This window comes from Rhinolophus ferrumequinum, chromosome 19 (genome assembly GCF_004115265.2).
Source record: "Rhinolophus ferrumequinum isolate MPI-CBG mRhiFer1 chromosome 19, mRhiFer1_v1.p, whole genome shotgun sequence".
NCBI lineage: Eukaryota > Metazoa > Chordata > Mammalia > Chiroptera > Rhinolophidae > Rhinolophus > Rhinolophus ferrumequinum.
In genome coordinates this window covers 17562701-17706879 of record NC_046302.1, presented here as the reverse complement: position 1 = coordinate 17706879, position 144179 = coordinate 17562701, and the positions used below count along the sequence as shown (strand labels likewise).

Sequence of the window (144179 nt, the reverse complement as noted above, 5' to 3'; positions counted from 1 at the left end):
AATATTACTTTTATAATATATATTATAATTACTTTTATAATATATTATATAATATAATATATCAAGTTGTTATATATTCTTTGGAATATTTCTGGACTTCATCCATTGCAACTGATCCAAGGATATTTATTGCAGTATTGTTTATATTTACAAAAACTGGAAAAAACTAGCATGTCTATCAGTAGGAAATTGATAAGTAAAGTTTATGGAACATCTATATTACAGACTATTATTTACCCAGGAAAGAGAATAAATTAATTTATAAATATTGGTCTGGACAGATAGGTATGACTATCATATTTTCTTTTTTAAAAGTTTAGAATAATGACTTGAAAGACAGAAGCATCTATAATAGAATATTTGGGGGAGAAAAGTGTTACATCAGTTATTTCAGAGACTGATAATGGGGAAGGGGAAGAATATTAATTTATAGGTGTCTGAATTGCTTAATTCATGGAAGTAAGCAAGTATGAACTTTTCACATATACATATATACCATAAATAAGTATATGTCAAAATAAAATTTTATATTTCATCCATCTCCAAAGAAATTGGCAGCAATAGCCCAGGCTGCCCCATTTTAGAATAGTAATATGTGAGCAGCACAAATATCCTGCTGGAGTGAGGTACTGATAAGAACAAGTCTGGACTGCCCCCATGGCTGCAATACTAACAGCTAATGAAATTGGCTTCTCCCAGTGCTGTTTATTTCTAAGAGTTTAAGGAAGAATTCCTGAAACAGAGTTGCCGGGTGGAGATCATTCCTGAAAAAGGAATGATCAACAGTGGTTTTATGGTGCCTGGAGCTCTCTGTCCTAGAACTTACTACTCCCGTCCCCCTAATACTCACATAGAGGGACTTGGTCCAGGGTCTGCCCTTCATTCCTTCCATCAAACACATTACCAGAAAGAGCAGCTGTTATTCTTAGATGAACATGAACTCACAAGCATAAATAACGAGATACCTGAGAACTTTCTTGACTAACAAACAGTAAGTTAAACATACCATGTAAAGCAGAATTGGAACAAACAGACCAAGAATTTAAAATATGCATCATACATACACATAAGGAAATAAGAGATCATAGTTGAGCCAAAAAGTAAGAATTAAATATCATAAGAAAAAAACAGAAAGTCTTTCTGTCCGTGAACGCTGCCGAGGAAGCATCGTTAAAGTCTCCGCTCCCGTGCGCGTCATGCCTAAGTCAGAGTCACCCAAAGAGCTGGAGCAGCTGTGGAAGCTCTTCATCAGAGGTTTGGGCCTTAAAACAACCGATGAGAGTCTGAGGAGCCATTCTGAGCAATGGGGAACGCTCACAGACTGGGTAGTAAGGACAGGTCCAAATACCAGGCGCTCCAGAGGCTTCGGGTTTGTCACCTATGCCACCGTGGAGGAGGTGGGTGCAGCCATGAAGGCAAGGCCACACAAGGTGGATGAAGAGTTGTGGAACCAAAGAGGGCTGTCTCAGGAGAAGATTCTCAAAGACCTGGTGCCCACTTATCTGTGAAAAAGATGTTTGTGGGTGGTATTAAAGAAGATACTGAAGAACATCACCTAAGAGAAGATTTTGAACAGTATGGGGAAATTGAAGTGATGGAAATCATGACTGACCGGGGCAGTGGCAAGAAGAGAGGCTTTGGTTTTGTAGCCTTTGATGCCCATGACTCTGTAAGACAAGACTGTCATTCAGGAATTCCACAGTGTGAATGGTCACAACTGTGAAGTAAGGAAAGCCCTATCTAAGCAAGAGATGGCCAGTGCTTCATCCAGTCAAAGAGGTCGAAGTGGTTCTGGAAACTTCGGTGGTGGTCAAGGAGGTGGTTTTGGTGGGAATGACAACTGTGGTCGTGGAGGAAACTTCCGTGGTTGAGGTGGCTTTGCAGTCATGATGGTGGAGGGTATAGTGGCAGTGGAGACGGCTATCATGGATTTGGTAATGATGGAAGCAATTTTGGAGGTGGCTGAAGCTACAACGATGTTTGCAATTACAACAATCAATCTTCAAATTTTGTACCCATGAAAGAAAGAAACTTTGGAGGCAGAAGCTCTGGCCCCTATGGTGGTAGAGGCCAGTGTTTGCCAAACCATGAAACCAAGGTGGCTGTGGAGGTTTCAGCGCCAGCAGCAGTAGCTATGGCAGTGGCAGAAGGTATTAATTACTACCAGGAAACAAAGCTTAGCAAGAGAGGAGAGCCAGAGAAGTGACAGGGAAGCTACAGGTTATGACAGATTTGTGAACTCAGCCAAGCACAATGGTAGAAGGACCTAGCTGCTACAAAGAAGACATGTTTTAGACAATACTCATGGGCAAAAAAACTCGAGGACTGTATTTGTGACTAATTGTATAATAGGTTATTTTAGTTTCTGTTCTGTGGAAAGTGTAAAGCATTCCAACAAAAGGTTTTAATGTAGATTTTTTCTTGCACCCATGCTGTTGATTGCTAAATGTAATAGTCTGATCATGATGCTGAATAAATGTGTCTTTAAAAAAAAAACATAGAAAAGTTGAATATAAAATACATAAAAATTGAAATAAGGAACACAATAGATAGAAAAAATAACAGAAGTAAGAATTAGCAAAATTAGATAGAGAAACTTTTCCAGTAGGCCACAGGAAAGGGTTTGTGTTACATCCCATTGGGGTGGCTTCGACTCCAGTGACTCTGTGAATGAGTGATGTCCACAATGTCCTGTCCTCACAGCCCTTCTTAGCTCTTGTAGACTCACGTCTATGGCTTCTTCCAATGGAGTCAATCCATCTCATATTTGGTTTTCCTCTTCTCCTGCTGCCTTCTATTTTTCCCAGCATTATTGTCTTTTCCAAAGAACCCTGCCTTCTCATGATATGCCTAAAGAACAACTTCAGTTTTGTCATTTTTGCCTTCAGCAATGTTTCAGGCTTAATTTTCTCTAGGACCCCCCTTGTTTCTGGTGGTCCAGGGTTTCTGTAGAGCTGTCCTCCAACACTGTTTTCCAAATGAATCAATTTTTTTCCTGTGAGTCTTCTGCACTGTCCAACTTTTGCACCCGTACATAGTAATTGGGAATACGAGGGTGTGGATGATCTTAGCCTTGGCTTCTAAGGACACATCTTCGCTTTTGGTGATTTTTCCTAATTCTTCCATTAATGCTCTTCTGAGTCTCAACCATCTCTTCATTTCTTGGCTACAGTCTCCATTTGAATTGATGACTGAACCAAAGTAAGGAAAATATTTAACAATTTATTGTCTTCATTATGTATCTTAAAGTTGTATATTTCCTCTGTAGTTGTGATTTTTGTCTTCTTGATGTTCAAATGAAGCTCTGCTTTGGCACTTTTTTCTTTCACTTTCATCAGAAGTTGTTTCAAATCATTGCTATTTTCTGCCAATAAGATGGTGTCATCTGCATAAAGACACATTAAAAGAACAGTTAAGAAATTTGAGGGATAGAAAACATGGCAATGTCTAGTAAGAGTCCCAGAAGAAGAGATGTTATTTTAATGAAAAGCAGGAAGTATGTGAAGAAATGATGAAGATAAATACACTAGAATTTATTATTATTTTTAAATCAACTATCAGGCAGATTGTCTAAAACAGCAGATTAGGTAAATGCTATGCCTGCTGTTTGCCAGAATCACATCAAAATTAGAAAAATCAACCTCAAGAATAATCTGAAGACTAGTTAAACAGAAGCCCTATCCCTAAGGATATAAAGAAGAGGCCACATCGAGACTAGTAGGAGGGGCAGAGACATGAAACACGCTGACCCCAAATCCACAGGTAGTGGTTGAACACTGGGAGAGACATTTTGGTGGCAGAGGTACCCCTGAAGAGGGAGAGGTACCAGGTCCACACAGGGCTCACCAGCCCAGGGATCCTGCGTCAGAAAGAGGAGTCCCCACAACTCCTGGCAGTGAAAAGCAGTGAGGACTCTGTCCATTTGTCCCAGTGAGAGGGAAAGTGGCTAGAAACCCATACATCCTCTTAAAGGGCCCGTGCATAGACTCACTCACTTATAAACACTCACTTAGTCTCCTGTGGAGGCGAGGCAACTGGAGAGGTGCCAGAGACATATGGGAAAGACTAAGTTATGTGGCTTAGGGTTGAGAGCTAGAGGGACAGCCACCATCATTCCTGTGTAGCGCCTGTCTCACGTGTAGCCTACAGGAGGGCACCATCTTTTCCATGTTGAACCCTACACCAAAGGGCCAAATCTAAGACTGCATTGGTCTGGTAAAATCTGTGGGTGCACACCACCTTGGTGACACCCAAGGTCCTGGCCCTGCCAAGCTAGTGCTGCATCTCCCCAAGTACTCTGGGCTCCTGGGCAGCCAGTCCCGCCCCACAAGCTGCAGAAGACTTTTACAGCAGTGATGGCCTGTGGTGGCCTGGGAAACTTTCAGTGGCCGACAGTCAGACACAACTTGAGCTATAGCCTCTCTTGAGTGACTCTCGGACTCTTGGGGATCTATGGGCCTGAGGAGACCAGTGGCTTGCCATGGTGTTGTCAAGGCATTTCATGAAGTGGTCGTAGGCTAGCACTTATGCCAGAATTGAATCTGCATTAACTTTGTAAAAACCACTGGCCATCCCTTGTGACTCCCTGTGAACTCACCCCACCCACTATTAGGTCGGTGCAAAAGTAACTGCAGTTTAAAAGGTTAAAAATAATTGCAAAAACCACAATTACTTTTGCACCAACCTTATAGTTGCTACATTGCTGGGGACACTCTCAACACTAAGTCAACCCGCCTGGCCCACTCACCTAAGGAGGCTTTTTCAACAGCTGAGCCTAACGGATAGCCAACAGGTGGCAACAGATCGAGGGGGGTCCTGGGCCTTTTGGTAAGCTGCCACAGGCCCAAAACTGGTGGCAGCGGGCCTTCGTTCAGGCCTTTGTTCACAGCAAGGCCAGCCCCACACACCTCTAGGTCCAAAATAGGCAGCAACCAACTACATACAGCTTTGTAGCTCCTACCAGGCAGCCCTGGGCTGCTCACAGGAAAGGCTGAAATCGGTCTGCCCTCCCCAAAAGACACAACAAACAATACATCCAGAGGCTGGCTTTAGACCACACCAGAGTAGCCCCACAAGCGGCTAAGGGCACTCAAAGGGTGATCTCAAAAGGCACAAGAGTCCATGGGGGAAATCACCATCTGAGGGGTCAGCCATCACACACCAGCTCATCAACTGTGGGTATAGCGAATCCTCACAGCTACTCAACCTGAGAGTCAATCACACTCACTAATACATCAAAAGCAATCAAGGCTCAACTACAACAGGAGAATACACACAACACACACAAGAGGCATTCCTGAAACACAGCAGAGGTGATCGGGGATACTGTACCACTGGACCACACAGGATACCTACTTCATATAGTCACCCAGCAAATACTGAGAGATACATAGGAGATGTACATGGACCAGTGAGCTGCGCCCTCCACAACTAGATTGAAGACAATGAGCTGCCGCTGAGCTTCCGGAGGGGCTGCCGGATAGCTCAGTTGGTTAGAGTGCGGTTAGAGTGCGAACTCTCAACAATAAGGTTGCCAGTTCAATTCCTGCATGGGATGGTGAGCTGCGCCCTCTGCAACCAAAGATTGAAAACGGCAACTGGACTTGGAGCTGAGCTGCGCCTTCCACGACTAACTGAAGGACAATGACTTGGAGCTGATGGGCCCTGGAGAAAGAAACACACTGTTCCCCAATATTCCCTAATACAATTTAAAAAACAAAAAACAACTTCAAAAACACGAGATATCAGGCAACAATGACAGAAAAATCAACTTAATTACATCAAAACTGGCATTTGCCTGTACAACAAAAGATGCTATAGACAAAGTTAAAAGAATGATAAAATGGGAGAAGATATTTGCAATGTCTAAAACCAAAAAAGGATAAATATCTCTATAAAAGCATGAATTGATAGAAGTGGAGAATACACTGTTATTCTGGATAAAAGGGAAGAATAAATAATAAAATAAAAGATCACTGGTGAAAATTTGACATGAACTGAAAATTATAATCAACCTCACTCTCTGCATCTGAGGTCCATGAGAAAAAAATCAAATTTGACCAAATCTGAAACACTTTTTGATGGTAAGATGTCCCATTATTTTATATCACTAAGAAAGAAAAACTACCAATTAAACTATGAAACAATGCTTTATTATCATGTAAAATTTTATTTTATACTTTTGCAAGTGCCTTTAAACTTACTTGGAAAGATTTTTAAAAATATTATCTTTGTCATATATAAAAAGAAAGAATACGTAAGTGAAATAAATTGGTTAAGCCTAAAACTTTTTTATATATTCAGAACCCAACTCTTCTGGATTACTTTTTAATTCAGACTCATCACTGCCCATGCTTCTGCACATAGTTCCTCCTCATCAAGAAGATTAGTTATATAACTTTTCTTATAAGGGGAATCGAGTAAAATTGCTGACATTTGACTGTGACCAAAAAAGGCACTTGTATGTGGCTCAGTCTAATAAATGAGAGCTCCTTAATGTCCAGAATTTTCTTCCAAGCTGCTGATACCCATTCTGCAAGTTGTGATACTGGTGCTCTCTTGTTCTCCCCAGAAGATATCAGTGGAAGGTATTTTTTAGACAACGACCAGACTATTACTTCTTCAAATGGTTCTTAATACCTTTTTGACTAGAAACATCTGAACATTGCCGTTGTCCAGTCATGCCACCAAGAATAATATCCAAGGTCATTCATGCACATGCAAGGAAAACTCTGTCACAACCACCAGCTGGCCAAGAGCAATTGAAAGCTGTCCTGTGGATCCATGAGTGGGTTCTAATTTTGGAAGTGATAAAATGGGAGAGGGGGAGTCTACCTTAGAATTGATGAATACAGTAAAATATTAATAATAAATAAAAATAATATGAATAAATAATAATAAAACGTTTTTTGAAGCATTTGGTAGAAGTTTCAAGTGTGGTAGATGCTGTCAGTGCTGTACCCATTACTCCCTGCATTCTGCTTTCCGGCATGTGCCTCCTGCTGTGTCCTATGCTCAGTCTGTGCTTGCTCACAGGGCAGACCCAAAACTGTGGGGAGCTAAAACCCCTGGGAGCAGCAGTCAGCCAACGATGGAGGGGAGTTAGAGGACAAGTACCTCAGCCTTCTCACCCTTCAAGGGAGTAACTCTGAGACTCGTTCTTCATTTTCTCGCAGAGTGCCCCAGGGAGCCTGAAGTCCAGTTGCCTACATCTGTAGTCTGCTCAAACACACCCTACAGTGGCTTCCTTCTCTTCCCTGTATCCCTTTTCCACTCTGACTGATGCTTCCTGAGCTTTCCTCCCAAATAAATTACTTGGACTCAAATCCTTGTTTCAGTGTCTGCTTCTGGGGAGATACAACATAAGACAGTGAGAAAATTTTATCCAAGAACCTTGTGGCATTTGGCTATCATTTGATAGAAAACATTCATGAACGTCCTTCCCCAACCCTCACCAAGAATAGGTCTCTTTTTCCTGGGGTTTGACCTTGAAAGTCACCTCTTCCTACCTCTCCCGGCAGTCCATGCCTAGTCTTCCCTTTGACTTCTCAGCTTCTCCCTTCCCCTTCTACCTTTCCACCCCTCCGCATTATAAACTTGATTTTGTTTCTTTTCCCTTCAGTACCTCCAAGTACTGCATTGTGGGTTATGATGAGCAGAAAATTCTCTATATAGAGCCTGACCCCCTGTGGTGGAGAAGGTTTTCACATGTTTTTTTAAAGTATTGAATTTAATTAAATAATATTAAAGGAATAAGTAATTTTATTTCTGAGACACTCACGTTTAATGGTCAACATACATCAGACAAGTTCAGAATTTCATAATGCAGGAAAAGTCTACATATAGCCTGCTAGAAACAAATCTCCTTCAATGGTCAAGCAGAGTTATCAGAGGGTATGGAGATATGAAGATATCAAAACGCAATGGTGAGATATACAAATGGCCAACAAGCATATGAAAAGATGCTTAACATCATTAATTCTTAATGAAATGCAAATCAAAACCACAATGATGTGTTGTCTTAGTTATCTCATGCAAGCATAACAAAATACCACAGACTGGGGGACTTATCAACAACAAATATTTATCTCAGACAGTTCTGGAGGCTGGAAGTCCAAAATCAAGGTGCCAGCATATACAGGGCCCGATGTATGTTCTTTCCTAGCTTGCAGATAGCTGCCTTCTCATAGTACCTTCACAAGGCAGAAAGATAGTGAGCTAGCTCTCAGGCCTCTTTTTATGATACAGGCACTAATCCATTTCATGAGGGCTCCACCCTCATGACCTGATTACGGCTCAAAGGCTCCCACCTCCAAATATCATCACATTGAGATTAGGATTTCAACATATGAATTTGAGGGTGGGGAGGACAAATAGTCCATAGCAGGTGTCACCTCACACCCATTAGGATGGCTACTATCAAAAAAAATTAAAAAAGCAGAAAATATAAGTGTTGATAAGGATGTAGAGAAATTGGAGCCTTTGTGCACTGTTGGTAAGAATGTAAAGCGGTGCAGTTGCTATGGAAAACAGTATGATGGTTCCTCAAAAAAAAAGTAAAAATAGAGCTACAATATTATTCAGCAATCCCACTTCTGGGTACCCAAAAGAATTTAAAACAGGGTATGAACAGATATTTTGTACACCCATGTCCATAGCAGCATTATTCACAGTATCTAAAACATGAAACAAACATGTCCATCAGTGGATGAATGGATAAGCAAAATGTGGTGTATACATACCATGGAATATTATTCAGCCTTAAAAAGAATAGAAATCACATCACATGTTACAACATGGATGAACCTTGAGGATACTATGTTAAGTGAAATAAACCAGTCTCAGAGAGACAAATACTGCATGATTCCACTTATATGAAGTATCTAAAATAGTCAGATTCATAGAAACAGAGAATAGAATGGTGGTTATCAAGGGCTGCATGTGGCGGGGGATAGGGAATTGTTTAATGAGCACTGAGTTTCAGATTTGCAAACTAAAAAAATTCTGGAGATTGGTTGTACAACAGTGTGATATACCTAACACTACTGAACTGTACACTTAAAAATGGTTATGACAGTAAATTCTTTTTTTTGAGCCATTAGGGGATTTCACCTGTAGCCACCCCACCTCCAGGTTTCACGTACAGGCATACCTCACTTTATTGCACTTCATAGACATGTGTTTTACAAATTGAAGGCAAGGCTTTCCACCAGCAAAAATATTATGATTTGCAAAGACTTGTTCTATTACTGTTGTGGTCTGGAACTGAACCCACAGTATCTGAGGTATACCTCTATACAGACCCAAACCAGTCCCACACTGACCAAATTTTAATCTTGAGGTCTCTATTCTTTTGGCAGTCTATGCCCACCCCCTAACTAAATATTTTCTCAGGAGTCTCCCTTCTAATCTTACTCTATTTCCAATTTACAAACTGGGTAGAATAAGGAAAAAGCATTATCTCTATCGATTGTTTTCAGGTTTCATCTTTTTAATCTGCTCCATGAAGAACATCCTACATGCTACGAGACACAACAGAATATTTTTTCTTCCAGTATTAAAAAAAATGGACATTCACAAATATTTTTAAGAAACTTCTATATAATTAGTGTGGTGATCTCAGTAAAAAAAAAAAAACACTTCTAAATAATCATTGGTTTCTTGTAGTTACATTTGGAAATTGCTTCCTAACTATGATAAACATTGTATATGGGTTTTTAATGCCTCTAGATACACTTAATTTCTGAAACTAAAAATCAGTCTGGCCATTTTTTGCCAGAACCAATTCTGAGAGCCCAAGCTAAAAAACTGGTCAAAGGAAAAATACCCAAACTCTATAAATGTTCCAGAATTTGTCTTTAAATGGGAGGAAAAAACCCACAACTTTTTAAAATACATGGAGCTTTCTAAAAGGTCTTTTAACAAGTTACATTGGGGGGCGGACCGATGGCTCAGTTGGTTAGAGCAGGAACTCTCAACCACAAGGTTGCCAGTTGGGATCCCGCCCGCAAGGGATGGTGGGCTGCGCCCCTGCAACTAAGATTGAAAGGACAACAACTTGACTTGGATGGAGCTGATGAGTCCTGGGGGAAAAACACACCACCGTTCCCCAATTAAAAAAAAGTCCTGGAAATATACATTGTTCCCCAATAAAGTCCTGTTCCCCTTCCCCAATAAAATCTTTAAAATAAATAAATAAATAAAAGGCAGAAATCTTAAAAAAACAAAACAAAACAAAAAAACCAAGAAGCTACCTTGGGAGCTAAATTCAAAAATAGAAGTCAATATACTAAAACAGATGTTTCAGTGCAGCTCCAAAAATCTTTATAAATACAGCCATTTGGAAGGATGAATCTGGATCCGAAGTTTTATTCCTTGTCTACCTACATTAGGTGTGCATGGCTCATCTCAGTTGTCATAATTGTCTGTAATTTTCTCCTGAGTAGCCGTCATCACCACACAGGCTTCTGCCGCCATAGACTCTGGACCTTCCATATCCATATCCATACCCTCCAGGTTGATTGTCATACCTGCCAGTCCCATAGCCCTGGTCCCCACCACCTCTAGAGTAGTTGCGGCCACGCCCATGGGCCCAAAGCCACCCCCTTTGTTTCCCCGGGCCGATTTGCCCGAGTGGTCCACACGGATCTGGCGACCATCCAGAGACTCTCCTCCACTCATGGCTCTCATCGCATCTGAGGCATGTTCTGGATCGGTGAAGGTGATGAAGCCAAAACCCTGGGGTCGCTGAGTCTCCCGGTCCTTGACAACGACCACCTCAGAAATAGGGCCGAGGCTGCTGAAGTGACCTTCCAGAGTCTGCTCATCAGTATTAAAGTTGAGTCCTCTGATGAAGAGCTTCCCTTCTTCAGAGGACATGGCAGTCCTGGAAATTAAGTGAAAGGACCGAAGGCACAGCAACCACCAAGGAGCAGAGCAACTGCTATGATGGTAAATTTTATGTTACCACAACTTAAAATGAAAATAAAAAAGCAACAGCGCCTTTTGAACTAGAAGTGTGGCGGGAACCTGAAAAGTTAAAACATTTCTTACCCTCTATTCTGCAATTCTGCCTTAGCATTAATAAACAGAAAAAATAGTAAATGAGCCAAGGAGATACCCTATGTGCAAGCTCTGGACCCATGTTAGGTCTCAGGATAAAGCAGTAATAAAGCGCACAGAACACAAAAGCTCTTCTAAGCAGGGGTTATTTCTTAGGCTTGTTTAATGCTCCCTGCAGCTCTGGTTATTTATACACGATTATGGGTGAATAAAAATGACATGGGCTATTTTGCTTCTCTTTCAATAGAAAAGGAAAAACTCATAGAAAGAGGGACTATGTCAAACACATTTAGTTAAAAATCTCTTATTAAAATAAAAGATTAAAGCAAATACCTTTTTTGTTATAATGATCCCATAATATTAAAAGGACACAAAATTAAAAGCATACAATGGCTTATGGCTGCACCTAAACCAAGGGCAGTGCTGTTTATTGAATTATTAAATAAGCAATTATGATAACCTACGATATCAATGATGGTGTTGTATGGGGGAGACCTAATGTATTGTTCTCAGGGGAACTACCCGAGAGGACTGCCCTCACCCCCTTTTCCCTGGCACAAATGGATTTGATTACACAGATGAGCTTGTCCACAAGTGCCATATTTAACAAAAGAACATGTATTTATTCCCAAAATTTTGTTAAAAAAAACTAAAACAAACCCCTTTGCATTTCGTCCCACCAGGGAATAGTTTTAATGAACCCACGAAGCAACTAGGTGACATCTTTATCAGCCCTCATAAACCTTGATTGAACACACAGCGATAAGGCCTGTTTAAACTGTCTTCCTGATAACAGGCCTGGAGTCAGCACTGGCCTTAGCAACCGCCCGGGAAAAGAGGCCTCCCCAAAACCCTGCGTGCAGGCCCGCTATGCGCGGGGAGCTGCAAAAATCCAAAGCGCCAAGGAGCTGGTTTACTTGGGGCGAGGGTGGGGTGGTACGTAGGTGGGTGCACGCCCTTCCCCCTGGTTTTCTTGGAAGGAGACTTTCTTCAGAACTAGCTTTGGCTCCTGGGGGTGAGGAAGAGGCTGGAGCGAAAAGGTACTTTCAGCCCTAGTGACCTTTAGCATTTACATCTATTATACAAGCACAGAGAACTCCAGAGGGGCGGTTTGAAAGGATTTGGGAATGGCCAGCTCTCGTTTTCTCTCCACCAGCATCATAAATGAATGAAAAATACGCATACCTAAAAAGAACAGAGAGCCATGGATTTTTGTACTAAACTTGAAGTCTGATTCTTATAGTCCTTTCCTTTGACGCTCTAGCACATCCAATCATTACTTGCTTCTTCAAATCCCACCCCTTTGCCCTCCAGCCTTCCCAGGCCAGGGCCCACAATGACCACCACAGGCTGCAGAAGCCACTGCCGTTGGTGGTGGGCGGGCAGGGGGGCGGCTATCATCCTGCAAAACAGTGGAGGGCTAGTCTCAGCAGCCACAACCAGAGAAGGGAGACATTCATCCATGGAGGCAGGCTGAAGATCCACTTCATGTGAGATTCTGGAAAACACTCTGAGCTGAGATTCTAGTCCCGGTCGTGTCCGACTAACTGGCCGTCCTTGGGTATAGCTTGTAACTTTTCTGAGTCGTGCTTTCGTCAACCAAGAGAAGAGACTGCTGGACTGAAAGCTCTTTCAGGTTTAAAATTAAACAATTCCCTTATAGAAGCTTTTTCCCATATTCCCCTAATCTCCCTCTCCCCCAGTTTTTTGATAACCTTTAATTACGACAGTAGGTTATCTTACAGGTCAGGATGAAGTATATCATAGGTTATTTCCTACATCGCTAACATATCAGTTTTCACAATACTCTCTAACTCGTGGATGACAATAAAATTTCCCCTCTTCTCCCCCACCCAAACCCCAACATTGGACATTCCTGCAATGAGGGCAAATTCAAACTCTTAAGATGCCTTCCTGAAGGACAGCAATATAGAGCTTTGGCAGGACAGTAGTGGAAGAAAGTTTTACAGCTGGGAAATTCCACTGTCCTATGGAAAACACCTGGCCCCTGTGATGTTCAGGGACTTGTATCTTCAGATGAGTTTGCAAAAGAACTCAAGCTCTTTCGACCTACGAGGTAAATGGGAAGCCAGGTCATCTCTAGAGAGACGGGGCTTGGGATAATAACCTGTCTTTTGAGCTACACCCAGCACACACTCCATGCCAGCAATTTCCCTTGAACGTTTACATGGAATTTTATATTTGGAAAGTGGTTTCCCTTCACTTTGCCATAAGTCTACATCCCCACAACACAATATTATTTGTGATTTTCTATAAAGAAGGGATTTTATGGGGGGAGGGGCGTGCATGCGTGAGAAAGAAAGAGAAAAAATTAATAAATACTGAGGCAAGGATTCTGGTTTTATGGGTGCTAATCTTACACACATCAGTACACTGTGTGTAATTTCCGAGCCCAAAACTAGCACATGAGATGTAATGACCATGGATGTGCTTTTGAGGGCAATATGGCCAAGTAGCAGGAATCCCAACTGCCTGAGGCACCACACCGACAGGAGTTCCTGGGAAGCTGGATCCTGGTATCCGCCTGCAGAGCAGAGACTTGGGGCAGTCTGCACACTCAAGGACTGAACCATCGTAATATGCGTGCACCAAAAAGGGGAAGAAGCAGACTCAAGCGAGTACCAGTTAATCTCATGCTATTTCCTTATGCTCTCCCTGGCACTCAGAGAGCCCGACACCGTTTCTAAACTTAGGGTACTGATATAATGTTGATATAATTATTATCCATATAGGGCCTTTGAAAAGAGAATCCTACTAGTAATAACAACAGGCATCAGCTGGGACTGGCCCAGACAAACAGGACATCTCATCACCCTACCAACACACCTGAAGGACCCTGGGACACTCATTCCTCTGCCTTAGGAGCCATGCCTCGTACAACTCAACCTAGATTATTTTTCCAGATTTTCCTCTTCTCTATGAAAATTCAATATGTCCAGGTCCAGACTATTATAATTTTTATTCATGCCTTCCTTCAGCTAATATTTATCGATCACCTACTATGTGGCAGGTATTGTGGTATCTGCTGGCCCCCTCAAGGTGCTTGTAGAATACTGATGCAGAGATTGGGATGAAAATCCTGGCTTCACCTTGAGCACAGCACCTGGCTTTTTTGAGTCTCAAGTGTCCTAAATCCATCAGGTGGGGATAATAAAGTAACTACCAGAGGGGACTGCTGGAAGGATACAATGAGTCAGTGCGCACAGTGCCTGGCACGGAGGAAGTATCATGTAAGTGTCACTGTAATCAACGAGAGACAGCTGTTTCTGATTTAACCATTTCATTTATGTTGATTTTTCTCCCTAGAGATATAGCTCAGGGCACAAAACACTCACTTAGTGAGTTCATTCAACTCACTAAGTGGCCACAGGCTGCAGGACACTGAGGAAGACACAAGAGAGCCTAAAACAATGTAAATCTCTGCCTCTTGGGAATTTTACAGTGAATGGAGGAGGGAAGACGATTACAACTGGAAATGAAAACAATGACACGAGTATTAAAAAAAATCAGTGCTTAGTAACTGACTACACATAAGAATTACATGAAGAGATTTTTTTTTTAATTTATTTTTAATTTATTGGGGTGACAATTGTTAGTAAAATTACATAGATTTCAGGTGTGCAATTCTGTATCACATCATCCATAAATCACATTGTGTGTTCACCACCCAGAGTCAGCTCCCCTTCCATCACCATACATTTGATCCCCCTCACCCTCATCCCCCACCCCCCAACCCCTTTACCTTCTGGTAACCACCAAATTACGTTCCCCAGATTAATTTTCAAGCCTGTGGCCATCCTATGGTCACCGATTGCCCTCCAATCCCCTCACTCTCCCCCCCACCCCCCATCCCTCCCGCCCATCTAGCAACCCTCAGTTTTTCCTCATTGTCTCCCAAACTGTTTCTGATTAGTTCATTCACTTATTCTTTTCTTTAGAATCCGCAAATAAGTGAGATCATATGGTACTTATCTTTCTCTGTCTGACTTATTTCGCTTAACATAATGTTCTCTAGATCCATCCATGTTGTTGCAAATGGTAAGATTTCTTTCTTCTTTATGGCTGCGTAATACTCCATTGTATAAATGTACCACAGTTTCTTAATCCAGTAAGAGATTTTTTTTTTTAAGTGGAGACTAACACTTACCAACTAAATGAGACTTTCCGGGGATAAAGCAAATAACACAGAAAGAACAGTGATAAAAGAAGTGTTTCACCTGTCAGTGAACGATACACGAATAAACTGTGAATCCTTAGTAATACTCAGTAAGAGTAGTAACAGTTAAGATTTTTTGAGTATTTATTATGTCCCAGGTGTTGTACAGAGAGCTTCATGAGGTGGTTTGGTCCATGATGGCTTCGTTGGGGAAGAACTGGAGCTAGGACTGTGAAGGATGCTGGGATTCAGATTGAGAGAAAAAAGCAGGCTTTCCATGGTGCAAAGAAGAGAATTTCAGTCCTGGAGGTAGAGTGTACATTTTTGGGTTAGCGACAAATAGAAGAATAAGCAAATTTAAAAGTAAAGCAAATTGTTTTTATTTTATGTGCAATTCACATGTCCTCTGTAGCCCGTTGGTATTACTGAAAGAGAACATTCATCCCAAAAAAGGGAGAATTTTTATCTTAAACTCAAAAATGTATGGCTTCCTAGGCATAAACAAGCAGGCCAACCTACATTCTCATTTCATGGGGCTTTGTGTAACTGACTATATTCATAACACAAGCTACAGTGAAACTCCACGGAAAAGAAAACAGCAGATCTGAGTAAATCCCTTTCACTTTGCCCTTCCTATCTCCTGACCTCTGTTGTGTTCCCTACAAAACCAGCAGTGAGTTCTCAGGGATCAGCCTGGAAGCAGCACTTTGGAATCTTAAATGTGACTTTTGGATAAACAAGAATAAAAGAACAAGCAGAGACAGACAGACAGATAGAAATTATTAGATTTTAAATTACAAAAAATAAAATAAAAACATGGCCTCATGCAGTGCAGACTCTCTTTCTAAGAGAAAACTGACCTGGGAAGTTAGTTACAAATGGAACAACTGTGAGAAAGCCAAGATTAAACAGGAAGGAAATAAACCCATCATGTCACACCACAGGATTTTTAAGATAAAAATTCTCCATTGAGCTTTATTCCAGAAAAACCCAAAACTCATCCCTCACCCTCCACACAGAGCTGGATTAGACAGGTAGGCATTTCTTGATTTGTTAGAACTCCTGTAATGTGTAAGACCCTATTTGAGGCAAGGAGTGGGGAGAGGGAGACCAACATGTGCCTCTTTCAAGTAGGGATTTACATTTCTCCTACCATATTCTGTTGCAACCTGCATTTTTTCCTATCATCTCACTTTGATTGAAGTACTCAGGGTAACCCACCGGCGGTACAATCCCTCATTTATCGCACAAACCCTGTGCTGATTCGTAGATCACCCTGAAGCCTCTATTAATAACCAATCCTGGAATTTCACATCACAAACTACAGTGTCTCTATGTGATCCTCCGATAACCTCATCATCACCATCACCATTTTACCTATAGGAAGACCAAAGGTCAGAGAGATTAAGTGAATCGCTGAAGGCCACTGGTCAATTTGGCACAAAGTTCTAATTCTAAATCCTGTTTCTTTTTACTAAACTATTTTTTTCTGCCTCTTTGGGTGAGTATATACTTCTCTCATGTTGGGGTGAGCCGGATGGAAAGAGAAGCCACATTTCAGAAAGTTCATTTTGTTACCATTTGTTGGCTTCCACTGACATCTCTGACACTGGTACTAACAACTTAAGGCATCTGAAAACTTGATCTCTGCTTTCACGCATCCATTCTCTCCCCTGCTAAGGTGGAGGATTGTGTGGGCTCTGCTTACTAATCTCCACTACTCAAGCTCCACAGGGGTGGACCCTTCAGAGTTGATCCCTTGCCTCTCCCTACACAATGATGAATTGTTCCAGAAGTGCAATGGACCAATTTTAGGAGCCAAAAGAACAAAAACCCAGTGAACCAGTAATCCTGCAACAACAACAAAAAAAGCAAACTCCAAGTATTATCAAGGGTCAGGCCCAAGCATGGAGACACTCCAGACTCTTTTGTGTGTTGGAATTCCCATTGAGACCTTCAGCCGTCCTCGCTGGGTTTTCAGTCTGTAATATCTTACAGATTTCAGGGCTGGCCTCTGACAGCTCTGACATATCTGAACTAAGGCTAACCTCAGTTAGTTACTTGAAAGCCTGATAAGTTATACTGTACCTGTCAAAGCCTCTCTCCACCAAAATTCTCTCCTTTTCTCCAATGAGGCAACAACAAGAAGGAGAAGGAGGAGGAGAAGGAGAAGAGAGGAAGAGGAAGAAGAAGAAGAAATTATATCTTCTTCATTTGACTGGCATAACCTCCTCTAGTGTTATATTATTTCAACTTCTAATTCATAACCAAAACAAAATATAGACGGCTTAGTTGAGGGGAAAACATATCAACTCAATTTCTTTTAACTTTCTTCTCTTGGAATATCAATTCCGGGTCTGAGCTGGGTAAGAGAGAGAAGAAGCCATGTCTATATTGTCAAGAAATAAACCATATCAATTTGCCTCAATGGAAGTCATCCTTGCATATTGTCACCCATGAGAGGTTACTATAAACACTTGGCACAGTCCCACACTCCATCTTCCTGGGGGTGCATTTTGCTAACCTGAGTCAGCACCCCAGAGAAGATCACAGTGAACCTTTTTGGAAGGCCCTGGAAGAAAGGAAGAACCTACTTCTCCACTCATCTCTCCCCAGTTCTGACTAGTGAAGAAATTTTACTTTAGATTATGGAACATTTAGAAGATTAAAAAACTTACCCAGATCCTGTCATGCTTTACAACAATTATTCATTAGTCAGTTCATAATGACTTTTGGAAAAAGAGTACATCATGAAACAATTTCTATCCTTTGCTAACTATTTGCTGTTATAAGACCTTGAAAAGATACGTTTCATCTTTTTGCACAATTCTTTACCTATAAAAAAGAGGGAAGCTTACCCCTTACTTTCAAGAGTACTGAAACAGGAGGTAATTTTAAAGCGCTATCACAATGTAAGAATTGCATAAATGTCAAATTATAAATGATACTGCAAATGATTTATTTCTCAGCAAATAAAATTACCCCAGCTAGACAAATACAATTACAAAAAGAAACTTGTAAAGAGTGCTTTCAGGTTAGGTCAGCACAAATATATTTATGTGCTAGGGACATGGGGCCACACATGACATCCCTGCCCTCTAGATTCAGTTGACCCTTGAACAAAATGAGTTTGAACTATGTGGGTCCATTTATATGCAGATTTTTCAATAAATACTGTAAATGTATTTTCTCTTCATGATGATTTTCCTAACATTTTCTTTTCTCTAGCTTACTTTATCTAAGAATACATATATAGTATATAATACATATATAGTATATAATACATACGACACACAAAATATGCATTAATTGACTATATGTTATCAGTAAGGCTTCTGGTCAACAATAAAGTATTAGTAGTTAAGTTTTGGTGCAGTTAAAAGTTAGACTTGGATTTTCAACTGCACCAGGAAGTCAGTCCTCTAACCCCCAAGTTGTTCAAGGTCAACTGCACCTCACTTTCATAATGATTTTTTATATATCTTACATGAATATATTCTCATTTTAAAATGTAAACTAAAAAGTTTTTAAAAGCACCTCCTTTTGCCCCCTCTCACCCCACTCCCAACCCTCCTTCCCCCCAACTCTACCTGTCCTCCCAAAGGTAACTCTTGTTAGCAGTTAGCTATGTATCCTGCTAGGCCATGTTTCGGCCATTTGCTTGCATGTGTGTATATAGTATTTGACTTTTAAATACACAATTTCTTACTCAAGGATTAAGGTATATGACCTGAGGCACTTAAATATTAACGTGAACCCCTGGATAAGAGTTTAATCTCTGCAGCTGGCTTGCGCCCTTTATACCGTAGGAGCTAACGCCAGGATAATCGCAAAAGAAATCAGTACCACAGTTAACTGTCAATTATCCAGGGATTTGTTTCCCAGTCTGAGAACTCCTGAGCCTCTGCTTTTCCAGCTCTACGTGGGTACCCACCGTGTTTTGGCCATTTTACTTCTCATCAGCACCTCACCCAGAAAGTAAACTGGTTTCATTCAAAAGACTGCGAGTATAACGGTTGTTACCTGTTATCCCTTTCATTGGTGTGTTCAAAAGCAGAAAATTTGGATTTTTTTTTCTCTGATTGTCTAAAATAAGTCTTGAGTTTATCTGCAAATTCTACTTATGCACGCCTCACGGCACCTTCCTCCACTACCCACAAACACCAAGAAAATCAAGATTTGGCTTTGGTTGAGATTTATAGTGGCGCATAGCTGGATTTCCCTCTCTAGCCTGGTCTGCTAATGTCCAGTTGGCTGACATTCAGGGCAAAGTGCCAGGCCTATATTTTGGGGAAGAATCATCAGGAGAGATAGGGGCAGATGTGATTTGGCAGCTGTGTGAGATCTGGCATGTGATTTTACGTGCTGTGGTGTTATGTTTCTTAAACTCAGTACATGCACTTAGAAGGCTGTTTATCATCATCACAGAATACACAGGCAGAACCTACTTGGCACCGGAGGCATTCGGAATGTCTTGTTAAAATAATATTTTAGTGAGAGGCCCAGGAAATGCATAACGGAGTGGCACTGTGTGGTACTAATATGTTATGCTGATACTGGCATTTCATGGGAAATTAGGACACTTTCCTGTTTCTGACAATCAGAAATAATTCTGGAAAGGTCTGAGATACATTTTATAGTTGTTTTCATTGATTCAGTGAAAACAATGGCAAGCACGTATTTTGAAATAAAACGTGACTTCTTGTGCTAATAAAACTGAAGATGCAAAAAGAAATTAATATTAAAACTTTGTCTTCCCTCTGCCTTTCTTGCTTTCTTATATAATTCACAAATGAGGAATAAAAATATGTTTCGCTGTTCTTCTGAACAAAGCTGTCTTGCCTGCCACTTACAAATTTTTCAGGAATATTTTCCACTCCAGGTTGAGATTTGAGATTTGTGATGATAGCTTTTGGCAGCAGGTTTTTGGAAGAAGTATCTCTAGACTGTACGGTGAAACCCCAGCACTTCATTTAGCCAAGTATGCTATTATTTTGCTGTCATCAGAACAGATGCCCATGTATCTATCACTCAAGAGAATAATGGGGTCCCAAATATTTTTTAAAGAATCCAAATAAAACACCTGGGGTGTTTTAGGAAGAAGTCAGTAAAAATAGAGCAAGTGTGGCCCCTTGTACCTTCAAATCATCAAGTAGCTTACCAAGTTCAAGATAGGTTGAGGGAGTGCGTGGTTCATCTTCTGATTTTGAACAAGGAGTTTCGTTAAGGGAAGGAACGCCATCCCATCTGGAGACTGCCTTCCTGAGGGCTGAATTTCCTCTTGTGTCAAAAGAAGGGGGCAGGCTGATGACCTCAGAGGCCCCCTCAGATCAAGAATTCTTAGGCTGCCAGCAGGGTTTTCCCTACTTGGCCTTCTTCCCAGTCATAAAGTTATTAGAAGATTAGGAGAGAAGGGTGAGTGAAATGAGAGGTCAGCATGTTTTTGAGGGGATCATCCACTATACCCAATCTTTCGTCCTCACACAGAGCCCAACCTAGTTCCTAGAAGTGGGTTTGGGAAACAGACATAAGGCTGACACCACAATGTTATGTTTTTTAAAAAATGACAAATCACTCTAGGTGTGAGTTTGTAGTGTTTTAACCAACTGGTATCTTTCCCCCTCTGTCTCATCAATACCTAAGTTACTGAGAAAATAATTTCTTTGAGTAAAAATAATAAATAATGATAGGTATCTTTTACCTTGTTGTTGTGAAGAATAAATGAGATAATAATGCGTAGCAAACCTGTAACACAGCGATTGACCATAGTAAACAATCAATAAGTGCCAGTTGGCTATGGTTGCATTAGTGACAACTCACTTTTATATATTCCCTTCACTTTATGAAGCAATTCACATGTCATGTCACTTAATCCAATCCTTCCACACATATTGAATGAGTGCCTACTGCGATGTGCAAGCCACTGTTCTGAGCACTGAGAAAACAACAGTGAATGAGAGGCAGAAGCCGTGCCCTCACAGGACGTTTGTTCTGGTTGGGGGCTGAAAAACAGTAAATAAGAAAATATGACAGGGTGAGGAGATTGGGGGAAGTAGGGATGGAATTTGCTATTGTATGTGGAGTTATCAGAGGAAGTCTCACTAGTAAGTTGACACTTGAGCAGGTGCCTGAAAGAAGTGAGAGAGTGAGCCCTGTGGATATCCATGAGCAGGGCATTCCAGGTGGAGCCAACAGCAAATGCAAAGGTCCTGAGGTAGGAAGGTGCTTGGCATGTTCCAGAAAGAGAAAGAAGGCACATGTGCTGCAGCCATTGGGGTGGGGGCGGGGACTGAGCTTGGGGAGGGAGGACACCGTGGAGCTGAAGCATGGAAGGAGTCTGCTGTGTTTTTTTTTAAAACTTTTATTTATTTAAGTGTATTTTTCCAGGACCCATCAGCTGCAAGTCAAGGAGTTGTTTCAATCTAGTTGTGGAGGGCGCAGCTCACAGTGGCCCATTTGGGGATCCAACCGGCAACCTGGTTGTTAAGAGTACTGCGCTCTAACCAACTGAGCTAACCGGCCTCCCCAGGAGTCTGTTTTTTGCTCTGAATGAGATGCAAAGCCTTTGAAGGGTCCTAGGCACAGGAGACATTTAATCCGACTTACACGTTAAATAAATCACTCTAGCAGTAATGTGAAAAATGAGGTAGAGGCCAAACAACAAAAGAGGCCATTGTCCTAATCCAGGCAAAAGAGCCTGGTTGGTCCTGGTTGGCAGTGGGAAGCATGCAGAAATGGTCAGATTCTAGAACAATCTTTAAGATAGAGCTGACAAGATTTCCTGATAGGTTGGAGCAAAGGGAGGAGAGAGAGAAATCAAGAGTGATTGGTCTGGCAAAAGAAGGTAGAGTTAAGGGAGACATTTACTTGACACTCTCTGCCAGTCAGGTATCATGAATATGCCCATTTTACAGATGAGGAGGCTGAGACACAGAGAGGTTACCTGACTAGCCCCAGATAAAGGGATCCTCATTGACTTAAGACATAGAGAAGGACTCAGCAAATGGCAGAGGCTCATAAGCTCAGATCGTAAGTGAAATTAACAAAGTAAAATATGTTTTCTTAAGTTGCAGAAAAATCAAGTAATGCTACTTATTTCTGAAGGCTACTCATTGGTGTTAGATGCCCACCCCTGGGCCAGAGGGAGGATAACTTCCTGGAAGTCTTGGTACTTCCGGTTCTCCTTGTGGGGCCACTCTTCCATCATAAAAAAGGAAATCAACTGAGCTCCTTCCTAAAAATAGCAAACCTGCTATTGGACCCCCATACAAGCCCCATGGTTAGGACAAGAGAAGAAAAGTTTAATATTATAGCTCTGGGGCTATAATTCAGACAGTGTAGAGGTTTGTCTGGGGGAGGAAATCTATAGGGACATGATTGAGGAGACAGAAAACTAAACTCCAACAAAACTCATCAACTAAACTCCCAAGGCGTCCAGAATCCTTGCACATATAAACCCCACGGCCTCCGATGCCATGAGTTCTATTAATGTCTCCATTTCCAGGGTAGGAAACAGGCCTGGGGGAGGAGAGGGACCTTGGCGAAAGGCTCCCACAGCCTGTGAGGGCAGAGCCAGCACTGAAGCCAGGTTGAGATAGCCTCGAATCTGCTCTTCCTGCTTTTCTATCTGCCTCCAAGGACAGAATCAAGACAAATGAAAGTTGGACGGCCCTGCATGCAGCATGACCGCTTGCATTAGGGGACACTGAGTTTGCTCCAGTTCCAAATGCCCTCAAACCTCACAACCACAGAGAGAAATTTGGGGTGGGAGTGGGGGGATCAATAATGAGATTTGGACTACCATCGTGTTAAAAATCAAAGCTTCAAGAGAAGAAATTTGCTTCAAGTATGAGCTACAGGGCATCCAAGAGCCCGTTAGCAAGGCTGGGGGAACTCCATTAGGATTTCAAGAAATAACTACCTTCTCCACCCAATTAGAGCTTCTCCGGTCTACTTTAGAAGAAGCTGCCAAGAGGTTTGATCCTGTAAGGGGATCCGAACTGCATCAATCAAATAAGTATTTATTCAGTGCTGACATGTCCAGACCTGTGATAGGCCAGCAAGAAATGCTGGTCCCTGTCACCAATTTGTTTATAATCTGGCTAAACAGAGATGGACTCACATAAAATGCTTTGTAAGCAATCCACTAAGATTTCACTGAAGGCTAGTCCAGAATGGGTACTTAACAAATATTTGTTGAGGGAATTGTTTGTTAAAACTTGTAGTTCAGATAGATGAGAGGGGTCTGGGACCTTGGAGTTACTGGAAAGTCTCCGTGGCTCGGGGTCAGAATGTGAGATGTGTGCTGCTGGATGGAGAAGGTTTTAGGCCAACGGAAAAGTATGAGCAAAGCTTTTATCACCACTGAGCCCAGGGAAAAGTAGATAATTGACGCAAGATGGCTGTATAGTCTAAGGTCTCAGATGAATACTCATTTCTATTGTGCCATAGAGACATGTCCCGTGATCTTTCTTACTGATACAACGACCCATGGCCAAAAAAAAGGCATTTTATCCAAACCAGCGACTGTATTAGGGGGTATCGAGAAATCCTGTGACTTGTGTGCCTACCATTGGAGAGGTCCTGTCACTAGCTGGAGAAGATATCCGTTGGCAGCAAGCTACAAGGGTTTCTTTACTGTGTGCTTTGAGCTGTCAGTAAGGCTGGGATGTTAGTTTTCTAAGGATCGACACAGGGGGATTTACCCTAAAGTAAAGAAGTTTAAGCTGAGGGCCCCCCATTAGAGAGACCCTTCCAAGGCCTGGGAAGGCCCAGGAGTGTGTTCATAGGTCGTCGTTTGTGAAATAGGCAAAAACAGTATATTTTAACGTCAATCAGTTAAGACTACTTTCTGTTTCCATTCTTACTCTTTTGCTTCTCTGTGTCCGGTGGCCTTGTGGGGAGCCCCACATTTGTGAGATGAGGCAGATGAGGATACATTTATTTGGGGTTTAGTTGGAAACATTGATGTGTGTCATGCACGGTGCCATGTGGGGTCTCAGGTCTCGCTCCCCACATAAGAACGCAGGACATGGTGAGGCCAAAAAGGAACACCCATAGAGCCATAGGTAGGGGAGTCATACCACTATATTCTCGCTGGCAGCATCCGTCTCTCTACAATCCACAATCCACAATCCACCCTTGCTAGCCCCCCATTTGCTGCTAGCGTAGCCACGGCAGTTATATTAGTGGCCAATGGCTCACTGGTTACAGCTGACGGCCAACTAGCCACAGCTGATGGCCATCCAATCACAGTTGATGGCCATTTACTACCCGAGCGAGCACCTTTCCACGTGAGGCCGAGAGCCTGGAAACTGCACTCCTGGCTCTGTCCCCACAATGTGGCTTACAGTTACTTCTGTGTGTACTTAAGGTATCACTAAGCCATCCTGGTATAGAAATGGCTTCTAGGAACACTCTCATTTATCTCTCTGCCTAGTGTTGTGATAGAAAGGGGCAGGGCCAAAGGGGAAATTGCAATATGCTTCTGTCCAATGGTGCCTGGCACCTGAAGGACATGGGTTGTGGAGGAGGAAAATGGTTTGAAATCAATGAAGCCAGAAGCTGGCTTGTGAAAAATTTTTCCAGTTGTCAGACATGTAAATGGTAAGGCAAAGATGCTCATTAACACCTAGTCAAAACGGACCATTCTTTAAGGGGGAGCGTTAGCTATGTCATGGAGTTCCTTAATAAAATCAGCGTTTGTTTTTTAACCCCCTGGATTTGGAGATATTTGTAGTCTTTCTTCTAACTGTGATTTGTTGTGATTTATTTTCTCATTGTAAATAAAAATTTACTTCATGTCTACATTTGTATTTGTAATTTTCTATTGTTTGTCTTAAGAAGGTATACCAAATCACTCCAGGCCCCATAAAATCTTGATCCAGCTCTTGAATGTCCATAGTACCTTATATACCTGAAAAATCACTCTTGCCAGAACCACGCAAGACACTGATTTCTGTTTTTCTGGCAGAGATGCGGGATGTTACAGTGTTTAGCAGCAGGGACTCAGGAGCCAGACCACCAGGGGTCAATGAACCATGGCGCCTGAGAAGGCCCTTCCTAAGTGTTAAATACATTATTGCTTTAAACACGTCATCTCTGGTTCCAAATACTTATTTAGATACAATAATTGCAAGATATAGAATGTTAAGACATAATTTGTAATCATTTTTTATCTACAGCAATTTTTAACTAAAACACCACTTTCAAAGTGAAGAATGAATTGAGTCTTTGTGTTCATTCCATTTATTTCACTCCACACGGTAGTGTGAGGATGGAATGCAGGTGCCAGGTGAATTCAGCTTGATAAAGCAGTGTGAGCAACAGAAAGAATACATGAAGGTCAGAGGTCTGTTCAGTAACAGCGTAATCCTCCCTTGCCCCAGTGCTAAGGTGGAGAGTAGTTAGGGTAGTTAACAGGCCTTTAATTCACTAAGAGGATTTTACTGCCCCCTCGTGGAAGAGAGAGGTTGGTGCACTCAATGAAAATCCCAGCTTGGGGAACTTGCCTACAATCCTTCAGAGAAAAATTCAAGGAGCAGGATGGTGAGGTAGGTTACCAACTACCTAGATTCTTTCCACTCAACATGAAACTCTCACAGTTACTTCTCACACCAGCTTTTCTCCTGATACACATCAAAACTTTCATCAAAGGCAGGAGGTGTGTGATGTCATGATTACACCCTTTGGTTGTTTAAAAAAGGAAGGAAGGAAGGGTGGGAGGGAGGGAGGGAGGAGGGAAAGGAGAGAGGGAAGGAGGAGGGGAGATAAGGATGGAGGGAGGGAGAGAAGGCGGAAGTTAAGATGAACAAACTCCAATTTTGGATCCTAGCACAGCTACTAACTAAATGAAAGACTATGAGCAATTTGTTTAATGTCTGAGCCTTCCCATCCTCGTAGGTAAAATGAAACTCATAGTGTTAGTGACTGAATTGGATAAAGTCTGTAAAGTGCCTGTGCATGGCACATAGCAGGTGCTAAATGGTTATGTTGCTATCATTAACATAATGATGCCGTATTTATCATCACCCTGATGCTCATTAGACAGTTACTTCACACTCCTCTAGAGAGAACATATTTTAAAAAGAGAGCGAGAATAGTTTCTCTTCGGTGAACCATTTCCTCAGTTAAGATGGGGTATGACAGTCTCTGACAACGCACAGACAGAAAACACTTCTTGTGCAGTAAGCTTGTTTTCCCGTGAGCAATCAGAATCCCAGGGGACGGAGAGCGGGGTGGAAAGGGGCTCGGAGACCACCACCTCCCTTCCCCCGTGGAGCCCGCAGGAGGAGTCTTCATTTATCTTCCCGTAGGAAATGCCTGAGATCCCGCTCAGAATTAAACAGCTCCTTGCTGTGACTGGAAGGAGACAATTCCTGTTTTGCCAACCTGTACTTCAAACTGTTTTGAAATAAGAAGCCCTCAGCATTCCTGGGAGGATGTGCTCTCCCGAGCGGTGCGGTGCGGTGAGGTAGTAAGACGAAGGGGAGGACGCTATAGAAAGCCTTCTCTAGTCCTGATCCGGTCTGTTTTAGTGACCCCCTGCCCCTGAACAGTCAGTCACCTTCACAAGTGCTTCTTGGTATCTGTCCCACTTCGATGATACAGGAAGGCTATTGGGGGTGCGGGGTGTGGAGGGGTGGGGGCAGAGGGAGGACTTAGGCTGGAGCTGCATATTTTGTCAGCTAGGCTCTGGCAAAAGTCTCCCTTCAGGGCAGACCTCACTAAGGTGAACAGAATGCTCTGGGTACACGTCCAAAAGGCTCTTTCCATTCGTCCTCCTGCCAGAAGCACAAAGGGAATGTTCTCTGACCTTCACTGGGAAAATCTGGTAGGCCTCCTAGCGGTAAAAATCACAGTGTGCCCCTCACCCCCGCAGAGTTTTTAACTCTCAAGTTTGTCCACACTGAGCGTCCAGCAATTGGTCAATCGGTTTAGGGTTTCCCACCCTAGTCCTGGTTCCAGCATGGCTTTCAGCTCCTTTCTGCTCCAGTAAGCTGTGATTCTTTGTAGCTGCCTGCCTGTGTCCCCAGTTTTTGGAGCAGTGGCTTGCACTGTGGCTTCAATTCTCTGAAAGATCAAAGAAGACCAGAAGCCATAAAGCCAAACTTGTTTTTAAAGGATAACAACGACTGAGTTAATGCAAAGGCAAGACTGAAGTGGGAAGTGGCTCCTACAGCGAGACCAAGTACGACGCTTCTGCAATTATCCAGGAGCGGATGAGTCCCTGACAAAATCAGTGGGAGTGGACATGAGGACTGGATTTAGATGTTTCCAAACACACGTAACAGCATCCAGCAAATAATTAGATGTGATAAACAGTAGTCAGGTATGACTGAAGTTTCTAGTTTAAGAAACTGGGTAATAATAGTATTAACACAAGTATATTGGAAAAGAGTCCATTTAAGATGGGGACATATTAGGTTTGAAGCGCCTGGCTATCTATTCAAATATGCCCAAAGGAAGCTGGAAATAAGAATCTTAGGTTGTAGAATCAGGACTCTTCCAACAGCATGTAACATACCAGTGTTTTCATAAACCAGGGATATCATTAACTTTCCTCTAGAAACATTCAAAATTTTGAGCAAATTATTTCACTATTCATCCCACATTCATAAACTAGGAACTGCCTACATACCACTTATGTTAACCTTGGTGGATTTAAATTAAACTCTCAATGAAATCATACCAGTTCTTTAAATCTACTGTTGAGAACCTTTTTTCTACATGTAGGGTATTTGGTAATACAGGCCGAAATTCCCATCTCTACCTGTGGTGGTGGGCAGAATAACACCATCTCCCCTCAAAAGATGGCCACGTCCTAATCCCTGGAACCTGAGTATGTTACGTTACTTTATGCTATGTTACAAATGTTATGTTATGACAAAAGGGAATAAAGTTTGCAGGTGGAATTCAGGTTGCTTAGCAACTAAAATTGGAATAAAGTGACTACCTGGATTATCCAGGTGGGCCCAATGCTTGATAACAAGGGTCCTTAAAAGTGGAGCAGTTGGAAGAATGGAAGGGAGCCAAGGAATGTGAGCCACCTCTACAAACTAGAAACAGCACAGAAATGGATTTTCCCCAAGAGCATCCAGAAAGGAACAGTCCTGACAACACCTTGGTGTTAGCCCAGGTAGACTCATGTCAAATTTCTGACCTCCAGAACTGTAAGGTCATAAATTTCTATTGTTTTAAGCCAGTGTATTCATGGCAATTTGTTACAGCAATATGAAACTAATACAACATTTTTGTACTAAAACATCCATGTTAAGAGCATGTAACTTTCTGAACATCAGTCTTTCTTCAGTATAGTTTGGCCATGGTCAGTAATCAAAGGCTCTCTGATTTGGTTCTATTTTCCTATTAAATCAAAGTTAACTTCACCTCCAAAAGCTTTTCCCAAACTCAAGGTATTAACTGGTGTTCTATGGAAATAAAGAACAGAGAGATGGAAGGGTGGGTAATACTCTTAAAACATGAGAAATAATATTTAGATTGATTTTTAAAAACCTGCCTCTCAGCAAGTTGCTGCATCTGAGAATGCAAGGACCTGGTACAGAGGGGCACCTAGAGCATGACGCATTACGCTTGATTAGAGCATCAGCGCAAAGGCAGCACTGCCCAACAGTCTCATTGATATGTCGCAGACTCACTACGTGGTCTCTGTTCCTTGTCTTAGATTGTACCTTCATATTATGTGTACCATTTTTTTTCTCCTTCCCAAAATAAAATGAGTTGATCAACTGGTTTTGTTATAAAGGGAAAACCATTTAAACCATTAAAAGTTTTCATCGTCAGTAAGTTTGGGAAATGTTACACTATAAGAATAACAAGTAATTTTAACTTCTGTGAAGGAGGAGTCACTGTAAATGATAAAAAATATATAAGTCAGATTTTCTAGAATGGCTTTATTTTAAAAACCTATACAGAGTTTCAATTTAATACACTATTGCCATGAAGTATCTAATTATACAGCAACAGGGGGGAAAAAAATCACACAAAAATACAGTTCATTAGAGGTTATCCAAAAATAAATTCACAATTTTGAAATTGAAATACATATGCTTTTTTCAAATAAACAATTTAAGAAGTTGTTTCCGATAATTTTCCTCTTAAACAGCTGAGATATACATACTTAATCTTTTGAACTAAAACTAGACAACCTCTCAATAATTTCACAAATAAGTGCTTCTATTAATTTGAAAAATAACTCCCAAACCATTCAATTACCAATTGAGTCACAAAATGCTAACAAAGCCAAATAAATCATAGCTTTGAAATGTATACCTCTTGAAAATGAAATTTACATCTAAGTTGTGAAGAGAAATAAATTTTTATAGAAAAAGTCAAGTCTTCCTGACTAATTGATTTTCTATCAAATTTATCCTATTCTGACTACTTTCACAATATATCTTAATCCTGAAAGAAGGGGGTGGGTGTTAAAATACGACAAACTTCTTTGGCCCTTTAGATAGAGGTAACTTAAATGTAAACAACTGTAACTAGAGCCTTCCAGATGTGGACACCTATGTCCTATACTGAGGTGGAGATACATGTCCTTGTTTCTCAAAGACATGATAATTTCCTTCTTAATAATGAAAGATTGATGTACAGAGATTTGTTTTCAACTGCCTTAAGAATCAAAATTCATGTATATGTCCATAAAGAATAGTTTCAAAAGATCAGAGGAAAGCAGTATGATATTACATCATAGGTTTTATTAAGGGTAAATGCATTTATTTTTAAAAGCTTAGCTCTTGCTAAGCATTGTTGTTTTTTTAAACAGAAGCTAATAAGCAAGAATCATTTGCCATACAAAAACTATATTCACAAACAAGACTCTAAATTTAATTAAGTGAAAGCTAAAAACCACTGGAAAAAATACAAAGCAAAATACTGCCATGAGTCAATTAAATTGCTTTCTATCACTGAATAAATATACGGTATCTATAATGACAAAGCATACTCAACTTAAAAACAATTTTGTGGATTCAATCTAAGTAAGACTAGCATAAGAATGACATGCAATTCGTGACCCCAGGGCCCACCACCCCCCCCAAATTTTTCTTTTAAACCAAATCACTTGAACAAAAGGTTTTCATTTGAGGGGAAGACCATCTGTGTTTACCAAACAGATCTTCCTGGCAAACTAAACTGTTTGAACCCTATCTCCTCTTCCCAGATGCTACTTATACATGTCTTTGCATAATGACTTTACATAGAATTACTTTTCTGGTAACAGTGTCATGGCCATAAATAATCAGTTTTTTAAAAAACAAGTATCAAGTGCAAATCTAGAAAACTTCCTTTAAAGAATTACCCAAACCCAGCACACACACAGTATTGCTATTACACACGCTAAGCAATACAACTTATAAACGCGTGTATGATAATACACACACACTAAAGACTGCCTCCTATGAAGTTTTAGTAAGTGTTGCCAAGTTAATAATTCTTTCAAGGCACTGAAGAATCATGTAGATGGATTTTCCAAAATATAATCAACAATTGCTTAAACAGTTAAAAAGCCCTGAGTCAGAACTTTTGTTAGCTTCCTGAAATTATAGATTTCAGACAAAATGGCACATTTGTTTATTTTTTATAGAAAATTACAAGGCCATTTTGCTTTTTAGAAGAACGAAGTCATGTTTATGAAACAAAATCAAACAGACTTTACAGGAAAAGGAAAATATTCAGCAATATTATCTTTCTTACACATTTTATACATGTCAATTATAACCTATAGTTATGGATTTAGGCACCAAATTGATGTGGCAAGTCACCTTTCCTATACCTACTGCTTAAATCCTCAACAAAATAAAAATTTCAATTTTCATCTCGGGTTTCCATCTCGTCCTTAGTCACAAATATGAATAAATGCTGGAAAAGTAATACTCTGACAGAAAAGGAGGTAGAAAATGCAAATGTAGCAACTTACAATTTTAATTTATCAGCTCTACTATCTAGTTCGTATTTTTATATTCTAGTTTCACCCACTACTAAGCATTTATCAATAAATTGAGGCTCAATCTAAAGGAGTTTTCCCCTCACTGTAGACAAGCAACATACACAAGACATCACTGAATAGTTTTTCCTCAAATTTAATGTTTTAAAGAAGTACAGCTATAATTATTAATACTGTTATATATGTTAAAGTTCCAACGCTATATGTGATTATCAAGTAATATCAATAAGCATTCCTATCATAATAGTCAAGCAAATAAAATTAGGTTGCTTTTTTGAGAAAAAAATTTTGAAATAGTTACAGGTAGACTTCAAGACAACTGACATTTTCAACAAGGCACACATAATTTGTAGAAATCTTTTACCTTCCCAATTTAGTACAAATTCAAAGCTAACCCAATTCTAATGTTTAAAATGTGTTTCTCCCCTCTGGCTCAAAATGAAATCACAAATCCTTCCAATTAACAGACATTTAGAACCTACTCAATTATGACTGATGATAATTGGGAGGGAGGGAAGAAATTCTGTTGTCCACCAAAGTTTTAGTAACTTGATGATTACCATGACCTTAGATCTTGCGAACACAAAAAATTAAAATAATTCAGGTATTTCTTTTTATATTTAATCAAAATTCTATTCCACTCGGGGAGGAGCGGAAGGGATTTGTTGTTTAATGAGTATAGAGTTTCAATTTTTCAAGATGTGATCTCTTTCATAACAATGTGAATTTAATTAACACTAGTGAACTGTATACTTGAAAATTATTAAGATGGTAAACTTCATATTGTCTTTTTACCACAATAAAAAAATGCAAAGAAATTCTATTCCAAAATGTAATTTTTTACACAAATTATGACTATAAAATATTTCACACACTGAGAATATAAGTATTTTCCTTTTGGATGTTTTTTTAAAGCAAGCTGTATGAAAGCCTGTAATTTACAAAACAATTGTCAATTAAACTACACTGAAAACTGGTTGAAAGACCCTTTTTATTATTCAATTAAATACACTCTCTGCACTTACTGCTTTAAAGAAATCGACATGATCCCCCTTTTTCCTCTTAATGGAAACACTGAGTTTTCTTTCTTACTTGCTGCCACCTGCTACTGTCCTCCCAACCCTACCCCATCGTTAATTCTCCTAGTTCATAAGTTTAACTAATTCCTAGTCTAAAAGAGCCCAAAATTCATAATAAACGAAGAACAATTCGGTAACATAAACTAGACAGTATATTTCTACCATGTAAAAATGAAGCATGCTTTGAAATTTAAATTGGACAAATCTTAAGCAGCATGCATTTCAATATGCTAAAATGGCTTTTACAGGCTAAAGACACCAAAGATATCAATTTAAGAAAGTTATTTTCAACATTACCAATTAAATTAGGCCTCAGTAGCTAGGCAGTCAATTGGCAATGTTGAAAATTACAAATAACTAAGCATAATTCGGCCAGCTAAACTAAGCATTTGTCTAATATAATATTCCTATACGAATACAAAATGAACTTCTCCTGAAAAGCCTTCTTGTTCCCAATAAAATTAAATATGTATATAGTATAAGCAGTAAGAATGTTAAATTATGTGAAGAAAAACAATTAGAAGAGCACCATCTGGTAAGTTGTCTGTGTTTTGGGTAACAAAGCTGACAATCTTAGAAAAATAAAGGAAAAAATGTGGTGAGAGAGGGGGTAGAAAGAGGAAGTCCAAATACCACTTAATGAAAACTCTTATGAAACATTAGAAAGAAATGTTATTAGTACCTTTGGATCTCTTCTTTTCGTCTATGTTACTTCAAATATACAATGGCTGCATAACAAATTCTGTATGTGCTAAGATGCTGACCATTTTTTTCAATGTTGTATATCTAGCCCCTAAAGCCTAATAAATAGTTTTTGAATGAACGCATGCCAGTGTTTTTTTTAATGATTATAGGAAAAGTAAAAGTTCCTTGAGGGACAAGATAAAGAGATGATACATAGCTATGAGAAGAAAACATACCTAATTGGGAAAGTACTGCTGAGAGACATATATAATTAGAGGTAGCAGTTTCCCAGAGTTAGAGGAAAGTCATTTAAACAATTAGGTTCTTAATCTTATTCGCTCTCACAATCCCAAAAACAAATTTAAAATAATTTTTAGGTGCTTGAAAACATGAATAGAGAAACATTTTCTACTCATTAAATAAATTTCAAAGCAGTACAAATACAGAAAACCCGCAAGGACACAGCACTAAAATTATGGTGACTTTGACTTTTGTAATAGTTTATAAGTTATTATATTTTTAATACGGTGGAAATAAACTTTAATACGGTGGGAATGAAATGTCCTTTTAGGAATATATGTTTTAGCACTGCAGCTCAGAAGACAAATAAAAAAGATTTAAGTAAAGTAGAGCTCTGGACCACATGACTCTCTGGTCGGCCAAACGATGCATGAGTCAGCCCAGTGCTCCCTCCTTACCAGCTGATCTCCTGGAAAAGAGCTGGGTGGCCGGCCCATGGCATGGAAGAAAAGGAAAATTCTGACTTTTGCCATTTTCAATCTTAAAAGAAAACAGTCCATTTGTCTCTTTATGTGAATATCATCAGTCAGATGTTCTTTTTATAACTTCAAAATATGGCTTAAAAAATAGCCTCAGTGGCCCATTATTAGGTAACTGAGTAGAGTCAATATAAATTTTCAAATGTAAATTTATAAAAATTTTACTGTTCTAAATGGTAAGTTACTAAGCTAAACACAGATATGTAATTACCAAGAGTACAAAATCAGCCAGCAAAGCTCACTATTGTTTTCACTAGGTCTTGCAAAGGCAGCAGTTATTAAATAGCCAGAAATATGACGTTCTGAGAGCTAGAGACGTTGTACTTTCAAAGTTAGTTGTTGTAGCAGAAAAACTGACAAGAATTAGATTCAAAGGGGTGGGGGGTGGGAACTACAAAAAAAGATAACTACCCTTAGAAGTAAGTTTATACACAATATATAGTAGACAATACTGTAAACAGCTGATATTTTTGTAATCTAGCAGCAATGAACCCCAAAACACTTATTTATGTGTATATTCATTCTGGGTGTTGTAAGATTACTCATTCAAAAGACAGAAAGTGATTAGATGCTCTAAAGTCAAAGTCTGAGTATAAAAAAATCTACGTATTTAGATTAGGTAATCAGACATATCTCTGTAAATGTCCTAGTCACTCTTTCTAAAGAAAGTATGTATTATTGGGTTATTTACTACATCTTGGATATTGTTGGCAGTTTACATAATATCCTCATCTGTAGGAATAAAGAGAGACTGTTTTCTTTATAGTAAGCCATACTATCTGAGAGAGAGTGGAAGCAAGGCCATGATGAAGGTAGAATCAGTAACACTGTCAGAATTAATAGATATGGAGAAGAAAAGATTGCTGCCTTTGGACAATGCATTCATCTTCTCAGATCACTGGGTTACTACTGTTCAGTATATTAGAAAAGCTAAATCGAACCTCAGAGGCCAAACAGGGGAATATCATTTTACTGGAGAGATCAAGCCTAGATAAGTAACCATAGAGAAAACTGAGGTACAATTTTCACTAACACTTTCTTTTTAAGGCTGGCTGAACTAAACAGTGTATAAATTAAGAAAGGCAAGTGTTAATAGTTAGTTAATAGATACTCTTTTATTGGATAATTTTCCTCCCTTCAGTTCCCTATTATGATTGTTTATTTCTCCTTTTCATATCTATCAGTCATTTTGAAACTGGCGATTTGATTCAAATTTCCTTTTCCATTTAGATCTAGAAAATAAGCTACAGGCGAAGTCAGTATTCTCTCATTCTATGTTTCCATTTACTCTAAGAATCCAGAAACAATCATTTAGATAACTTTATGTTATCTTAAAGAGAATTCTCTCTTCAATATTCCCTTAACATATGTGACATAATAGTTTGCCTTGCCCCTTTCATTTATTTGATGCATAAATTTTCTGAGTACCTGTGTCAGCTCACTATTTTATAAAATCATGATAAACTGAAGGAAAGCAGATCATAAGGAAGTGTATCTTATGAGGTCTAACAAATTCATAAACCATAGGAGAAAATGAAATAAAAACAAAAATAACAGGAGATCTTTAAATTATTTTTTCCCCTTAGAAGCCAAAAGTAAATTACCTATGAATCACATGGATTTGATGTTTCAAATTAAAAAACAAACCAAAAACCCCCACAACTTCAAACACTGTTTTATAGAGTTGTTTTTTTGTTCTGGTACATTTACAGTCTAATCACACTCTAGTAAAGAAACTATGATATTAAAAAATTAATTCATTAGAACTCCAACTAGCTTAAAAGCTTACTAAGAGCTCATGACCAAATACCTTAGCTAACAAAATACACTGAGTTTCTTGTTAATACAAAAGAATCCTTCGTTCAATAGCCTTGCGACAAATAGGGCATTCACTCATTCGGTCTCCGCAGAGCTGGCACGTTCCATGGCCACAAAGGAAAATCATATTCTTCAGGCGATCCAAACACACAGGGCACATTGTCTGGAGTGTGAGATAACAAACAAAGTAATAAGTGCTGGCACATTTTATATCTTGAAAGTGTAACGTGTGACAGCTCTATAACATCATTAATTTTCTTGTTTTAGTCAAATAATCTTTTGTTGCTTAAAATTTTTTCTTTAATTTTTTAAAAGCTAAAATGTCACCCCTATAAAATAGAAATATTGGTTGTACTGTCAGGACAGTATAAAAGGCACTACATAAAATACATACTACATAAAATAAATACTACCCAACTCTGGGTACTATGCTGTTCTTGTATGACAATAACACAATGTATCAGGCCTATTGGGAGAGGGGAGCTTTACAGAGAGCCGTTGCTAACAACACATGCCAAGCTCTATGCTAGGTATGTATGATACAATCTCAGTCCTATTATCACCCCCACTTTAAAAAAGAGGAAACTGAGGTTTAGCGGGGTTAAAAACTTCCCCAAGGTAAGTCTTAATGTGGACTCGGGTCACATGCCCCAGAGCTCTAGCTTTTAAAAATTTTGCTGCACTGCATTAGTATCAACGTAGATCCCCTTAGTTAAAAACAATTAGCCTTAGTTACATATTAATAAATGTAACTTCATGAACTCAGAAGAATTTAGAAGTATGACAGGTATACTTCTGTGAAACACTCTAGGAAACTGCTTATTCATTCACAAAACACATTTTACATTTTATATTTATAAAAACATAATTCTACCTTAACATATTATAGTATTTCATTCTGAATTATACTTTTCCCAAGTAACATAGAAATGAAACAGTTAAATAAGAATGTCCAGAATTAATAAACTAGACCTAAAGCCTATATGAATATATGGTTAACAACTATGTAGAAATCATTAGGGCATCGTAGTCTAACTTGTTAATCCCACCCTTCCAAAGTAAATTTTCACACCTATCTATCTTAAAGTTCTGAGAAGCGAAGCTACAGAAAATCGTTTTTATTTTAAAAAGCTAAACCAGCTTTTTAGTACCATTAAAAGTTTATTTTCCATTAAAATTTCAAGAATTCTATGTAAGTAATTAACAACTCTTATTTCCAAAAGTAAACACATCTGTGAAGACTGGGTAAAGTTACTTTGAGTTAGTAAGAGCACATGAAATTAATTTTTGTTTGTTAAAGAGACATTGGTGTAACATATATCCATGAGTCAAAGTGAAGCATTAAATATTGATGATCAAAAAAAAAAAGAGAGAGAGAGAAAGAGAGAGACACTGGGATAATAGATTGGAGAGATAAAATAAAAAAAAGAGTTATTCAGATGCTTTTTCTTGGTAACCTGGAAGGGGTCCCTATAAGAAATCCCATCATAAGGAGAACTGACTCTGGGTGGTGAGATGATGTATTATAGAAATGTACACTTGAAACCTATGTAATTTTACCAACCACTGTCACTGCAATAAATTTAATTTTTTAAAAAAAAAGAAATCCCATCATTCCTCAGAAAATGAATTTTGTTTTAAGTGTTTAAATACTTTAGTGATGAAATATGGTAATGATTATTAAAGGAAGAAGAAACTTCTTTGTATAGTAAACTTTGGATAAAGGTAGAGCTGAATTATTATTTTAGGATCCATAATAGGGTATCATTATTCATTATAAAAACAATTTTAATACACAATTAGTAGATAAAATGCTTTTTGCAGAAGATGTGTTCTATAGTGTCTTAGGAAAAGAAACTGAGATTCTAAGAAGCTTCAAAAATTTAAAAACATTTTATTTTACACTAGAATGAACTAAATATGTTCCTACTTTAATATTCCTACATTACATTAAGAACTTGTAAATCCATATTTATCTTTATCTATTCCCTATACTACAAGTATTACTAGGTACTGGATTTCAGAAGAAAAACTGGCCCAGTTATAAAGTTTTCATCTTTTCACATGGCTGTTTACATTCCCAATAAATATATACATTTTATTCTAAATTAGTTATTACGAGGGTCATTTTATTCTAAATTAGTTATTACGAGGGTCATTAGTTATCCTAGGTCCCTACCCATTAACTGTGTTACTTTCTTACAAATCCAGACAGAAAAAACAAGAGTGATGGCTCTAACAACTGCATGGCAAAACTGAGGTGATTGCCAAACTAAAGAAATAACACACTTGGCAGCTCAATCCTTTGAATTAAGTCAGATTTGATTGTTCAGTCAAATGGTAAGGTTAGGGGGGGAAAAAGACTTTCTTACTATATACCCACAAGTTTTAGCTATTTTTTTCTTTATTTTATTATTGCTTTTATTAAATATTGAGTAGCTATAAGAGCACTTCTGTTGGTATGTATACAATGTAAAGAACATGACCACCACCCAGTTTAAAGCACGGAACACTGCCTTTTATTTTGAAGCTCCTCCAGAATGCTCCCCAAGCCTGTGTATCCACCTCTCACTGATAACCACTATTCTGAATTGTGCATTTATCTTTCCCTTGCTTTTCTTTACGGTGCCTGTGAATGTATGTATTTTGAAGTATCACATCTATACAGAAATGTGCTCAAGTCAGAAGTGTACAGTCTAATAAACATTCACAAACTGATCAAACGCACGGAGTATCAATACTCTAGAAACTTCTCTTATGCCCCCGCCCAGCAATCCCAGCCAAGAAAATCAAGATCCTTGATTTTAAACACTATCTGTAAATTCTTTTTCAAGTTTGCATCCACAAACAATATCCTACTAAGTTTTATTGGATGACAAATTTTTCCAAAGTATTTTTTAGTAAAATACTTACATTTCCTCCAGCATTGTGAGTTATGGCTGCTACATATTCTCCCTAAACACTTGTTACTGATAGTTTTTAACATTGAGTTTTTCCCTCAATCTGGTGGGTGGCAAACGGTACCTCATAGCGGTTTTAATTTTCATTTCTTGATTACTAATGTGTATTGGTTATTGGCTATTCATGTTTATTGGTTATTCGTGTGCTTCCTATTTTGGAAAAGTGCCTGAGTAAATCTTTCAGTAAGATTTTACCTACTGCAAATATTCAAAATTCTACAAGTGATACACTAATATTAACCAGGCTTACTACAGAAAACACTAGTGGTGTTCTAGAAAAATGCGAAATGCCACTCAGAATCGTTGTTTACCATGAAGAAATCAGTACCACCTGCTCTTTAATGTCCTGTAACTGCTGCTGCAGCTTCTGCACGTCCGCGTTGACGTTGGTGTTATCCTTGTCTTTCTGTAACACGGGGATATTTCCACTTGCTATAATATAGATAAAAATTTAATGTTATGACTGTTTTGACAACAATGATTTTTTATTTCTAAAATTATTACTGTTTTATTAACAACACAAGGCTATTATTAGAATCCTCTTTAAACAACTGATTTTACATGTGGACAACAGATACAGTAGTGACATTCATGTTATACTCTTTTATTTATAATCTTCAAAAAGAAATAGGTTTACACATTAATTTCTAATTATATTTAACACAGCTAGACAATAATCTACACACAGAGTTTGGGTTTTCCAAGGTACTACTTGCTTCTCTGAAAAGTTCACAAATACATATTATACTTGTTCTCTGTTCTTGCACTGTACAAACCCAAGAAGGTAAGCAGCATAGCATTTTAGCCAGTTTGGGCAGCAATAATTCTCTGAAATCTCTTATTTGATATTTCTGAGAACACACAAAAACCTAGCCTCTTCCTTCAGTCCCAATATCCTTGTTTTTACTGATCTAAGATGAGGCACTCCACGAAAGAAAGGCCATGATCAGTGGTCTGCTAAATAGAGGGAAATTTTTTATTTCACTTTTCCTACTCTCTAGATTCTTGGTGTTTTACTCTAGTTAACCTAGCCCTGGGATTTTCATTCTGCTCTACTGGTGATAAAGACAAAAAGCCCTTGGCAGAAGTAGCTAAACTAATGTTTTCCTCATCTGTATACAGAACAAAGAAATCAAAGATATCCAGTTTATATCTGGTGCAAAGATGAAAAATATTTTTACACAGCTGTACTACTGAAAAGGTTGAAGGTAAATAATTTACTTTTGATTTTCCCACTTGTTTAGTGGGTTATATAAGTGATTTTTCCACTTGTTTAGTGGGTTCAGTTTATCTATAGTTACTCTGCCCCAAATTATTACTATTCCATAAAATACTCAAATGCACTAGGTAAACCTGCTAGACAAAGGAATGAGGTTAACACTTGTGTAAACTGAAAAAATAATTGGTAATATGATGTTCCCCCAAGATACACTAAACTTCACCTTAAAAACAGCAAATTTTCTTTCGACAAAAATTTATATCAAAGATGTAAGTTTCTTAAAAGACTAATTGTTTACAGTTCTATAATCATTTCTCAAACTAGAAAAATATTTCAGGCTTCCTGTAATGTAACATGAGCAAAACCCTACCTAGTCCTTTGTAAATTCCAACATACACTTATGTTTTACAAGGCCACAGTGTGCTATACGGGAGAAGAGACGTTCAGGGAAGTCCGAATGAGAAGGCTAATGCTTAAGAAAACCCACTTACAGATATCATCGCTGGCATCTTCTGAACTTTTCCCTCCACAACACATAATGAAAGGCACTCTTCGTTCAACTACTGCCCGGCACTGTACACATTTTTTCATCAGGTTTGCACAGTCTGGAAAATAACAACGAAACATTTCTTACAAAAAAGAACATGAGTAATAAGAGGACTGTCTTTCTCTGCTCATTCTTAGAACTTAAATTCAACACTGAGATAAACTACAGCCTAAAGGCCTAACTTGACCTGTTGCCTATTTTCGTAAATCAAGTTTTAATGAAAAATAGTCCCACCCATTTATTTACATGGTTGTTTGGGCACTAAAATGGCAGAGCTGAATAGTTGGAAAGAGTGTAGTTACTACAGAAACCATGTGGCTTACAAAATCAAAAATATTTATTATTTGACCTTTTACAGAAAAACTTTGCTAACCCTGCATTATGAAACCTTCAATAACCTGAGCTCTTTTAACTTAAGACAGAATTCTCTTTCTACACACACTTTTGACAGTTAGTAATAGCCACTATACCAGTCTCTGGTAAACAGAGAATTACTTGTGGCAGAATGTTACAGTAGAAGACCTTGATCCTTTCTTTCATTAAGGAGCTGCCTATCAGACTGAGAAAAATAAGGCTAAAGCAAATCTATGCCCATGAGATTAATCTATCATACAATTTGTATGTTAGTTAGGTATGTGAAAAATCAACACCTATTGACTGAACTATTTTATAAACCATGCTTTACCTTGGGCCCAGTTATTTAAACTTATTTAAAATTAAAATCCTTCATTGACAAAATAAAAAGTAAAGGGAAGAGGAGAATATTAATACTGAATAGTATATAAGCTTGAAAAGCACAAAAGGGATATATAAAAGCAAGTTTAAGACATATCTTAAATTTTAACATTATCCTCACAAAGAAAAGATTTCTATTAAGTTCTCTTGACATAGAGGTTAAGAACAATTAAGAAGGTCAGAAATTATAGCCCCAAATGGTTGCTGTGGTGGTGCAGTAGTGGGGAAAGGATGCAAGAGAGGGAATAAAATGTGCTACGTTTACATGTGAAAAATGGCTAGACTGTTTCAACATTCTTTTTGAGAAACAAATTTCTATTGTGTGTGAGAAGAGATCATTTTGTGCTTATATAAATGAAATAAAAATTCGACCTAGTGGAACACAGCATATTTAATCTTTTCTAAAGTTCAGGAGCAAGGAGGAAAATAGGTGACATTCTAGTATAGAGAAAGAAATGGAAGGTGCTAGAGGCCCACCAACACTTTTGCTTGTGAGTTAAAAAAAAAAAAAAAAGGATATAATTTGTTTCACTTTCTATTTTTATAAAAATACCGAAGTAGTATTTTATAGGCTACTTACTCTCACAGGCACACATGTGTCCACACGGTTGAAAAAGAACAGCTGCTTTCTTGTCTGAGCATACCACACATTCTTCAATCTATAAAAAAGAGGTTATGGCACAAGCATGAACATCTACAGAGAAATCTGTAACTAAACAGTTTCTTTTGTATCCAAATATATTTCCTCTCTAAGGAAACACTCTAGGCAGGAGAAACTTAACACACTTCTCTGGACTCTACTCTCTTGGTTACTGGTTTTCACATCTTTGTATACCCCACTTAACAGATCCTAGCTCCACATTAGTCTCCCTACCTGTTCTAATGAATGATACAGAAAAACTCCATTTACTCTGAGGTCAGGGAGACCAGACTGTAAACAACTTTTTTTTCCAAAAACTACTTTTGAGAGAAAAAAAGAATAAATGACAGAGGTAAAACAGATTTCCAATATTAATAAAAATCTAGCCAGATTAGCCAGACTGCTAAATGCCAAAGAGAATCTTTCTGTTTATCCACATCTAAGAAATCGTAACATTCTTTTCCAGGACTTAGTCAACTCCCCCATACTGGCCGGAGCCCAAAGTTTTGGGCTCTTCTTTCTTCCTGATCTCTAGTCTACAACCTATTCATATTGCCCCTCAATTTTACCTCCTCTTCATCTCCACTTAATCTGAGTTTTGAATGTTTAACTATTTCTTAAACTTGGCTCTGCTTTTATCCCTACCTCACCCCACTGATTGGCTTCAAATCCATCTTTCACCTATTCTTCTCCCTTCATACATTCACATTTACCCACATCTGTGTCATTTAATATTATTGTCCAAAACTTATGACCACCTCTCACCTATAACTTCCCCTAAACAGCCAAATATTGCACTCACACTTTCTATGGACTTTCCCAACTTATACCTTGCTATGTGCATAGAATTTACATAGTTGCAGTAACAGTAGAAAGCAGTAAAACATGGTTGGTCAGGGTATGTATATTCCTGGACTCAAATTCTAGCTCCAATACTAACAAATTACCCAACACTGCTGAGCTGCAGCCTTTTTTTTTTTTTTAATTGAATAATCAAGAACAATCCTTCTTCACAGGGTACTAAAGAGCAAATCTGAAGATAGGGAGAGGAGCTAGGTGTCCCTTATTCATGTATACCCTTGGACAATTCTAAATATGAGACAGTGAGGGCACAACTGAACTAAGACATAGCAATAGGGAAGAGTAGAAAGAGTTTTGAGAACTAGTTAACAAGACCTGGTAACTAATACAATGTGGGGAATGAATGGTGAAGAAGAAATCGAACACATTTGCTAAGTTTTTGACATTGACTTGACTAATTGATTCAAAATAGTTGGAAGAAACAAACCTCAGTCTCCCACAGCTCATAGGAATAAGACCAGGGTGTTCTTTCCAAATCTAGAATTCTACATCCAGGTTTTAGTCCTATTCAAGGTCAGATTATAGTGAAAGAAATGGTTACCTTCAGTGTAACAATCTAGCCCCCACATTGCAAACACTAAGCAGTGCACCACCAGAATGGCAGGGTGGGGAGCAGAAACAGGAAGGCCCTGGAAATGGGTCGCTAAGGGACCCATAGCCATGGTAAGTACATTAATTTTTCCTAACTCCCAAGGAAGGTTTTCCCATTCATAAAGGAGAAGGGCTAGAGCTGAGGACCAAGACTAAGTTTCAAAGGTGTGTCAGTCTGTCTATCTGGTTGGCTAGTAAACTAAACAGGAAAGCAGTCACAATTGGGATGAAAGAAGAAATGAAACTCCCAAACGTTAGCCAACTGGAGAGAGACAAAAGCCTTACGAGCAATGATGTCAGGGAGGTAAAACTCTGACTGATTTAGCCATTTGTATGTAAGAAGCATTTTCCCACAAATGTTTTAAGAACTGTAGCACTATGCACTGGTCAAAGATTAAAATGTGACAATGAAAAAAAGAGTATATTTAATATGTGTAAAGTGTTTTAGTTCAATGTCTAATATAAAATCGGTGCCCAATGCATGATAATTCTCTTCTCTCTATATAATGATGTGCATGGTTCCCAAGGCAATCATCTATGTACCTGAATTGTTTATAAAGTGTTTAAATTAATCTAGTAAATGGATCTAATAATCATTTACTTACCCATCCCCAATTAAAAAAACAAGAAAACTTTATAACCAGAACTTTTTCACCCTTCTGGAATTTTTCGTCAGGTTATATTTCCAAGACAGGAATTGCTACATCAAAGCATGTTTATTACAAAGGTTTGTGTATACAAGTTGTCAGGATGGTCTCTCAAAAATGTGAATCCATTTATTCAGCCGCCAGCAGTGTTGCGAGAGTGTCCATTTCCCACTTTCCTGGATAGGATTTTTTTAAATTTATTTTTGCTAATTTGACAAAAATGGTCAATAATTCATAATTTTTAAATTTATATTTCTTTACTTGCTAAAGAGACCATGCTTGTTCGTTCTCCCGTCCTTCAAATACTAGTTTTATAATTTCTTTTATCTTCAGTGAAGATGTTCATTATCCTTTAACCACTTGGGGTCACTATTTCTTTATTTTCAAAGGCTCTCTACCAATCTGGAAAACCTGTTTGGTGGGTGTTAGTTTTTGTACTTTTCTACAGGTTTGAAAATTCCATAATTTAGAAAACAAATTGAGAGCTTACTAATTCTTGGAATTTAGAACTGGTCTAAAAAGGGATGATAGCATATTCCTTCCCTTCTACCTCCCCGTTCCATCAACTCTCCCTCGTAGACACTTTTTCATTTTGTCTGTGTGTCCTAACACAGCAGAAAGAACAGGGACTGAAGAATCAGGAGAATTGCGTAAGATCCAACTGTTAGTGGACTTCTTTGAGCTTTAGTTTTTCCAACTGTAAATACGAGCTGGACTAGAAGACAATAAGGGCTATTCCGTATTTGAGACTCTGCTTTTGACAACCTGGGGCTCTGAACTCTAGTCTTAAAGCACCTACAACACCCTATATGGCAGAGTAGCTTTTAATCTAAGTCACAGTTTGCCAAGAGATTACAAATTTTTAGCAGGAAATTATATACATGTCTGTCTCAACTACAAAAAAAGTGCTTAACAAAGGTTTGTTGAAACAGGGCTTAATATAACAAAAATCTCTTAGCACGACATGAGAATACACAGACCAATATAAAAACAAGAGAATGGCTTAAGTGTTTATTCTTTCGGATTCTTTCCCAAAAAGTTACTTTGTAAGCAAGTAACTGAGGCAAATTACAAATAACAAGTAGAATAATCCACATTAATTTACTAAGCAAGGTTGACACAGATTTAATGCATATAAAATGCCAACACAGTGCCTGGCACACAGTAAGTGCTGTTAGGTCATCTTCCTCACCTTTACCGATAGATTAAGCAGCTACACATGCACTCCAATATCTATCCGAAGACAACTTTCTTGTACTTTTTCCTGTGCCAAAATTTTTACCGAAGACAGATTCATTTGGGTCATAAAAAACATCTAGTTCCATAAAAAAATGTGAGAAGCACTGGTAAGATAACACCTTTTAACTGCCAGTGAATTTATTATGAGAAGTAGTACCAGCTGCTTTCTAATTAATAAAGGCTACTGAATTAGCTTAGGAAACGCCAAGAGAAAAATAGAAAGAATAGAATGGAAAAAGGGTATAAACATAAACAAAACCAAAGAAAACCAACATGTCTTTTGGTTTAAGAAATCATTTTCAAGAGACTTAAATTTCACTTCACACACACACACACACACACACACACACACATTAGGAAAAAGAAAATCAATTATTTCAGTAAACCAAAATGAGCAAGGCAGAGTACAGTTATGATAAAGCACTAAGTTACACAGAAAAAGAATGAAACCAGAAACCCAGAAAAGAATACTACTTCTCAAAAAGCAAAAGGCGTCAGACAAGACAGAAAGTTCAGAGAGGATACAGAATTTGGCCATCACTAATTGCAGGATGATTAGACTTTATTTCCCTCTTGCTGGGACACAATACAAAATGAGCAGCAGTATCTGTGAAGTTTTCTTGCCAAAAAATGTTTAAGCTGACCCTAGTCAAGCCATCGAATCTACCTTCCTGCTTACAGGAAACACAGAGGACAGAGAAACACATTAAACAATGCCATGATAAAACAGTCAAATAAATCCAGAATGTGTGACATTCTACAAAAAAAATTCACTTGTCTTTTACAAAGATAAATACACTACAAAACAGTCCATGCACTCAAAAAAGGTGTAATATGCAAGTAACTAGAACACAAAGTGGAATTAAATACATCTTTATAAGGGACTTTGAAAGCAAAACAGATTAGTTTTATTTTTAGCTACTATAGTTTACGTATGAAGAAGGAAACTCATAAATGGTCTCTTGATAAATATATAAATTATACATTACTATATTTAGATCATTCTCAGGAAGAACAAAATTAGACACATGGCATCATATAATCTTATTTATCATTAATTGTAGTTTCAAAGAACTTAATAAAATTATAAAATACTATATTAAAAATGTGTTACTAAAAAAAAGAAAAAAAGTATTACCTTTGTCCTTGATTGAACTTGTTCTTTACAGATGAGGCATTTCTTGACGCGAGGAGAACATAAAGAACAGGTAGCAATATGTCCACATGGGCCAAAAAGAGTGTCTCTCTTCATATCTGAGCATACCATACACTCTTCTAAGGTTTCAGAATCATTACTAATCATAGAAGGACTGCGAGAACCCACTTGACCACTAATAAAAGAAAATATTTCTAATCAAGCCTACCAGAATATTTATATTACAAATTCATTAATGCATTTTTAAAAACACGTAGAGCATCATTAGTATATGTAAAAACAGCTTTAATTATGTTAAAAAATTAGCTTTACTATCAATGTATTAAAACACTGTGTAATATATTTTTCTATTTATATACATCTCTGCATCTTTACGTACTTCTGGTACCATTCAAATCACAAGTTACACAAACCCTCACCCAGTAAAAGGTGAATCTTCTTCCAACAAAGAAATCAAAAACACGTGTTAAAAAATTTAACGTGAATATAGTTTCACTCAGAACCTGTTTTATCTATACAAAACTGGCTGAGGAAGGCATAGGAATAAAACAAAATCCTAACTAGAGCTCGTGTTAGTAACCCTAACTACAGGCAGGATGAAGCGTCATCAGAGTTCACAACTGACAGGGCACTTGGGAAAAAATGTTACTGCAGCTGCTGTTCTGACGTTTCTTTAAGTGTATCTTTAAGGAGCATACAATTCTATTCCAGAAAGACAGAATGTACCTATAAATATATAGATACAAAACACAGAAATATATATATATATATATGACCAACTACTGCTGTAGAAAGGCATACTGTATTTTTTACTACAATCTTCAGAAACACACACACACACACACGGCAATTCCATCTCACAACCAATACTAAAGTTACTCTTGCAGTAATTATAGTGCCTTGTATCTCTATATGCATAAATTCCAGTTGTCATTTCATGACTACACATAAATTATAAGAGAGGCAAGAGAGCACAAAGGTCAAAGGACAACTATTGTATTGAAATGTTCAATGACAAATACCAGATATAAGGGGCAGCGGTAGTTGTACAGTACCATTCGGATGAAAAACTAATGAGATTTACCTTTTTGTATGTCAATAGCATTTCAGAATGAGAAATATAGTTATATCATAAATAATTAAAATAACTGACATATTGTACTTTTAGAAAAGAAGACAAGTGTGAAATGATCATTTTTAGAGAAAACTCCATCAGATATTGGTTCATTCATTTGTTCGTACTTTCAATCCTTCACTTATACTTATTGAGTGCCTATCAGGCATTGTGCAGGGTGCTAGAATTATTTTGTGTGTATGTAAGACATACCCTGTTGGTGACCAAGTAAAACTGCCTTTCTTTGAAAGAGTTTATTAAAATTTTAAATACACATAACATTAATCACAGCAACTTCACTAGTGAGACTTCTTTTAAATTCCTCTAACATGTAGGAGTATTAGAAGGTCAGACTGGTGTAGAAATGTTTCTTAGACCTTATTATTCATAATGCATCATATTTAATAATGTAGAGAACACAACACAAAATAAGAGACATGGTATCTATAGGAAAAATTTTAAGGAAGAAAGGGTCAACATAAAGACAGAAGAAGAACAAAGACAAAGACATTTTCAAGTAATCTTATGAAATCACCATGACACTTTATATATAGAATATTAAGTTTTATGAAAATAAATAATACAAACCTGACTTTTTCTTTATGACACTTGGCCAGTGCTTTGCAGAGACTTGGATCAGGACAGAGATCAAGCGGTGACTGACCCTTCTTATTTCGAATGCTAAGGTCTGCACCATTAGCAGCCAAGAAACAGGCAATAGACGCTGCACTCTTCTTCTCTGCTCCCTGGGTACCAAGTCCCATTATTAACTGAAATCAAATGAAAAAAGTCATTATTTTCCCTTTAGGAATCTGTTATCAATTCGTACCACCAAATATTTATAAATCTGTGTGTGAATGTGTGTGTGTGTGTGTGTGTACGTGTATGTATGCATATTTGAATATGTATGTGTGTGTATTATATATAAAAATATATGTCTGGGAAGAACTCTGACTATACAGATATGGTGGACATTTATGAGTTGCAGTCCTAATATCCATTCCCCCGAATTTTCTCAGGCATATTGAGGATTGACCCCCTCTCCACTTTTAGAGGTTGACCAAAGATGGCTCAAACCAGTTAGATATTGACCTATCTATGTGATTAGTTCAGAATGACACATAACCCAAATCAGGCCAATTAAGACTAATAAAACTCAAGAACAGGAATTCTGACTGAGATAGTAAAGAAACAGTGCCTTTTTCTACTCAATTTGGCTCTGGAGCTGCTAGCAACCAACTTGAAATAGCAAAGGGTGAGACAAGTGAGAAAAGAACCACTACCTAGGAATTGAGCCAAGAAATGGAGAATTGAGACAAAGCAGGTTCTGATATCATCTGAGCTATTGATTCAAACATCTTATCTAAAAATAGTCATAATAATTATTAACATTTATGGAGCATCTACAATGGACAAAGAAATATTTTAAGCACTTTCCATGAATTAACTCATTTAATCTTTACAACCTTATGGAAGCAGTTACTCCCTTCCCCGCATTTTAAAATGAGAAAAATGATGCACAAAGGAGTTAGAGATTTGCCCATGGTCGTACAGAAAGGCAGCAATTCTCAAACACTCTGGTCTCAGGACCACTTTACATTTGTAAAAATGATTCTAAAATTTATATGGATTTAGAATAGTCAAACAACTTTGGAAAATAAGACGTTGGAGGACTTAAACTACCTGACTCCAACATTTATTATAAAGCCACAGTAATCAAGACAGTGTGTTGGAATCAAATAGCTAAGACATAGATCAATAGCTAAACACATAGGTCAATAGAACACAATATGGAATCCAGAAAGACTTCACACATATGGTTAATTGATGTTGGATAAAGGTACAACAGGTAATTGAGTAGAAAAAGACAATCTTTTCAATAAATGTTGCTGGAAAAACTGGATATCCAAAAGCAAAAAATATGAACTTTGATCCATATCTCATACTGTATATATAAAAATTAACTCAAAATTAAGTGATCTAAATGTAACAGCTAAAACTTCATGAATTTCTAGTACAAACAGGAGAAAACTTTAGTGACCTGGGGCTTGGCAAAGATTTCTCAGGTAGGACAAAAGGCAGAAACAATAAAAGAAAAATTTATAAAATAGACTTCATCAAATTTAAGAACTTCTGCTCTTCCAAAAACACTGTTAAAAGCATACAAAGACTGGAAGAAAATATGTCCATATCATCTATCTGATAAAGAACTTACATTCAGATTACATAAAAAACTCTCAAAACTTCATAGGAGAAAACAGCTAAACAAAATAATGAACAAAACGTATAAAGAGACATTCATCAAATACATGTGGGTGGCAAACAAGCAAATGAAAAGATGTTCAATATCAGTAGTCATTAGGGAAATGCAAATTAAAACCACAAGATACCATAATACACCTATTTGGATGGCTAAAGTTAAAGAATAAGAACCAGGGGCGGCCGAATGGCTCAGTCGGTTACAGCACGAGCTCTTAACAACAAGGTTGCTGGTTCGATTCCCACAGGGGCCAGTGAACTGTGTCCTCCACAACTAGATTGAAAACAGCTTGACTTGGAACTGAGCCGCCAGTGGTGGCTGGTTTGCTCAGTGGTTAGAGCCCGGTGCTCATCACACCAAGGTCGCTGGTTCGAGTCTCATGTGGGCCAGTGAGCTGCACCCTCCACAACTAGATTGAAAACAACGACTTGACTTGGAGCTGAGCTGCACCCCCCACCACAACTAGATTGAAAAAATCGACTTGACATCCTGGAAAAACACACACTGTTCCCCAGTATTCCCCAATTTTAAAAAAAGTACAATTCAATGATTAAAAAAAAAAAAAAAAGAAGAAGGGCCAAACAATTTTTGGTAAGAATATGAAACAATATAATTAGTACTGACTAGTATTTAGTTCATAAATTAAATTTCTACATATGTAGTTCTAATAAAATATTTTATCAGATACAGGTTAAATCAGCTAGAAATATAAGATCTTGCTTTACCTAAAATTCACTACCAGTAGTCATTAGGGAAATGAGTACTGCTTGTACTGAATTAAAGGTTATCTTCACTCACTGTGTTTTTGGATGGCTCCCAGGCAGCATCGACCTTCCCTACATCTTGCATATCCTGGAGCTGACGTAGCTGAGACAAAGTGTGATGCCTCAGAGCCTCATGCAAAGGAGTATCCCCATCTTTATCCTGAATATCTAATTTGGCACCTGCACGGACCAAAAGCTGAAAGAGAAAGACATCTTATTTTGCTAAAGTATCCCCGCCCACAAGAAATCACAACATATCTAAAGTAACAGTGAGTGAACCCTCGACCTACCTGAAGGGGCTGCCACTAAAGCTAATAATTTTTATGTGTTTGCTTGCTACTATTTCTATGCCCCTGTGGCTCCTTACAAATAGTGATGACTTCCGGTTATTCAAACATATCGAATTAAAGAAAAAAGAAATGAGGACCAATATGTTTCTCAATTCACCTACTCTAAGCTCAAGATAACGGGGGGAAATTTAGGACGTTGTTTTTCTCTTTTTAATTTCAGATGCGTGAGGTGGGATAGAACTTTCAATAGGACCAAATCATAATGTTCGTAATCATTCTATTATTTAAACACACACGCAGAAGTTATTATTTGTTCCATTCTCTTTGGTCAATTTTCTCCAAATGGATAGTCATAAAGAAAGTCCAAATATCACAGATAAATGAAGAATTTTTAGCAAGAGGAACTTTAACAATACATGTGAAGTGCCTGTTAAACTACAACCTCTTACATAAAATGCATTAATTGTTATATGTCAATAGATATTTTAAGAAGTAAACATAACTTTATTTAAGGTTTTGCTTATGGTGCTTTAACAATTTTCCTAATCCTTTCTACAAATGCTATCAAGAGTTTTAGAAAAAAATCTCAAGCATACATGTCTTGGGAAACTACATGTTTTTGTTTGTTTGTTTTCACTTTGTTCCCAAAAGTTACATAGAATATTATTCTAGGGCAATGTTTCAAAATTTGAATGTGCAGCAGAATTTCCTGGAGGGCTTGTGAAACCATAGATTGCTGGTTCCCATCCCTGGAGGTTCTGATCTGGATGGTCTGAGGTGGGGCCCATGAATTTACTTTTCTACTAAGGTCTCAGGTGGTGCTGAGGCTACTAGTTCAGCTTCTAAACTTTAAGAATCACTGCTCTACCAAAAATTTTAAACAGATAATCTTTCAAATATTTTCTGTGGAATCACCAGATTAGTAAAATAAAAACATATTATTTCAGCTTTTTTGGAATCTGTGCAGCAAATGTCCAGCCAAAGCTTTAAATTATAATTCAGCCTCAACTGTATAAATTAAGGGAGAAGGTACTTTTTAAAAACTAATTTATATGTTATTTTGAAATTCCATGATTGAAGATTCTGGGACTTCACAAATCTGGCAACAAAATTATAAAGACTTTGAATATCAGAGTTGTAAGATATTCCCTACTATAAATTAAACTGATATAAAATATTAGCCTAAAATCATAATTCTTACATCTAACTATGCCTTTTGAGTCATCTAACAATGCATTTTAAAATTTCAAAACATTCTAGGAATCTGTCTGGTTAAAATACAACTGTAAACTAAGATTCATGTTAGTAAACACTTTACCCTCACAATCTGGGTGTGCTGTCGTTCAACAGCAAGATGTAGGGCCGTTTGTTGGTTCACGTTCTGGATATCCAGGTTTGCGTTACCCTGAAGAACAAAGTTTACATAGTTAAAATGTGACAACAGTGAAAAACACTAAAACTGTTCACTCTTTGTGAGAAGTAACACTGGATACTGCTGACCACTTTCCTCTCCTCTAGCTGCTGGGACACTGTTCTCATATGGTAACAGTTGCACGTAATATAGGAAGAATTAAACGGGCAGCAAACTTTCTGAAGCAGAACGGGAAGTTAGAACAGCAAGTTTAAAATTAATTTTATTATGGTAACTTCATCTAAAAACAGTTAAAGGACAAAGTACACTACAGAATCAAACAGCTCCCTTTCTATCTCTATTAAAGAGCAATGGAGATAGATAATCATCTCCTTTTAACTGTAAATATTTCCTGAAAAGTTGTATTAATGAGTGGATTTAGATTTATTTTAATGATCTAGTAAGGTCACTTCCTCTTGCTGCATAATTGAGCTTTTCCTCCTTCAGTGAAAAGGAACTTGGAGGATGAGAAGACAATGCTTAATTAGTACATAAAAATACTTACTAAAGGAAGAGCAGACTGTCCCACCAGAGTCCTGGGTGAGCTAAAGGACTATGTAAGAACTGAAACCAAGGGTAGAGGAAAGGGACTGAGAAGCAAAAGCACTGAACTTGGTGCCAGGGGATCTAGGTTCAAGCACTGTCACTTATGGGCTTTGTGAACTTAAGCAAGCATTGTACCATTTCATGTCTATTTCCTCAGCTCCAAAATGATAATAGTACAATCTACTTTCACAGGGTCAATGTGAAGTTTTAAAAATGTAACATGTAAAACTGCCTAGCAGGGTCTGGCATAATAAAAAAAAAAAACTAAAAAAAGGGCCACAGGTTCAAAAGATAAACTTTACCATTCTGTTTATGTCTTAGAACCATTCATGCCCTCTGATTACAAGTCTGATACCCAACTGTGCCCTGCCTGGAGCATCAGTAGAACTGAAATTCCAGTAATGCTATGATGACATATTCTGGAAGATGGGAGTATTTGTTATTATTGATGCTTCTTTGAGTGAGATCATGAAGTACCTAATCTCAGCTTGTTTTCTTATCATGTCTGTTATGTAAGTGCAGAAAGTGAGGGGTTTCCTTTTGAAGTTTCCCAAATTTTTCCATCATTTAGATTTTCCAAAGTATTCACTGTATAGATGTACCATAATTTGTTTATCCAGGCACTAGTTGATGAACATTTGGCTTGCTTCCAGTTTGGGGCTACTATAAATAAATAACTACAAATATTTAGTACAACTATTTGCATAGAAATGTGTCCTCAGTTCTCTTGGGTACACACCTAGAAGTGGGATTGTGGGTTATATAGTGAATACATGTTTAACTTTATAGAAACTGCCAAATTGTTTTTCAAAATGGCTGCTCTGAAAAATACCAGCAGTGTTTTTCTAATTGTGTATTCTAATTGTGCCACATCCTAATCAACACTTGGTCTTTCTAGCCTTTTTAAATTTAGTCATGGTAGTTGGTTATTAGCAATATCTCATTGTGATTGTAATTTCTGTTTCCCTAATGACCAATGGTAATTTAAGCAATGTCACAGGATATATGGTCAATATACGAAAAATAACTATTTCTATACACTAACAACATACAATTAGAAATTGGAATTTTATATATATTTTAAAATAGCATCAAAAAATTACTTAAAGATAAATCTAATATGTGCAAGAGCACTCAAATTCTAAAAAGACTTTTTAATAGAAATAATCTGATCATAAAATATATATCGACATTTAAAAGTTCTAGAATATTGAAACAAGTCTGAGAAAGAAGAACAAAATTGAAAGACTTACTCTGACTTGAAGACTTACTATAAAGCAACAATAACTAAGACAGTGCGGTATTGGCTTAAGGTCTGTCACTTGAATTTTAGATGAAAAAGAATTTATCATATTTAACAATACTTCTAAAAGAATTTTAATAATAGAGGCTTAAAATGGCAGAGGAAAGGTAGTTTAACTTTTGAATTATTTCTTTATCTAAACTTCTGTAGTTTATGGAGGGTCTATCTTATGATCTGGGACTTAATTACCTATACTGTACTATCTACAAAATTTTGCTGCTGTTTCATCTTCTTGACTGTAAATTCTTTGAAATCAGGGATCATAGATAATTCCTTGGTAACTTCAGTGCTTCTACATAGTACACACTAGTTAAATCATTCTGAAAATTTGCTGAATATACTAAAACATTATAAAACTGCAATAAATAGGTTCTCCCGAAGTTCAAAGTCATAAAAAATGAAGTCATCTTATTTCTGAGATGAATGAAATGACTAAGGTGAGCCTGTGCTGTTAATCCAGCCACAGATTCCAGGGGTCCAGCAGTAGTCATGAACTGAATCCCCAGATCCTGGCTGCAGCCTGGTGTTACCAATGGCAACTGGCCCCATCAGCTTAGATATCAAGATGATGGTTCTAGGTCCGGTAGCTGACTGATACTTCCACAACAGTGGCAGCAGTTCTGGGAAATCTCTTAGTTGATGCTCATTTCACTGGACCAATCCAGGAAGACTGAGGGAATACTGGACATGAGGGATACGCATGTCTATAGACACACACACACACACACACACACACACACACACACACACACACTCCCTCCATTTAAGAACCAATGTTAGTCAGAAGACTGAATATGGACTATATCTGAATTTGTATCATCATGGGATTTTACTGTAACACACTAAATAGGTGTTAATAGTTGATAAAGTAATAAATAAATAGATGGCAATGGTCTAAAATTATTGAACTTCTTCTCCTACCTGATGTACCAACAATTCAGCCACTTCCACATGATTATTAAGGGCAGCCAGATGCAAGGCAGTATAACCATCATCTTTCTTCTCATCCACAATCCACGGTCTCGGTAACTTAGACAGTAAAACACGCATTGCACTGAAAATCAAATTTATGTTATTTTGATATTTACATAATTTTATAATTAATTAAATATTTTTTGGGGGGAAAATACTGGGGGTACCAAAAAAAACGTATACAAGTGGACACTTTGGTCAATGTTGCTTAAACAGAAGTTTGCCGTAATCAGAAGTGTCTGGACGCTCAAAACCACTTTGAGCACCTCTTGTAATTGCAGAAGTCAAACGTAACTTGTATTCATCTTTTGTTATTGGTATATATTGACTACTACAATTTTAATACAGTTTTCCTTTCTTAAAATGTGTACACATTTTTTGGCAATGGGACCCTCTGAATATTTTTAAAAATTGAAATCAAATTAAAATATTCCTCTTTAAAGAAAATTATGCTTAGAGATGAACAAAAATTCAATTTTCTAAATCTCAAGTGTACAGCCTTTTGGTATTTTAAGAAGTAAACAAAGTGGAGAATAGAATAAGTGGAGAATAGAATCAAAAGAAAATGGGAGTGCTACAAAGGAGAAACATTATGAGATGGGAAAAAACCAAAGGGTTAAGAAATATACCCTAATAAAGACACAATTTTGGCTTTGTGGAATCTCTTAGGTTCAATTTGAATGGTATATATTAATGAAAAAGTTAATAAAGAACAACCAGGTAAAACAATATCAAAGTAGAAAAAATGGTGATAATCAAGACAAATTTTATGTAGCTGGCAGATTATCATGAACTCTGAAGAGTTAAAAATCTGATATATATCATTTAGTAGTGCTTAGTCCAGTTGATAATCAAAATGCACAAAATAGTCATAATCTAATATTTAAAATTTAAGAATCAGTAACAAAGTATTTCCAAAACAAAAAAGATAGTTATCATAAGAGAGCAGGAGAACTAATTATCAAGAGATGATACTTCTTCAAGAAAAAGCTAGCCCACCCCCAAGTAAAATTAAAATTTTAAAATTAAATTTAAATTAAAATTTAATTTAAATTTAAATTAAATTTAAAATTAAATTAAAATTTAAAATTAAAAGTAAAATTAGAAGCAACTTTTCTTGCCACACATCACTAATTTTTCTTAACAGAAATGTTTTATGTGAAAAATGCATAATTTGGAAAAAAATCTCCCTTAACATATTTATCCACTAATTGTTTTTGTTTTTGTTTAAGACTGTGGCCTAAGATGACGGGTCTTCCTATACGGAGTGCTGGACTTGGCATAGGCAGTATTGGGTGTGTGTGTGTGTGTGTGTGTGTGTGTGTGTGTGTGTGTGAATGAATCTTCCCCCATACCTGAAAAAGGCAATAAACACAGAAAACAAAAGCTTTTAAAATTGTTACAATAGGGTATAAAAGGGAAAGAATAGTAAGATACATATTGGACTAGTTTTTCCTAAGGTGATACATATGAGAGATAAAAAATTTGCAATAGAGAAATATTATGAACGCACAGAGAAACAGTCTGAAAATGCACAATAAGAATACGTGTAAAGGAAACTGTAAGTCTCCACAATAATAAGACTAAGGCCTAACATGGCCCAGACCATGCTTCCTTAATGGCTATCTATGAATCCCATGTAGAAGTCCACGAAGTCTGAGAACAAGCTTTGGAGGATCAAAGAACTTCTAAAATTGCACTCAAATTTGGAAGTTTATAGCTTTTAGCAGATTTTTAAACAGATTTATGATCCAAAGTACATTGAGAATCACAGCTTAAAGACATCCTTCAGTGCTATTTACTGAAGTCACAATCATTGTTTAGGAGTAACAGACTTCTTAGGGAATCTACAGAGAAAGCTACGGACTCCACCCCCAAAAAAATGTACATAAAAATTTTAACCTACAATTTGAAACTCTACCAACCTCTAAATCGCATTCAGGGACCTCATACAAAGCTAAGGTTTCCTGCTTTAGTTCGCTTTCAATAATTATAAAGATTCTAATTCTAATTATTCAGTGGATTAAAGCAAAATACTAGATATTATGTAGACTTTGACTCAGATTCTTAATGGGGAAATTACGGTACAACATTACACTACCGAATGTTTGAATTTGACATAATCACGACACTAATATCATACATTACGTATTACCCTACACATCCGACCATGTGAGAAATAGAATTTATAGGAGTTTTATGATTTTTTGAAAATTTTAAAGATGCCAAGTATGAAATCATGTGAAAAAAATGTTTTATTAAAAATAATGTAAACACTTTAAAGAAAAATTGTGATATAACTATGTTGAAAGAAATGGTAATAGAAGATGCTCAATTTTAAATCTTTATTTTCCATGACATGAAATCAGTAAATAATGTCAATAACTGATAAAGAAATTGCAGGATTAAGTTGTAAATTATTTGGTGGTGGGGGGACAAACATGAAGAGGAATAAAGCAGAAGACAGTTCTCTTTCATTATAAGCTTTGTAGTAGTATATGACTTAAACACGTATGTGTATAGTATATGTTAGTTTGATCAGAAATAATTTTAAGTTAAAACACTGGGCTTACTATATTAAAATCTTTTTCATTTGCAACTTTACTCCTTGTATCCAAGATATATAAATGTTACAATATGTTTTAAATTATAAAGTATGGTTCATGCTAGTTTCATCACGTTTTAAAAGTCACATTATTGAAAAAGAGAGACTCCTGAGAAGTTAGTTCTTATGGAACCATGCTCCCACCATCTCCCATTCCAGTTTCAGGAGAACATTCTCATATTATACCTCCAATAGCTCAAAGGCAGGAAAGGGAAAGAGGAGCGATTCCTCCTCTGAGCTTAAGCTGTCTGCTAAGATGTAGCCATCACTTCCATGTTCTTCCGGTCTTGCATTTCTTAAGTGAACAAGCTAGGAAAAGCTGAGGTCCCTCAGAAAGAAGAGCCAATGGCTCAGAAAGTTACTGAGGCATTTAAACGTAAATATATTGGAGTTCTTGAAAGCGTATTGCTTCTCTGCCCTCTCATTACTTTGTGTCTTTTACTTCCCCCCCTTAGTACAGTATGTATAACTGAACTGTCAGAACAAAGGAAATGTAGTAATTCTTGGCTACTGTTGGAAGTGAGAAAAGCAATCCTAGTCCCTTCTAGATCACATTCTATAAAACAGATTAAGTTCTAATATTAAAATGCAAAATTCACATTTTTAGGAAGCAAGTTCCAGAATCAACCTATTCGGTTAATTATATATGTATATATATGTAATTATATGTATAATTACATATATATATATAAATTGAAAGAAATTTGGCATTAGCTCATCCAAATGCCTCATTTAAAACTGATTAAATAAATTATTATAATACTAGCAAGGGATTTTGAAGAGAAACTTCCGATGTCCCACAGAAATAGTGTAATATTGGCAAATGAGGTAAATACATCAGACAACAGAAAATTAAGTAAATAAAACATAGAGACAACTAGAGAAGAAGAGATTTGTAGAAGGCAAGATCCAGAAGTCCAATGGGGATAAAAATAAAAATTTTAAAAAGAAAATAGATAATCACTAGGATGGAATTACAATAAAGATGAAAATTATGTTCTTTTCTAGAAAATGATGATTGGTTAAAAAGAGTGAAGAATGGTTTGTATGAAGCCTAGAGAAAGAATGAGAAAAATAATTTGTCAGTGTATTGCCAGCATCATCCAAAGAAAGTTCCCTGACAAGTAACCCCAGTATTCTAATTCGCTCTCCAGTAGAATGCTATCGTTCTCAGTACATCGTCATATGAAAGTTATCATAGGTTGATGACATTCTCCATTAATATCATCCAACCAAGTGTCTTGCTCACCAATTTCTAATTTTAATTAGCTTTTCACAGATTTATTTTTTCCCACAGCAGGGGAAAAAAAATCTACTTATCAGCTGGTGTATTACAATCCACTTAGCAATAATATTGCTTTCTGTAAATAATTTGGCATTCTGACTTATACACCAATGTCTTACAAGTTAATTAATATTAGTCATCTCAAATCTACTTCTGGACTTATAAGGCTGAGGTCTATACCCTGGCACTGTGAAGCCCCAACTACACACTCTTACCTATAACGTCTCTATCTCATATATCTAACTGCAACAAATGATCATGATTCATTATCTAATACCAAAACTTCCATAGAAATCTTTATAAAATCGCATAAAGTTGCTGTAAGAATTAAATGAGATAATATAGGTAAAGTGTTTTAGTAGTCTAAAACTCTTCAACATAATAGTGTCATGAACACTCTAAGATTACAGACCTTTAACCTACATACAAATTCCCCTTTTCTCTTCCTCCCAATGTTTCTCCTCTATTTTTGATTTGGTTACTCTTATTACCATTTAACCAGCCACCCATGTCAGAAACCTGGGAATCATTCTAGAACTTTTCTTCTCCTCTTACTCCTACATTCAATTTGTCCTGTTGATTTTCCCTTTTAAAACTAAAACAATTCTTTCCCACGGATCCCAGTATTCTTTAGATAGGCTTTCACTACTTTTCCTCTAAACATTTACAACAGCCCCCTTCCAAAAATCTATCCTCTCCACCTCCACACAAATCTGGCCATTTCACAATTTGCACAAATTCAAAATTACCAGCATTCAAATAAAAAACACTTCCTTTAAAATAACTAAATCTTTTTAAGATAAGACTGGTCTTGATAAAAATTATTTTAAAATACACTTTTTTAATATACTTTTAAAAGAATATGAGACTAAGTTTAAATTTTTCTTTCTTTTTTTCCACACTACTTCTGTCCCCCTCCCCCACTCTGGTTCAAGCTGTTGTATCTCAGTCTAGTCGTGTAGGACACAGCTCCCTGGCCCATGCTGGTATTATGAGTCTTGCGCTCTCGCCGGCTGCCGGCTCCTCCTGGCAGCACATGGTAGCCCACAGCAGCACACGGTAGTCCATGGCAGCCCACACCAACCTCTGGCTGCTCACGGCAGCCCAGCTCCAGAGAGAGCTGTTGTTCACAATCTTAGCTGTAGAGGGCACAGCTCACTGGCCCATGTGGGAATCAAACCATCGACCTCAGCATTAGGAGCACAGTGCTCCAACCACCTGAGCCACCTGGCCGGCCCCTTAAAATTCTCCTGATAACTCAATTATGTTATAGCAAAATCAACTCCTGATTAACTGGTATAAGCTGTGCAGAAATATTGCAGATAACCCCAAATCAAATTTAATGAAAAAGTCAATTGTCAACTAGCCAAGAGTGGGCACATTAACTTCTGTTGTTGCTGTTTTTAAATAAACTTTTTATTTTAGAACCATTTTAGTGACAGAAAATTGTGAAGACAGTACTACAGAGAGGTTCTCATTGTTAACACTTTACATTAGTAAGGTACATTTGCTACAATTAATGATCCAACGTAGACTATTATTAACTGAAGTCCATACTTCATTCTGATTTTTTCCCCTTAGTTTTTATTCACTGTTCTTTTTCTGTTCCAGAATACCACACTATATTTAGTTGTCATGTCTCCTTAGATTCCTTTTGGCTGTGACAGCTTCTTGTATTTTCCTTGTTTTTGTTGACTTTGACAATGTTAAAGAGTACTAATCGGGTATTTTGTAGAATGTCCTTCAGATGGAATTTGTCTGAGGTTTTCCCTACGATTACACTGGGGTTTTAAGTTTTTGGAAGAAGGTCAAAAAGGTAGTGCCATTTCATCATATCACGTCACATCAAGGGTGCATAACATCAACATGACTTACCATTGTAGATGTTGACCTTGATCACCCGGCTGAGGTAGTGTTGTCAAGTTTCTCCACCGTCAAGTTACTCTTCCCCCCCCCCTTTCTATACTACAGAATACTATACTATACATACACTCTTTGGAAGGAAGTCACTATGTGCAGTCTACACTTAAGGAGTAGAAAGTTATGTTCCATTTCCTTGAGGATGGAGTATCTACATAAATTATTTGGAATTCTTCTACACTGGAGATTTGGGATATATTAATTTTAACAGAAACCTATAACCCTCTTACCTTAATAAGAAAGTCACTAACTAACGTTAATTCCTGACCTTCACCCCACACATCCTGGCAAAAACCAACCAAACAAACATAAATTAATACAAGGCTTCAACAAAAGAGCCAATCTTGGGGCCCAGCCTGTAAGGTGAGCTAAGGGGAGGTTAAACAGCACAGTCCCTGGTCCCCAACACCCTTACATCAAAAGCAGCTCTGAGTAGCTAGTCTCTTTTCTTTCCAAGGGGTAGAATATCATAGAAACCCACAATATAACCATGAAAATCCAACTGTGGGCTGTTCCTTGCAGCACTTTAGTTAATTAAGACTGGCTGCAAGCACTGAGGCCCATAGAGTTGCTGGGAATAAGAGTGGTACCAGTTCAATAAGTCAGTAATTTTATTAAGCCAATACACTCTCACTTGTGGAGTATCGTACGTGAGATATGGAGATATTTTCCCTAATGCTCAAACACTCTTCTTTATTTCTCAAGCTGGTTGTTTTCCAAGATGTTAGGGATATGGATGGTTTAAAGATAAGACCTTACTACCAGTTAAGCAGGCATTTGCGAATAGTGCCAAAGAAGCATTAAGTTCCGGAACAACTAATAGTGGAGCCTAGCATAATCCCTGGCACATGGTAATACTCAAACGTTTGCTGAATGATGAACAAATAAATTCTGAGAAGTAGCGGGGACAAGCAGCTGTCTACATTGGTATGCAATAGTCAAATGGCACTGGGTCCATTTTTAGGGTCTGCCAGGCTCTGCAATCTCTCTTCAGAGAAAGGCAACATTTTTCCAAACAAACCATAGTAGCTAAACTGTGGAGACCTTATATATTAGTATTACTTCATGTAAAAAGACATTAGAATAGCACTATAGCACATATTAGGTGTTCAATAAATGCTTGCTAAATTAATGAACAATCCCTCAAATAATAGTTAAAGCATCTTAGTCCAAAATCCACAAAGGAGCCTATTAAGAAAGTTGATCACAACAGGTTGCCGGTTTGACCCCTACATGGGTCTCTGTGAACTGTGCCCTCTACAACTAGATTGAAACAACTACTTGACTTGGAGCTGATGGGTCCTTGAAAAACATACTTAAAGGAAGGAAGGAAGGAAGGAAGGAAGGAAGGAAGGAAGGAAGGAAGGAAGGAAGGAAGGAAGGAAGGAAGGAAGGAAGGAAGGAAAGAAGGAAAGAAAGTTGATCAAAGCAGAAGGACTTTTGGGTGTTGCTAAAAGTTGGTTAGCATGTAACAGCCTGAACATATTTTTGGTTAATACACACCCCTATCTGAATGGATACAGACAAGAAGTCTAGAAGGGTGTATACCAAATGCTATCCATGATAATCACTTTAATAAATGAATATGGATGGTTTTTACAAACTACAGTGAATAGCCATTACTTAAATGTTTTTTAATTGTTTTGGGGATGATTTACTTTTTATTCACAAACTCTTTTTTGACATATACTATAATTAAAAGGTTCATTAATTTAGCTTAATTTTATTAACTAGGAATTTGGTAATGTAGTAGAATTTAGTTGAAAATGAGAAAGAGATATGCAATGACAATACAGGCTGCAGAAGAGTTGTATAGGTGAATACTTGACCATTCTTAAACTAACGACAACTAAAATTATCTCTTAAATGACCAGTCAGTCCTTATTTCTCATTCTATGCTGTAAGCAGGGAACCCCATTTTACTTATCCCCTTTGTATACCTAGTATAAAGAGCTCAAAGTTTTATTGACAAGAACGAATGATGAAACAATCAAATGAATAATCATCTTTCTGAATATACTGAGGCAACGCTATTAGAGCAACATACTATATTTTTGGCGTATGCTCCAGTCCCAAAGACCGGTAATGCCCTGATTTCATTATTACAAAACAAAGCAACAGCATGGCATAGTGGTGAAGAGCAAATTCTGTCACTAGCAAACTGAATGGCTGGTGACTTGAGCAGGTTTTATGCCTCAGTTTCTTCATCTATAAAATGTGAGAAGAATCACAGAAACACAAATCCTATCCCATAGGATTGTTACGAAAATTAAAAAGAGCTTAGAAGAGTGCCTGGTATTTAGTATATTATATAAGTGTTTGCTGAGAGAAAAGGGGGGGGGGGGACTTTCACTGCTTCAAAATGGTTAAATTGCCAAATATCTACAGAAATATTCTTTATTATCACTGTTTTAAAACAGCCATCCAAAATAATTAAACTGCTATGGTATTAAAAGCGAATGACAAAAACAATGTCCAGGACAAACTTCCCCTATAGGAGAATGAGCTTACAAAACTGATAATGTTTTTTTCTTGATTCTTAACTGAATCAATACTTAAGAGAATATATTTAAATTAAGAACAAGGTATAGTGGTTTCTCTTGGACATTTTTAGGTTTGTAAGATCCTAAATTTTATCTCAACAGGTTTGTTGGATTTGATATTATAATATTTTTTTCTCCTTGGTTAAAAAAATAAATTTCAATGTTAAAATTTACAGTGAATATGCTATTAAAATTTAGGGCAAAAGCATTTTTCCTCTGAGACATACACCATGTGCCAAAGTTATAGATAGGTTAATGACTATTTTAGTCTCTGATGAAGTATGAAACGATCATGCCTAAATGCTATTTCAAAAAATTAATGAGAAATGGCAACGTAGAAGGGAGAAAAAAACAACTTCACATGTGAAATAGTATTTAATAATAAAATGCATTTTAATAGTTATATATATATATATATAGTTTCAATATAAAGGTACACGATTACTCAAAAGCATTTCAGACAATGTTTTTTACATAAGCACTATAAAAATGTTAATTAATATTGACATTAGAAGTTTTAGGTATTAATAGCATTTCCAAGATTTCATTTACACATTACTTTTCTTCCTTAATGATCTCTCACCACCTTCAATATACATGATGTAGTTACCATTCTATGTATTTTCCATTCAAATATTATTCATTAAATTTAAAAAGCATGTATAGTTACAACTAGCTCTAAAGATACACTATAAAATCCCTTCAGATCTTTAGCTATGTAAAATATTATCCAAAATATATTTTACCAACAAAAAATTCGGGTTATGAAATACAATTTGGCAGCAGAGAAATTCCACTTATTCCATATGTCTAAAGGCTGTCTTGCTACTAGCCAGGGTAATATTTTTCCTCTTTCCTTTTTTCTCTGCAGTGCTTCTAAGTATAGTGACAGCCGCATCAGGCTTTCCTAGTCTCAGCGCAAGCTCAGTGAAAATCTGGGAAATGTAAGTGGAAACATGAGAGACCGCTTTATTTGGCAGTGTTTTTAAAAAAAAAAAAAAGGGCAGGACAAATGGCAAAGCAGTGTTTGGACTGCAGGATGAACAATCAATAGGCAGAAAGCAAGATAGAGGCTTCCTCAGCTTTTGGATCGACAATCGACAGCTGAGAGACTATTTTTTGCTATGGTTGACTAAATATGGTCAGGGAAGAGAGAGGCACAAGAGAGCCTGTTTGCCTGGGAGTGCATGTTTCAAATGCTTAGCTGCCTATAAAGCTGTAACAGTTTAGCCTGTGGCCACTGAGGGAAGAATTTAAGTTAACCTCTGTAGTGACCATGTGGAAATCCTGACCTTGCTTGCAGACTTGACCTCTGGATATGACAAGGTAGCTTCAACACAGATCTACCATTTAATCCTGGAAACTAAAAACCAAAAAAAATCTCACAGCAAGAAAGATGCAGAATATTTCCTGAGAAGTCAGAAGAACCCAATTTATTCTGGTGGGCAAAGGAAAATAGAGTAAATGTTTACAGTTATTTGGGAGGGAATGAGGTTGTGTTTTGTTTTTTGGCTTTTTGTCTCTTTTGGATTATAAAATTAACTTGCTCTGCAACTTTTTCCCCCTCTTCTGAAGTATTTCATCTGTGAAATAAGTGAGGTTCATTTTCTGTGACGTTGTAGCAACCTTCCTTGGTTACTTAACTTTCTTTACAGCAGATACAAGGTACTCAGATCTGTGCAATACTGGTAATACGACATTCCAAATCAAATGGCCAACGCTGATTCAATTTTACTGTAGTTTTTTTTTTGTTTTTTTTTTTTAAGGGTAAGAGAAGGGAGAGGGAAAAGATAGCTGATTTGTTTTTGTTTCTTCATTTGTTTTTCAAATTTATCTTAAAAGGTGAGGTTCTGTGTTCACGGTATTTCCCTCTTCACTGGCTCATGAGAAGAAGTGCTGAATCAGCGGATAGAGTGAAGGAACAATCAAGATGAGATGGCTGCTGCTGAAGTAACTCTCTAGGTCATTATCTCTCTTCCTGCTGCAAATGCTGAATGACACTAAGCTTCCAGGTAACAGAGTACCACAAGGCCTGTACTTTTAAGGATGCTTATGGCTTTCTGCATGCTTACCTATTATTGACTCGATGTATGTTTTTATTGTTAAATTAAATTCTATCTGGACGTAGCCTAATTTCACAGTTCGAGTAGAGCTTATATAGTGTAAAAAGGAATGTTGCTCAAATATCATGACAGATAACTCTTGATCTCAAAAACGTACAAATCCATTACTGTCATTTACATTATTAAAAATTTAGTCTTTGTAGTTTCAGATTAAATGCTGATTTTGCATCCTTAGCAAATTACACCCTGCTTTGAAAGTATGCTACCTTTTAAAAACTGTTAACTGTTTCAAGGTTTAATCAATCGAAAAACTTGGCAGAACACAAAATACTTTTTAATACTTACTCTTAACTGGCCACAAAAATAAATTAGAATGTGCAGGGTGAAATTATAATGCTGCATTGCCGAAACTGCTGTCGTACTGGGCCATCTCCTGCTACATTCTGATTTGCTCTCTCTGAGCTGCACTAGCTTCTTCTCACAGGCTGCAGATATTCTACTTTCCTTGCCTTTCTTTCCTCCTTTCCCAAATTTCTTACAGTTTTATTTTAAGTTAACCATTTACCTCCTCAAAAATTAAAGGCAACTCACCTACAATTTCTTTTCATGTTAAATGATCAAGCAAAAACCCAAGTTCTAACACCTTTCAGTTCTTTTAAGTAATACTTTGGACATGTTAACTGTTCTGGTAGTTATCCTTTATATTTAAAAAAAAAAAATTAAAGAATCAAAAAAACAAAACTCATTAAAATTAAGTATTTATACATCTACTGGGATTTATATTTAACCCAAAGAAAAGCACCAAAGTGCAAAATTCGGATAAGTAACTAATGAAGACAAAGAAACGACAAAGAAGTTTTCAAATGATCATGAATTCTTATCTGTGACCTTAAAAAAAACTAACAAAAAACTCATCCTATTTAAAAATCCAGTTCACTCACACTCTAAAACAATGTGGTTTTTCTTCTTGTCGTTTCATCTTTAGAGCCAACATCAGAAGTACTAATTGAGTAATTGGTTAAGTTTTTAGTTAAGGTACCTAGTCCATAAAAAGCATCTATACCAAATTTAATTACTATCTACTTGCAGGATCTAGAAGCACACTACAAAAGAAGAAGAAATTTTCTCTGAAGCCTATGAAGAAACACTAGGCTGATCTTACCAATTTCTGAAATACACTCTAAAATTCCACTGATTCTATGAATTTGTTGCAAAAGGAACCAAACAAGGACAAAGTTCAACAGATAAATGGTCATTGCTTAGAAGTGTATGTATGTCTATCAACAAGGAACCATAAATGGCACTAATGCAATGCTTCAGGTAAATTTTTTATAAAGGTTAGTCTTTGATAGTCTCTGCAAATGATCTACCATTGCTCTACATCAGTAAGCTAAACATTTTACTAACAAATGAAAAAATAAAGCATTTCATGTTTTTACAGCCATCAACTTAGTAATACCTACTCAGAGTACATACTTCTTTATGTACCCATATGAACATACAATGCTATGGAATGTAAAGAAGTATGTATTTTTGGTAGGTAATAAACTACCAAGAGGGAACTAAACTGCAGCTAAAAGAAGCCTTTGCTTCTTTTCAATGACCTTTGTATGGTAAATTAACCTAGAATCAAAGAGATGACTTTTGGAAATAACATCATAAAAATGTACCTACTTCTTGTAGATGAAAACTATCACTAAGATTTATAATTTGTGAAGAAAAAAGCTCTACTGAATTAGATTTAAAATGATCATGAAACTCCTTTTAAATCTTTTACATTTAAAACACTAAATTTTACATTTTTAAATTAAGTACTCACATGATTAAAATTTGAATACCAAAACAGTACTACTAGCACAAAAGAATGAGAGATGCACATGACCTATCTTCTGTCTCCACAATTTGATCTTAATTTAAGTATGTAGCATTAGTAGGGTTGATTGATTTGTTAAGAAAAACAAGTTATAACAAAAGCTGATTTCACTTACATTTTAACAGCTATTCTTCATATTTTGATCAATTTATAATTTAATATTAGAGGAATTTCAGAAGCAAGTTTTGCTCTTTTAGGTTTTCTTTTCTGAAAGCTATAGACACACTCATAATTTTAAAAGACTACCTTTTAAGTAAAATTCTACTCTCAAAGAAAAGTGGCCCTTGTCCTTCTCAAGTTTATCAGGTCCTTATGCTCAGTTAGTACTTAGAACAAATTAAAACATAAGATTTAGGCATGAAAAATGACAAAATTCTGGGCCACAGCTGTAAGTCAACAGGGCACATTTGTAACAGACGGACAAATATTTAAAAGAAATTAATTTATTATCTATATTATCCTTGAATTTGCTTTAACCAAAGGGGACACACAAAATGAAAACACTATCGTCAAGAAACCAATTTACACTGATAGAACAACCTTCTTTTAGTGGTACTATGCAATTACAACTCAATTTTTATAAACATGATAGACATACTATTTACAGTATGTTAGAGATATCAAAATACTTTTTGCATTTTATACAAAATTATAACTAAGTTCTTAACAACAGTTTATAAGAGGCACCTATTTTAGCTACTATGATAGATTTAGAAAAAAAGAAGCTAATATTCTAAGCATTCTTACTAAAAGTATTATTTCAACTGGAATATTTAGACATGTAAAAAGCCTAATATTTAAAAACTTATGTGTCACAAATTGAATAGAAATGGCTATAAGGATAGCAACTATAGTTAATTTTCTGATATTAAGATGTGTTAGTTAATTGCCAAAACGTGATTTTCATTTTATCAGATTATAAAAAATGAGAATGACTATTATGTAAGATAGCATGGTATTGTATGTTTGTTGACAATTATAAAAACATGATTTTAAAATTCTGTATTTTCAAAGAAAAAAATTAGCTCAAAGCTTAACACTTAAGCAGAGCCCTTCTTCTTGATCTCCCACAAACGGAATGGGAAAGCTTCACATTCAAGTTTAACTGTACACGCCCTAAATACTAAAAACTGAAAATATATACCTCCAAAGTAGAAGTTTCTCCATAAAACGATTCAAAGGGTATTACACTACACCCATGTTTTATAATGAACAACTATATTTGTTATTCTGCAGGCATAAAAGTTTTTGACAATTAATTTAAAACATCCCAGCTACTAAGAATCTTGTGGTTGTAGTAGCAAGAGTATAACATAATCCTTAGAAAATAAAATAACATGTTATTCATTTTATAAAGTAAAATTATATACTGATTCTAGCGCTTACAAGTTTAACTTAGCATATCTAAGAGTATTTTCAATCACTCTAAAATGTCAAATCCATCACTTAGGTCAGCTGTTCATTTTTAACTGAGTACATATTAAACTCTGGGCATCTGCTGACGCTGGTATAACTCAAACATTTCAACTGTCTCTCTGACAGGCATAACAGATGCTGACATTATCAAATGCTGTACTATTTTTTTTCCATGGCCTCTCCTTGCCCCGATATGGCCAGTATATGAAACTGAACTGCCATCCAAAAGCACACTTGAGCAACTGGATCTGCTAAACAACTCCCATATAACTAGTAAAAATAGAAGCCAGTTTTACTGCTATCTTCAGCACTTAAGTCCATGCAAGTTAACACCTGTTTCACTTCCATTAGAATAAATAATGGAAAAAGTTATAGTTACATTAATTTCACTAGCAGCATGATACTTACTAAACAACAGATGCAGAATATACTTAATATGTATGAAAACTATATGAATGTTGCCTGAATTAGTACTGACCTTCTCCCGCTTTAGTTCAAAACAGTAATTATTTCTTTACTCTTTATATTTCACTGAGAGTACTTACCTTGTAGACAAACTGCAATTTCTCAAACTTTTAATTTAAGTAAGTATATTTCAGAAGACATACCTTTCCAATATTGAAATGCAACACTGAAATCACATTATAACAAAAATTTTTTGGATTGAGTTTTAATGGTATATATTAATACTCAAATTCATGGACTATAGTCAGTGTATTATTAGGCTGATAATGAGAAGTACCTAGGCAATCTGTACAGAGAATTCAGTCAAGGAAACAGACCCTTAAAAGGGTGAAATTACTAACCTATGATTAGTAACACTGAATAAGCAAATACAAAGAAAAGTAAGCTGGCATACATGGTAGCTTCTTTCAACACAAGTCCAAGCATTACACTGAATACACGTGCAATCTATTTATAAACCAAAGGGCAGAGGTACTTTCATAGACCTAAGTATAATACTAAAAAAAAAAGCAGTGGCAGAAAGGTATAACTAGCAGTACTTTTCCCTAACCTGTTAGCTTATTACTTACTTGGTTTACTGCTTAGAGTTAAATAGAAAACATTCTGAAATGCATTAAGTTCTATTTGTTCCTTTAAATGTTGTTGGTTTTGAAACAAGGTTATTGTCTACATTTAAAAATTAATTAAAGGTGTCAAAAACAAAGATGAACACTGATAATTCCTTAATGCATTATTAACATGTTAAAGGGTAAAGACTTCGGCACTTTTAGAGCAGGAAACAGGAGGAAAAGTACCTTCAAATAGAGAATTTTACCTTAAGTGACTGAAGTGCTGATATAAGAATCTCTAACATTTTGTAAAAGGCCCATAATATTAACTTTACAAATAAAACGCATTTTAACTGTTTTGAAGTCCAAACTAGCAGCATTGCGATGCTTTGCTAGAGCTGGTAAAATGGAACCAAATCGCCTCTTCAATGGATTTGGTCCCCTTCAACCAGCTGTAGCTATGCATTGATTACTACAAGACAGCTAACGTTTTCATTTATGAGTATCAGTCACATGTCAACTAATTTCAACTTCTTTAAATTATTCATATTGTGCTTTAAATCAAGTAACTTGTTACTATTAATTCCTCTTGTAAGAGCCATAGTGGTTAATGATGTTTATAAAAAACTTTATGAAAAATATGTGGATAACTTAAAGATTTCAAATAAAATAATTTTACTTATTTATGGTCTCTTGGTATTAAATTTTTTATCCTTTAGAAAAAGAAATGAAATGTAGACTATGCTGCATAATTTTCAAAAAATTAAAAAAAAAAAAAAACCCAAAAACCGAAAACTTCCTTCAAAGGAAGAAAACACCTGAGAAAGTCACCTAAAACCCACCTGAAACCATAACGGGAATGCCACAACCATGGTTCACATGGACATATTTTTAAATTAAAGAAAAATATAACATTATATAAAATAACACTCTAGAAATGTTGGGTTACTACCTTCTATAGAATTAGCATTTAATTTTACAGCTATTTACCTGAATACTGATTAATGGGTAAGGTGAAACAGGAGATGATGATACTGACTATTTTGTGGAGACACTTAACCGTAAGTATCTAATTTTTTCAATCCCGAACCAAAAGTTTTTAATCCTCAAAAAAGAAAGAAAATGTTAAGTAAGCATTGCTATCTCTGACTCGTGTAGCTGTTTCACCTCTCTATACTTGTTTCCTCAGTTGTAAAATGAAGAACTCTTCTAATAATAACATCTTATGATTCCTCACTCTTTTTTTGTCCTTCACAAAAACGCGTATACACAAGCCTCTCTCTCACAATGGAAAGAAAATGAAGGAAGAGGAAAATGACAAGTGATCCAACATTCTTCTATAATAGATAATGTAAAATAGAGACAAAGACAAACATTTCATCAATTAATGAAGGGTTACTGATGGCAAGTAGTAATTTAAAAATCTAGATATTCACACAATCCTCAACTCTTGACCACTCCTCTATTTTAAAGTGAAGATCGTCCCCTAAAAAAATGTGGGCAAAGGAAGGTATATGTAAATAAATCTTATCAACTTAATAGGCCTTCTTACAATAATTAAACCTATCAGTAACATTAACTATATTAATGTATTACAAGGCACACTGTGTTTGAGAGTAGATGCATGAACACATCAGAGAAAATGGACATACTGTGAGTATACTATCATTTAATAGCCTCTCAGCTTTTTTTTTAAACATTTTTTTATTCATTTCAGGTGCACAAAACAATGTAATAGTTAGACATTTATCATTTATATCCCTCACACAGTGATAACACCCCTCCCCCATCCACTACCCCTCTGACATCGCACACAGCCATTACATTTCCACTGTCTCTATTCCTAATGCTTTATGTACTCCACTTCCTGTAACTATATATATATATACACACACACACATACCTATATATATATATATATGTGTGTGTGTATATATATATACATATATATATAAAATTGTAGTTGACATTCATTATTGTTCAGCTTCAGCTTCAGGTGTACAGTGCAGTGATTTTCTTTCAGCCTGAGACTTCACACTGTTAGAACATGTCCCTAGAATCGTCAACCTGTTCTCAGCTGCTTTTTATATATAGCACTCAGCATGCTCAGAATTTATAAGAAAATTATTAAACACCAAGATATGGTCCAGATTATTAAATCTTCCTATATTCAACAAAGTCTCACCTAGCAGATCATATTTCAGAATTTAAAAAGTTAAATAAAGGTATCATAACATTCTACAGGGAAAATATGAGTTGCTCACATATTCAGTAAGATTGCGTATGTCTTGTGGAAATAAATAGATAAGTAAATAAGAAATGCCTGTGAAGATACCTTAGCGCTAACCTGAAAATGTATTACATCATATGGTTCACTCATATTTTACTGTTACTTTTCACATTCAATTTGTATTAAAACAAAATTATAAATAACAATACATAAAGTAACTTTATGATATTGTTACCAGTATCTCCAAAATACCTATCAACTGTTTTTTGCCAGCTAGGCAGAGCATAGGCTAATTTATTTTCAAATCTGTGCGGGAGCGCTAAAAACTTAAAAGCAGCTAAAAATGCAACATCCTCACAGAAAGTACCTAAGTGATGTGCTGACTAACACCACTAATCCAAAGAAATTTAATTTTCACTTTTTACAACAGAAATGATTTCTGCCCTTCATTTACATCTGAAATTTTACCCATATACAAAAAAGAAAGATAATATGAGGAAACTCTAGGGAAAACACCTCTGTAAGTACCAAATATCAGAACACATAAACAGCACTTTCTTTAGTTATGATTTCTTAAAAAAAAAAAAAAAACTGTATTAAAACATACTGTAACTGCATTCTCAAATGCTCCAAACTTTACAAAGCATGATCATAGTACTCAGTGTCTCATAGCAAAAACATTCTCTCCCCTAATTCTGAAAGAAAAAAGAATGCTTTCTAAGTCCATTTCTCTTCAGCTCTTTTAGCTGTCGTTTTATGAGGAAATGTCAAGATCAGCACTGAAATCTGGAATCTCTACTGACCTGCAGCATTGAAATCCAGATTTCAAAGTACATCTCTAAAAGATATAGGACATCTAGACATATTTTTTATGATCAGGAAACCTACACTTTCTTTTAGAAAGGACATCCAGTAATTATTAACTCAGTACTGTGTTACTGACTTATTACTGAAAGTTGACTATTGTTAACTAAAAGAGAAGCTAGGGAATACAATGGTACTTATTCACATACGAATTTTGGAAACTTTTCCATATTACTAACTATAATAAATCAAAACAATTATAAGTAAATATTTGTGCTGGTATTAAATTATACTCACAGTAATGTGAATAATTTACTGTAGAAAAAATATATACATTCTAATAAAAGAAAAAAAACCATCAAAAATAGCTAAGAATTATACTAACTAAAGTGCCATCAATTGTAATTAAAATTGACTATACATGAAGTCTAACAATTAAGCCAAGTATACTAAAGTATAACTGCAATGTAAAACAAAGATCACAAATAACAAATTAAAAATCAAGGTAACAGATTCATTAAGTTATATAAATGATAAAATGCTTATAAGAAAGGGAAAAATGTTAGCACATTTTTAATCATATTTAATATTTTACCAAAAAATGATAAGTCATCAGGGTCTGGAAATAATAACATACTATAATGGGTTTTCTCAAGTAAGTGTTAAAGCCTAAGACTTTTTCTTTTATTCTGAGTACAACAAAAATGGTACCTTCTCTCTTAAGACATTCACCAGCCAGTACAAAGAAAGGAGAATTTTAGGAATAAGAAATTTGATATGAAAAAAAAACTCAAAACAACCCAATTTGCAATAACAACTTATACATAAGTTATACCACTTTCTAATACTCATCTGTGTCCAACTGAAATCACACTTTACATGGAAATCTACATTCACAACTACATAAAATGTCTTAAGGAAACAGGAAGATGTCATGTAGCTTTAACTGAAGTACCACTTTGTTGTAGAATGAAAAGTGGTTTCTTTTTTTTCCTTCTTTTAAAAATGTCACCTGACATCAATTATCTGGTGGGAGAAGTCACTGTTATAAATGTTCAGAAGAATTCTCAAGAACCAGAAGTAATATATTTTCTCCTTCATGTATAGGCCTAGCATTATGAAATATATTACACCTACTTCCAATAAAGTGAAACAATTCAAAATATTTAAAAGTTACTCATTTCCTAAACTCTCCAATTTTCAGTTTATCTTAAACTTTATGATTTAATATTTAACCTACATTCCCTCCATAAAACCTTTTACCCATCCTAATCTGAAGTAATTGCTCTGTTTCAACTTCTATCAGTTTCTCTACAGAATTTATTTTGTAATTGATCATATATACTCTTGTGATATCTAACACTGTCCTGATTGTAAATTAAGAGTAACATTTATTGAGTCCCTACTATAGTCAAGGCATTGTGGGGGACATACAGATGAATATGAGTGCCTACAATCTTAATAGAAAGAAACAAAAGTGCACATACTAAGGGACTGCAAAAAGCAGGCTATTGGTGCAATAAAATAAGAACACAGAACCAGGAAGTAAACGGCACACAAAAAACAATTTCATTGATGAGATCTAGAAACTTTGAAAAAAACATGGTTAAGATAAAGAAGGGGGACAAGGGCATCCTGACGATATAAAATGCTTAAATAAATGCAGGAAGAAAGCAGACAGACTATTTTAGGAAAGAAGAGCAGTATAACGTAGCTGAAGGGCAAGTTGGGCAGAGGGCTTTTATTTAGTGGGAGATAGAGTTAGAAAGGCTCAGGACACACCAAAAGTGGTTATGAATGCCAACTCAAGGTGCATAGATTTGATTGTATGTATAACAGGAATCAACTAAAGATTTGGTAACAGAAGAGGGGAGTCATTAGACCTATGTTTTCAGAATGATAATTTGTTAATTATATGAAAATTAAGTCACAGATAATACTGAACTCAGGGAAAACAATTAGAAAGATATTATAGGGGCGGCCGGATGGCTCAGTTGGTTAGAGCACAAGCTCTTAACAACAAGGTTGCTGGATCAATTCTCGCAAGGGATGGTGGGCTGCACCCGCTACAACTAAGACTGAAAATAGCGACTGGCCATGGAGCTGAGCTGCACCCTCCACAACTAAGATTGAAGGACAACGACCTGACTTGGAGCTGATGGGCCCTGGGAAAACACACTGTTCCCCAATATTCCCCAATTGAAAGAAAGAAAGAAAGGAAGGAAGGAAGGAAGGAAGGGAGGGAGGGAGGGAGGGAGGGAGGGAGGGAGGGAGGGAGGGAGGGAGGAAGGAAATTGTAATAGTCTAGGTAAAAGTGGCAAAAACTTAATTAGGTCAACAACAATGGAAATAGAAGGAATGGAATGGATTGGAAAGACCTATAAAATAAATGAAATTTTAGAACTAATTGAAAGTTCAGAATTAGTGAGAGAGTAGTAAAAGATAATCCTAAGAGAAGAGGCAGCAAGGGGATTGATATGTTAAATAGATTCTTAGTTAAATCATTCACTGTCATGTGTTTCAATCTTTCCTCACATATAGACCATAATACAGAGAAGTAATAAAAAGTGGTTGAGTTATGATTCTAAAGTCAGACAGACCTTGCTCAAGTTCCAACTGCTCCACTAGTCACCTGTGTGATCGTGAAAAAGTAAATTCACCTCTTTTATAAGCCTCATATTCTTCATCTATAAAATCAGGACATTAATACCTGCCCCAAAGGACTGTTCAAAAAATTAAATGAGGTAATGCATGTAAACCACCTAGGACAGGGCCAGGCAAGTGGCAAATGCTATTATCATCTTCTTCTATTTGAAAGGCAGGGAACATATAATACTATTTTGCCTCCTTCACAATATGAAGTGTTCAAATACTTGTAATTTGAAAAAACAAATCAAGACAATCTAAAATATAGCCATTTATTTCACCCTGTATTATATAACCACTGTTAGGGGTACCAACTAGCAATACCAATAAAATCCTTTTGTTCTCTGTGCTCACCCTCTAGTGGTGATCCTAAGAAGCTAAAACAACAGCAAAAAATTAAAAGGAAACATGATATAAAAATGCAATATGGAACAAAATAATAAGAATTCATTGACTACAGTTAATAATACTGTATTATATATTTAAAAATTGCCAAGAGAGTAGATCTCAAAAGTTCTCACTACAAAAAAATAAAATTGTCACTATGTGTGGTGATGGATAGTAACCACTAACTATGCTGGTTGTTTTGCAATATATACATATATTGAATCATTATGTTGTAAACCTGAACCAATACAATGTTATATGTCAATCATATCTCAATTTTTAAAAATTCAGGATAGATTAAATTATCCAAATAAACTTCAAAGTGAACATTTCCCTCAGTCAAAATATAGACCTGATTCAACTATAAACAAAAGGTATCTGATGCAGAATTTTCTAAAAATGTTTTTCAAGGTAAATTTCTGCCAAAAAATTCATTCATGAAAAGTTCTAGGCTAAAGCAAAGTTAAGCATTTGCCTTTTCTGTGGGACTTTGCAGATATTTTATGAATTCTGTGACTTCCCAAAAGTCTTTCTCAAACTTTAACCAGCAAACACTGTTTTATTCAGTGGACCACCTGTAATTATAACAATAGTTGCAGAACATTTATACCAGAAGTTTATATATCTAATTATATTATTAATAATGAATTGGGTAACTTAGTAGTTATTTAGCCACAGTTTAAAAAAATAATTACCATGCAAATGGATAATATGGGACTAGAGAACACCCTGAGAATGATTTTGAAGAAACATAAATCTCAAAATGGAATGCATTCTAATTAAAACTTTAGAATTAGAGCAAGTATTCCTAATACTTTATATCCATATTTAATAGATATTTAAATAGCCATTTCATAATACTTGATTAGTTTAAGGACCAAAAAAATCATCATATAAAAGTAATCCATTTAATGAAGACGTAATTTCCACAGACCTTAAAATGATTTAAAATATTAAAATAAACCAAAATTATTTTCTTATCAGTATCAAAAAAAAAGAGAACCAGCAACAGAAAAATGTTTTTAAATTGCATATAAAATAGTAAAACGTGACATCTTTACCTGGGATTTCCTCTTAGTGCAGCATGGTGTAGAGCATTAAATCCATTATTGTTTGTAATGGTAACATCTGCTCCAGCTTCCAGAAGAACTGCGAGGATATCATCACGTTTCTTACTTATTGCATCATGAAGAGGAGTATCACCTTCAGAATCCTGTTTTTTTTAAGTTTAAAGACATGTTCTTATTTTTCAATCAATCATCACAAGTAATTATTAATACTTATAATGAACTACTAAACAAAGAAACAAAAACAGAAGCCATATCTAACCATTAATAAAACATACTATATGTTACATTTAATAAATGCAGGCAAGAAACAGCATTATAGTAAATAAACTTACAGTCAATCTAAATGGCAAACACAATAAACATGCTGTAGATTTCCAAAGAAAATGAAAAATAAAATCTAGAAATTAAATACCCTCAAATATAATGTAATAAATAACAAAAATAAATGAGGTGAAAAGTCAGGCCAAAAAAATTCATTAGTTTAAAATGGCCTGCTATGCCATATTCCTACCATTAATTGTTGTACCCTGAAATTCCATTTCAACTCAAACAACAGTTTCAGGGCCCCATAGCAATGAATTAAAAGTCAGTGGTTCTCAACCTTGGCTGCAGTTGAAGATTTAGCAGTCTCAGTCTACCTTTTTCCAAGGTGATTATGAGGAATGATCAAAAGATACGGTGAATGTTTAAATTAAAAAAATTTATTACAGTGAAAGACACACTGCCATTAATCCCCCTTAAAATACTCTCCCTTGCTTCAAACACACTCATCCCATCATTCTTGCCACTTTCTGAAGCAGTTCAGAAAGTCCTCTTTTGTAAGTGTCTTTACTTCATCCTCCATCATGACAACACTCTGTGTCACAGATCGCTTCTGGTATATGGCAATTTCTGTCAAATGAAAACATTACGGTGTGTCTTCATCTACCTTATTCACAGGATCTGAGACTGTGCGACTTCTGGCTCTTCCCCAAAGTCAAAAGATCATGAAAGGTAAACGTTTTGAATCGATTCAGGACAATGAGGCAGCCACAACAGTGCAACTAAAGACACTCACAAAAGAGGACTTCCCGAAACTGCTTCAGAAAGTGGCAAGAATGATGGGATAAGTGTGTTCGAAGTGAAGGGGAATACTCTGAGGGAGATTAATGGCAGTGTGTCTTTTACTATAATAAGTTTTTTTAATTTAAACATTCACTGTATATTTTGATCACACCTTGTACTTTCTTCATTAACAATTAATTTAGCAGTAAGTTGTTATTCATAATCAGTCACCTGTATAAATGGGTAATTTAGACTTCATTAATTTCATAGTTTCATAAAGACTATTCTCAGTAAAGCCACATATATCCTAACCTATGGCATGTACTATAGTTACCAAATCCAGCCCGCCCCCTATTTTTGTAAATAGTTTTATTTGTAATATAAAGCCACGCACTTTCATTTATTTATTATAAATGGCTACTTTCATGCTACAATGGCAGCACTGGATAGTCGTGAGAGAAATCATATGAAAGCCTAAAACATTATCTGGCCTTTCACAGAAAAAGTTTGTCAGTCCCAGGCATATATTTATCTACCCACATAAGAAATTCCTAACATAAATTCAATCCAGCAATCTACCTTCTATCCTCCTATCTGGTGCCGCTAAAAATTCATAGTCTCCAACTTGAGATGGGCTCTTAACAGGGTTGAAATAAGCTTCTATAGGCCCTGATCTGTCCTGCCTTTTGGTCCTCCACAGTAGCTATTCCAAACCTTTATCAATCGTCTCAATTACCCTTTCTATACCTACCACTCCCCACTCACTCTCAACAAAAGATTTTTCCTCAATTTTAGACCAAAAAAAGGCAGCAGGGATAAATTCCCTCCCATTCAACAGATGAGCAGCCCCAAAGCCTCCCCCATCCTCTAATCCTGCCATCCACTTAGAAGCAGTTCCAAACCGTCAGTTCTTAAATGGCTCTGCCTCAGAAATATTAGTATGTAATAACCACCGAGCTGAAAAAAAAATCTGTGATGCTTTCAGTTCTCAAACCCTTAGTCCCATTACTCCTGTTCATCATCGCTTCTCTGAGACCAATCCTATTTAATTCATCTGGTTGTTAAAACTTTGGATGGGAACTATCATTTTTTAAGTGATTCTTGCGTCAAAAATTAGGCCCTGATATAAATAAACCCTAAAAATCTACATATATTCCAAAACAGAAAATCTTCTAAGACTAGACTCATGACTAAACCAAGATTCTTAAATTAATCTACAACTAAATTAATTTAGATAGCTATGAAGTAACTATTATGAAATGCAGTCTATTACACTTCTTTAAGTTGAGGCCCATTGTCATGTTCAATAAAGTTAAATCAAATCAATTCCTAACATGATATTTTTGCAAGGAGATCCCCATCCCGACCTTTCAATATAAAACTGATCTACGGACACTTCCTTAAAAAGGCTTTTCTTAAAAAGGAACAGCTTCCAATTTTATTATATTCTATACCTTTGGAATCATTTACTATGAATAAAACCTGTAGCAAAGCAATGCTTACCACGGAACCTAGCACTTCCCTTTAATAGGCTCCTAGCAATACTTACAGAATATATTTCTTTAAAGGCTTTACCTGAAGACTGGGATGACAGCCAAAGTCCAATAAAGTCTTCACAACTTGAAGATGACCTTTATTAACAGCAATGTGAAGGGGTGTCTGTCGGCGTTTGTTGCGAGCATTCAAATCAGCGCTGCCTCGATGTAGTACTTCTATAACAGCACCTTCATCTCCAAAAGCTGCATGGTGAACAGCTCTATCTCCATCTTTGTCCTAAACATCAGCATTTAAATCTAATTAGTGAATATTTCAGAAAGGAAAATAAAAGTTGAAGCTATAATAACTCATCGAGAACCAGATAAATGTGAGAAAACACAGAATTAAGCCAACAAAATAACTAGGAATTCACTTGAATAGTGGTTAACTCCAAAGCTGTATGATGAAGTTGGATCAATATATTACGTCAGACTATACTGGACCAATAATTATTTCAGAAGTAGTTCAAGTCTTCATTACTCCTAATTTGTCAGACATGATGGTAAGCCAACACTAGGAAAATGCTGACTTAAATAATATAACTATGTAAGCTTTTTTTTCCATTTAAAAATTTTTACAAAAACTTTTCAAAGACATAAAAAATACACTAACATTAGTTAAGTGATTGAAAAAAGGATGCCAAACAGTGTGATGTTAATTAGCTTAAAGGGGGAGAAATATATCAACTTGTTAACACTGCTTGTCTCTAGCCGGTGAATATGCACTTTTTGGTATATTCAAGAAGAAAAAAAAATATTAAGTACCACCTTACAAGATAAAAATGAAACACAAACCAGCATAATTCCATAATTTAAAATTCTAAAACTATTTCAGAGGAATCCAGTAGGTATGCCTCACCTTCTGTAACAGGCATATTTCTGAGGAAATGAGAGGTAGAGAAAGACCGAATTGCTTCAATTTTTTTTAAATGTAAGAAACAACTTTTGAAAGGAAAAAAAAATTGTCTGTCCTGTACCATGCAGATAATATATATATAGTCCATACAAAAAAGAAGTCTCATTACCTTGCTAGATGGCAGATGGAGAAGGGTATTATAAGAGTACTGTCTTTATTCCATACTACATCTCAAATTTTAAAACCCAAAAGTAGGCATGCTCTAAAACCTTCTGCAGAGTGGTGGTTCCCAAACCATGGTCCTAGCCCCTGGTGGACTCTAATTTTTCAAGTGGTTTGAAAATCCATTACTCAGGATTATTTGAACTACATTTTTCAAAGTTAACACAGATAAATAAATACTGTTGTGACTAAATACATTTAAAACAAATGAACCGTTCATTCAAAACAGTTGCTAAATTCAAAATAGTTTTTGGTCTTTGCACATTTATTCAAGCATATATTAAAAGTAAAATCGCTCAGGTAGGAGTCCACAAAGATTTGATAACCATTCCTGAAAAGGTAGGAAACTACAACTCAGGAATACTTCTACTTTATTAGTGTTCCAGCTAAACCAGGTTAGGAGTTTTTGTTCCTGTCTACCTTGAGCATAACGGAACCGGCAAACTACCACATGAAAGATTTAAGAGTCAACCTTTGTGCCTCTGAGCATTGTATTTAAACACCCCTCCCACCCCCAAAAAAGTGCTTTTAAAAATTTTGTCTTTATGTGTACATGTGTATCACTAACCTCTCTAGTAACATACGTGTATTTCAATATTTCAGAACTTTAGATTTAAGATCTTCCTAACATCCAATCTGGATTCATTTTGTTACAATTTTTATGTCTATCTAGTGGTACTACTTCCATTAAAAAAGGCAACATCAATCTACTAACACTCACTGAATAAAAACAGGACTATTTATGAAGTGTACCATATATTCAGGGGTGTTAGAAAACTGCTACTGCAACACTTATGCAGGTCCCATCAACACCTTATCTAAATAAAAAAAGAAACTAAAAAATTAAAAACCCTAATATAGCAAAAGGAAATACAAATAAAAATTTAAAGATTTTGGAAAATACATATACATACTGGAAAACAACAATTTTATTTCCAGGTTTTTCTTCTAAATTAGAAAGCCTCAGTTGCACAAAGACCTTAACTTACAGATTTTGTTGCTTTCTTCAGAATTTATCTGAAGTATTCCAAATAAACCTAAAACATACATCTCATTATTCTTTCTTTGATACTGACACCAAATGAGATCTTGAGGGACAAATTATAGCTGACCTCCAAAACGTTACCTAATTAAATCTACAACTGATCTTGACTCTTTCTACCCTCTTGACCCCCCTCTTTCCTCTTAATTCTCCAAAACCTGTTCTTGTTCCAGGCTTCCCTATCTTAGCTGATGGAACCACAGATCATAAGGTCAACAAAATCAGTATCTGTATGTTATGCTCACCTATTTCCTTGCCCGGAGCCCCTATATGCAAGCACCAAATTCTAGAGCTTTTACTCAATTTATGCTCATATCTATTCTCTCTTTTCTAATTCTACCACTAATAAATTCAGGACTTCAGGCCTTCGTTCTCACTCACCTGAACTATTGCCATAGCTCACCCTGCCTCCACTTACTCTAACTTACCATCTTACTTGACCCTGTATGTTCATATGCTGTTCCCCAGACTTCAATGCATATTTATCACCTCACTGGCTTGAGAACAGACATCCTTTAAAACTCAGCACAAGCAACCCCTCTCCTATGATACTTCCCCTCATTCTCACAAAATTAATTTATCTCTCCTTCTATTATCTCACTTACTACAGGGTAGTATAATTGTTTGTTTCCAAATTTGTCATTTTTATTTGACTGTGATCTTCTTGGGGACTACAACTGCGTCTTAATCATCTTTATTCCCAGGACGTACCACAGTGGCTACTACGTAACTAGTAAGAACCAAAATTGGTGTCGCATTGAGTCTTTAATGTGCCTTAATGAGTCATGTTTGTTAATGATTTTGTTTTTTGTAAAATACAAACAAGATAAAATCTACCATCGTAACCATTTTTAAGTATACAGCTCAATGATATAAAGCACAATCATATTGTTGTACATCCCTCACCAACATCCATCTCTGGGACCCTCTTCACCTTGAAAAACTAAGACTTTAAGCACATTACACAATAACACTCTATCCTCCCTATCCAAAGCCTCTGGAAACCATCGCTCTTTCTCTATGACTGTTGACTACTCTAAGTACTTCATATAAGTGGAATCATGCAGTATTTGTCTTTTTGTGACTGGCTTATTTCATTTAGCGTAATGTCAAGGTTCATTCACACTGTAGCATATGATTCAGAATTTTCTTCTTTTTAAAGGTTGAATAATATTCCATTGTGTGTATATACCATATTTTGTTTAGCCATTCATACATCAATGGACACTTGGGTTATTTCCAAGTTTTAGCTATTGTAAATAATGCTGCTATGAATATGGGTGTACAGATATCTCTTCAAGACTCCGCTTTCAATTCTTTTGGGTATATACCCAGAAATGGAATTGCAGAATCACATGGTAATTCTTTTTTTAATTTTCTGACAAACCACCATACTACTTCCCACAGCAGCTGTACCATTTTACATTGTCACCAACAGTATACAAGGGTTCCAACTTCTCCACACCCTCACCAACACTTAGTTTGTTGATTGTTTTTTTGATAGTAGCCATCTCAATGCATGTGAGGCGATATCTCATTGTAGTTTTAATTTGCATCTACTTAGTAATGATTTGTGACATTTAGTATCTTTTCATGAGCTTATGAGCCATCCATACACCTTCTTTGGAGAAATATCTATTCAAGTCCTTTGCCCATTTTTGAATCGGTTGTTTTTTTTTTATTGTTGAGGTTTGAGTTCTCTATATATAGTTCTCTATGTAAGGAATATCAATCCCTTATCGAATATATGACTGGCCAATATTTTCCCCATTCTATAGGCTGCCTTTTCACTGTTGATAATGTCCTCTGGTGCACAGCAGTTTTCAATTTTCATGAAGTCCAATCTGTCTATTTCTTTTGTTGTCTATGCCCTCAGTGTCATACCCAACAAATCATTGCCAAATCCACTGTTGTGAGCTTTACTCTATGTTTTCTCCTAAGAATTTTGTATTTTACTTCTTAAATTTAGGCTTTTGATGTATTTTGAGCTAATTTTGTATGCAATGTTAGCTAAGGGTCCAACTTGATTCTTTTGTACATGGATATCCAGTTTTCCCAGCACCATTTGTTGAAAAGACTATCCTTTTCCCATTGAATGTTTGTGGCACTCTCGTCAAAAATCATTTGACTATATATGTAAGGGTTTATTTCTGGGCTCTTTTATCAGTTTGGATGTCTTTATGCTAGTATCACAGTGTTTTGGTTACTGTAGCATTGTAGTTAAGTTTTGAAGTCAGCAAGAGTGAGTCTTGCAAATTTGTTCTTCTTTCACAAGATGGTTTTGGCTATGGGGTACCTTGGAGAATATACTGACTTTTAGGATGGATTTTCCTATTTCTACAAAAAATGTCACTGGGATTTTGAAAAGATTGTACTGAATATGTACATCACTTTGGCTAGTATTAACATTTTAACACTATTAATTCTGCCAATTCATGAACATAGGGTATGTTTCTATTTACTTATGTCCTCTTTAATTTCTTTCAGCAAAAATTTGTACTTTTCATTTTATAAGTCTTTCACCTTCTTGGTTAAATAAATTCCTATGTATTTTTTTTTGATACTATTGTAAATGGAGTTCTTTTATTAATATCCTCTACAGATTGTTCACTGTTAATGTATGGAAATACAATGGACTTTTGTGTATTGACTTTGTATCCTGCTACTCTGCTGAATTTCTAAATTAGTTCTAAAAGATTTTTGTGGAATCTTTAGGTTTTTCTACATATAAAATTATATCATCTGCAGAGATAATTTCACTTCTTCTTGTCCAATGTGGATACCTTTTATTTCTTTTTCTTGTCTAATTGCTCTGGTTAGGACCTAAATTAACATACATCCCCAGGAACTGTGTACACCAATTCCTAGAGCCATTTTGGAGGTTATTATGCTAAGTCCTGAGTTGTTTTTAGAAAAGAATTTCCTTAAATTGACCAATCTTGAAGCCCACTTGTCTTTCCTTCACAGTTTTACAGTTAAATAAAATGTTTCTATAGTTTTGTTTTCATGAACTAGATAAGCAGAATCAGACAGAATTAATATATATTTCTAGAGAAATTGTACTAACGTCCACCAGCTGGAAAGATATGTTTAATAAAAACACTCAAACACAGGTAATAACACCTTAAATTCCCATAGTATTGCATACTATAAATGGTACCTTAAGTATTTCCCTTACTCTACATCCCAACCTTTTAAGTTATTATCACAGATGAGGAAACTGAAGCTTATATCAATTAAAACTTTTGCCCAGTATCATTTAGACAACAACAATACCATTAAAATTTGGGTTTTTAAATAGTCTCATATTGTTCCCCACTATTAATCCTCTCCATTCAAAACAGTTTTTATTAACCTTAAATGATAAAACCACCTCAAATTTTCTGACAACTTCAGTATATATTCATACTGTATTTGAAAACTTATTGTAAAGGACACATTTTTTTAAACAGGTCTTCCATTCAAACCTCCACAGCTTTACTATTATACCTCATTGGTAGGAAAAAAAATACTGAGTCCCTGAAGGATCCAAAATTAGTTCACCTATATAAACATATGTAAGATCTAAGAGTCCTCAGTGCCTTTCCCTACCTGTACATTAAGGAGAAAACAGAATGTACTCCTACTATACTCAGTAGGTCATACATGGAGACAATCAACTTTCCAAAACAGCTCTCTGAGTTTTCCCTAAAAAAAAGAAATATAGGAAATATAGGAAAAAAATATCTTATCACATATTCTAAAGGTATGATATATACCAAATAATTTGATAACAGCTTAAATCAACTGAAAAGAGTCTGCAATAATCACCTATACTAGGGGTCAGTAAACTTTTCTGTTAAGGGCCAGAAAGTAAATATTTCAGGTTTTACAGGTCATATGGTCTCTCATCACAACTATGCAACTATTTAACTCTGCAATTATAGCACAAAAGCAGCCACGCACAATAAATAAATAATAGGTGTATTGTGTTCCAATAATACTAAACAATACAAATGGAGGTCTGGATTTGGCTTGCAGTCTACAGTTTGCAACCCTTGATTTATACTACCTTGAACCCACTTCCTAATGCAAATGAAAAAAAACATATTATAGAATGAGATAACTAGAGAAGAAACATGTATTATCTTCATTCGTCAGCTAACCTCAAAATTTTTAATAAAATTAGGTTTTCAAAAATACTGTTAATTATTACTGTTCTGAAAGGTATGTTAAAGGTATAATATAAAGTTTAAAAAAAGAGAGCACTTATCTTTTAGGATACATACTAAAATATTTACAGATGAAATAATAACATCTGGATCTGCTTCAATTTAATTCAGTGGAGGAGTAGGAAGTAAGGGGGTAGGGATAAGATAAAATTGGCAATGAAAAATAATTGAAGTAAAGGGTACATAGGATTCATTATACTATTCTCTCTACTTTCATAAATGTGTAAAATTTCCAATAATAAACAAATTAATAAAGACACATCACTTTATAAACAAATTGGCAAATGATGAATCACAAATTTAAGTGTACTTACAAACTTAATTTTTTCTCTATCTTTTAAATCAGGGTTTCTCAACATCAGCACTACTGACATTTTGGGCCGGATAATTATTTGTTGTGGGAACTGTCCTGTACACTGTAGAATATTTAGTAATATCCTTAGTTTCTACCCATTAGATGCCACTGGTACTCCCTCCACTTCTCCTGAGTTGTAACAATCAAAAATGACTCCAGACATTTCTAAATGTCCCCTGTGGGGCAAAATGCTCCCAACTGAGAACCACTATTATAAAAAAATCTATATTACTCTTTATAATAGGCAATGTTAATTCTTGTATTCTAGAATAATGAGACTCTGATGAATTTTTGTGATAAATTATATTTATATTTTAAGCCAATTTTTAGTGAAATTTCTCCTTTACCAATTGGGAAATTGTGTTATTAATATAACCTGATATGTAAATATTACTTTTTCACACTATTTCTACAAATTACATTTGCCTAAAATGATTTTTAAAACAGAAAATGCACAGAATGGAAATCCAAATAAGGAGGTATGGTAGAAGTCCACATGTACCTCACTGCTCTAGTAACATAATTTTCAAACGGAAAAATAAATTCTTTACAAATACGTAGCCTACTGAGCCTCACTCCAACTCCAATCTTACCATGTTTATAGTATAAACTACCCATTTGTTTTGTATTTGAGTTTAATTAAGACAAAAAGAAACCTACTCTTGAAAAACAGTGCCAACTTCATTCCCAGCCCCACGGCTGCAGCACCCCTATACTGCACAACCAGCCTCTTCGGTGAATAAAAAGTCTTTAGAAACACAAATTTATGGATACTTTCTATGTTGCCAAGTATAGTATTTAAATTCTGAACCAGAAAGCATACTTTTTAAAAAAATTAGGCAAAAATAAATTTGGGTTTTCAGCTTCTTGCCTTATTAGCTAGAATCAGAAGGGCTTTGATACTTTAGCAGTTGTTGCTATAGTAGTTTCTGGATTCAAAAAAATGGGACATTCAAACCAGGGAATTTTACTCCCTTTCCCCAGACCAGACTAAAACAATAACAAAAAGTAAGTGCCTGCCATTTACACAACACTAAATTTAAATTAAGTCTTTCTTGCTTTACCAAAAAAATACATATTGGGTTCCTAAATTCACAACCAAGAAAGATGAGACTTAAAAATTACTACTGTAAAACCAAAATCAAATTATGTAATCTCATTCATAAAGACATTATAGTAATAAAACTATCATGTAGTTTATAGACATCTAATATGTTAATTTAAAATTCAAGCTCGTTACAGGCAAAAGAAAATTCCAACATCAAAGATGATTTATTTACACCTACAACACCAATGGCTCTGTAGTAGCTGTCCAATAACTCAAAATACATAAAATTAGAAAAAAAAGCAAAAATAATGTAAGACTTTTCTTCTCAAATGTGTATCTATAAAATTTTTTAATTAGTACAAACCGGCTGGTCCATCAATTCAGCCATCAGAAATCCAAGTCCTCATTAAGCTTCCTCAGATAGGAGTGTCATTTGGACAAAACTGCAACATTCTGCCTAGTGTAAATTTGACAGAATTTGACTTATTCCAAATAATCTTGCATTAGGATGAACAAATGTAATTCTAATATCTTTTTTAAGTAATGAGATTATAGTTAACTACAACAAAGGAAGCCATCCTTCACACCACCTATACACTTTCTTAACTGCAATTCCAATGATAATAAAAAAAAATATTTATTTCCTTTATTAAGAATTAAGCATAGACATACACAGAGTGATAAATATGCATTGTAAAATCTTCAAAGATCCACATTAACGTCAAGAAACAAAAAGACTAAACAAATTCTAATATACTGATTCTCTTATGAGAAAAAATAAATAGAAGCCTCTGAGTGTCACAAATCAGAAAAAATCTTGACCCACATGATGTATATTGCCCTTCCTTGAGATCTATTAATATATTACCCCTTCCCTCAAATTCCCTAGTATGATTCTTAGGTGAACACAACTGGGCTCCCAACTGCATGGGGGTCCTACCATAATGGAAAATCAACTCCTATCTCCACTTGGGGTTATGCCTAGAATATTGAAGGATCACAGAAAAAGGAGAAATTCTTCAAGTTGTCTTTTGTCAAATTTTTCTTTTCAATCAGCAGAGCCTTAGGTGAGTATTAAATTTCAGGAATGAAAACAGTCCATCTCATGATATACAAGTACCATTTCTAGGACATTAATTTTCACTTAAAATATTTTTCAAGCTTAGTTTTGTTACCTCTGCTTCTACATCCACATTTTGCTTCAACAATAACTTCAAAATGTCAACATGTCCATTCTGACTAGCAGCTTGCATAGCTGTGTGACCAGCACATTGTCCATTCACCTAAATTAAAAAAAAAAAAAACAGATGACGGAATGTCACAAATCAGCAAGAGCCAATATATACATACAGTATAGGTTTAAATTTAGCACATTCTATGATTTTATGGAAATAATTTAGATTGGTGTTTCATAAATTCTAGAACAGATCACCAGAAACTATTTTCTCTAATTTAAAGAAGGGATGCAGGCATTTTCTTTAAGAAAACCAAAGTTCCATTGTCCAAAGAGCTATGAAAGAACTGTTTAGCAATCTGGAAAGCTAAAAAAAGAAAGGGAGAGAGAGAGGAAACGAATGGAAGTTAGTTACATTAATTTTGTACAGTTACTTCTATTTGAATTGTTAAATCTAAGGAGTGATTTCCAACATTTTCTGCACTTCAGATGTTGTGTAAATGCATAACCTACACACAAACATACCCAAGGCTAAGTGCAATTCCTTAATCCCACTACATTCACACTCCCATCCACAAAACCATGAAAGATAGTTCAAGATGGTAGCCTGACCATACATGTTTATATCCTATCCCTCCTGAGACTACACTAAGACAGTAAAATATTTTAAAATGTAAAAAAAAACATAAAGACAGGAGAAAGGGAGAGCTAACATTAGAAAATGAGAAAAGCAACACATCTTAAAAAAGAGAAAGCAGACGGAGAAGTTTTCATTGACTTTATAGAGAAGAAGACAAAGCCTGGAAACCCCAGACAAACACAACACCTGCTAATGCAAGCACATCAGAGGGCTAACAAGAGGAGCCCCAACTATACATCTCATGTGCAATGGCCACATTCCAAATCCCTCCTCGAACTCAAGGGCAGAGCATATTAGCAGCCATGCATCTAGGCCCTAGAGGAAAAAAGGAGGTTTTTTCCCTTCAAACATCTGAATAGCCATAGAAAGCAAACCCCTACATGAAGGCATTTGGAGATCTCCAAAAGCTCCACACAGTCACCATAATGCAGTCAGTCACCAAGAAAAACAAAGAAATGACTCTGGAAGAAACAAATGGAGATGGATAAAAAAGAAAACTTTGCGGGGGGGAGAAAACTTCAATTAGAGAATGTTCAAGAATTCTTTACATCTAAAATTCAAGAGGAAGACGCCATGAAAACAGTAAAGCTAAAGGGGGGAAAATCCCATTAAAAGAGCTGGAAAATGGTTAGATATGAGGCAAGAGACCACTGTTTTTCAGTATTATGAGACTTTTTAAATAGTATATCTTTATATATTATTTGTAGTACAAACAACTATACTTCAATAGAGTTTTAAAAAAAGAAAGTGCATCCTTGTAGGAGTGTTTTTTAATTAACGGATCGGTTGTATCTCATTACCTCATGACATCTTACTAAAACAAGAGTAAAGTCTGATTTTCTTTTAAGCCTCAATCCACAAAGATACTTAGAATTAGCAAAACAGAACAACCCCCTCCACCACCCACCCCCACACTCCCACACACACGTTCACACATTCGAGCATTACAGGAAACTGGAAAGCAGACCTAAACCTGCTGTGAAAAAACCCTAGAAGCAACCCTTCTGCCAAGGAAACGCAAAAGGCTCAGAACTGATGACCCTGAATACGGGGATACTGTGGTGGTGGGTGCTAACACAAAAGTATTGGCTGACAGTTTAAAAAGCATTTAGATCCCTGGATTTCCCTATTCTACACAACTGAACTACTGCTGCTCCACCTTCACGCTAACAGAAACCTGAAAATTTATTCTCTGGAAAAAGTCTCCCTACCCTATAAAAACCAGGCACTGTTAAGGGTGAGGCAAAGTACTAAAAATAGAACTTTTATGTAAATATTTACATGCTGAATGCTGAGGATCCAGGCCCTCTTTCCTAATCAGAAGTCATAAGGCTAGCAGATTCTTACCCAGCAGAGGAATCAAGAGATCTTTCTGCGGAGTCAGACCATTCCAAGAGAAAAGACCTAACAACCAATACCCAGGAATAACCATAGGAAACATCCAACCAGATCACCCTATAGTTAAGTCCAGAGTACACACACACACACACAAGCTTCCAAACAAGCCTTTTTACTGACCACTCTTATAGATAAATGGACAGCCAAGGATCACCAGACATCTAAGGAATGGTCTCTGACATGAAAGACTTGTTTGGAAGAGATTAATGAGGTGAAAATAGTTGCCTCTGCAGAATGGGAAAATAAGGTTGAGAGGGAGATGTCATTTTTCATAACAAAGTTTGTAAAACATTTTTCTTTTTAAATTTTTAGAATGCATGACATTATTAAAACTTAACTAAATTAGTAATTAAATGAAAAAATTAAGTGTAATAAAATGTAGATCTGCTTGACTGAATATAAAAAAATCTATATTTCAAACACAAAAACATTAATATCTGAAATAAATTATTTGTGGTATATCTCACAACCAATCAAGAAACCACTATGTTGTGTTGCTATAATTGATACCTCTCAAATAAATCTAAAATGCTGCACGAGCTCACAGGAATAAGACATTTATACCTTACAATTATAGATCTGATCTTCAAACTGTCTAGCATACTTACATACAAAGGTATGGGGACAAACGCCCTCACAACACGGTGACAATGATTCAAATTGCCACTCCATTTACAATCTCTTGGCTGGCACTGAACATTATATTGGTGCCAACATGACAACAATAGCCAAGCCAATGGATGACGAAGTGAGAACCAAAATGGCCCATTTAAAGTATGGTTTATGTGAACAGTAAAATGACAACATAAACTATCAAGATTTACAAAGTGCATGACCTCTAATTCATCTGCATTACAAACTATGAACTAGGCAACTTTCATAGGGAGGGGAGGGTATAAGTTTAGATTAAATGTTTCTAAAAGGATAGAAAATTTCTTATAAAATTTACTGAAATATATTTAAAAGACATGATAAGATGACAATTGTATGAGAAAAATTTACTGAATTTCCCCAAAAGGACACTCACCACTTAAAATGTAAACTTTGTCGATCATAAAATGAAATATGTCACACTGTTAAAATAGAAAATATCAATATCTTTTAGAAATGCATGCTGAGGAATGATGGCTGGTGTCTTCTTTAAAACACCTCTCAGAAAAACAAGGAAGAAGGACTAGATGAAGCACATGTGGACAAGTCTTCATAATTACTGAAGTAATGTGGCAAAATCTAAATAACTGTGGAAGTATAAGATTTATTATACTAATCTATTTTAGTGTATGCTTCAAAATAATTTTTAAAATGCTCACATCCACATCTGGTCTTTTTAGCAAATCTTCCACTTTAGCAACATCTCCATTGGCAGCAGCCTTAACTAATTCTTCATTGAGGTCACCAGATTCTTGGGTTTCAAATAATTTCTTCAACAGTTGGGAGAGTCTTTCTGTAAAGCATCAAATAAAGCTGCTAATATAGAAGGATCTCAAACCTTAACTACTAACAGACAAGCATTACTCATATGCCTATAATATATACTTTTCCTTTTTTACTATTTCTATCATTAACGTTATTTTTGTACCATGCTACAGATATTACCAATGCAAGTAATTACTACCATATAAAGCTGCATTAAATTTGAGTCCCTAAGTATTCCCAGTTTTCTCCAATTCATGTATTTCAAATTAAAATTTGAAACGAAAAAGTAGAGTTACATACAAATAATAATTCAAGATTTGGAAGTCATACCAAAGATATTACAAATGAACGTATCACAGTGGAAGTATCATAATGATACAAACTTCCTTTCAGGTTTTAAGCATACCACGCTGACTCTCTGAGGCTAATGCTACAGACTTCCGAATAAATCAACAAATTGACAATTATGATTCAAAAGCAATGCAATCTCTATAATCTCAGGAGAAAGCTTTTAGGGACAAACCAATTTTCAGTTGAAAACAGACATCTGAGTGGTAACAACATACTTTAAAGGTGCCGATTGGTTTTGACTAAAACAAGAAAGGACCAGGGATTTACAAAGATCCTTTCATAAGATATTCTTTCTAAATAGCATTCATCAGTAGAGAACCTACCCAGTTCTTCTCCTTTAATTCTTGGATCTTTTTATTGGAAAGCAAAGAAATCACAAAGTGGGGCAGAGGACAAACACCAAGTCTACACTGCTTGAGAGAAAGATATTAACTACCCTTCACTCTTTTAATTTGTATATAGTCAACCTTTTCTGATGCCATTTGACCTCAAGGTAAGACACCACCAGATTTAAACTTTAAGCACACTAGCAAATTATAGCAGGAAAGAAATAGAAGCACAGGAAGAAGAAAGCAGTACAAAGCAAATTTGGAGGTCACGCAATGTTTTCCTTTACTTTCTTATTACTCACAGTTGTGGTTCTATCTTCTTTTCTGGATCATAATGTACACCAGTAACTTATAATTTATTATGGAATGAACTGAGTCTGTACATAAAGCTGGAGCATAAAAGGAAAAGACTTTGAGCATGAGTCTACCCAAGCATCCAGCATATTCACATCTCAACATGGTTTTCTAGTCATTGTAGCTTGCATAACAATGCTTATAGTAGAGTAAAAGACAAAACAAGGCAGATATATAAAAATATCCAGAAAGAAAGCCATCTGCAAGCAATAATGTTGATAATGAAAAGAAAATAAAACAGTCTAAGAAAGTGATGGTTCTTTGGCAGAAAAGAAAAGTTCTGACTAAAGAGGAGAATGTTGAATTTCAGGTATCTTAGATTTGATGTGGAGCAGCCCTTGATATAGCCAAGAAAAAACACATATGTGTGGAACTTTTCCAGTGCACACCTCCGCCAGAACAAAGGTTATTCATTGTATGATAAAAGAAAGAAAAAAAACCTTTAGTAAAAGTTTAAAAGGTAGTTAACATTCAAGCAGAGTTACATGATCTGGGAAAAAATGAAGAACACATACAACATTATCTGTAGATGAGCACTGGGAATTAGCAATGGTTCTAATGTGAACCACATTACTTTCAAAGAAGCATGAAATACAACATACCACCAGATGCGTTGCTAATGGCTGATCCGGCAGACGCTACCTTGGAAACTGCTGCTGGATTATATGTCCAAGATGTGCCACAAACTTCCACCTTTAAATCACTGTCTGAATAAATCTGTTGTACACGGCCAACTTTACCTAAAGTCTTTAAAAAAAATTATATTCATGCTTTCAAGTCTAAAGTATATGACATAAAATTTTTTACCAGTTTTTACATGTTTAAAGGATTTATTTTACTTCATTCCTAAAGAAAATACTTTTAAAGGATAACCATATTCAAATGGATTATTTATTAGTTACAAACTTTATAGTTTTAGGTATACAAAACAAAGTAACAGACATTGACACCCCTCACCAAGTGATGACCCTCCTCCCCCAATCTATTACCCCTCTGACGTCGTGTTAAAAATTATTTTAATAAAGAAAACTACTATACTTCCACAATATAAAAAAATAAATCATAAGTCTCTCTTATTCATAAAAGTTCACAAAAGTTTGATTTTTGATATTTAACCCTTCTTTTTTTTAACCCATAAGATAACATCTTGAGAACTTTTAACTCTAGTACAAAATCCACCATCTAGCCTAAAAATATAAAATCTAATTTCTTAAAAAATATATATATTTAAACCGAAAAGAGTTCAAAGCTTACATCTGTTTCAATCCCTTGTGGAATCGTGCCTGATTCAAAAGCATGTGTAGAAATAACACGCTTATTAAACATGAAATAAAAGGGGCAATTAGGTAAAGAATAATCAGCAACAGCAGCACTTACCATGTGGCTAATGCTGTTCAAAGAGCTTTATATGTATTGACTCACCTAATACTATAACCCCAAAAGTTAAGTGCTATTATTAGCCCCATTTAAAACTTAGTTCCAAAACCCATTCTTTTAAGCACAACAGAATAGTAAGTAACACTAGAAAACTGAAGAATAGTGACAATATCTGGCTACTTCCTCGCACAGAGAAGAAATTACCCTTGACTTGTTTTCTCTTTTGACCTCTCCATGGCACCTGACCCCAACTTCTTGAAACTATTCCCTTGATTTCAGGATGACAGTCTAATCCTTCTGCCTGTTCCACCCCTCTCTCCACTCACTGACTCCTTTTCCTTTTTCAAATCCCTAAATCTGCTCATTCTCCTCAAATTTGATTCCTTCGTTTCTAACTTTCCTTTCTTGAAAATTAATCCACTTTGACTATCATCTTATTTCCAAAGACTCCAAAATATACTTCTCTAACCCTATTTATCCCCCTCCTTGCCCCGCAACATACACCAATTTTAACTTCTCATTAGACATTTTCAGTTGGAATTTTCCAGCATCATCTCAAGCTCTATGAGGCTGCATTCTTTGTTTTTTCCTCAATTGTTCATTATGGAAAATCTCAAACACACAAAAGTAGACAATAGTATATTAAATCCTCATGTACCTATCAACCAGTTTTAACAACTATTAGCTCATGGCCAATCGTTTTCCCCTACCCATTTTCCCCTCCTTTAGTATTTTATCATGTAAACTCTATCTTTTTGAAAAACGTATCTACAATACTATTATCAACCAGCCCAAAATTACCAATAACTCTATATTTTTAATAACATAAACTACCAGCCAGTGTTCAAATTCTCAATTGCCTTATAAATGATAATTTTTTTTTCAGTTTAAATCAAGTTCCAAATAAAGTCTATACATATTTTTTCTTTGTAAATTATTTGTTGAAGAAACAGGGTTATTTATTCTATCAAGTTTCTTACAACCTGAATTTCGCCAATTGGTATAGTTTAATAGGTTCATCTGACTTTGTATATAGTAAGAAACCCTTCAAGTTGACTGCTAGATCTTTTCAAATGACCTAGAAATCTTTGATAGTGTCCTTGCTGTCTAGTATGAGGCTCATCTTGTTCACTTCCTGTCAAAGAGCTAGAATTAGCCATTTCTCCAAAGAGCCCTAGTTCTTTACAGAGGGAAAGGCTATTTCGAGATCATAATCTGAGCACTGAGGTTGGTTATTATTACTGCAACGGTCAATGTTTCTAGGTCTGTTCATGGACAGAGTTACGAAATAGGGTTTTGGTATTATTTTTATTCAATATTTCCAATTCAATTCAAGACTACAGGGTTTTTACATAACCTCTTCTATACTACATCTGTATCTCCTTTTCTCACTCTGATCATTCTGGTTCTCAAGGTCCCTGGGGATAACAGAATTAGAATTATCCTATCACTACTCATTTGTTTTTTTGGCATATTACAAAAACAACAATCTCAAAATAAGACTATCAACACTATCACAAACAATTAGATTTCTGAAAATTGTTAAATATTTCTTTTTCCATGCAGTTCTGCAGTATATATTCCTCCTATAAGGATATAAAGACAAATTACTGTGTTTAAAAATCACTTGGAATTTCCTCTCTGTACGGTTTTGCCAACAGGAAAGACATTCAGGTTCATTTGTTTCTATTTATTTTCCACTTTCAGGAGTTTTCTTTTTGAATTTACTTTTGTTTTGTAATTGTATAAAATATGTATGTGTTTTCAAATCAAATCTATAAAACAAGACATATTCAAAAACATCTCCCTTCTACTTTTGTCCCCTACATCATATTCACTTTTTATATACATTTTTTTACTTTATGATTAATACTTGCATTTTCTTTTTAAAATAAAGTTTATGTTAAAACTTTATATTAAACTATATTGTCCTAATAATATTTACAATAATATCCATATATATAAACATATGTACAGAGGGTCCAAAAAAATGTATACACATTTTAAGAAAGGAAGAAACTATTATAATTATGCTGATGGTAACCACTTTGAGCACCTCTTGAAATCAAATGTGACTTGTAGTCATCTTTTCTTATCAGCATATATTGAGTATTATAATTTTTTTTAATTTATTGGGATGACAATTGTTAGTAAAATTACATAGATTTTAGGTGTACAATTCTGTATTACATCATCTATAAATCCCACTGTGTGTTCACCACCCAGAGTCAGTTCTGAGTATTATAATTTTAATACAGTTTTTTCCTTTCTTAAAATGTGTATACATTTAACTGGCACCCTCTGTATATATACACACACATGCAAACCTTTATTCCCTCTTTTAAAAATATTTATGTATTGTCTATTGGTTCCCTAGTATGAACAATATTAAAATTAGTAATTCAGATATTCTTCCTCTTATCCTCTTTCTCCCCTAATATTCTGATTTTAAATAATAGTATTTAGCCCCAAGTAATGCCTTACCCATATATTACATTCTCCACTAAGGATTCTAACAAAAAATACTAACTGTAGCCCTTTTTGGACATTCTTTGGCTAATTTAACTGGAATAAATTAGAAAATAAAAGGCATAAGTATGCCTGCCTGCCAATAAAGAATACAATTCTCAAAGGATTATGCTAATTTCATTTCTAAAACTAAGTATTTTTTAAAACTTCATAAGCACAGTATAATTCCTAGTCCAAAACTAATTTATGTAAACTTACTGGAAGCATAGCTTCAGCCCACTCTCCATGTCCTCTTTGTAGAAGTTTAATTCTTTCCAGATCATAACAAACTTGTACTAGATCACCCACTTGAAATTGTGAGGTGCCTCCTTCTGCACCTTGAGCAGCATCCCCACTTCGAACAATGTTTGCTTTAGTGAGAACAGCAGGATTGAAGGTCCACCTGAAGATCAAAACCAAAACTCAAAATGGGTAAGTTTACTTAATTTTAATACAACATTTTTTGTTAAGCCTTACAGGGAAAAAAGAGTAGAGCAATCCTTTGCAACTACATCCTGAATGATCTGTACTTTTTTATAATTTTATAATACAAAATTGGGAAAAGTCATTGTAATCTCACCACCCTAATATGATATACTTCTGTCTAGATTTATTCTCCTTTGCATATTTTAAAAAATTGTTATAAAATATATATTCATCATCAAAAATTAAAACATTTCAGAAGCATGTAAAATGTATGAACCTTGAGAAGGAATATACTTGCTAAGAAGGATTCCTAGTGGTTAACTGGACCCAAAGTCATAACTAGAGTCTAGATGCCATTGCTGACAGAGGCTTCTCATGCACTCTGCATTTCAAGGAAAAGACACAGACTGAGCTACCAGTCTCCTGCACTGTGTTCCTGCCTTCTGAGTCAACCTTTATTAAGGAGTTCCTAGTATCATCTTTCAACCACTAGATTTAGACCTGCCCCATCCAATCAGAGCTGTGCAGCTATATCCTCATTTTCATCTATACCAACCAATCAGAGCTACTTCACAATGACCTATTAGATAGAACACACTATTCCAACCAATCGGAACCATGCCATTTGGACCAATCAGAACTGTGTAATTTGGATCCATTATTTGCATCAAAATGGGTAAATCTACAACCAGGGTGGAACTTTCTCTATAAAAGGCAGCCTGCCCTTTGTCTGTGTAGAGCCCACTTTTGATTTCCACCAGCGGCTGCATTTTCAAAGAGTTTGTTTGCAAACTCTTCACCTGAATAAAAGTTTTCTCCTCTTTCCGTATTTCAGATTGGGAATTTTTGTTTACAAGTGCAAGTTCCATATTATACAAACACAGCAGATCACCATTCCCCATCCCACTAGAAACTGCTGTTAATACTCCATTGTGTATCCTTGCAGATTTTCTATCTATATACTGAGTGACGGTTATAATGTAGAGTTGTTTTCTTTTTCATAAATGGGATCATTGTATAATTCTGTGACTTCTTTTTTCTCAAAAAATGCATCTTGGTAGATCTACTATTCAATGTCACAAACATGGATCTACTTATTTCAATTTAATGGCTACAGAATATTCCATAGCATGGATATACACTAATGTACTTAACCTTTCTCCTACTGACTATCATTTAAACTATTTCCAAATTATTACCATTACGAACAATACTATAAAGAACATCCCAGGGATAGTAGGTTAGCTCAGTTGGCTAAAGCATGCTGCTGATAACACCAAGGTTGCCAGTTCGATCCCCGTATGGGCCGAACTGTGAGCTGCGCCCTCCTAAAAAAAAAAAAAAAAAAAAAAAAAAAAAGAACATCCCTAGAGAAAATTATGTTAAGTGAAATAAGTCAGTTGGAGAAAGACAAATACCTTATGATCTCACTTATATGTGGAATCTAAAGAACTGAATAAATGGGCAAAGTAAACAGAAATAGTCTCTGAGATATAGAGGAAAAAATGATGGTTGCTAGATGGCACGGGGGTGGGAATGAGGGAAAAGGGGAAAGGATTCCACAGCATAAACTGGTAACTACAATAGTGCCATGGGGATATGAAAGACAGTTTGGGGAATGTAATCAATAATGTAAACACTTTGCAGAGTGTCAGAGGGGCACTTGTCTTATTAGAGAGACCACTTCATGGACAGTGTAGATGCTTGACCACTGCACTGCACACCTGAAGCTGAATAATATTGTATGTTAACTATAATTTAATATATATATGTATGTATGTATGTATGTGTGTGTATGTATATATATATATATATGTCTATATATATAGTCATGGGATATGGAGTATAGCATAAGGAATAGAGTCAATGGAATTGTAATAGATACATACGATGTCAGAGGGGCAACAGACCAGGGGAGGGAGGTTATCATTTTGTGAGGGATGAAATGTCTAACTATTACATTGTTTTGTACATCTGAAACTAATAAAAAAATCCCTACATGTACATTTTCATGTGTACATGGGCACATGGAGTCAGTATTTCATTAAAGATTCTTAGAAGAACTAACTAATCAAAGTATTTGTTTACAATTCTGATAGAGCCAAACTGCTCTACAAAGAGTACACCATTTCCCCATACCATTGCCAATCTCATGGATAAAAATAGTATTTAGTTTTAATTTGTCATGCATAGATATTTTACATGATTGTAATCACTGTAGCAAAACAAATTTGGATTACAATTTCTTCTTTCCTATATATAAGCATTTTTTATGCTGCTACCACTTTCATAAACCATCATTTTATTGACTACTTAATAATATTCCATCAAATAGTTGTACCACACTGTATAACACATTTCCTCTAGTCCCAAATGACACTCCAAAGAAAAAGGGTTCTCTAGTCAAATAAGCTTTTACAATATAGCCATTAGCATATAAAAGACTGAGAGGCCACAACATATAAAAACCTGTTTACTGAATTCCTATAACCACGTAAACTGCTTTCTGAAGCAACCACAAAGAGAAAGAAGTGTCTCTGACCAGTTAAGAATAAAACTCAGATACACAAAATTTTCTTTTCACCCTTATCAATCACAGTGCCCTTTACTTCACTCAACATTCCAAACTTACTAGACCTATGATAGCCCCTGAACACAGCAGTATTTATTCAAGTTGTTCCCTCTGTCTACAATGTTACCCTGCCGTGGTGAATACCGAGTCAATCTCTCAAACTTATTCCAAATGTCATTTTCTCTCTGAAGTTCTCTATGATTTGCCCAGATGAAATGACCACTCTTCTTTTGTACCTTTAGAATAATACCCTGAATGCTCACCTATCATAATTACTTACAACATTTTAATAGTTATTTCCGGTTTTGTCTACCAAACTAAAAGGGAAACCCCTTCAAAGCAGGGGACCACGTCTTAACTGTCTTTGTAATTCTAGCACTAATCCCAGGGCCTAACACAGTACTTAATAAATTAGTACTTAACAAATTTTCATTGAATAAATAAAAAATAAAAATATTATTTTCTAGAACTCAAATGTCATTACTACTCTTTAACACCATTGTCCAAAGAAGAATTTTGAAAAAGAAAGAATTCTGTTAGTAATAATCCTAACTTGTGTTAACCTAACAAGATAATATTTAACACAAAATGTGTTATTATATAACTAATCTGAACTTAATTTATGTTAAAAGTTTGTCCTTTTTTATTAACAGCTTTATAAAATTCACATACCATACAATTCACTCATTTAAAGTGTGTAATCCAGTGGTTTTTAGTATATTCACAGAGTTGTATAACCAACTACCATTATCTTATTTCATTGTCATTACCACAGAAAGATACCTCATAATGACTAGCAGTCACTCTGCATTTAACCCCTCCCTAGCCCCTAACAACCAGTTGTACACTTTCTGTTTTGATGGATTTGCTTATTTTCAACTACTAGTGTTGAAGCTCTTTTCATAGGTATATGTATAGAATGAATTGTGTCCCTCCAAAATTCTTTATGTTGAAGTCCTAATGTGACTGTATTTGGAGATAGGGCTTTTAAGGAGATAATTAAGGTTAAATGAGGTCATAAACATAGGATGCTAATCCAATAGGATCAGAGACCTCATAAGAATAGGAAGAGGTACCAGAGATTTCGCTCTGAGCATGCACGGAGAAAAGGCCATGTGAGGACACAGTGAGAAGGCAGCCGTCTACAAGCCAGGAAGTAGTCACACCAGAAACCAACCCTGAGGGCACCTTGATCTGAGACTTTCATCCTTCAGAACTGCAAGACAACAAATTTCTGTGGTTTAAGCAACCCAGTCTGTGGTATTTTGTTATGGCAGCCCTAGCAAACAATACAGTGAGCTTATTGGTCATCTCTGTATCTTCTTTGGGAAAATATCCAAATCCTTTGCCCATTTTTCAATTGGGTTACTTTTTTTTATTGAGTTGTAAGATACAAGTTCCTAATCAGACATATGATTTGAAAATATTTTCTCCCATTCCATGGGTTGTCTTTTTCACTTTCTTGATAGTTTCCTTTGAAACACAGAAGTTTTTCATTTTGATGAAGTCCAATTTATTCATTTTCTTTGGTTGTTTCTGCTTTGGGGGTCATACCTAAGAAACCGCTGCCTAATCCAATGTCATGAAAATTTATGCCTGTTTTGTTCTAAGAGTTTTATAGTTTTAGCTCTTAAATTTAGATCTGTGACCCACTTTGACTTAATATTTCATACGGTGTTTAGCAGGGGTCAATTTCATTCTTTTGCATGTTGATATCCAGTTGTTTCAACATCGTTTTTTAATTGTAGCTTTATTTTTTAATTAAGGGATAATTGACATTAAACATTATATTAGTTTCAGGTGTACAACATAATGATTTGGTATTTGTATATACTGTCAGCACCATTTGTTGAAAAAAACTATTCTTTCTTCTATTGAACTGTCCTGGACCCTTGTCAAAAATCAACTGACCTTATATGCAAGGGCTTGTTTCTGGACTCTCAATTCTATTCCATCAATCTACATGTCCATCCTTATGTGAGTAATACAGTGGTTACTGTAGCTTTGTGGTAAATTTTGAAATAAGAAAATGTAAGTCCTCCAAACTCTGTTCTCTTTCAAACTGATTTGGCTCTTCTGGATCCCTTGAATTTCTATATGAATTTTAGGATCAGTCCACCAATTTCTGTAAAAAAAACACTCTAGGATTTTGATAGGGATCATGCTGAATCTGTTGATTAGTTTGGTGAATACTGCCATCTGTTATAGGTTAGATTACATTCCTCAAAAAGGTACACTGACATCCCAATCCCTGATATCTCTGAATGTGACCATATTTAGAAATAGGTTCTTTACAGATTTAATCAAGTTAAAATGAGGTCTGGTTAGGGTAGTCCCCTAAATCCAATGATTGGTATCCTTATAAGGTCATGTGAAAATAGCTTTTGATTATTTTCTATGTAAAAGATTATAGAATTTCCATGAGTTCAGCTAACTTCCTTCTGTCTCCTCAAGGTTCTTCGCTCATGGATTGTTAAGCTACCAATAATGGCTTAACAAAAACAGTAGACTGAGGGATTATTTATGTGGCTCTCAGTCTCAAACGATCTCTCTAGAACTGTCTGAACTTGACTAGAAATTGATTTGAATGCATTTGAAAATAAAATTTGTACTCAGGGAGAAAAAAAAGTCAAATGAAGACACAAAGACACACAGATTCACAGGGGAGAAGGCCAGTGAAGACAGAGACAGAGAAAGGCATCTACAAAAGCCAGGGCACACGGAAGACTGCCGGCAAGCACCAGAAGGTAGGAGAAAGGAATAGAATAGATTCTCCCTTTGAGCCCCCCCAAAAGATCCCAATCTTGCCAAAACCTTTCCTTTAGACTTCTAGTCTCCAGAATTGTGAAAGAATAAATTTCTGCCGTTTTAAGCTACCCATTTGTGGAAATTTGTTATGGCAACACTAGGAAACTAATACACCATCTAAACAATATTAAATCTTCCCATCCATAAACATGAGATATATTTCCATTTATTTATGACTTCTTTAATTTCCTTTAAAATGTTTTACAGTTTTCAGTGTACAAATCTTGTACTCTTGGGGCTAAATTTATTCTTAAGTATTTTATTCTATCTCATGATATTATAAATGGAATTGTGTTCTTAATTTCATTTTTAGGTTCTTCATTGCTAGTATACAGAAATACAACTGATTTTTCTATATTTATCTTGTATCCTGTAACTTCGCTGAAATCATTTATTAGTTCTAATAGTTTTGTGGATTCCTTACGTTTTCCTGTACATAAAATCATATTACCTGCAAACAGAGATGATTTGACTTTTTCTTTTTCTTACCTAACTGTCCTAGCTAGATTCTCTAGGGCAATATTAAACAGAAGTGGGGAGAACAATCTTGTTTTGTTCCTGGTCTTAAAGGAAAAGCACTTAGTCTTTCACCATTGAGTATGACGTTAGCTGTGGGTTTTTCATAGATGCCCTTTATCAGGCTTCCAGTTCCCTTCTGGTCATAGTTTAGAGTTTTATGTAAGGGTGTTGGATTTGTCAAATGCTTGTTCTGTGCCCCCTGATATAATCATGTTATATGAACACAATTAGAACTAATTCTATACTTTGGTAAGCAATTTAATTTTTCTCATTCCCTATTTAATCCCTCCCCTAAATATCCTCAGAGAGTTTCTTTATGTAGATGCTAGTAATAAAGTTTGACAATTATTCAATTTTTTAACTACTGCTTTTTCTTTAAAATACCATATACAAGTAAGTTGGATATATTTTAGCCTTTAGGGCTAAGGCCCAGCCTCCAAGAAACTCACCACCTCAAGATCAAATAAGTAACCATTTTAATAGATAATAGGAAACTTAAACAGACGAGTAACATATGTATACATGAGGGGAGGCGGAAGGAGAGAGGAGATTCCCAAAGTATATAAACTCAGTATTTATAGGACGCAGAGGACTTATTCCAGAGAAAGAGGGAGAAAAGGAGGAAAGGGTATTCTGCATGGAGAGAGTGATATGTGCAAAGGAAGAGAAGTGAGAAAATGCATGCAATTCTATGTTGCTGATAGGGATTAGTGTGTGTGTATGTGTCTGTGGCAAGAGAGAGCTGTGTTACCAAGATCTAACCCTGGAGATACCGGCCAGGGGAGTTTTAATACTATCCTTTTTATTCAGGATAGACTGACAGGGTCCATTACCAACACCGAACTTTTGCTATACTTCCACCTAATTATGATACAATGTATTCTGCTCCCTGAAGGAAAATAAAGTGCACAAACATTGTATCATTCATATAAATTCTGTCTGTCTCTCTCTGTTCTTATTTGTTCCCCTCCACCTTCCCAACATATTCTGGATTTTTATCTACTAAGAGCTCATTTTAAAGAGTCTTTGGTTATATCACATTATTTGCTTTCTTTAAAGCTCTTTACTCTATATATCGTGTTTCCCCGAAAATCCTAGCCGGACAATGGGTTCTAATGCATCTTTTGTAGCAAAAATTAATATAAGACCCAGTATTATATTATATTAATTAAAATAAGACCGGGTCTTACATTAATTTTTGCTCCAAAAGACACATTTGAGCCGATTGTCTGGCTAGGTCTTATTTTCGGGGAAACACAGTACTAACTTTATTTGCCATTACTGAAAATTAAAAAATATCACCAACCTATTGCCACTTGGATACTGTACCACAATGTCATGATCTTCATCAATGCCACAAACAGTTCCAGTTGTAGTCAAAGTCTCAAACATGCCATCAGTCCATCCTCCATGACCGTGCTGCAAAGACTGTACAATTTCTAGGTCAAGATCTATATTTACCAGGTCACCAATCTGCAATCCACCAGGATTCCTGTTGCCATTTTGTTCACCTGTAAAGGAGGGAGTAGATTTAAAAAAGAGAGAGAGAACAAAAAGTCACAGCAACAACATGCAACTGCATTATTTTTAAACAAGAACAAGCTCTAGGTTTTTAGTTTTAATTACCATATTATCTTAAAATGTTTTGAGAATATACTGTATCAGATTCTAGAGCTAGAGATCTTTTAAAAAGACAACAAAACAAATATCAGACTGAAAAATTGAAATAATGTTATGATTTATAACAATGATTGAACAGGAGCAGAATCTGTAAAAGACTATGCAACCTTATATCAGAACACAAAGTTCTGGATGCTGAAAAAATTGACTTTTCTGCCTGGATGACTTGTTAATTATCACCGCATCAGAGCCAGAATAACTAACTTTAATTAAAGAGAAACCTGAAACTACTTTTTAATCTGAAGTGCTTAATACTATTTTTTACCAAGGGTTTTTGTGATTTTTACCTAAATATTTTTAAATATTTCAGAGTCCATTCCCTAGATTATTTTCAAAGCAAATTCTGGGATAAAGGATTCATGATCATAAAACACTACGATGAGGGAACCAAAATGTGTATGTTGATTCTATACTTTTCTTGCGAAGGCAAGACACAAAACAAGAAAGTTTCTGAAAGCAAGAGAAATGGATGATCTCATCAAAAAGAAGTATTTCTTTGACATTCGCCTTTTTAAAAATAAGGTATGCTGCAAGAAAACAGCACTTTTTGACAAACAGGCAAATCCAATGATTTGGAAAGAGGAACACAGAGTTCACATCAGAAAGGAAAGCATTCAGAGACTAAAGGCTTATTAAAAGAATGTGGTAAATGTTCATCATGACAACAATAAAGAATTTATAAAATGACGGTAGTTTTGGTTTTCTTGTTCTTTTATTTTAATGATATGTGAAATTATATTTATTATATTACCTTAATCTTGGAGCTGTTCTTATAATAAGAAGGCAATTTTACAGAAATTCTAAGGAATTTATAAGTTTTAAATTGTCAGATCCCATTTACTATATTGTAAGAGATCTAACATTGATAATCTAACACAAAATTTTTCAACACTGTAAGTTTATGCTTAAAAGATAAGTTTCAAATACTTTATGACATAAATGGCATATCAATTCACAAGATATGACAGCTCAGTGTCTACATAAATCATTTAAAGAGATGAAATTCTTTAAAACAAAAATAAAACAAAAAAGTATTCTTTGAAATAGCTTTAATGGTAACTAACTTTTAAAAAAATCCAATTTAAGTGTTTGTCTGATTCCATGATCTCTGACCCATTATTCAGTAATTTTCTCTAGTCTGCTAACTCACCTAACACAGGGCAGTGATCTCTGTAGAAAGAACCTCCTTTGGCATCCTGGACACACTTCAGATCAGACTAAGAAGAAAAGAAACCAGAAAAATCACCCTTGAAAACTTCAAGTATAGCTCAGTACCTAGAATAGGCAAAAATATTCATTCAAAACATACCCTCAGCGGAAGAGTAGCTCTGGGTTAACAGGTATACTAAACATTGCTTTCTAAAGCACCCACCAAAAACTATAAACCTGATCTACAGATAGGACATACTTTATTTACTTTTAGCTTCTTTTAAAGGTCAAAATTGAAATGCCTGAATCTTTACCATTATAATATTTTCAGAAACATGCTAAAAAGGGGGGGACTCTAACAAATACATAGATTTAAAGTATACATACATAACACATTCCAATTTAAAGATACTTTCACCAAAAAAGAATTCAACTCATTTGATCTTTCCAATCAATTTTATGGGATATAGAAGCAAACAGTCTTTTGATTCCTTATCCAGTTAATTTTCCTATTTACATCAACTTTAGTCCTTACTTCACCATAACTCGGTTTACTCAAGTTCGTTCCCACTTAGCTTGTATAAGAAAATAAATTATTATTTAAGTATCTGAATTGGGAGGCAGTGGTCGTATACTGAAAAAGTAAGAAAATGTAAACTTAGAAGAACAACCTTGGGAGCTACTGTGAAAAAGTAGGTTTACTTAAAAGTGCCTAATAGTACCTGATATATAGATAGATAGATGTACGTACGTTTGTATAACAGTTAATCAGTATATACTTATTCTATCAAGGAAAGGCGCTCCTTTACACACACACACATACACACACACACACACCCATGCACGCACAAAACCCAAATCTTTTATAACTCCTTTGCCATTAGAGCATCACATTTAGCTAAATCCTCACCAAAAAAGACACTATGATCAAATTGTTTTACTGTAATATTGAACCCAACAATTTCACTTCTAGGAATCTATCCTAAGGAAATATACCTATAAATGTGCAGAGAGGTATGTACAAGGATACTTGTTGAAACACTGCTTGCAACAATGAAAAAAAAAACCCCAGATACCTATCAACAGAAATCTCACTAAATAAATAATGGCATAACCATACTAAGGAGTACTACTCAGCCATCAAAAAAGAATGGAACCAATCTCTAGATATAATACATATTAAGTACCTGAGCACATACAGCACGTAAGGCTTCATTTGAAGCAAGTTAATAAGTAGTCAGCATCCTACAAAAATCCACAATTTAAAAATGGAGAGGCATGAAGATAGTAATGAAAAATTGATAACCAATGCTATATACAATTATAAATACTGGCAAGTAAAGTATTTGTTTAGATTCACATGGTTGGCTTTTATATACAAATGGAATAAATTAAAGCAAAGGGACAGCGGGACATTTTTACCTTCTTAACGAGGGACATAAAACAGTTGAAAAAAAGTGAAATTTAAAGAATTCTTTCAATGAATGTATTCAAGATGGAAAAAATATAAAAGGCACATATTGGCATTAATATCATGTTTAATTATACTCTATAAATTAAATAGTTGAGGTCATCATTTGAACAATGATCCGTGAAGAGCAGAAATACAGAGCAATCCATTGAATAAACCATATTATTCTCCTGAACACTTAAGTAATTCAAAGTGTTTCTAGGTCGATCATTTTCAATTATCAACACTACACTTTTAAAATACAGTGGGGGAAAAAATCTTCTTAAAAATAACTTAACACCTATTGTAATTCATTTTTATCAGCCACCAAAGCCTAAGATACAAATATACCATAAAAACCTCATTATAACACTATTCTCCATGTCCATGCCAAGCAGCAGCCTAACAGATGATTCTACATCTTTTTGGTATTAGTAAATAAACCCGACTTGCATTTAAGGAATCAGCTCCATACAATCAATATATACTAAGTTACCCAAACATTAACTGAAGGTAAAATCAGATTGACTATTAAACAGTTCAAACAAATGTAGTAAAAATGCAAAGTTTATCGCTTCTCGGCCTTTCGGCTAAGATCAAGTGTAAAAATGTAAAGTTTATTAAATGTTCTCTTCATAGATTTTCCATCTTATTGCATATTCATGATTCAGATGGCTGTATTCTGACCAAAAGAGATGACAAAAGAAAAAAATAAGGGCTATTTTTATTTCCCTTCCTTCACCCACTCAGTATTTTCCTCTTCTGTGGTTCTTACTACTTACCATGCCTTCAAAGCCCACTCTGTAAAGGTTCTTAGCACCGTTATCCCAGAGAACATATGCCGCGCTATGTGGGCTTGATGCACTCCAGTCTTGGATTTCCGTTACCTAAGGGCATTTTTTAAGAAAAGAATTTTTTAAAAAAGCAAGGGGAAAGGTTAGTTCTTTTAATTATGTTTATATCTTAAAAATAGTTTAAGCTATCATCCTGTGAAACAGGATAATGAAAAATACTTATTTGTTAAATATGTCACTCTTAATATATAACTGAATTATAATTAGAGGTATTTTTCCAGAATTATAAGGTACTTTCTAAAACCACTGTAGAAATTTTAAATTGGGAGGCTTAGTGATTACAATAGTTTATCAGAAAATACACAATTCAATACAAAATTTTAAATCTTTACCTTTTTTTAAATTAAAATGCATTGGGTGATAAAATCTTTACTCTTAAAGAGTTCCTTTTATGAACATTGTAGTCTTTTAAACCCATTCATTATTCAACACAAAACCTGAAATCTTTGACCAAATACCCAGAATGATTCAAGATCAACCTGCTCCCTGGTCAGCTAAAAGCTTGACAAGCACAAGGCTCAATGGCAATGTTCAAGAAGACGTGACTGATCTTGTTCCTCCAGCAGTTCCCTCAGTTGGCCCCCAAAGCAGGCCATCTAAGCTACATCATCATGCTTACAATGGAAACCCAGACATAATCTCTACACCACGCATGCCACCAGGAGGATTCATAAACTCATTCAATATTTAAAAAAAAAAAAAAAAAAAAACTGGGGTTACTATTGCTTAAGGGCCAAGAATCAACTACACAAAAATGATATACAATGAGCACTAAACTGGGGTATTCTCACGTAAACCAGTCGACAGTTAAGATTGGAAAGTTGCATGTGCAATTGACTACTTTTCTCTATCTTGATACTTATGATCAGCCGTCCTTCATAGTTATTTAGAATGGATGATAAATATAATTTTTGAGACATGGCCTTAAAAACGGACTATTATTTCAAATAAGATATATAATGACTCTTTCATTTTTAACCCTGTAACTAATGAATAATTTTGGCAGCTACGTACTTTGTGGTGCTTTTGTAGAGATAAAGCTTTTATGTTTAACATTTAATCAACTATTTGAGAAATATTTCAAATTGTTGGTAAATGAGTCCATTCTTTTCAATTTTGAAATAAATTATACATTAAAAAATATAAAATATGTAAACTTTAAAAAATAATTTTAAAATGAAGTGAACACCGGCCTAAGAGAAAGAATATTACCAGTACTTTTCCCCTGATCAATCCCACCCTTTTGTCTCCTAACAGAGGTAACTACCACCCTGAATTTAGAGTCCATCATAGCCTTGCTTTGCTTTATGATTTTCACAGCTAACCACTGTATAACCTTACAAAGCAAGTTTCTAATATTCTAAAGTGAAATACACAATCTTTAGGAAAAAGTTCCTTCTGATTCTAATACAGTCAGATTCTGCTTCCTTTGTTTTAAAAAATGCAATGCTAGATTAAATGTCTATTTTTATAAGGGGGACAAAAAGCATTTGACTAACTAAAAATAAAGACTACAAATTTTATTTTAATCGACTTTATGCTAAGTTTCAAATTACTTGGGATATAAGCAAGTTCGTTAGTCAAGCTCTGAATCACTAAATGAAATTCCTTCATTTTTAATATGATTTGATTATTGAAGAGGAAACAAAGTAGAAAGCATAAGAAAATAACTACTATCAATTTTCTACTTCGAATCCTGATTAAGAAGTACGCGCAGAATGGATGCTAAAACCATTAGCTAAAAGGTAGCTGAGAAACTCTATAAAGGATCAAACTGACCATACCTGCATCCATTGATCATCTTTAATCTTAATATCACTAATACGATAATCAGACTTTATATGACTCCTGATGTGATACAATGGAAAGTACACAGCACCACTTATGAGGTACTGTTGCCAAAATAAAACTAAACCTGAACCTAATCAAGCCTCTACATCTAACAACTAGTTTATAAGAATACAAGGGTTAGAGGAATAAGTTTTAAAATATCATAAAGAATCAATCGGCCAAATCCAAAGAACCTGGTTTCTTCAACAAATAAATGGCATTTAAAAAAAAAATGTTGATAATTTTTTAAGTTGGGTGATGGGTGCATGGGAATTTGTTACACTATTCTTTCTACTCTAATGTATGTTTGAAATTTTCCATAATAAAGTTCTTTTAAAAAGAAAAATATATCTAGTGTACCCATATGAAACACTTAATTGATACATATTCAAAAGCATTTGTAAAATAAAAAGTCTTAAAATACTAACATAGGAACATAGGTAGTGGTTCTTAAGAAACCCTTTAAGAATATACTATTCACTTCCATGATGTCTTTACATCATGTTTGCCGAAGACTACACTTCACGTTTACTTTTTTGTGTGAACAATGTCTTCACCATGCAAATCATGGTAAGAGTGGTGTGCCATAGATTGCATGAATATTGCAACATCAGCCTGCGTTGGTGTATACTCCCTTAATATAGTTACTGTTAGCCATATGGTTGAGCACATGTAGTAATGAGGGTAGGGTGGGAATCTTGAACCTCAAAAAAAAAGAGAGAGAAAGAGATATAAGAAAAAAATATACTATAGACCAGGGGTGTCAAAACTTTTTTCAACGTTTTTTCACCAAGGGCCATATGCGGTAAAATACACAAACAGCCGGGCCACTCACTCGAGGTGAAGTACGTATTGCCCCACCTGGTTTATTTAAGTATACTAAATATATTTTGGGAATTTGCTGCGGGCCAATTAACAATGGATTGCGGACCACAGTTGGCCCGCGGGCCACAGTTTGGACACCCCTGCTATAGACTATTCATAAGGGTTATATGAGGGGACAGGGACACAGCAGCCAGCATTGAAAGGAAAAGGGGACTTAAAAAAACTTTCTTCATTCACACACACACACACACACACACACACACACACACACGGTAAAAAAACAAAAGTCAAACAATATAAATTATGCTGGTTCTCAAACATGTCCTTAAACAATGTTACCTTGAAGACTTATTACATAAAGTTCCCTCACTCAGAGTCAAATGTGCAAGATTGTTTCATTTATTTTTCCTCATTTTGTTCTCAAAATGCAACATGTATTGAATTGTAACAAATCAAAAATGTAATACTGATGACTTTGTCTCAGCTTCAAGAATGCCTACTTTTTATCACCCAAGAGTGCCAATATAAGAAAAGCCAAGAAAGTTCCATTTATGTGCTTTCAGATTTTAAAAAGCTGCCCTCAAAAGCTGATGAAGAAAGAATTTTCAACCTCCTAATCATATAACTAAGAATGGGGAAGAATATAAAATTAAAAAATACTTAGAATGAAAGTATTAAAATTTTACCTCTCATGAACTCTTTCAGAAAAAGTTACTACAATGTATATTCTACCAAAGGAAAGAATAAGCTAAGTAAGATGATGTAATGAGATACAGACAAGCGAGCCAGCCAGGATGCAAAGGCATCCATCAAAGGGGGTTTCCAGGATGACTGCTGGGCACCAGGCGATAAGGGCAATCTACACAAATCACAGCCATGTAATTCACAGGCCAATGTTGAAGGCTCTATCAGCAAGATCCCCCACTGCCTTTATTGACCTGACGACACTGCCCAAGTGAGCCTAACCCAAATTTCTCAAAGTGTATTTGGCTTGTTGGACTATGTAATGATGAAGTTCCCACTCTCTCCTCCACCCTCAATTCCCTGTCACCTAGATCAGCTGAGGTATCTCAACTCACCCTACAGAATATTCTGCTTTTGACCTACTCCTAAAACTTTGAGGCAGATCATGCTAAGTTTAGAAGCAAACAATACATAGTAATCCATTCCCTCTGAACATATTCCTGCCCAGTGCCCAGCACCTGGCCCTTATATCTGCCCTGCCTGATGCCCTGTGTTGAGCCTTGTTTCCCAGGACTCCCTAATGACCTTGCCCACTGACTACCCCAGGACTCCTAAAAATTCCCAGGGAAGCAAGACAGGTTATCCAGGCACTCTATTCAGTTTTATATTTTCCTGGGAGCTTTCATCTAAAAGTGGCAGCATCCTTAGAATAGCCAGATTTGTGCTTGCTACTTGGTTTGTCAAAAATTGAATCTTAAATGTAGGACATAGCACTAAGTCATGAAACAATAAAGAAAAACAATGAAATAATAACAGCAAAAAATCGGGGTGGGAGGGCTTACAGCTGGGAATGGGTAAAACAGAAAGCTTTTAAAGGTACTTATAACATTCTATTTTTTAATCTACATAGTGGGAAAAGTGCTCATTTTATTACTATTCTTTAAACTTTTACATACGAGATGTGATCATAAACTATGATGAATGTTTAAATAAAATAATTTTATTACAGTAAAAGACACATTGCCATTAACCTTCCTCAAAACACTCCCGCTCGCTATGCACACACTTATCCCATCATTCTTGCCACTTTCTGAAGCAGTTCTGCAAATTCTCTTTCGTGTGTCTTTAGTTGCGCTGCCATGGCTGCCTCGATGTCCTGAATCGATTCAAAATGTTTACCACATTTTGCTGGGTATTTTTGCCCAAATTTGTGAGGGAAAAATAAGGGTGCGCATTATACATGAGTAGTACTAATTCTGTATCTATATAAATGTTTTTAATTATTTTATTTACGCTTGTGAGTTAAAAATGTAACTGTAGAAATCAACAATGATATCTATATGCAAAATAATACCCCAAATACAATAATCGGTTTTATTGAACTTACAATGAACTTGCAACAACGAAGAGTTCTTGGCCTTCTATGATGCATAAATATCGAAAATTGGTTACTGGTACATAAAATTTCTTGTACCTTTTATCTGTTCTTGTGTGTTGTAATTATTTGTTACATAAAATGTCTTGTACCATAAGAAGTAAAAAAAATAAGTGCTGAAATTCCTTTATAATACAAAAAACAAGTACCTAAATGTAGACAAATATTTGAATTAAGAAATTAAAACGAAAGATTTTTTTCCCTGAAAGTTTGGGCCCAAAACATGGGTGCACATTATACACAGAAGTGCATTATACACGGAAAAATACAGTACCTTTCATGGTCATTTTGACTTTGAGGAAAAGCCAGAAGTCGCATGGTGCCAGATCCGGTGAATAAGGTGGATGAGAACACACTGTAATGTTTTGATTTGACAGAAATTGCCGAAGCGATATGTGACATGGAGCCTTTCCGTTGTGATAAAAAACATACGGTGAATGCTGCTGCTGGCTGCATCCAACGTAAAGGCAAGGATCCTCAATAGGAAGAGGCCCATCAAACCTTAGTAACAATATGTGACCATTTTCAACTTGTTCAGAGCTATGGAGTATTTTAAAGTGTGCTGTAAATCATCCTCCATCATGACAACACTCATACTCGGTATCACACATCACTTCTGGTATACGGCAATTTCTGTCAAATAAAACCATTATGGTGTGTCCTCATCCACCTTATCCACCGGATCTGGCACCATGCAACTTCTTCCCCAAAGTCAAAATGACCATGAAAGGTAAACATTTTGCACTGATTCAGGACATTGAGGCAGCCACAACAGCACAACTAAAGACACTCAAAAAAGACGACTTCCAGAACTGCTTCAGAAACTGGCAAGAATGATGCGATAAGTGTGTTCAAAGCGAGGGGTGTATTTTGAGGGGGATTAATGGCAATGTGACTTTTACAGTAATAAATATTTTTATTTAAACATTCACCATATTGTTTGACCATACTTTGTACATTTTAAACGTTCCCATGTGACACAGGACTGCTATAAATGATTGTGAAAGTTGTTCACTGCACAAGGGGCCTCACCAGTGAGGAGAGCAGGGGCTGGCATCTAGCCCAAGTTCCTCTTACCAAGATCCCATGTGCTGCAGCAAGGCTATTCCTATGCCCCCTCCCCCAAAGGAGTGCCTTTCTCTGCCATTGCTTTGCCAAGCATGTCCCCATAGCACTCCATTCATCTAGAGGTGGCACCTTTTCCAAGTTCACACTACCCTATTTTGCTTTTTAGCACAGTGCTTCTCAAACTTTAATGTGCATATAAATGACTTAGGGATCTTGTTAAAATGAAGAACTTCACTTAGAAGGTCTAGGAGAAAGGGGACCTACTACATTTCTAACAAGCTGCCAAGTGATACCAATGCTGCAAATTCACAGGTAACACCAACAGTCACATAATTTATATTCCTATTTTTTGTCTGTCTCCCCTAATTCAAACACAGATTTCAGGAGAATAGGAACTTTGTGTCTTTTCTTTATTGCTATATCCCTGATGCTTGGAACAGAACCCTGCACATAATAAGTATTAAATTAATATTTACTGAATATTTTTTAAAGCAAAAGTTTGCTTCCTTAATAAATATCAAAGTACTTGAAATATAATGGCTAAAATATATCTCTCTGGCTTCCAAACATTAAAATTAGACCTTATATCTTAAAATGAAATCAATATAAAATACTCTGACTTTAGAAAACATCTATTTGAAAAAAACATTTAAAATTCTTAACTTCAAAAGAATCTATATAGCACCAAGTAGTACAACAGAGGCTTTCAAGTTCCTGTGAGGAGTTCCTCAGATGACACAGACTTTAAAATCATCATTCCTCATTGCCAAAGACAATTCTTCAAGAAAGTAACAGTGTGACTGATAATGACTGACATTTAAGTCTCAATTGTGAAATGTTCCTCATTTCAGTACATCTAGCATAACACAGAATATACACATTCAATATTTATTGACTAAATCAATGAATCAATAATCAGCAAAAGCAACATAAAATCCAAAATGAATAAAACCACAACCCACTTAGCCTAGAATCTCTGGCTATCCCACCCCAGTGAAACATGCTCTACAAAATTTCCTTCAGAATAACTGGTATAATTGAGCCCTAGACAGCCCTACAAACTACCTAAGAAGGGTAACAGAGTTAAATTAAGGTCCTTGAGGAAATGGAATACAAAACAAGTAAATTTAAAGGAAACGTTAATAGCAAGAAAATGGAGAACATGAGCTACAGCTTATGGAGGGCTGGCCCAAACAGGATGTTCAGAAGGCATTCTGGGCACAAAATGGCAATATAAAGCCTAAAGTGGAAAGAAAGGTAAAATCTACCCAACAATCTTCTCAAGAAATGCTAATATTTACAACAGAGCAGGAACAATCTTTTTTCTTTCAAAAAAAAAGGGAAATGAAGATTTTTAAAAATTGCATAGGAAAAAAATGGGCCAAGAAATTCAATTGTAGTAATAAAATTTCCTGAACATACTATATATTCTAGAATCACATGACGAAAAAATTTTAAGAAAAAAATTTTACCTTTCCCCTACGTCCATTTCCTCCATCCTGATCTTCCCACTGCCAGTCTACTCCTCGTACCACTCTGGCACCTGCAAAGATCCCTCTGGCTGTAATCTTCTTAGATTTTCTACGAGACTCTAACAGAACCCTAAAAATAAAATTATTTATTTTCAAATTTATAGAAAAGTAGGTAACAATAATTTATTTATTATTTTTTAATTGTTTTTTAACTTTTATTTATTTAAGTGTGTGTTTTCAGGACCCATCAGGTCCAAGTCAAGTTCAACCTAGTTGTGGAGGGCGCAGCTCACAGTGGCTCATGTGGGGATTGAACAGGCAACCTTGTTGTTAAGAGCATGGCGCTCTTACAAACTGAGCTAACCAGCCGCCCCAATAATTTATTTTTTAAAATTAGATTATATAAAAGGTTATTTTGAAAACAAACGATTTTTCCTTGTTCTGGTTAATATAGCATGTTACAGGAATACCTTCCACATTCCAGAGGTGGTGACGACAATGGTGACAGTAGGAGGTGGAATAATATAAACAGCTAATGTTTACTGAGACTTTCAACATTCAAGCACTTACAGAAGTGTACGGTCTGTTGCATTCCTTAAGAGGAGGGTATGTTTATATTATCCATTTTACAATGAAGGAAACTGAGTCTGAAAGTGTTAAGTAATTTACCAAAGGTTACAAACGTTACGTGGTAATGGAATCCACATGTGAACCCAGTCTAACCACTTCAGGATATCATATTCTTCACTACTTTAGAGATGGAAAACTCAAATCCCTACAACTGTCAGGCACATAATATAATGAAGGCCTAAGAAAGATAGCACCACAGATACGACAAATGGCAGGCAAGTGGCACTTGACCTCAGGCTTAGGAAGACAACAGGGAGTCGTAGGGACTTTGGTGAACTCAAGAGCGTGATTTGTCTCAAGGGTACAGGTGCTCCTGTGTTTCGGCCAACTCTTGCTATGAACAAATGGAGGTTCAGCATTGAGTCTTCTGGGGTGGGTGGGTGGATGGGAGGGAGTGTGTGCATTAAGAATTTATAAGCTTTCATTTTTGTGTGAAATCACCCGATTTCAAAAGGTTAACAATTGCTCAAAAATAAGAGCACTTTATATGCCAAGTAAAATACATCTGTGGCCTGGATTTGACCTACACTAACCTGTCTTCAACATATTACATACCTACAGAAGATTATGGACCTTGAAAAAGATTCTAAACTCAACCATCTGGACCAGCTGTGTTCTCCAAGGCCACCAATCCCTTATTCTTCTACAATCCTTCTCATTCATAAAAAGATTTGGGGGGAGAGAGGTTCTTTTGTTTTTCTACGTTTATCTCATTATCCAATTCGCTTTTAGAATGTCTTTATTATATTCTAACTTCAAAAACTGTAACCAAAAGACAAAAATAAGTAACTTGTTTAAAATTGCTTAATTAATAAATGACAGGATCATGATTTGAACTGAGACACTATGACACCAAAATCCATTTTCTACTACTCCTGCTGCCTCCTTAGACTGGCTACATTCTTACTGCTATGTATATCCATATCTACATAAGACGAAATTACCTGAAACTCTGCACCCATTCACAGTTAATACTCCTCTCTCTTGCTCCTAAGACACTTAATACATCTCTCTGTGCAGAGTCCAAAATATCACATGATAATCACTGTTGATCAAATAGCCCCTTAACTTGTAAACTTTATTCTTGTAAACGAAAGAATACTGTGCTTTATTTATCTTCAAATTTGCAAAAGCCCAGTAGCTACCCCAAAGTCTTAATAAATGCTTCTTGACTCAATCAATGGGCCGTAGTGGTAGCAATTAATAGAACAGAAGGCATGGCAAGAAGAAAATAATCAGTCTTTCTTGCGCTGCCCTTGCATTTCCAAACACTGAGCTGCACTAAGGTTCTGCAAGAGAGAAAGAAGAGCCCATACCGTCTGGGAAAAACACGTATAGTTCCATCTTCAGAGAGCTCTTTTCTTGCTATATGGCAGGCCTGGTCCATATCTAGCCTTTTATCTGCTACCTCTTGCCTAAAGAAGCTCTCAGAAGCTTTCCTAATCCTATTTCTAAGGCTGCATAGTATAAAAAATTTAACACTAACAAGGAATTACAACTAAAGAAAAAATTACTTCCCATACCGCTCACTTCCTGGTGTAGTAATTCTATAGAAGCGATGCCTTAAATGATGTTTATCTCCATGATAACAAACTGTGCACAAATCATAATTTGTACACTCTGCACACTTCCATCGTATGCCAATGATTGGTTGTTGACGGCAGGTATCACACATGGTTCCATCATGCTTGATGCCTATTAAAACAAGAATATATGCTTACATTAATTACAGGTATTACTTACTTGAATATTATTCCCTAAAGAGAAAAATACAAGCAATACAAGCATAGCATTTTACAATGCGTTTCAGTAAAGCAGGAAATAATATTTCAAATAGACTATACGTAGTTACATGATAAGACTGCAAATATTTTAATAAGCACAAATTACAGACTAAGTATTTTCTATCCCTTCTTTTCATCATTAGTAGGAACACTTTTCAGTAGCACTTTCCTGTTCTCCTCCACAAACTGAAACCTAGGTTCAATCCAGAGAAAGAATCCTTTAACACAGGGTGTCCAAACTTTTTTCAACGTTTTTTACCAAGGGCCATATGCGGTAAAATACACAAACAGCCGGGCCACTCACTCGAGGTGAAGTACGTATTGCCTCACCTGGTTTTTTTAAGTAAACTAAATATATTTTTGGAATTTGCTGCGGGCCAATTACAAATGGACTGTGAGCCGCAGTTGGCCCGCGGGCCACAGTTTGGACACTCCTGCTTTAACACCAAGTAGATGTTTCAGACTTCAAACACTCAGGAATCTTTTGAGGAATTTGAACCTATTCTCCAAGTTAATAATTACTAAAAAGAAAAGACAATTTTATCCTCATGATATCGTAGAAACAAACTATCAATTAACTTAAGTATCTATCTCTAGGCATTAACAACTTTGTCCCCATAAACAATCAACTTCAGAAAATGATTACTATAAGACCGGGTCTTGTACAATATGTAATATAAGACATGGTCTTATATTAATTTTTGCTCCAAAAGACGCATTACAGCTGATTGTCCAGCTAGGTCTTATTTTCGAGGAAACATACTAGAAGCAATTTCCCAGTTTAAAGGGTAACAATATACTATAGTTGAGTTTGTTTTAGTTGGTTTTTATGTTTTTTGTTTTTTCCTTAAGGAATAAGAAGTAAAAATCTCTAGAAAAAGAAAATAAGCACTTGGACTAGACGGTGCAAGATGGCGGAATAGGTGAACATTATGCCTGCCACGTCCCAGGATCACAGAAAATGACAACTGAATTATAGAACAATCAACCGTGAGAAACAACTGAAGACCAGCTGAACAGAACCCCTACAACTAAGGATATAAAGAAGAAACCATATTGAAACTGGTAGGCGGTGGGGAGATGCAAAACAGGCTGACCCCAAACCCACAGGTAGTGGTTGAGTACAGGGAGGACACTTCAGCAGCAGAAGTACCCCCTGAAGAATGAGGTGTCCCAGCCTCACACTGGGCTCCTAAGTACAGGTGTCTTGTGCCAGGAAGACAGTCCCCACAACATCTGGAAGAGAAAATCAACTAGGATTCTGTCTGTCCATCTTGATGAAACAGAAAGTGGCTGGAACCCAAACATCCACTTAAACAGCCTGCACACAGACTCACTCATTCACAGGCACTCACCCTGGGCTCCGGCAGAGGGATGGTGACTCGAGAGGCTCCAGAAACATACAGGGAAAGACTGAGCTGTGTGGCTTCATGGCGAGGGCTAGAGAGAGACAGTCTCCATTATCCCTGTGAGAAGCCACCCCACATGTAACCTACAGGAGAGGACCATCTTTCACCCTTTCACCCACTGAGCCCTCACTTAGCCAAATTTGAGATTGTGCTGGTAAAATCCACATGTGTGTACACCCCTTTGGTGAATCTCTTGGAACCCACCCAGCAGTACTGCCTGGGGCAGCCTAGCCTCCTGGGCAGCCAGCCCTGGCCTGCAAGCTGTGGGAGGTTTGTAGCAACAGACATCCTGCGGAGGCCTGGGAAATTTTCAGTGGCAGGCAGTCGACCCCAGCTCACACTGCAGCCCTTCTTGGGCAGCTCTCAGGGATCTTCAGGCCCAAATCAAGTGGTGTGGCTGGCAGCACCACCTTGGGCATTTTGCAGAGTGGCCATAGGCTCTTCATCAGCACAAAAGCTGAACCTGCATTAACATTGTAAAACCAACTGGCCACATCCTGTGACTCCTGGAACCCTGCCTCCCACACAAATCAGGTGGCATCACTGGTGACAATGTCAACACTGGGTCAACCAGCCAGGCCCATGCACTTAAAGAGGCTCTTTCAGCCGCTGAGCTCTATGGGTAGCTGACAGGTGGCAACAGGCCTAGAGGGCCCAGGGCCTTTTGCTAAGCTGCCCCGGGCTCCATAATGGTAGCAGCCAACCTCGGTTAACAGCAAGACCACGCCCAACATGCCTCCAGGTCGAACACAGACAACAGCTAATTTCATACAGCTTTGTAACTCCTACCAGGTACCCAGCCAGGCCAGTCACAGCCAAGGCTGAAACTGGCCTGCACAGGAGCCCCTCCCAAGAGGCACAAGAAACAACACACCCAAAGGCCCGACTCACATCACACCAGAGCACTACTGGATTATCTCCACAAGTGGCACACCCAAATGGTGGTATCAACAGGCTCAAGAGCCCACTTGGGTGAATCCCCATCTGAGGGGTCAGCCCCCACACAGCAGCTCATACGCTGTGGGCATAGTCAATCCTCACAGCCATCAGACTGAGAGTCAAGCCCATCCACTGATGCACCGAAAGCAATTAAAGCTCAACCACAACAGGAGAATACACACAACACAGACAAGGGACACTTCTGGAACACATGCACAGATGATCAGAGAGACTGCACCACCTGGCCACACAGGACACCTACTTACTACATAAGGCCACCTGGCAAAAACTAAGACATAAGAGAACTACCTAATACATAAAAGCAAACACAGCAAGGCAGCCAAAATGAGGAAACAAAGAAACATGTCCCAAATAAAGGAACAAGAGAAACTCCAGAAAAGTAACTAAATGAAATAGAGGCAACCAACTTACCTGAGACAAAGTTTAAAACGCTGGTGATACCAATGCCGAAGGAACTTAGTGAGATCGTCAATGAAGACATAGTAAAGATAAAGAAGGACATAAAAACCATTAAAAAGAACCAGTCAGAAATAAATACAATAACTGAAACAAAGAATACACTAGAAGCAATCAACAATAGATTACATGAAGCAGAGGATCAGATCAGCAGAAAACACCCAACCAGTACAATAAAAATGGAATAAAAACAAAAAAATGAAGATAGTTTGTGTAACAACATTCACATCATAGGGGTACCAGAAGAAGAGAGGGAGCAAGGAATCAAGAACCTACTTGAAAAACTGACTGAAAACTTCCCTAACCTGGTGAAGTAAATAGACACACAAGCCCAGGAAGTACAGAGTCCCAAACATGAAAAACTCAAACAGGCCCACACCAAGACACATAATTAAAATGGCAAAGGTTAAAGACAAAGAGGGAATCCTAGAAGTAGCAAGAGAAAGACAACTAGTTACTTATAAGGGAGCTCCCATAAGATGGTCAGTTGATTTCTCAACAGAAACTTTGCAGGCCAGAAGGGAGTGGCAGGAAACAGTCAAAGTAATGAAAAATAAGGGCCTATAATCAAGACTCCTCTATCCAGCAAGGCTACCATTTAAAATTGAGGGAGAGATAAAGAACGTCCCAAACAACAAAAAAACAAAGGAATTCATTACCACCAGGCTAGTATTACAAGAAATGTTAAAAGAACTACTTTAAGAAGGGGGAAAAGCAGGGGGCAGATGGGTGGCTCAGTTGGTTAGAGCGGGAGCTCTGGGCAACTGGGCTGCCGGTTTGATTCCCACACGGGCCAGCAAGCTGCACCCTCTGCAACTAGAATGAAGTCAATGAGCTGCCACTCAGCTCCCAGGTGACCAGATGGCTCAGTTGGTTGGAGCGCGGGCTCTCAACCACAAGGTTGCCAGTTCGACTCCCGCAAGGGATGGTGGGCTGTGCCCCCTGCAACTAGCAACGGCAACTGGACCTGGAACTGAGCCACACCCTCCACAACTAAGACTGAAAGGACAACAACTTGACATGCAAAAGTCCCAGAAGTACACACTGTTCCCCAATAAGGTCCTGTTCCCCTTCCCCAATTAAAAACAAAACAAAACAAAAAAAAAAAACTTTAAAAAAAGGGGGGTAGCAAACAAACAAAAGATCAATAGAATAATAAAACGGCAATAACTATGTACCTATCAATAATCACGTAATTAGATTAAATGCTCCAATCAAAAGACACAGGTTAGCTGCATGGACAAGAAAACCAGAACCATATACTCGTTCATATATACTATCAACAGGAGACCCACCTCAGATCAAAAGACACATATAGAATGAAAGTAAAAGAATGGAAAAAGGTATTTCACACAAATGGAAACAAACAAAAAAGCTGGGCTAGCAATATGTATATCAAATAAAATAGACTTTAAAATGAAGGGTATAATAAGAGACAAAGAAAGACATTATATAATGATAAAGGGATCAATCCAACAGGAAGACAAAACTCTAGTAAACATCTATGCACCCAACATAGGAACACCTAAATATATAAAACAAATGTTGACGAACATAAAGGGAGAGATTGACAGTAACACAATCATAGTAGGGGACTTTTAACACTCCACTGACACCAATGGACAGATCTTCCAGAGAGAAAATCAAAAAGGAAACAGAAGCCTTAAATGACACAGTAGACCAGATGGATTTAATCAATATTTTTAGAGCATTTCACGCCAAAGCAACATAATATACATTCTTTTCAAGTGCACATGGAACATTTTCTAAGATACACATCAGGCCACAAAACAAGTCTCAATAAATTTAAGAAAATTGAAATTACATCAAGTGTCTTCTCTGACCATAATGGTATGAAACTAGAAATCGATTACCAAAAAAAAAAAACAACTGAAAAACACAGACACATAGAGACTAAATAACATGCTGCTAAATAATGAATGGATTAACAATAAGATCAAGGAAGAAATCAAAATACACCTTGACACAAATATAAAAGGAAAACACAATGACCCAAAATCTATGCGACACAGCAAAATGAGTCCTCAGTGGGAAATTCATAGCAATGCAGGCCCACCTCAAGAAACAAGAGAAATCTCATCTAACTTTACCCCTAAGGGAACTGGAAAAAGAACAGCAAACAAAGACTAAAATGATTACAAGGAAGGAAATAATACATATCAGAGTAGAAATAAATGAAATAAATAATACAAAAGATCAATGAAACCAAGAGCTGGTTCTTTGAAAAGATATACAAAATTGATAAACCTTTCACCAGACTCATCAAGAAAAAAAGAGGACCCAAATAAATAAAATCAGAAATGAAAAATGAGATGTGACAACGGACACCACAGAAATACAAACAAAACATAAGAAAATACTATGAACAATTATACGCCAACAAATTGGACAATCTGGAAGGAAGAAAGGGATAAATTCCTAGAAGTATACAATCTTCCAAGGCTGAACCAAGAAGAAACAGAAAATTTGAACTGATCAATTTCTACTAACGAAATCAAATTAGTAATCAACAAGCTCCCAACAAATAAAAGTTCTGGAACAGATAGCTTTATAGGTGAATTTTACCAAGCATTCAAAAAAAAATTAACACCTATTTTTCTCGAACTATTCGAAAAATTTCAAGAGAAGGGGTGGTTCCCAAGCTCATTCTATGAGGTGGCCACCATTACCCTGATTCCAAAAGCAAAGACATTACAAAAAAATAAAATTATAGGCTGTTATCTCTAATGAACATAGATGCAAAATTCTCAACAAAATAGCAAACCAAATTCAGCAATACATTAAAAATATCATACATCACAATCAAAAGACTTATTCCTGGTATGCAAAACTGGTTCGATATCTGCAAATCAATTATCATCATATACCACATAAACAAAATGAAAAAAATCATATGACCAATTGATGTAGAAAAAGTGTTTGACAAAATTCAGCATCCATTAATGATAAAAACCTCAGCAAAGTGGGAATAGAAGAAACATATATCAACATAATAAAGGCTGTATAGGACAAACCTACAGATAACATTTTACTCAACAAGGAAAAACTAAAAGCATCCCCCTTAAGATCAGGAACAAGACAACAATGTCCACCTTCACCACTTTTATTCAACATAGTACTGGAAGTCCCAGCCCCAACAATCAGAGAAGAAAAAGAAAGAAAAGGTATCCAAATTGGAAAGGAGGAAGTAAAATTGTTATTATTTGTAGATGACATGATACTATATAGAGAGAACACAAAAGCTTCCACCAAAAAACTATTAGAACTGATAAATGAATTTAGTAAAGTAGCAGAATACAAAATTAATATTTAGAAATCAGTTGCATTTTTATACACCAATAACAAACTATCAGAAAGAGAAATTAAGAAACAGTCCTATTTACAATTGCATCAAAAAAATAAAATACCTAGGATTAAATTCAACCAAGGAAGTAAAAGATCTGTACTTAGAAAATCATAAGACATTTAAGAGAGAAATTAAAGAGGATATAAATAAATGGAAGTACATACCATGCTCACGGAAAGGAAAAATTAATATAGTTAAAATGTCCATACTACCCAAAGCAATCTATAGATTCAATGCAATCCCTATCAAAATACCAATGGCATTTTTCACAGAACCAGGACAAATAATCCTGAAGTTTGTGTGGAACCATAAAAGACCCTGAATAGCTACAGCCATCTTGAGAAAGAAGAGCAAAGCTGGAGATATCACACTACCTGATACCAAACTATACTATAAGGCTATAGTAATGAAAACATCATGGTATTTGCATAAAAACACACAGATCAATAGCACAGAATAGAGCCAAGAAATAAATCCATGCATATATGGTCACTTAATCCATGACAAACAAGGATATACACTGAAGTAAAAACAGTCTATTCAATAAATAATGCTGGGAAAACTGGACTGATACATGCAAAAATAATGAAACTTAAATGTAAGACATAATACTATAAAACTCCTAGAAGAAAACATAGGCAGTAAACTCTCAAACATTACCTTTAGTAATATTTTTACTGATGTATCTCCTCAAAGGAAATAGAAGAAAAAATAAACAAATGGGACTACATCAAACTAAAAAGTTTTTGCACAGCAAAGGAAACCATCAACAAAACACAGACATCCTACTAAGTGAGAGAAGGTATTTGTCAATCATACATCTGATAAGGTGTTAATACCCAAAATCTATAAAACTCATACAGCTCAACACCAAAAAGCAAACAATCCAATTGAAAAATGGGCAGAGGACCTGAATAGACATTTCTCTAAAGAGGACATACAGATGGCCAACAGACATATGAAAAAATGCTCAATGTCACTAATCATAAGAGAAATGCAAACTAAAACCACAATAAGATATCTCACACCTGTCAGAATGGCTATCGTCAATAAATCAACAAACAAGTGGTGGCAAAAATGTGGAGAAAAGGGAACCCCCACGCACTGTTGGTGAGATTGTAAAGGGCGCGGCAACTGTGGAAAACAATATGGAGGTTTCTCAAAAAATTTAAAAATACAACTACCTTATGACCCAGCAATTCTACTCCTGGGTATTTATCCAAGAAAATCCAAAACATGAATTTGAAAAGATGTATGTACATCCCTAAGTACACTGCAGCGCTATTTATAATAGCCAACATATGGAAACAACCAAAATGCCCATCAATAGATGACTGGATAAAGAAATTGTGGTACATACGCATATGTAGAATGGACTATTACCCTGCCATAAAAAATTATTATACTTCCCTAAGGATAACATACCAAAACTAACGATAAAGAATTAAATATTCCAAAAGAAAATCATGAAAGTACTAGAAAAAAAGTTGACCACCACATTTTATAAGTTTACATAGTCTTTCTAAGCATGACACAAAACCTAGAAATCACAGGCATGCCAATGTGAGCACACATATACACAATGTGTAGAGAAAACCTGACAGCCCTCTCCAAATTGCAGACAGTGATTGGGGGTACACAGATGGGGAAGAGGAAGGCACTTTTCACCTTTTCTTCTATGTATTTTTGAATTGTTTAGTTTTATTATAAGTATATTATAATTCATAATTTTAAAAAGAAAACACAAAACAATAAATACCACCTTTATCCACTCAAACTGACACATTAAAAATACTATGTCAGTGCATGTGAAGATGGTGTCAAGAGAGCCAGTCAGATAATGATAAGAGGGAAACATAAAATCGATACAACCTCTACAGAAGGTACTTGCAAAATGTTTCAAATGCCTTAAAAGACTTTGACCCTGCCTTCAAATTGTTTTAAAGGTACATCCAAAGATAGTAAACTGCAGTAGATAAAAACAAAAATTTAACATAACTGATGGCAAAAATATGGGGTTATTTATGTGTAAACTACGGTAATTCATAGAGGAAAATTCTATGCAGTTATTAAACCATGTTGTAGAAGAAATGTTACTGACATAGTAATCTGTATTATTTTATAAAGCAGGTTGCAAAGAATTACAGTATGTCATTTTGGTAAATAAATTACACAATGTATATATGTGTGTGTGTTTGTGTGTGTGTGTATAATTACATAATGTATATGTATATATATATATCTCCCATGTACAAAGAAAAACTAGAAATATAATCCCCAAAATGTGCTGATGGGGTTACCCTTTGTAGTTTTCCAAGTTTTCTACACTGAGTGTGTATTAATTCTAGAAAGCAGCTGGGTGAGTAGGGGTATTTAATGTACAGTATAAGCATCAGACATGCTGATATATATCTTATAATTACAATAAAAGCTAAAACAAAAACATGGGGGAGTCTAAGTAAATATTTACAGAAACTAACTTTCAGATAGTTGCTTTAGCAATAGGGTATGTAAGTGCTACTTAGAAGTTTTTATTTCTTTTAACCCTTATACTAACTGAGCTATTCCATGATTATGAAAAGAAAATATATACCTGATCTAAGTACACTTCTCATTGCCACAAACCTGAAGTTCGAGTCTAATTTGTCTTACTAAAGGAAAGCACCAAGACCAAGAACATCACAATTAATATCAAACAGCAGTAATAGTAAATGTCCAAGCATGGTTAAGCTTCTGAACAAAGTCTAAAATAGGTCTCCTATGTCATCACAAAAAGTAAAATGCACTGCACAAATGGTAACCACCGCGCATTTAGGTTTATCTGTGCGGCTCTTCAAATAAGAGTTAGTTGATGAAAGGCATAGGAAAAATGTTTCTCAATCTCCTGACCAAAAAGAGAAATAGTCCAGTTTTCAGCTATTTAGCTATTTTTCATTTCTATGTTCATTTTCCACAAAGCATAATGATAACATTCATGAGTTCATAGAGTACAGGCTTTCTTTCAAAGGAACCATTTAAACACACAATAATAACTGGTAAAAAAAAAAAAAAAGCCCTTTTACAATTCATGGTTTTAAAGAATACTTCAGGAAAACTATTAATGCACACAAAAGCACATCCAAATCCTTTCTTGGTTCCCACAGTTCAAAAGCCAACAAAGCTACTGAACAGCTGTGAAACAGACTAATGCTGAGAATTGGAAAAAGTAAACAAAGAAACCCACTCCACTACCAAAATGAGCGCTACAGAATTTTTAATGAAAATGCCATTAACTGAATTTAAAAGTTGATATTTAAAGAAAACATAAAACAACAGAAAGGACACATTAAGTAAACAAGGCCAAAAATTTAACTGATCTCTCACACTGGTAGCTTTTCTTTTTGTTTCCCCTTACCACATCTAGCCAATTTATTCTCATCTAAAACCATTTCCTCCCAGTCTAAACTTCCTCAGCTCTGGCAAGAGTTATTTCTTAAAATTTTCATTTCATAAAACTTAATTCCCTAACTAAACCTACTAGTGCTTTTTCTCGATCCTATAAGATACCATGTTACCCTCAAGAGTTAATGCTCTCTCCTTTTGTTCTAAGCTTTTGGAAGACATCTGCCACTGTTAAATGAACCACCTAATGATAGCTTTTGACTCGTTCTACTAATACTCAAATGACCATCTGCTCTGCGTTTTAATGGCATCTCCCCTAAATTCAATAACTTAGAAAATTTACATAGCTTAAGTTTCTTTGTTGGAAAATTTTATGAGAACAATAAAACATGCTATTCAAGATCAATAACTACAAGACAGCCAATGAAAATAGCTCAAATTTGTAAAGCACTGATTTATATAAATAAAATGTTGACTTTCTAAATAGAAAAGATGATTGAAAGAACTAAAGTTCTCACTACAGGAGTTCACTATACAAAGTACTTCAACATGGAACAAGAATATCTAAATGATCACTTTGAATAATAGCAAAAGTGAACAATATAATTGTTTATTAACAAGAAAGTGGAAACATATTAGGTATACAACGGAATAACTGAAATGAACAACAGCCACACAATTCAACATGGATGGACTGCAATGCTGAATTTTTTAATTATACAAGAATACCAAGTGTTGCAAATAAAGTACTATATATTGTTTACAGACATACAAAAATATAGCATAAATGTAAAGAAACCCATGGCAATAAGCAATTTCTAGATAGTGGTTAACGCCAGAGAAGAAAGAAGGGAATGAAATTGGGAAGTACACAGTATTTCCAATATATTACTAATGCTTTCTTTCTAGATGGTTTACAGGTATTTATTAATCACTTGTCTACCTGGATATTTAAATATTATGGAATAATTTTTTTTAACTTTTCAAAATAAAAAATAAACATCCCTAGTAGACTAGCCCTAGTTAATCCTGTAACTTTTTGCCCTAATTAACACATTTAGCCCAACAATAAAAAAATAATTTATAAGTTACTAACCAGTATTTAAATATAATTACTTATTGTGGCATAACTGTTTGCTGTTGTCATTCAACCAACCAAGTAATCCTATTTCTAATTTATGGATTCATTCAACGTTAACCCCAAATCAATGTGACAAAATATTTAGAGATTAAAAGAGTATTAACCAACTAGAGTATGTATCTTATTTTCCCTGAAACTCTTAACAAGGGTGAGGCTTTGGTGAACTGCTACCTAGTTGGTATATCCCACATTCCTTACTCTTGAGAAATACTAAATTAATGAAACATAATTATTATTAATAATACCAGCCACTATTTATTAGTACCAAGCTCAGTGCTTCACACATATTTTATTTAATCTTTTCAACAATACTAAAAGGAAGGCAAAACTCATTATTTCACTTTAAAAGCAAAACACCTGTTTGTACACCTTGCCTTACTTCAGGTTAAGAATTAAGGCTCAGGGCCAGCCAGTGCCTCAGGCGGTTAGAGCTCCGTGCTCCTAACTCCGAAGGCTGCTGGTGCAATTCCCACATGGGCCAGTGGGCTCTCAACCACAAGGCTGCTGGTTCAATTCCTCGAGTCCCGCAAGGGATGGTGGGCTGCACCCCCTGCAACTAGCAACGGCAACTGGACCTGGCGCTGAAGCTGAGCTGCGCCCTCCACAACTAAGATTGAAAGGACAACCACTCGATTCAGAAAAAAAAGTCCTGGAAGTACACACTGTTCCCTGATAAAGTCCTGTTCCCCTTCCCCAATAAAATCTTTAAAAAAAAAAAAAAAGAATTAAGGCTCCAAGAGACTAATGTTATAAAGTGGAGAAGAAAAAAAAGACTGACAAATCTGGATTTGCATCTCCACCATGGACTTATTACTAGTAAAATCTTGGGCAAGTCAGTTCATTTCTCATGGCCTTTTTTCTCATCAGTAAAATGAAAGATATCAAATTAATTTTTAGGACTAAATGAGATAAAAGTATGTAAAATACTTAGCATAGTGCCTGACACTTGACTGGAACTCAGTAAATGTTTAGTCCATTCCCCTAGTTAACAGGACCACATGATAAAAATCTAGAATGAAAACCTTGATTTCCCTACTAAGCTAGTCCATGTCCACTACTCCATGAAGAGACTACGGGAGAGGGATGAGCAAGGCACAATAACCTATTACAATCCCAAACTTTTATGATCTATTATCACTAGTCCTGCAAAACTCCCAAAATTCAAATAATGATTTTTTGTTGTTGTTGTTATTAAAAAGTTCCCATCCCATTCCTTATTTAGGAACAAAATCATCAAGATAAATCCACCCCATTGGGGCCGGCCCAGTGGCTCAGGTGGTTAGAGCTCCATGCTCCTAACTCCGAAGGTTGCCAGTTCAATTCCCACATGGGCCAGTGGGCTCTCAACCACAAGGTTGTCAGTTCAATTCCTCGAGTCCCACACGGGATGGTGGGCAGCGCCCCCTGCAACTAAGATTGAACACAACACCTTGAGCTGAACTGCCGCTGAGCTCCCGGATGGCTCAGTTGGTTGGAGCGCATCCTCTCAAACACAAGGTTGCCGGTTCAACTCCTGCACAGGGTGGTGGGCTGCGCCCCCTGCAACTAGCTACGGCAACTGGACCTGGAGCTGAGCTGCGCCCTCCACAACTAAGACTGAAAAGACAACTTGACTGGAGAAAAGTCCTGGAAGTACACACTGTTCCCCAATAAAGACCTGTTCCTCTTCCCCAATAAAATCTTTAAAAAAAAAAAAAACTGTTCAATCTTATTAAAAAAAAAAAAAAAGATAAATCCACCCCTGGAGGAAACTAAATACTTGTGAGTATAGTTAGAGAATATAAAGTAATTCTAAATAAAGCAAGTTATCTACAAAAGTAAATATGCTTTTTAAAAAAAAGTATTCTAAAACCAAAAATGAATGTCTGTCTGCTGTGTTATCTTCTCCACTAATTTAAACTCCACCCTATCTTGGTTGTGTTCTACAAGTTCATTTATAAGCCAATTGTTTAGAACTCAGAACCCATTTTCCCTCAGAAACAAAATTTTAAAGATAACTTAGGTGCCAGACTACATCACAAAAACCTATTTACTCTCCAAAAAGCTAATCTAGAGGCATACAAAGATAAAAATTGTTGCTGTGCTCCTAGTTCCATCTGGGGAGATGGTTAAACCACTGTTAATCCAGATATGATGATAAGAGACAAGCTAAATGGTGTGGGGAGATATGAAAGTATGTAAAGAAATGGATTTAGAGAATGAGGAGAAATGTTCTTAAAAAGCCATTTTCCTACTGGTATTTAAAATGCATGTTGGGTGACTTAGAGTAATGGTTTCCAAAGCAAGATGCGTGACCCAGGAGATACAGAAGATCATCCATTGAAATACAAGAGAAAATATAAATCCACAATCTCCTCTGTAATTCCAAAATCCAAAAACTTTTTTTTTTTTTGTAAATTATGAACAAACTTACTTAGTGGTAAACCCGATCTGAACGAACACGATGCTATACACAGTACATACTTTTTACTTACCCCTTAATATAATTATTCGTATGCTTCACTACAGAAATATTAATGTATTTGATTGCCAAGGTGCTGCTGCGGGCCTCAAAGTGGGTGCTAAGCATACCATATTATGGTTCTGAACTCCAAAGGTTTATAAACTTCACCCCAAGCATTCTGAATAAAGGTTATGGACTCCCAATAAAACTTGTGTTTTTTCATATTTACTTTTTTCTAAAAAATCTAAGAATGAAGTTAGGTTTTACTCATTGTAAATTAGTTAACACTAGCACCCTCAGTGGCTCCCTACACATCACACATGGAGCACAAGGTGAAGGGAATGTATGAGCATAAAGGCCTAACTAACACTGCTCACCTCTGGCACATTAAGACACGAGGCAGCTTTCTGTTGCCTAGTTAAGAGGACTTGGGGAGTATATCATGATACAAAACAACGGGTTGTTGATTATCTTGAGACACAGTAGCTAAGAGTCAAAATTAAGAATAAGTTCTATATCTTTTTTAAAAAGTGTTCCAAAATCACCTTCTTTGTGATGAAAAGTAGTAGTTAGTGGTATACTCCTTAGAATATTTTTTTAAATTATATTCATTTAATCTGTCCCTTCCATGTAAAGGCAATGTCTGACAAGAAATGAAAACATAAATGCTGTCCAAAAGAAACTAGAATGAGCAATTTGAAAACTGATGTTGTCAAGCGGAGATCCTGCTCGTTGCGCCATGCGGGGGTCTCAGCTCCCGCTCCTCACGTAAGAACACAGGACATGGCTAGGCCAAAAAGGAACACCCACGGAGCCATAGGTAGGGGAGTAGTCATACCACTACAGTCTCACTGGACGCTGGGGGAGACACACGCAGTAGGAGCCACACGATCTGCAGTCCGCCATTCACTTCTCTGCCTGCCAACCAACCAACCAATCAATGCAGCCCCGCAGTTACATCAGTAGCCAACTGGCTAACCAGTTACAATAGATGGTCAACCAATCACAGTTGATGGCCATTCACTACGGGAGCCAGCACCTCCCCACGCTAGGCCAAGAGCCTGGAAACTGTTCTCTGGGACTCTGTCCCCACAGATGTTTAGAGATGTTTCTATCATTATATGGTCTAATGCTGAAGTGTTATAAATCACCAATAAACTCTCATATCTGCATCCTTAAAAGAAAATTTTTACTTAATTTTAAATTCAGTGGATTTTGAATTTATTTATTCAAAATATAAAAGTGAAACACCTTCCAATTCATTTGTAAGAAATTAATAGCATCACAGAAAAACAGAAAACTACCAGCTAAATTTCAATAAAAATTTTTAAAGATTTTTATTAAAATATAGCTGACATACAATATATTAGTTTTGGGTATGCACCACAGTTATTAAACATTTACATACCTAAAGAAGTGATCACCATGATAAGTGCAGCAACAATCTGACACCGTACCACACTATCACGATTATTATTGACTATATTTCCTATACTGTGTACTACAAACCCAAGACTTATTTTATACCTGGAAATTTTAACCTCTTATGCCCCTTCATCTTTTCCTCCCTTTTTAAAATTTTTCAATTACAGTTGACATTCAATATTTTTAGATTAATTTCAGGGTACACCACAGTGGTTAGACATTTAATTTAAAAAGACTGATCCCCGACCAGTCTAGTAGCCACGTGGTACTAAACATATGTATAGTTATTACCATATTATTGACTATATTCCCTATGCTTTACTTTAAATCCTCATGACTATTTTGTAACTACCAATTTGTACTTAATCCCTTCACCTTTTTCACCCTACCCCCAACCACCCTCCCATCTATCACCCCAATAAATCTAGTATCCATCTGACACCAGTTATTACGTTATTGACTACATTCTTTATGCTATACCTTACATCCCTTATGCTATATGACTACTTTTTAACAACCAATTTGTACTTTTTAATCCCTTTCCCTTTTACACCCACTCCAAACCCCCTCCCATCAGACAATATCAAAATGTTCTCTGTATCTATGAGTTTCTGTTTCATTTGCTTATTTTGTTCTTTAGATTGCACTTATAAGTGAAATCAGGACATCTGTCTTTCTCTGTCTGACCTACTACGCTCAACACAATACCCTCTAGGTCCATACATGTTGTTGCAAATAGCATGATTTCACTCTTTTTTACGGCTGAGTGATATTCCACTGTATGTACCAATTCTTCTGTATCCATGTACCCATTGATGGACACCCAGATTGACTCCTTATCTTGGCTATTGTAAATAATGCTTCAATGAACATATAAATGCACATGTCCCTTCAAAGTAGTTTTCTGGGTTTCTTTGGATAAATACCCAGAAGTGGGATTACTGGGTCCTTCTTTGTCTCTTGTTACAGACTTTGTTTTTAAACTCTATTTTCTGTCTGGTAAAAGTATTGCCACCCCAGCTTTTTTTCTCATTTCCACTTTCATGAAATATATTTTTCCATCCCTTTACTTTCAGTCTGTGTGTCTTTCGATCTGAAGTGATTCTCTTGTAGGAAGCATATGTATGGGTCTTGTTTTCTTATTCATTCAGCTACCCCTACATCTTTTGATTGGAGCATTTAATCAATTTAAAGTAATTGAGAGATATGTAGTTATTGCCATTTTATTATTCATAGTTTTGATTTATTTATTTTTGTCCCTCTAACATTCTTTGTACTGGTTTGGTGGTGAACTCCTCTAGCTTTTTATTGTCTGGGAAGCTCTTTATCTTCCTTTGAGTCTATATGATAGCTTTGCTGGGTAGAGTGATCTTGGTTTTAATGCTTTGCTTTTCATCACTTCAAATATTTCAGGCCACTCCCTTCTGGCCTGCAAAGTTTGTGTTGAGAAATCAGCTGATAGTCATATAGAAGCTCCCTCGTAGGTAACTAACTTTTCTCTGGCTGCATTTAAGATTCGTCTTTAACTCTTGGCATTTGAATTATGATGTGTCTTGGTGTGGGCCTCTTTGGGTTCACTTTATTTAGGACTCTCTGCACTTCCTGGGCTTAAATATCCATTTCCTTCGCCAGGTTAGGGACATTTTCTGTCATTATTTCTTCAAATAGGTTTTCAATTCCTTGCTCTCTTCTCCTTCAGGTACCCATATGACGTGAATGTTGGTACCCTTGATGCTGTCTCAGAGGCTCCTTTAACTGTCCATATTTTTTTGGATTTTTTTTTTTCACAACCAGAAGTTACGGGGACTTCTCTCCCCAGCAATGAAACTCTGGGCTGGTAAGCCTGGTGTAGGGCTGAGACCCCTCACTCATTGGGGGGGGCGGGGGGAACCTCTGCTGCCAAGATATCCCGATTTTTCTTTTTTTCCCCAGAGTTCAACTTTTTATTGAACATGTTACTTACAAAAGAGGTTTAGTCAAAAAAACCAAGCCCATGTCATCATCAGATTCCTCAGATTCTTCTTTCTCTGCTTCCACTTTCTTCTCCTCAGCTGGGGCAGCAGTGGTGGAGGGGGCAGGACCTCCTGCTGGTACAGTGCCAGATGCTGGGGCAGGTCCACCAGCCCCTACACTGCAGATGAGGCTGCCGATGTTGACATTGGCCAGAGCCTTTGCAAACAAGGCTGGCCAGAAAGGTTCAACATTTACACTAACTGCTTTAATGAGGGCATTAATCTAATCCTCCATGACTGTCGCCTCATTGTCATGCAGGATGAGGGCAGAGTAGATGCAAGCAAGCTCCAAGACAGAGGCCATGGTGCAGCTGACTGCTGGGCGAGCGGTGCTAGTCACCAGATGAAATGAGGGCCTTTCCCCAATGCAGCCTTAGCTTCCTCAGAAGGACTGAGCACTTTACCGGCATCTGAGGAAAGCAAGATATCCCTCCCAAAATTTAATGGTCACATATGGGTGTAGGACCAGCCCATTCTGCATCTCTGCCCCTGCTACCAGTCTCGAGCTGGCTTCTTCTGTATGTCCTTAGTTGTAGGACTTTGGCTGAGCTGAACTTCAGGCAATTCTCATGAAGGCTGTTCTGTAGTTTAGTTGTAATTTTGGTGTGGTTGTGAGAGGAGGTTAGCACGGTGTTTACCTACTGCACCATATTGGCCGGAAGTCCTCAATAAAATTTTTTTCCTTAACTAGCAAATAGGTTAGAAAAACAAGATCAAAACTTGATAAACACATTGTATAATATTACTCAGGGTTCAGTCATGAGACAGAAACCACACCAATTTATCACCTCTAGAAACAGAATAAAAAATGGGGGAAAAAATGGAATTATTAAAATCTAAGGGGCTTAAAAGAGGGGTCCCAAAGGGCTGTGATCCAGACCTTTAAAGAGGGGTTGAGAATAGCTGGTGCTGGCGTCACTGAGGGGGGAGGGGAAACATCAAGTCTGTTTCTGGAAATCAGCAAACTGGAATCAAATAGTGATACTGAAATCCTGCTGTGTGAGATGGTGCCGACAGGAAGAGCAAACAAAACGGGAAAAAGGAAGTCCCTTCTCCCCCAAAGCCTTCCAGTCTCCTTCCAGCATCCCCTATTAGCAGAGCCAACAGGGATGTAGCTGGCAAAGGAGAAATATTATATACAAAGTCTCAGCCCAGCTTCATAGCGCAAAGCTGAAGGAAAATTTATATTTAATATAATCCATTTATTTCATAGATAAAGGAAAAAGCCAGCTAGCTGGCTTCTAACTTCTAACTGAAAATATTCTCCCATACAAGGTTATATAATTATCTATGCGGCCCCTCACCACACACATATAAACATAAATATTGACAGGCGAATTTTTCTCACAAAAGAAACTTTATATACGAGTATCAAGGTAAGATTTCTTTAATTTGGATATTGGGTAAGATCTGATAGTTTAGTAGATATGACAATGACATATCTTCTGCCAAGGGCCCAGCTTGGCTTCAAGCGTATAGGATGACTGGGACCGTAACCCACTGTTTGGAACAAAAAAAAACATAAAAGACTAAGAACCCCCGTAAAGTGAAAATGCAATACTGTGATAGTAAAGGCTGACCAGCTGGAGAATCTGACAGCCTCATGTGCCGCTCAATTGCTTGCTTGACAGCAAATCGCTCACGGGACTGATATGTTTTCTTACAGGAGGCTGAGTGTAATTATATAAACTATCTGTTACATACTGTACACACACACACACACACACACAGAAAAACTACTAATGTCCCAACAACAGTGTTACATTAAATGACTCAAACAACCATAACACAGTCTAGCATAAATTCTTTAAATTTCCTAATCAATCTTCCCTCACGAAAAGTAGTACAAACCATGATCATTTCGTAACCATTATTATATTATAAATGGGAGAGAGAATGATAGGGAAAAGTAATGACTAACTGACTGTTCATCACTACATCTGCTATTCACCAGCGCTGTCACTGGACAAGTTTCTTAATCTCTTTGAAACTCAGTTTCCTTTTTTTGGGATACTATCAATCTAAATCAATCTAACCTCAGAACAAACGAGTCAAAAGCGCTTTCAGGGGTGGCCGGTTAATTCAGTTGGATAGAGCTCGTAACACCAGGGTTGCCGGTTCAATCTCTGCATAGGCCAGTGTGAGCTGCACCCTCCACAACTAGATTGAAACAACTACTTGACTTGGAGCTGACGGGTCCTGGAAAAACACACTTAAAAATAAATAAAAAGTTAAAAAAAAAAAACCTCCTTGAAAAGAGCATTTTATTCAGAAAACATTCATTCAGAGCCATGGCTTTACTAGGAAATGGATACAAGGAACACACACACACTTTTCTTACCCTCAAACTAATAATGTAGTGCAAAAGATGATTATAACACAGCATACCTGTGGCAACAGAAGCACAGAGTACATTGGAATCACACCACATAGCAATTAAAGAAGGTAAAAGAGAGGGCAGCTGGATGGCTTAGTTGGTTAGAATGCGAGCTCTGAACAACAGGGTTGCCAGTTCGATTCCCACATGGGCCAGTGAGCTGCGCCCTCCACAACTAGACTGAAAGACAACGACTTGGAGCTGATAGAACCTGGAGAAACACACTGTTCCTCAATATTCCCCTATAAAAAAAAATTTTAAAAAAAAGAAGTGGAGGAGAGACCCTGGTAGGTGGCTACCTGGAAACACATTCAAAAAGAAATATCTAATCCAACAAGAGGGATACGGCAAGAACCAGAAATACATATTAAGATAGCATTATATTTGCAAACAAATACATATATTAAAAAAGCTGTTCCATGTTCCTTTATTTCAGCTGTACACACTCTTCTCTTCGCCCCGCCCAGTAACATCAATCTCTAAAACGGAAGACATCTATTCCAGAGAGACAATCAAGGCTTGGAATCAGCTCAGGGTAAAAGGAGACAACAGAGCCTGAGCATCTCAGTAGACAAGTAGTCACCCAGCATCCTGCTGTTCAAAGTGTCCATAAGTCAGCAACATCTCTATCACCTGAGAGCGTGTTAGAACTCCTCTGGCTGAATCCCATACCTACTGAATCATACTCTGCATTTTTAAAAGTCCTCAAGTAATCTGTGTGCTTACCTAAGTTTGAGAAGTACTAATAGATGTGGTTACTAGTTTTCTTGAGCTCAACCAAGCTGCAATCTACAGAGTATTAAAATCAGGTGGACTTTCATAATTTACAACATTGTTTTAGCATATGGAGATTAAAAAGGGAAAGACATTTCACATAAGTCTTTAAAAAAGATAGGATCTATCGGAAAATCAAAGTTTCCTTACAGATGCCATTAGCAGGTCTGGCATCATCTTCCCCAAACATTGTTCCCACAAGTCCTGTGTTTTCTTTAGGCTCTGTTCCTTAATAATACTCTTTTTTTCATATAGGTCTAGAAACAGATCAGAAGAGAATTAGGGGGCTCAGAAAGGAAAAGCTGAAGGTTATTAATCCATTTCATTTTTGTATCCAACGTGAGCACTTTTAGACCTTCAACTGAGTCCTAACATCTGAGGAGTTTGTTAGAAGCACCCAGAAAGTCCTCTTTGCTAGGGGTAGAAGAAAAAGTACAAAGACCTGCCCCCAAGTCAGCCTGGACCAACAATACAGGAAGCTACTTCTGAATAAACCTAATTATCCATACCCCTAACTTTTTTTATCCATACCAAAGAGGGTAGAAAGAACCTTAATAGGAAACCCAAATTCATTATCTCCACTCTTTCTCTGGTAACAATACAACACTGTAGTCAAGGTCCACAGAACAAGCATTAAGTAAAAATACATTTCTCCCCAAATCCTATACAAACAGTACCTAAATGATAAGAGGTCAACTATACCTACTTGATTACAGATTTCATAAAATTAACTCCAAACTAATTCAGTAGTAACATATATATTTGCACCATCATTTTGCTCACGACAAATTAGCCAAATATACAAGATAGAAGTGGTATCATTCAAATATATACTAAATGTTCCTCTTCTCAATGTTTGACTACCCTAGACCATAAATTTAAACTTTTATATGTCACTTAAGGTAAAAAAATAAAGCTTATATGCCAAAATATTACAGACCCCCACATACAACCTCGACACAAAACCTCCAACATGCAATAAGGGAATATTAGAAAGATTCACAATGACCCAACCACTCCAGAATCCTTAACTTTCAGTAAAGTTTCACAGAATTTTATTTTAAAGGTTACCCCATTTCTTAATTCCCAAACATACGGCAATCAATTTTCTGTTCATATGATGTGGGTATAAGGAACAAAAAATGAATACTCAAACAATCTCAGTTGTCTTTCTGGTAATATCATTACACTTTTAAAAATTAACTATGAAATACATGTCAAGCACACAAAAAGACATAGAAATAGAACAAACACCTATGCATCCACCACCCGGTTTAAGACATAAAATATTACTAGACATAGCCCTTGGGGTCCTACTATCAACTGTATTCTACTTCCTTCAACATAAAGATGTCCACTCCCTGGAATTTAGCATTTATCATTACCTTTTTAGTATACTTTTACCACACGTACATATCTCTAAACCAATGAGTCTCAATCATATCCCTATACCAGTGAGTATCGGGGGCAAGTTTACTCCCTGGGGACATTGGTAATGTCTGAAAACACTTTGGGTTATCATGATTGCAACTAGAGGGTAGAGGCCAGGGATGCTGGCCTGCGATGCACAGGACAGCCCCCTACACCAAAGAATTATCAGTCCAAAATAGCAACCCTGCCCTAAACAATAAACAGTACTGTTTTGCATTTTAACACAATACATGTTCTTTTCCAAGAAACTATTTTCTTGCTTATTGGCTTAATATTAATTTTTCTCTTCTGTATAGAACTCCACTTCTGTAAAAATTCAGTTTGTTTATCCCTTCTCTTGTTGACGCACCTTTAAGTTCTTTCCAATTGTTTGCTTTTACATACAGCACTGCTGTGAACATTCTTATACAAGCTTCTTGATACCCTGTGAGAGATTCTATCTAGGGAAGTAATTTTCAAAGTGTGGTTCTTGAACCCCTAGGGTAGTCTATTCAGGGACTTCATGGGTCAAAAGTATTTTCAAAACAATACCAAGACGATATTTCGGCTTTTTTATGCTGGCATGGCACTGATGGTTCAAAGCAATGGGGGGTAAAAATATTGGTGATTTAGCCAAGTTACCACCCTCATTAATGAGAAATGAGTAGCACGTACCTCCTGATATGATGTTCTTCCTAGTGCAAAACATCACACCTAAGGTATTCCTGCCCCAAAAATAATCTGAATTTAATCATAAGAATATATTAAACGAACCCAATTTGACAGATAGTCTATAAAATTGTTGGTCAGTGTCAAGGTCATGAAAGACAAAAAGACTGAGGTACTGGTCCAGATTGGAAGAGACCGAATGACAACTGAATGCAATGTGTGATTCTGGATTGGATCCGGGACCAGAAAAAGGAAATTAGAGGGACAACTAGTAAAAGTTGAATAAGATATGTAGATTTTAGTTAAGAATATTGCATCAATGTTATTTTTCTGGTTTCAATAATTGTACTTTATAAGATGTTAACATCTGAAGAAGATGGCTGAAAGGCCAAAGGGAACTCTTTTTACCAGTTTTGTCATTTTTTTGTAAGCCTAAAATTATTTCAGAATGAAAGGTCAAATTCTTTTATCTTAACTATTATGCAAATAAATATCAAGTACTGTATATAATAAATATATTTAGTAAATCTTGAGAATGTAATAAAATGCCAGTGGACATCAACTATTAAATATTTTGAAGAAAAAAGAAAAACACTGAAAGTAGTATGATAGCCCTGAGGCAAAGCCAGAGCCAAGAGTTTGTAATTTGTTCCAGCATTTCATAAGGCTAGCCACCCTGCGTTTAGAAGTGCCTTTAAAATGTTTACTAAAAGAATCAGATGAACAAGATGAACTGCTACGAAGCAGCAAATTAAGTAAAGTGCAAAATTATCTTGTAAATTAAACTAAGATTTTAAAAGTTACCTCTGAAAAATACTTACTTTATATAAGATAATAAAACTATTTATATAACAGATATACCCCATACTACAAAACATAATAGACAACATTAATATCCCTTAAAAAGTCGCTGTAGTACAGGATTTGTTACACCATACCTTTACCCTGGAAAGGTATTTAAATTTCCCCATAAACCTAGAATTATTGATCCCAAGAGGCCTCCAAATTACTGAGTTGTGGTCAAACTTTAGCTTGAGCTAGCATGATAAAATTTTAAGAGTGTACAGAAACAGGTATATGCCTCATACAGTGTTGTTGGAGTGTAAATTGCTGAAATGTCTTCAGAGGGCAATTAGTTGACATCTATCAAAATGTTAAATATGTGTACCCTTTGATGCAATTCCACTTCAGCAGTACTCAGTACATATGTATAAGGACACAGGTACAAGGATTTATTCACTGCATCATTGTAAATAACATTTGAAACAATGTAAACATCCATCAAAAAAGCACTGGTGAAATAAAATACTGCATCCAGTTACTGGAAGACTATGCAGCTGTGAAAGAGTAAGGTGCTAACATGGAACAGTCACCAACATGTATTAAAAAACAAAAGTGCATAAGAAAATATAGTTTATTACCATTTGTGCTTTAAACAGGTAGCATATTTACAGTATATTAATATATATGCTTGCAATGAATTGAGTATTGTGTAAGAATACATAAGAAACTGTTAATGGCCGCCCCTTTTTGTCGCGTGAATCTATTCTTTTGGTCCTGGCATGTATATTCATCTTTTTCAATGTTTAAAAAGTAAGCCAAAAAACACAATTTTATGAATTATTTATTCAAAAACTGAGTTGGCTTGTGTTCATTTCCCATTTTATTCCTGCTAACGATAACTATGTACCCATTTCAGGATTTGTTAGGCTTTGTCAAACTCAATCACAAAGCCTTATAAGTATGTTATTTATACATTCTAACAAGTATCAGATTTTAAATTTGAACTATTTTCTACTGAATAGAGTGTTAAGGATAAATCTGTGAAAATTAATTTGATTAAAATAAATTAGATCTTTATTTTGTGAGAGCAAGCCTTCAGTTTATATTATATAAAAATTCTAGAGTCAATAACAGATCCCTGAAATTTTATGAATCAAGGACACTGATTCATTGCTGTTAATCAGTTAAGTCTCAGACATAACCACACATATGAAATGAGATGTTAACAAACAATGTGTATAAGGTGTCCCCTATGCCTATCTTCCACTTGGAAAAAGTATTTAACACAATGAAATGATTTACCAGCTTAGACCTTTTTCCCTTTACTGCCGTAGCGATATAAAATGAAACAATTTAGATGAAAAATCATCCCACAGGTCTCAAGAAGCATTGGCTACTGAACTCCAAGTCTTTGTATGGGGGGGGGAGGGGAAGAAGACAACAAATCTGAGGTACCAAGGGCCCCTCGGCAATTGTAACCGGTCAACTACACACCGTATGGCAAGGCAACCCCCCTTTAGACAGTTATCATTTGGTGGCTGATTAATTTCAATGGCTTATTAGACAGATCTCTCCAGATTATTTCCCTAGAGGAGGAGGAGAGGAACTGCCTGTTGTCTTCCCGGAGCTTTGTGCCTTCCAGACTTGAAAGCATCCTGGTGATGGTGTTGCCATCATTTCCCTTGGGGGTTGGGGGTCTTTTCTGCAAGTTTTTGTTTACTAGGTATTTAACCTGGTAAACAAAATTCCCTTTGGCTCGCCCTTTCACTCACTCCAGCCTGGCGCTGCAGAAGAAGCGTTCCACCAAAGGTTTCTCCCAGCCGGCCGGACGCCCACCCCTGCTTCGCCCCTTCCCTCCACGCGCGCAAGCCGGGGGCCAGGTGGCGGTGGCTTACCCGTGGGCGCGCTGTCCAGGATGCGCAGGTCGTAGGCCCCGGAGCAGCGGTAGTTGGCGGCGGTGCCGTTGTCCCACACCACCACCACCTCCTCCGGGCTCTCGAAGCTCCGGACAGTGCCCACATGGCCCTCGCCGCCGTCCTGCTTCCCCCACTTCCAGTCCGGGCCGCGCACTACTCGGGCCCCGACCCCTTCCACCATCACCCGGTTATTCCGGGAGTTACTCATCGGGGCCCGAGCGGTGGGCTCCGCTGCTGCCGCCGCCGCTGCCGCCGGGGGGCCCGTGAGGGAGTTGGGCCCCGGCCGGATTCTCGGCGCCGGCGGGGGCGGCAGCGAGCCCCGGGGGACGTGGGAATAATTCAGGGGGCCGCCGGTGCGATCCCCGCCGAGCCCACAGCCGCTCCCCTGGCCTCGCCGCCGCCGCCGCCGCGCCCCCCGCTCAGACTGGAGACCCGACCGCAGCGGCTCCGAGGAGGTGGCGGCGGCGGGCGGGCAGAGGGGAGAGGGTCGTGGGCGGGGACTCCTCCGCTTCCTCCGGGCTCCCCGGCCGGGCTACAGCGACGGCCGCCAGGAAACCACGCTCTCCCCCGGCGGGGAGCGCGGGGAGCGCAGTGGGCCGGGGGAGGCTAGCCCGGGGGGGACAACGAGGGCAGCGGGAGGCAAACTTAACTGCTGGCCTTTTTCCTCCCCCGGCCCCTCGCTCTGGGATGGGCGCCCGAGAGCCGGGGCCGCCTCCTCCCCCGTGGGCAGCGGTGGTACCTCCCGGCGTCCCGCGAGCGCCCCGGCCCAGGGGCCCCCTTCTCTCTGCCCCCACGCACGCCGCCGCGCTCCGCCCAGCCACAGAGTCCCCGCCAGGCGAGACCGGCTCCACATCCGGGTACTGACACACCCAAGGCCGCAGCAGCACCTTCTCTGAGGGAATAGGAGAGGGATCCTCAGCAACACTAGGGTGGAAAGGGTTTTGGAGAGTCGCGCGACCCGGGAAGAAAGGAAAGGGAAATCGATCCCTAAGCGTCTCTTCAGGGCCCAGTGAGAGTGCGCATGCGCGCGGCCCGGAAAAAGTGGGGTAGATGCCCAGTTTCAGCCTGGGGCGATGAAGGGGAGGCTCCCAGGAGTTGCCTACCGGTGGTGCGGCGCGCCCCATTGGCTGTGAGGACAGGGGCGGGGCAAGGAACTCTGTCAGGCCGACTTGGAGGTGGGGCTAGAGGAAGTGAGGCTTGAGATGTGATCCCAGCTGCCGCAGCTGGATGACTATGATGAGGTCAGTCTTTTATTAAGTTCTAGTGTTTCTGGGTGTACTAAGTGTGAATTTGGGATTCTGTGTTGTTTCAGTCTTTTTAAACGGGGAGGGGAGTAGGACACATTATGGCATAAATTAAGGGCAACTTGTATTTTTGTACGTGTAAATTGAAAACATTTAAAACGAGAGTGGGTGATTTGAGGAAAACAACGGTGCTGAATGATGATGTGTCTTGCCTTCATGCGGAGTCAGGGTGGTAAGTAAACTCCAAACAGCGCAAGCTTCGGGGAAAGAGTTCACAAGCACCTTGCCCATTGATAACAACCCCGACATAATTCAACCCCAATCGCAAAATACAACTTTGAAAGGAAAGTAAGAGGACGTAAGAGTGGTTTCTGGCTGCCAATATTGGAACTGCTTGCTGCTGTTACTTAACTGACACTATGATGTATAGGATTTAAAATCATTGTTTCATAGCCCAACACAGATGCGTTGTCAGTATACTGGTGCTTTTTCTAAGAGTCAAGGGAACAGGAACACGCCAGTAGAACTGAATAATTAAGTGGAAAAGGGGTGTAAAATGTAACCAATGAATTATATAGTGAAATAAATAAAACGTTCTCAATTTTGCATATAAATAAAACAGGAAAATACCAATATGGAGTCTCAAAGGCGACGTACAGCTGTCTTTAGAAACTAAACATAAAATATT

At 36.4% G+C, this 144179-nt stretch overlaps 2 protein-coding genes, 1 long non-coding RNA gene and 2 pseudogenes across 3 annotated transcripts; 2 read left to right on the top strand and 3 right to left on the bottom strand.

Moving 5' to 3' along the window:
* Positions 1 to 1196: 1196 nt before the first annotated feature.
* Positions 1197 to 2157, top strand: LOC117011928 (heterogeneous nuclear ribonucleoprotein A1-like; annotated as a pseudogene).
* An 8250-nt stretch (positions 2158 to 10407) lies between these two features.
* LOC117011960 (RNA-binding protein 3-like) lies at positions 10408 to 10878 on the bottom strand (annotated as a pseudogene).
* Positions 10879 to 33063: 22185 nt separating this feature from the next.
* MIB1 (MIB E3 ubiquitin protein ligase 1) lies at positions 33064 to 142476 on the bottom strand. Its single transcript, XM_033087096.1, has 21 exons — positions 142227 to 142476; positions 117464 to 117635; positions 115311 to 115440; positions 107925 to 108029; positions 105694 to 105760; positions 104170 to 104374; positions 96758 to 96941; positions 93256 to 93400; positions 91514 to 91647; positions 88167 to 88274; positions 79298 to 79495; positions 76670 to 76821; positions 54773 to 54905; positions 51910 to 51996; positions 50336 to 50497; positions 47866 to 48047; positions 46146 to 46338; positions 41610 to 41688; positions 40239 to 40352; positions 38860 to 38960; positions 33064 to 35731 (listed from the first exon to the last, which is right to left on the bottom strand). Exons 1-21 carry the CDS (start codon positions 142453 to 142455, stop codon positions 35591 to 35593), a joined length of 3021 nt encoding a protein of 1006 aa, XP_032942987.1. The 5' UTR covers positions 142456 to 142476; the 3' UTR covers positions 33064 to 35590.
* LOC117011634 (uncharacterized) lies at positions 64360 to 70184 on the top strand. Its single transcript, XR_004421040.1, has 3 exons — positions 64360 to 64502; positions 65019 to 65188; positions 66329 to 70184. It is a non-coding gene; the product is annotated as an uncharacterized LOC117011634 (long non-coding RNA).
* Positions 134266 to 134622, bottom strand: LOC117038656 (60S acidic ribosomal protein P1-like). The gene is made up of 2 exons (XM_033135561.1): positions 134557 to 134622; positions 134266 to 134475 (listed from the first exon to the last, which is right to left on the bottom strand). The coding sequence occupies exons 1-2, from the start codon at positions 134620 to 134622 to the stop codon at positions 134266 to 134268; spliced, it is 276 nt and encodes a 91-aa protein (XP_032991452.1).
* Positions 142477 to 144179: the final 1703 nt, after the last annotated feature.

What these genes read in the sequence shown, in the direction of transcription:
- LOC117038656 (XM_033135561.1), bottom strand. Translation starts at nt 134,622, where the DNA reads ATGGCCTCTGTCTTGGAGCTTGCTTGCATCTACTCTGCCCTCATCCTG. An exon ending in TGCATGACAATGAGGCGACA is followed by an intron (nt 134,476 to 134,556) that starts GTCATGGAGGAT and finishes TTGTTTGCAAAG; the next exon opens with GCTCTGGCCAATGTCAACAT.
- MIB1 (XM_033087096.1), bottom strand. Translation starts at nt 142,455, where the DNA reads ATGAGTAACTCCCGGAATAACCGGGTGATGGTGGAAGGGGTCGGGGCC. An exon ending in CTGAATTGTTGGTACATCAG is followed by an intron (nt 51,997 to 54,772) that starts GTAGGAGAAGAA and finishes TTTGTTCTTCAG; the next exon opens with GGTAACGCAAACCTGGATAT. An exon ending in TACAGGACATTAAAGAGCAG is followed by an intron (nt 35,732 to 38,859) that starts GTGGTACTGATT and finishes CTCACACTCCAG; the next exon opens with ACAATGTGCCCTGTGTGTTT.